This window comes from Entelurus aequoreus, linkage group LG10 (assembly GCF_033978785.1).
Source record: "Entelurus aequoreus isolate RoL-2023_Sb linkage group LG10, RoL_Eaeq_v1.1, whole genome shotgun sequence".
In the NCBI taxonomy this organism is placed as follows: domain Eukaryota; kingdom Metazoa; phylum Chordata; class Actinopteri; order Syngnathiformes; family Syngnathidae; genus Entelurus; species Entelurus aequoreus.
The window spans coordinates 10,115,500-10,259,678 of NC_084740.1; the positions used below are offsets into that span (position 1 = coordinate 10,115,500).

Sequence of the window (144,179 nt, forward strand, 5' to 3'; positions counted from 1 at the left end):
GGCAGTCTACAAAATGATGATGTGCCAGACTTTAGACAGCTTGGTCTTCTCACTAGCGCTGGTATTGCTAATGTTTGTATTTTTTCCCCTCCATTTTTGTAGAATAAATTGTTAATCTTTAATCCTAATCACCTCCCTTTATTCAGACAGCGTTTAGAATAAAATGATATGGAAGAACCTTGCCCTCAGAAAGGAGGTTCCGAAAAAGGCTAATCATGTTATACGCCGACAGCCTGCTAAGAGCTAATCCAACCGCTAAAATAGTTTTAAACAACACCAAAAAATAAGTGCTTTGTAAAGTTTAATAAGTGTATATGGAACCGCGTAACAACAGAAAGTAACCAGCTATTAACAGGAAATTAACAAAATAAGAGTGTAGAGACAGAATAATATAACAACTGTCTGCACTGTCGCAGTCAGTGCACAACACCCAAGTTTTGGCTTAGATCCAGAGTCTCCGGGTAACGCAGCTTTGATAAAGCCCTGGGAATTACCTGGAAAACATCAGCAAGGTAAGATACACTTACAAAATAAACTTGGGAAAAAGTAATTACGGCTGTAACATTTTGTATTTACTGCTTGTTCCTTTTACACAGAACCTGGAGAATGAAGGATATTGGCAGAACTATCACTGTCCCGGCTGTAACATATCAAGGTTAATGTCAGTATCTGATTGATACTAGAGATTAAGTGGATATTTTTGTTCTCTCAAAATGTTTTTGTTGTTTTGGTTAATGTTTACAAACTAAGGTAATGATTCCCTGGACACGGGAGAACCTTAAGGTTGAAAACCAAAGGATTTTAATCAGCAGTAAATACTGTAGTAGTTTGTGATTTTGTTCAAGTACCAGTCGAGTGGAAAAAACAAGTTGCCTCTATATTGAAGCTATTATCATATATGTCTGATTTATGACACCAAAAGACTTCCAAAGTTTGCAAAAAATTAGATAGGTTTAAAATAGTATCAATCTCACAGAGATTCCAGAGCCATTTTGAGAGATAATAGGGAAGCCAGTCACGTGAGCGTGTGACGCCGCGCTAGGAACCAAAGATATCTTCCCTATCAACAACAATGCTAATCAAGCAGACTTGGTGAGAGCCAACAACGATTACTTTGCTAAAAAATTATGATCCAGGACCTTATATTTTTGAGCCATAACTCAAAAAGGATGAGCAATAAGTTTTAGAAGCCGAGTGATGGATGCAGTTTCATTGTTTTTTTTGATTGATTGAGACTTTTATTAGTAGGTTGCACAGTGAAGTACATATTCCGTACAATTGACCACTAAATGGTAACACCCGAATAAGTTTTTCAACTTGTTTAAGTCGGGGTCCACTTAAATTGATTCATGATACAGATATATACTATCATATATACTATCATCATAATACAGTCATCACACAAGATAATCACATTGAATTATTTACATTATTTACAATCAGGGGTGTGGAGGGAGGGGGGGGGCGTGGGGGGGGGGGGGATATGGACATCAAGTAGTGGACATAGAGAGAGAGAGAGAGATCAGAAGGCATAAGAAAAAGAATCTGCATTTGATTGTTTACATTTGATTATTAGCAATCCGGGGAGGGTGTTAGTTTAGGGTTGTAGCTGCCTGGAGGTGAACTTTTTTTGCGATTTTGAAGGAGGATAGAGATGCCCTTTCTTTTATACCTGTTGGGAGCGCATTCCACATTGATGTGGCATAGAAAGAGAATGAGTTAAGACCTTTGTTAGTTCGGAATCTGGGTTTAACGTGGTTAGTGGAGCACCCCCTGGTGTTGTGGTTATGGCGGTCATTTACGTTAAGGAAGTAGTTTGACATGTACTTCGGTGACACTAGCATCCGCAGCATTGCTAGGTGCTACGCATATAAACTAACAAGACCAAACCATATTAAAACAAACACTTTCTGTAATATGTGCGCTCTCGCTGGGATGCCGACCGACGGGACGCTCACATAATTCCGTTTGGATAAAGATTCAATCGCAATCCTCACAAAGGCTTAAAAAAAGGTTCCCAAAGAAAGCTTCTTGCGGGGTCTGTTTTGCCATTTCAGGGGATGTCAAAGCCGACCAGCCTGTCAGACCATGGCCACATTTGTCTACTACCAGGTGACAGAATGTACTTTTAGAAAGTTTGAGACGAAGCAGAAGCCGCCGGAGTGAGTCAACAATAGCAGCATAATCTAGCATTTGCTTACTGCTATCAATTCGCCGCTAAAATAGTCTGTCTTCACTGGCGCTTACAATACCACTATCGCTCATATTTGGTTAATTTTCAGGTCACGACATGTAAATGGAATATTGTTGGCAGTTTGTAAATGTTTTTATATAGTATAATGAGCGCAAAAGAGGACCTTTGATCTGTTGAATCAATTGTTGGGTATTTATTTACGAATTCAAATGCATAAAAAAAGGGAAACGTATGTGTTTTTGTCTTACATGAGGATTGTGAATGATAAACACCACATCTCATTCCAATGTTTGTGTATTTCCAGTATGACTGAATTTGTGGCATTTTGTGATTTTTTAAACAGTGTTTTCACATACTTTGCGGATCGTAAATACAATTGGATATGGTTTAATAGATTTATGGATGTTTTTTGCACTCTACTGGTCGTTGAAGTTATTGTGTACTATTGACTTTGTTCTGCTCAAACAATTACATCCCAGCAGGCACAGGCCTTTAAAACAACGTTGAGATCTTGGTGAATTAGGTTCTGACGTTGAGCAACTCAAACTTAACGTTGGAACATGCTTTTTGATGACGTTTAATCAATGTTGGGTTCCAACGTTGATTTGACCATTTAATTGTGATCATTTTACAACCAAAATTTAACAACACAAATACAAGGTTGAAACAACACACTTTTTTACTATGTTTTTTTCAATGTCAGGTTGTGACGATGATTGGACCATTGAAATTTGGTAATTTCCCAAGCAATAGCCTGGATACAACATTAGACATCAACGACATCAATTTACAAATACAACTATTTTGCAACATTGTTTCAAAGTCCGTTTTAAAGGACATGTATGTATAATCAATGTTTTATCACTGCCTTGTGCCTGCTGGGATGTGATAGAAAAGAGTAAGAAACCAGTTTAAATATTGGGTTGATATTGTTAAACCAGGGGTCACCAACGCGGTGCCCGTGGGCACCAGGTCGCCCGTAAGGACCAGATGAATCGCCCGCGGGCCTGTTCTAAAAAAAAAAAAAAAAAAAAAAAAAAAATTTCAATTTTTTTTTTATTTTATTTTATTTTTTTAAATTAAATCTACATAGAAAAAACACAAGATACACTTTCAATCAGTGCATCAACCCAAGCAACCTCCCCCATGCACACTCACCCACACCCACTCACACAAAAGGGGTTATTTCTTTCTGCTACCAATATTCTGGTTCCCACAACATAGACAACACATCTGCAAGGGACACAGTCCCTGAAGCACACATGATTGTATAGGCTGCTGGTCCACTAACATTTTCATTAATTACTATTTTTTATGTAATTATTTTTATATTGTTTTACTTTCTTTTTTATCCAAGAAACTGTTTTTTATTTATTTATCTTATTTTATTTTATTTTTTAAAAAAGGGCCTTATCTTCAACAGACCAGGGGCCGTACTTATCAAGCTTCTTAGAGTGCCATTTTACACTTAAGTCCTGATAATTTGCGAAATTTAGTCCTACTCTCAAACTTAGGAATAAAAGCTTTTTATCAACGTTCTTAAGTCTAAGAATCACTCCTACTCTCCACGATATTTAAGAGACCTTCAGAGGTGTCTTAAGTGGTTAGGAGTTGCCAGCAGGGGATGGCACTGAGGCGAGAGAGACGTGCGCGAACATTCAGGGAGCGGAACGATGTTCTGGATTTGTTTGATGACGAGCAGCTGATCAAACGGTATCGTTTAGACAGAGCGGGTATTATTTTTGTCACAGATTTAATACTTTTCGATTCCATGTTGATTTCTGCATGTGGCTGCAGTGGGCTAGTATATATAGAGCCACCCACACCAGTTTCAAATTAGTTGCCTAATTAATAAATTGGAAAGAAAATGTTATGACAGTAGCGTATGTGTGTGGCCGTGAGGTGAGTGACGTCAGTGAGTGTGTGGGCGACAGAAGAGAGGGAGCGGTAGCGTGAGTGCCGGCGGGGACTAGTTTGTTTTGTATTATTTTGTAGTTTATTGTCAAAATATACACTCCCATTGTCCACTTAAATATTTCCAAGATATTTCTTTATTCTTAGACAACGGATTCCCTTCCGTGATTGGTCATTTCTATGGACACAGAAATGACGTCACCTAAAATTCCGTTTACGGCACATAGTAATGTCGTAATTCAGCTTTGAGTGTGACACTTAAGATTCAGTCCTACACTTCGCTGAAAGTGTGAGTAAGACGCTTGATAACTAACTTTTAAGTGCAGCTTTCAGCGAAGAATTTATTTACTCTTAAGTCAACTCTTAGCAGACTTCTTAGGAGTAATTCTGAGAAGCTTGATAAGTACGGCCCCAGGTTGTCAATGAAATTAGATTTGTTTAAAGGGTTTTAGAAACCAGGCCCAGTCCAGATAATGTCCAAGTCGGACTCAGCAACACACACCTTCATTCATGTACATTCATTGTGTTGTATGAGGCAGCCTTCAAAGATTTCTTTATTAAATAAAACTTATATATTTTTCTATTTATTTTAGTTCCTTTTTGCCAACTAGAATTTCTTATTAGAGGTTTACAAACTAATAATTTAGTAGTTCCATAATTAATTATTTGTTTCCATCTTTTCCCAATTACTCCAGTTAGTTGATAAAATGAAAAGCTTGAGCAAGCATCACCATACATAGCTCTAAATGCATCATACTTCATAATTTTACCATTCTCATTGATAATATCATTGACAAAAATGATTCCTCTTTCAAACATATTTTTCCAAAAGAAAGGCTTTCCATCTATTACAATATTAGAGTTCATCCATATTAACTGCTGCAAAATATCGTCTCTTTTTTCTGGCACATAAAATTGAAAACACCACTATGAGTGGATTGTTTCCTTTATGAACCCCGCCATGTTTCCCAGCAGACTCTCTGGGAGGGGATCACTTGTAAAAAATGATACAATTTCTTTTGATACAGTACATGTTTTTTGTCCAACAGGACATTTGTGTACCACTCAATGTTTAAATACATCTTTGGAACAATTGATGCTTTTAAAGACAGACACATAGCTTCAAGGTTGAGAAGTTTCAGGCCCCCATATTCATACTCTTTGTACAAAACCTTTCTTTTAATCTTTTCTGGTTTGCCGTTCCAGACAAAATCGAAGACCCTCCGCTCATAAATCTTAAAAAAGTTTTGTGATGGAGCTGGTAAAGACAAAAACAAATAAATAAATCGAGGAATAATTAACGAGTTGGCAATAGACATTTTACCATAGAAAGTTAGGGATTTCCCTTTCCATAATTGCATAATTTTGTCCAGCTTTCTTAGTCGATTATCATAATTTACTGAGCCTAGATCTTCCAGATTTTCTGGGACAACAACACCAAGTATGTTAACTTGTCCATCTGTCCACAAAACAGGCACTTTGCATTCCATTCGAAAGGACGTTCCCTTTGGATTTCCGATCCTTAACATTTTACATTTATCATAATTAAGTTTAAGGCCAGATTGCTGTGAAAATATGTCCAAAAGATTAAGAAGGTTCCGCAAACAATGAGGAAAAATCTTATCTTTGTGAATCAGCCTTTTCCGACATGAACTTCACCAAGAACAAACACAGAACACGCCTCACTGATGCACATCTGCAAGACTCACTCAGAGTTGCAGTGTCAAGTTACACACCAGAGTACAACACACTAGTTAACAGCATGCAATGCCAGGCTTCCCACTAACTGACAAAGAAACAGATAACAGATTTGGTGTCCAGTTCAAAGTGTGACATGATTTAAAAATTTCAGAGTTTACTTTTGTATTTTACATGAGTTATTATTTGTACAAACATGGTGCAAAGTAATTCATGATTTGTTAAAAAATGTTAGTGGCTAGCTAGTTAAAATGGGATATTGTGATTTCACAAGACTGTCTTAGAAGTGATCATTTGAAAATGTTCAATTTGAAAAATGTGCACTTAGAGAAAATATAAAAATAAAGTGTTGCATATTGATATTTATCTGTTTCTATATATATTTATTGTGAGAAATCATTAAGATGATCAGTGTTTCCACAAAGATAAATATCATTAATTATTAATAATAACAGAGTTAAAGGTAAATTGAGCAAATTGGCTACTTCTGGCAATTTATTTAGGTGTGTATCAAACTGGTAGCCCTTCGCATTAATCAGTACCCAAGAAGTAGCCCTTGGTTTCAAAAAGGTTGGTGACCCCTGTGTTAAACTATCAAGAGCACTCACCCTAAATAAATGAAAACATTTACAGTTAATGATCGGCATTGATATCACTTATGGATGATCGATATCAGAACCGGTAGCATAAAACCCTGATCATAACATCCCTACCTGATACCTCCATAAAAAGCTCACAGGTGACCGTACCATTCACTCTGTGACTGGCAAGTACGGTTGTCGCCACAAAACTAAGTGAGCCCTTGGGTTTACTAAGGTTTCAGAACCTTCAAGTCTCCAACAGCAGTTGTGTCGCAAGTGGTGGATGAGAACAGCGTCAGTCGGGCTGGTGTGGTTTTAGGCGGACCTCAACTGTAATTGAGTCATCCAGCAGCTCGCTGTAAGGACCCCGCCCAGAACCGGCACATCTCCATTCCCAATTGTGCCGGTAGAGAAGACGGGTGACCAAAATGTGTGGATCTCAGGCTATCTGTTGTGCTATCAATCAGTCTCAACTTTCACATTTTTACACCACTTCTAAATTTAAAGCGGTCAAGTTATAGAACGGCATGAGATTTCCACAAGATTTTAATTCCTCACGTCTCAATGTTAGGAAGTCCATGTATGACAACTTGCTCAGTGACCACTGCTGCTTAGTCACTTATTCTTGACAATGGCTGCCAGAAAATGTTTTTCCTTTCCCGATGGAAGAATGCGGTATCCAAACCAGAGTAAAGGGAAGAGCTTGGGTTTTTTTGGGGAAAGAAAGACCTACAGTACCTCAGGATGATTATGTTTCATGAACAAAGCACATTTAAGTGCCCAATTATTCAATATTCATCAAATAATGTATTGTTCTTCACTATTTGCTGATAGCCATTAAAGCACATAACCGGTTTGGACAGGAATGTCTCTATGCGGAAGCAGGTACGACAGAGCAGCAATCGCAGCGTTTGAAGTCCGATTGTTTCGGTAAAGTGAAGGCAGATTTGTCTTGTACACAACTTTGAGATTCATGAAATATTTTGTTAAAATGAACTTACTATAGAGCCCCAAAAGAATGGGGTTCTTTGGTAATAACACAATTTTAATGCACCAGAAATTAGTAGGATAGGACCCATTAAAACAAGTAAATGAGGACTGAATCTGCGTCTGTGAGTTTGAACCAAATAGTCTTAGCTGTACCCTAAATATGATGTAAGGAAGACGTCACTCACATTAAAATTTTCCTGGTATTTTTAAGACAGACACACCCTGTCATAATGCCACAGTGTCAACAGACACTGTCATTCAAAATGATAAAAATGGAGTAGTCAATCTTTCATTGTGTCGGTTTGAACCGACACACCTAAACATCAGTGGCGCTTCACACGGAGGCATGAGAACATTTCAGTTTAATACACATATGTATATATTTGCAAAAATACATACAGCATAGTTGAAATCCATACAAATATGAATCGCATGTCATGTGATTGTACTACACATTACATCTTTATGGTTTTCAGACGCTCAAACATAGCAGTCTTGAGGCCAAGCACTGAGCCTTACTTCAGTCCACAGGAAAAGTTGACGTGCATTGTCATAGTTCATTGGCCAAATGTGTTTATTAAAATAGAAAAAGGGAAATGCTGGTCATTGTGGTCCACCGTTTGTTTTCTTCTCCATGCAACAGAAAACTTTCAAAATGAAGAGCACACTTGGAAATGTTGAAGAGCTGGCCTTTTGGAAGTAAGGTCAATATAAAATGGTCCTTTTGGTGTGTGAAGAGCTCTTTTCACTTAAGTCACTTAAAAGGGTGATATTATGATTTTTTTTTCTACAATTAAAACACTTCCTTGTGGTCTACATAAAATGTAATGGTGGTGCTTTGGTCCAAATTTTGCATAGATTATGTTTTACAGACTATCTTCAAGCCGCTTTGTGACTGTCTTATTTACCTGCTGTAGTCTCCCTTTCGGCGCAAAGCTCTGCGGGTTAACCTCTACCATATATGGCGATATCCGCTAACGTAACTAAGGCAAAATTTCCACTCACGTCTTAAAACTCCAAACGGCTTGTTTGGAGCAAGTTTGGAAGAAGGTCAAATTGTTCTATAGATATATCCGCAATGCCTCCATGGCTTGATTTCAAATTTTCGGGACTTACAGTATGTGGATCCTAAATACACAAAACCAGGTAACAAAATTTGGTTTTTGCATGAGACAAATAAACAGCAAATAAAAGCAATGCATTGCTGTAACTAAACTAGCAAAACAAATCACTCAATAAATCAACTGTGGGACAGCTTCGTCGGTTCTGCTTAAAAGGGTATTCTTCAAAACGATGCATTATGGCACTTAACGTTTAGGCTAGCTGGCGGGCGTAGGAGGACTTTAAACAGGGTCAAACTCACAGTTGTCCACTTTTTTAGAGCCTCCATACTAAGCTATCAGTCACACAGTTCCAATAAAACTACATGGTTTGTACAAATTACCATATTGACCAGACTATAAGATACAATTTTCTTGATCGACGTCTAGAAATGTATTCATGCAAACCAGACTGTGGCAGTGACCACATTTTCCCCGTATATTTATGTGTGTGTGTGTGTGATATATATATATATATATATATATATATATATATATATAGATATATATGTATACCGTATTTTTCGGACTATAAGTCGCTCCGGAGTATACGTCGCACCGGCCGAAAATGCACAATAAAGAAGGAAAAAAACATATATACGTCGCACTGGAGTATAAGTCGCATTTTTGGGGGAAATTTATTTGACAAAATCCAACACCAAGAATAGACATTTGAAAGGCAATTTAAAATAAATAATGAATAGTGAACAACAGGCTGAATAAGTGTACGCCATACGACGCACGTAAATAACCAACTGAGAACGTGCCTGGTATGTTTACGCAACACATCATGGCAAGAGTCATTCAAATAACTAGAACATATAGAACACGCTATACGTTTACCAAACAATCTGTCACTCCCGATCGCTAAAGCCGATGAAATCTTACTCCCCGGTGTCGCCTCTGGTATGCGCCGTTTCCTTTCTTTCTGCTGCTCGATCGCCGTTTTCGGCTGCTTGCAATCTGCAGTATATGATTTCCTTTTCAGTGCCATTTTAGTTCAGCCTGTAGTAGAATTTCTGACCTTTTGACCTATATTTCTTGTCTTTTAAGAATGTCCGCTCATTTTCAATACTCTTGTATTTTTGTGCCATTGAATGGACCAGTTGTGGGACAAAAGTGAATATTAAGTCATGCCAACCTGTCTATAGAATGTGTTGACTGTCTAAAGGATTCGAGTTGTTATGGAACAGATAGGAAAAGCAAAACAAGACATTGACGCACTCGATAAGGAACGATGACGCACAACAGACATATAAAAAATGGCAGAAGACCGGAACTCGGGGGTGATTTTGGCTTGTGTGTGTCTTGTGTGCTCTGGAGTAACTTGTGTCTGCTTGCACGGACAACTTAATTCAACCTGCACTTCTGATAATGGGTAAATACATTTGTTGTACTAAACTACTTTTGTTGCCTGCTTAAGCTTCGGACAATCCACTACAAGCCCTACTCAGTTTTTATAAGTTACCGCCAATGTTGAAATAATCCATTTTAATAGCTACGGATGTAGCAGCAGTTAGCATCCCATGACCCACAATGCACTTCTGCCATGACGCACAATGCACAATATATATATATATATATATATATATATATATATATATATATATATATATATATATATATATATATATACGGTAGATATATAGATACGGTATATAAATATATATATAGATACAGTATATATATATATATATTATTTATTTATTTTTTTGTTTTTTGGGCGGGGTTAATATATATTCAGGTCAACATGGTAATTAAAAAATGTAGTGGTCAATTGCTGTAAAATTTGTTTGCTATTTGGAGCCATCTGCAGATTACCTAGAAACATTGTATTTTTTATATAAGTGCATAAGATGTAGAAAGTGAAACTTTACAGTTGTAGATGTATATAATATTTTATGTTGTGTTTATGATTGCTACCATTAACAGTTTATTTTACTGTATTTGAATAAAGGCACAACGCTGGCATAAAGGCAGATCCTCTTTGGCAGGATCACAGGACAACACCATCCACATTGCAGTTCAGAACCTCGTTGTGTTGCGCTTGACCCAGCTGCCGATGAAACTGTCCCTGTTTCTGGGTCCTCCAGCAGCGGATGTTCTGTCCTAGCATAATGCTCTTCATACTGGGGAGCTGCGTGAGCATGTCATTTGGTAAGGACGTCACCCCAGATCCAAATAAATTAAGCTCCTGCAGAGAGTTCAGTCCGCTGAAAATGTCCGGGCTCAGTGTTTTTAGATTGGGATTGTTTGACAGATCTAAGACCTGGAGGCTCTGGAGGCCTCTCAATCCATGTGCTTTGATTTCTTGAAGCTGCTGAAGGCCACTGAGGGTCAAATAAACCAAATCTTTCAGGTGAGCAAAATCCCCTTCCTTGATGACGCTGATAGGGTTGCCATCCAGATTTAAGTACCTTAGTGTCTCAAGTCCTGCTAATAGCGGTATACTCGATAGGCGGTTTGCTGTCAGATTCAGGCTTTGAATGTGCACAAAATGTGCATGCTGTGTCGCCGAAATGGATTCGAGCTTATTATGCGACAGATCCACGCTGAGGGGCTTGCTGTTAACTTTGGCAGCAAAGGCGTCCATGTTGAAGTCCTGTAAGCTGTTGTGGCTCAGGTCAACTTCGGCCAGAGGGAGGCCGAAGAAGCAGCTCGGCGGGAGGCTCTCTAAATCGTTGTGGCTTAGATCCAGAGTCTCCAGGTAACGCAGCTTTGACAAAGCCTTGGGACTTACCTGGAAAACATCAGCAAGGTAAGAGACACTTACAAAATACATTTGGGAAAAAGTAATTACGGCTGTAACATTTTGTTTTTACTGCTTGTTCCTTTTACACAGAACCTGGAGAATGAAGGATATTGGCAGAACTATCACTGTCCCGCCCCAATTTGTAGGTTAGTTTCAACTCCTCGCTTTGAATCAATGATTTTCAAACAGACCAGAAACCCAGGAAAGAAAGTGCAGAACTCCTGGCATTAGTAAGCTGTAGGGTGGGGTCGATAAAACGATATCAATATAAACCGCGATTTTAATATAAACCGCGATAGACACGTAATCAATATCAATAAAAAATGTGTTCGATAAAACCTTGGATATACAATACACCGTATTTTCTGGACTATAAAGCATATGATATTATATTTGTGTCTTAATATTGAGGTCGCAAAGGCAGTTTGTTATGTGTTTTGTGCACAATAAAAGTGTTTGCTATTATCTATATTAAAACTCAATAATTAGTGCTGTCTGCTGTCAGATGGCTGCACTCTCTCCCGCCCCCTCTCAACCTCACCCTTCTGCACATTCAACATTTTTTTCTACACTCGCTCAGATTTCTGCTCTGCGCTCGCGCAAGTTTAGCCACAGGGTTATACTTGTATCAAAAAGGAAACCAATCAGAGAACTGGACAAATGTACTCTGATTGCCACCCTCTAATGGGCAATGATAGAATCGCAGGTTACTCACCGCGACTTTCGTTTAAATGCAGTTTGAGCACAGCATCATTAAATAGGACCCAATCCAAACAACTTTCCCGACTCATGGTGTAAAATAACTGTAACCAACAAATAAAGTCAACACGCGGTCGTACATAACACACCTCCTGCTCATTGAACTTTGTGGACATTATAAAACACGTACATATATAATTTAAAATTACACATTTAAAGTCGATTACAGTGCATGATGGGTAATATATAAGAAACACCCTCTTCACACTTTCCCACGTTCTGCGCATTTTAGCTGCTTCATATTTTAGATTGATTACAAAACTTTAGGAGGTTGTCAGAGAATTAACCAAGGTAGGAGTCAAACTTTCACATACTCTTAATGTTCAATGTTTTATCGTTTTTACTTCATATTACATTGTCGTCACGGTCTGACATGGTGGTGGTTGTTAAGGTTGCAGTAGTTTAAGTTATGTGTTGTTCAGTCTGTTATAAAAAAAAGTGTCGTACTGTGTGTATTTGTGTAAGCTTGTATTTGTATGTGTGTGCATGCGTACGTATAGGGCTGTATATTTATATTTATATTTATATATATATATATATATATATATATATATATATATATATATATATATATATATATATATATATATATATATATATATATATATATATATATATACACATATACGTATATATTGGTAGTTTACATGCAATCTGCTTCCGGCCGCCAGCCAAATTTTTTTTCCCAATGCGTTCCCCAAGTCAAAAAGTTTGGACACCACTGGTCTAAACAAAAGGGCAATGCAGCGAACTCGTCCAAATGATGGCGCTTTAGCACAAACAGTAACACACCTATTCAGTGTCTTGGCTTGTTTTTTTGTTAAAAACTATTTGCATTATGGCCATCAGCCAAGAAAATCTATAAATTAGCCGCACCGTTTTATAAGCCGCATGGTTCAAAGCATAGAAAAAAAGTGGTGGCTTATAGTCTGGAATTTAACAATATATTTTTGGGGGGGGGGGGGTCGCAAGAAAACAGAAAGAATTAAGCATGTTTGGTTGTATGAACAAAGGCACTCACGGTCTGGTAACCTAGCAAAACAGGACGTGGTCAGTGAGAAATGGGAGGGACACGCTAAACAGTCAATCGCGTAACAGTGTCAACTATCGTGTTTGGTTCATCATCATCATCTTGCTATCTTCGCTGTTGATTCTTTACATTGAGTGAGAAGAGAAACTAAAAGTGAGTGCTGCAGAGAGCGAATAAATTGTCGATAAAACAGGAAGTCACCTCGACAGTGGGCAGTTTTTTTTTAGTTTTTTTCCTTCGCCACGCTAATTTTTTTCTTTTCAACCATCCTCCGTTCCCTATTTGGATGTACGGAAACAACAGGTAGGAAATAAAGTGCAGGACTGTAAAAATAAAATAAACAACTAAATATAACAAATAATAAATTGAAACAATACATTTAAGTAATATTTACTGCATTTCAATACTTACACAAAAATAACAGACCAAATTAAATGTTACACAGACCACATAACTTATTGGCAGTGAACCTGAAAAAATATATATTCTCAGGTTTTTCTGTTTCCATGTCCACACTTTGCACTATTTTGTTACACTTTTGTTACTCAAGTTATTGTTATGTGTTTATTGTGAGTTTAGAATTTTGTTTGCATTGATTGATTGAGTGTTTTCCACGGTTGTGTTGACATTTCCTTTCTTTTCTGCCTTGATAGCTGAGGGGATTATAATCAGAAAAAGGTTTGTTTGAAAAAAATGTTTTAACATTTAATATGTTTTTGTCTTGGTCCATACTTTCCGTAGGTAATACAAAATTTCAATAATTAACGATGTCGACAAATATAAAAAACTTATATCATAATATAGTTTTCAGCCATATCAACCGGCTCTTGTACGCCATGTGAAAAGGGCTGACATTTCCTTGACTGACTACAGTTCTTAGCCACTTTCACACAGCTATCAAAGCTATCAAAGCTATCAAAGCTATCATTGCGCACATTTTTTCCGCCTGTGCCTTTCCTACAAAACCAAGCGAAGCGAATAGTGAAAATTAGCCGCTAGTGAGTGTGCACGTGATAAACACGGTTAGACGTTTACAGGAAGTACATTCGGGGACATTACACACTATTGAGCTGTGTGGTCCAGTGGCTAAAAACTGCCAAAGAGCTCACAGAGAAAAAAGTAATTACTTGAGCAGAATTATGAGTTCACAAAGACCTTTCGCTCCTAAGCCCATACCATACCCCAGTAGCACAAGTACTGCGAATTCCGAGGTAAACTGTAACGAGCACAAGTAAAGACATTAAGAAACAGAACGGCATGCATGCAATCAAGATAGTTTTAGCTGAGTGATAAGACGCTCACTGTTGACTCATGCTGTAGATCATTTTAACAGAAAATACTTGCTGGTTCACATTCATCTTAAGTTCAACCAAACAGATTGAACCAAAAAATGTCAACAAGAACGCAGTACGTCAACGAAACCCAAACCATAAGGTAGAAATTAAAACTGGCAAGATTCAACATAATACGGCTAAGGAGAGCAATGACACGCGTACAAGTGTGATTAAAGGTCAAAATGCATACATGATGGTAAGTCAACAACTAGGACTCACCATTGTAATGTGGTTGCTGCTGAGGTCCAAGCTAACAAGAGTGGTGTACCCAGGACCTGCTAGCATGGTGTCACTGAGCGGGCCCATGGCATTGGAGGATAAGTCGAGATAGGCAGTGTCCAGTGGAATAGGGATGGGCATGGTGGCGCCGGGACCCAACCCGCTGCAGTCTACTCCTGTCAGGCTGAAACTGTCGAAAAGGCCAAAGTTTTCCACTTCGCAACGGCAGCCAGGGTGGCAGTTCTTGACCAAGGTGGAGTGGACACCCGACATCATAAGCAGGCCAAGCCACAGGAAGAGCCCCATTATGGTCTGTAGACAGAAGACATTATTTATGAACACGTAATAAACACATGAGGTCAGACCGGGCGGAATTCAGTGGAACCTTCAGGGATTCAACCGATGTCATGCATAATGTCAAAAAAGACTTCAGCCCAGTTAGCATTAAGGGATTACCGCAATATGTTTGCATTTCTTTGGCTTTTTAAAAAGGTACCAGTAAAGGCAAAAAAGCAAAAAGTGATGACCATAGAACCGAAAAAGGAGCCTACTGCTATGTCGTGTAAGAGTGGCATACTATGTTGGTTGTCTTGACTGCTCAGTACTGTGAAGCTACAGTGACTTGATGCAAGAACAAAAAATAGCACACCTCTGCATTGTGCATTATTGTGAAGACACTCACCTCTCTGCAAGTAACAATGGTGAGTACACAATATATTATTTAATGATTTTTATTATTCAGAAGTTGACTTTTTTGTTCACTGTAACAGCTAAGAAAGGTGTCGACACACCTTCTGCAAGCCATTTAAAGGATTCACGGCAAATAATTCAAAGGGTGAGTACCTTTGTTTTATTTTTTACACTATACAATTACAGTTGTACAATTGTTACTTAGCCTATGACCCTGGAAAATACTAACTGAATTTGCATAAAGTTTTCAAACACAAACTAATTGACCGGCATTGCCATGATTCAAACTCTAATTCACTATTTCTTGATGTCTTCTATTCAATAAATCACTGACTTGTAAATGCAGGCCATTAAAATGCGCCCAAATTCCACTCAACTGCTCGTTCACAAAAAGTCACAGATAAGAGAGTACTTGAGAATCGTAAAACCATACATGGGAACAATATCAGCAGATCATTTTTATCCAGAAAAACATTACATTGTCTGAAAACACTTTAAAGATATCAATAAAAAATATTAAATAAAGCCCAGCAGCCTTACTTGTACCGCTTGTGTCCTCTCCCTGTCTGTGCTTTGGGTATTTTAAAGTGAGAGATGAACAACTCAGCCCCTTTAACTTAAAAAAAGAGAAAAAAAAGAAAAAGTGTGCTCCCTCTGATGAATATGAAAACCAGAGGTTCAGAGGTTAAGAGTTGTGTAATGGGGGAGAGAAACAAAGAGTCATGGTTACGTTGTCCTGCCATGACACAGCAAGCCAAAGATAAAATCAACACTCTTGTGTGAGAAACTATAACTGAAATATAAAGCAATACCATATGTACTTGCATAAATTATGCATTTGTGATGGATTTAAACACATTGTTTCAATATAAGATATGGGAGGGGACTGGGTAAAACAAAGTCCCACCCATCAAACAAATCCACAGTAAAAAGTCAACACGGTGACAAGTTATTCGGTGTATTGAAAAGGTACTACTAAGGTTATTCATCTGTTCTTATGTAACAGCCACTGGATCAACAGTCACTGCAGTTCAAAGTCCGCTTCTACCGGTTCTTTTGACCCTTCAACTCCAAACAGTCCATTCAACAAACTGTTTCATATAACTTTTACAGACACTTAACTCAATATCAAACCAAAAAGTTGGTATTTTTTGTGTGTCAATACATTTCTATGATCGCCACACACATCTTGCAGACACACAAAAAGGTTCTGGTTGACATCAGTACAAAGACTTTAAAATGCACTCCCACTTAGCCAACCCAAGTCAAATAACAATCATGGTTTCCCCTTAAAGTAATTGAATGTGGCACGCCGCCACAGCATTTTTATTGCCGCCACACAAAGAAACTCAAAAGAAATCACACAAAGTATGACGCTATTTTTAACTATTACCAATACGATGATAACAAAGGGCACAATTCCCGTACAACACTTTTGGCTCATGAGTCGGCGCTTCCACAGACACAGAACACTTCCTCATTCTCCGCCAATTACCTTTCTGGCTGAGACGGCGTGTTTGCTAACTTGGGAAAACTGACATCAAATCCAAACCACACAAACCTAAAACATTAACATTAGATGGTCGTTACAGTTAAGGCTGAAACGACGCGTCGACGTAGTCGACGTCATCGGTTACGAAATTACGTCGACGCCGTTTTTGTGCGTCGACGCGTCGCATAATGACGTCACACTACCGTCATGGCGGAGCGCAAAGCAGACGATCAAAGACGATGCGAGCGGTGCGAGCGAGGGGGGAAAAGCATGCCAAAAGTGGTCAAAAGTGTGGGAGTATTTCAATAAACGGCCTAATAATGTTGTTGTATGCACACTGTGTCGAGCGGAAATGGCCTATCATAGCAGCACAACGGCTATGAGAGAGCATACGTTGTCATCATTACACAAAAACATGAATGTGTCATTTGTATCTGCTAGGAGTGTAACGGTACGTGTTTTGTATTGAACCGTTTCGGTACGGGGCTTTCGGTTCGGTACGGGGGTGTACCGAACGAGTTTCTAAGCTAAAGCTAAAGTCATAACAAGCTGCTTTGCTACGTCTGCCTCTGTCTCAGCACGCAGCATTGTCCCACCCACACAACCATCTGATTGGTACAAACGCAGCATTGTCCCACCCACACAACCATCTGATTGGTACACACACAGCATTGTCCCACCCACACAACCATCTGATTGGTACACACGAAGCATTATCAGCCAATCAGCAGTGCGTATTCAGAGCGCATGTAGTCAGCGCTTCAGGGTGGAGCAGATAGGTGTTTAGCAGGTGAGCATCAGGCAGCAGACTCTCCCCAAATGATAATAAACACCTCCCAGTCAACTACTAGTAACATCACTATGAGCCCGTTGACCTTCTAGAAACTTAAACTGCAGCTCAGCTCGCTAGAAATCCTGGCTTGAGGTGAAGGCTAATTAGCTCTCAGTTCCAGCCACATCGACCCCTTCTGAGCGCCTATTTTCAGCTGCTGGGAATATTGTAAACAAGAAAAGAACCAAAGCATGTAGACATGCTAACATTTCTTCATTACAACTGTTAGACACTCACTGGAATGAGTAGAATTGGTTATTGTGTACTGTGTTGGACTGGATGTTTATTTTGCACATTTTAAAAGCAATACTTAATGTTTACAGTGCTCCAGAATATTTAGATTGGCACTTTTTTGTATTGGATGTTTATCTTTATTTTTGCACATTTTAGCAAATAAGCAATACTTTCACTTTTGTTGAAATGTTTACACTGTTGTTACAGAATATTTCGTTTTGCACTTTTTTGTATTGGATGTTTATCTTTATTTTTGCACATTTTAAAGCAAAATAAGCAATACTTTTACTTTTGAAATGCTTATACTATTGCAGAATATTAAGATTTGCACTGGATGTTGACTTTTATATTTGCACATTAAAAATCAAATAAGCTACTTTTAATTTTGTTAAATGTTAAAGGTTTTAAATGTTTACATTGTTACAGAATATTTAGTCATGTTGTTGTCAATGTTGACTGAGTGGCCATACTTCTTTTTTTTGTAAATAAAAGCCATGCCTTTTGAAAAAACGGGCCTACATTTATTTTTTCATCTTCATTTTGAATAAAAAAATAATCGGCAAAAGGAAAAAATAATCTATAGATTAATCGAAAAAATAATCTATAGATTAACCGATTAATCGAAAAAAATAATCTATAGATTAATCGATAGAAAAATAATCGTTAGCTGCAGCCTTAGTTACAGTATCAATTGATATACAGTATATATAGCCTATTATTTGCGCACTATTGACAAGTGATGTACTGCAAACTTGATCACCGAAAAAAGACTATGATCACCGAATACCACGCTACCGAAACCGGATCTAAACAAAACGTCTGGAGCGTAGTCAGCATGTCTGCTATGTGGACATTATTTTTATATATATTGCAGATATACCCACCGATCGCCATCTACAAAATGTGCAAATATTAAGAGGACAGTGGCGGTTTTTAAGCAGAAAAAGTCCAACTAGAGCAACAGCGCTACAGCTCTCTTCTTTCATCAGGCACATCGAGGGACAGAAGTAGTCTCTAAACACAAGTACATTTTATAATAACAGAAGAAGATGCTGGATTTGTCGCCAGTTGTTTTTAAAAATTTTTTAAAGTAATTTAAAAAAAATCTCAACAAAGTACATTGTACAAAAAGCAGCAACAATTGAAAATATGTCAAAACGATAAAATAAAATATATTAATACTAATTAATAACATATTTGTTTTAAATGTATGTACACATTTTTTTAGCCTTTTTAAAGAAAATCATATGATCGTAGTAAATTATGCAAATTACTCGGTGACCACGGCAACATCGCCACGGGAATCTTGGCAGTTTAGGGGAAACACTGAACATTATCATATTCATTTGATATGAAGTATCTAAACAAGAAAAACAATGCTCTCTGCCAAGCTGTCAAGATAGACAATAAAACAAAGGAACAGACTCGGGTTGTCACGACACCAATAATTCAGTAGTCATCATCGATACCTGTGAATTTCTACAATTTTCAATACTTATTACATTAAAAATGAAAAAAAACTGAAGCCATGTACTTTTAAATTCACTACTTTATTGAAAACTTTTTTCAAATGTCAAGTATTTAATATCACTTTGCTTCAACATCTTTTGGTCTGGAATTTAAATTGCAGTAGCCGTTTCCAAGAGCTATTTATACATTCAAAAAAAAGAACAACAGCGGCCTATAGCCTCCCATTACATCAAAACAAACAATATTGTGCTTAAAAATTTGGTCATAAATAACAAAAATAGTCAACTATTTTACATTCTCAAAAGAACAGCAGTGGTGTGGAACCTTTAAGTACATTAAAAAAAAATGTTGTTCTTAATATCGTTATTTAATATGGTTGTGGTGTTGGGATGCTATCATGTAACTTGTAACAGAATAGGCTAACAAAAAGGCTAAAACATATATTTATAGACAATTTTTTGTGTTTTTTTATTTATTTTTTATTTCAGTGTTATGCCTTTTTGCTCTATTATTGTTGGGCATCTTTGTTCATTGTATTTCTACAATGTGCCACGAGTATATAAAAAAAAAAAAAGAGCAGTGTTCCATGCTACATTTTAAACAACACTGGTTTACGTATTTCACCAGGAAGGCAAGGTGTTGCCAAACGAAAGATTGTCTCTAAGCAGTGTCTTCTTAGCATTTATAGAAGTGATGCACGCGTTGCACACATAAAGCACACTCTCCGGGCTTGTGGTGGCAGATCTCTACTCTCACTAATACGTATTTGATTAGAGAAAAAAAATGCATGAAGCAAGACACTCAACTCTGTGACTTTCTTCTTGTTTCACTTTTAATGCATACCTCAATAAAGTGGCAACACGGATCGCTTCTGCTCCGTCTTTCTCTGGTGAAGCAGGTGTTTATTTTATATATATATATATATATATATATATATATATATATATATATATATATATATATATATATTATAGCCCTTATGTGGGCTCTGTACCGAGGATGTCGTTGTGGCTTGAGCAGCCCTTTGAGACACTTGTGATTTAGGGTTATATAAATAAACATTGATTGATTGATTGATTGATATACAGCCACGGTTCTATTATAATTTATAAACAGAGGAGAAGTGGAACCACCAAATCCGAATTTGTGGCAAGCTGACACAAATAAATATATAAAAACAATATCTATTTTTTTAAGACAGCAGGCTTCTTCTTCGACACACAATTCTTATGCCGTGCAGCTACACGCAGGGCCATGTCCAGACGGGAACGTTTTGTGGGGTTTTTTGCCGAGTTGGTTAAAAATACATGTTGAATCTGTCACGACCTGGCGGGACCGCATCACTGGGTGAAAACGATGTTATACATGTGTCACACGTACTGTACATGCATGCCGCTGTAAACAAACAGACAGACACGATCACATATTTTGGCAAAAAATTGCGCCGTTTGTTTGAACTCGACCTGAGCGTCCAGACTGCACTCGCATCAGATATATATTGGATTTATGACCACATACGAAAGAGAGCTGTGTAGGATTTGAAAGAATCAGAATTGTACTGTTCACAGTGACATGAAATACAAGCAAATACATGTTGCTTATGGTTGGGCAATATGGCTGAAAACGATACGAAGTATTTTATATCGGTTGATATTGATAATTATAGATTTTCTTTTTAATGACCTATAAAAAATGAAGACCAGCAGAAAAATATTACATGTAAACATTTTCATTTAAAATGCAACCTTCCTCTGATTATAATCTCCTCAGCTATCAAGGCAGAAAGGAAATATCAACACAACCATGGAAAACACTCAAACAATGTGAACAATAAACTCTTAAAATGAAGATGGAAAAATAAGGCATAAGTAAGAAATGCTTAATAAAGTGTAACAAAATAGTGCAAAGTGTAAAAATATCAACATAGAGAAACCCGAGGATAAGCACTTTCTGCAGGATTACTGCAAGGAAGTTACGGCTGTGTAACATTTAATTTTGTCCGTTATTCTTATTTTACAAATTATGTTATGCTGTAATTATTATTTAAATATAATTGGACCAAATTACCTATTTTAAAGTAGCACATTTGTTATCATTTGTAAATTATTTTTTGTGTATACAGTCCTGCACTTTAGTTCCCACTTGTGGTTTCCAAATATCCTAATAAGGAACGGACAAGCGTTGCAAAGAAAAGATGAAAAGACGGTCTGTTTTAAAAAATCCAAAAACATGCCATACGTTCGAGGTGACTTTTCCTGTTTTTTCGACAATTTATTTGCTCTCTGCAGCACTCATTTTTAGTTTCTCTTCTCACTCAATGTAAAGAATCAACAGCGAGACAGCAAGATGGTGCAACCAAACTGATACCGTTAGCTTGTCCCTCCCATTGCTCACTGACCACTTCCTGTTTTGTTAGGTTACCTGAGCACGAGTTCGTTAGTTCATGCAACCAACCTTGTTTTGTAACTTCCGGTTTCTTCCGACTAAAAAGAATACATATGTATTGAACCTTTTTATAGAACACATTTTTTATTGATATTGAGTACTTGCCTGTCGCCATATGTATCGATATCGAAATCACTCAGCCTTCATGTCACCTATGGGCAAAAAAATCTGACTTGACCCTCAGTGAGAACATAGCCCTACATCAGGGATATTAAATCGGTTACATCATCATATCAGTATATTGAAACACATGTATACATTTTTTATAAGAATCATTATCAACTTTGATGATTATTAGTGATGTCATATTTTTTTTTAAATCTGTTTTGGCCAAATAGTAGCGACTTAACATTTATTATCCACTTGTCATTCACCATTGTTAAATCAGTGTCAAAGAGTGTTTTAATATTTATTTTTACACTTGTTTTACAATATTTATTTCCTCTTTTTTTTTTTATAAGAATACATTTTTGAAAATAAGTTTTTAGGCTATATCCATGCAACCAGAAGAGCTTGTCTAACCTGTAAACTGTTTAAAAAAAGTTTCATTAGAATTATTACACCAAATAACACATTGTGAGAATCGGTTTGAATGGGGAACGGTGTCGAATCGAGAATTGATTCTGAATCGAATAGTCACCCCAGGAATCGAAATTGGATCCAATCGATAGGTGACCAAAGATTCACACACCTACAGCAGACGATTCCCATTATTCGCTGGGAGTAATTGTGTCAAAATCCGAACACTCTAAAAGCTTTCTTGCTACTCAAGACGGGGATAGATGTGCTTCCTTATAAAAGCAGAGACCACATGCAGACTTAACATGAGAAACAGTAAAACACTGTTAAATTAGCTCATCTTGAATTTCAGTGAAGCCACGTTCACCCTTCTTAGAACCCTTTGCTCAATCTCCTCCAGGGGAGGCTAAACGCTCGCTACCAGGTGTTAACTTGCGACCTCTCGCTAATAAATCTCCCTAAAAACACCAAACAGCCGGTGGATGTAGGCTTCAGATCACACACATTCTTGAAGACAACAAAAGTAGTGAGAACAACAACCTACGCCTCCCAGCCTGGGTGAACAATCGACAAAAGCCTGTGAAAAAATGCCCAGACACCTTCTCACTTTCTTAGGTGTTCTCACGCCTTTTTATTCTCGTAAAGTGGAGTGACAACTTCTTCTGTTGGTCATCATCAAGCCATTGTCAACAGCATTAATCACATTACACTTACCCCCCCCCCCCCCCCCCAAGTATATCTCACAACTTTGTGCCAACAGTTATAAAACGTAATAATCCAGAATTGTTATCAGCGCTAACAAGGTGATTATATGGCCTTAAGTCATCTGATTTCCTTCCTCTGAATTGACCTAATTGTGGGATAAGGTCTGTTAGCCTCTCACACCTAACTCATTAAATTCATCTTTAATTGGCTCACATCACATCACATTCGCTGAGACGGCTCTGATCTTAAGGCGGAAAAGAGCTTGATTAGAAAAACGCTTAATCCTTTGAAAGCTACATTGAATGCATGACACGCAATCAAGCCTGGAGGGTTTGAATTAAACCGATGGCGCTTAAATGTATTGGAAAAAAACAATTAGGCCGCAGTGGAGTGCATAGCAGTTAGGCCGGATGAATACAGTTATAGTGGTGCAGCACAAAAGAAAAAATAATAGTGATCGAAAAGGGAGACTTGACCTGGTTACTGATTATATTTTGGACACTGTTTGCCCTAATTGTCTTGAAACATTGTGAATTATGTTTCAAACAGCTAACGGCGTAAATCTTTTCTTTCGCAGTAACAATAACAGTCTTGCCTTTAAAGTTCAAGCCAATCGGTCCATTTTTCTTTTGCGTTTTTACATTTTTTCCCCCAAAAGAAACTGGACAAAATGTAAATAACCTGCCATCATGATAAAAAAATCATACAACCTACTAGCTGGAGTCTCACTCATTTTAATTAGGGAAGGGCGATATAGCCTATATTAAAAAAAATTAAAATAATAATATATATACACACAGATATATACACATACATATATATACATATACAATACATATATACACAAATACATATACACATATATACATACATACATATATAAAATATATACATATACATACATAAAAATATATACATATAAACATACATATATATACATATATATATATACACACACACATATACATATACATATATATATATATACACATATATATATATATATACATATATATATATATATATATATATATATATATATATATATATATATATATATATATATATATATATATATATATATATATATATATATATATATATATACACACACACACATTAGGGCTGCAACTAACGATTAATTTGATAATCGATTAATCTGTCGATTATTACTTCGATTAATCGATTGATAATCGGATAAAAGAGACAAACTACATTTCTATCCTATCCAGTATTTTATTGAAAAAAACCAGCATACTGGCACCATACTTATTTTGGTTATTGTTTCTCAGCTGTTTGTAAATGTTGCAGTTTATAAATAAAGGTTTAGTAAAAAAATAAAATAAAAAAAAATTGTTATTAAAAAAATTAAAAAACTCTGCGCATGCGCATAGCATAGATCCAACGAATCGATGACTAAATTAATCGGCAACTATTTTAATAATCGATTTTAATCGATTTAATCGATTAGTTGTTGCAGCCCTGATATACATACATACATACATACACACACACACACACACATGTATACATATATATATGTACATATATATATAAATACATATACATATAGATATAGATGGATGGATAGCTAGGTGGATACATGTCAACATTGTGTATGTGCTGAAAGCTTCATTTATGATTGCTGCCTTTGGTAAAAGCTTAAAAATTTTAGGTTTTGTTGACTTTTAGAGTTGCCGAGTTGGTGCTTTTCGAAACACTTGTAGCAAACATGTGTTAAAGAAATAGAAAGGATATCAAGAAAATGGAAATAATAAACGTTAGAGTATGTCAAACAAACCTTTAACAAAGTGATCACTACAAACTCATGCATTCTTCGACTCTGCTCCCTTGGACAGGAGCGTGAGCTGCATGCTTTTCTCGTCGTTTCGTACAACTTGCACTCTTCCTCCCTTTTTAATTACCTGTCAAGGAACTCTGAAGAAATGTTGATCCTTTTCGCGATTTGAACGATTCGTACAGCCAAACATACGCCAGCATGGGGCTTATTTTCTTTTCGAGAAAGGCACCAAGTACCCATTGAACACAGAGCCAGCTTGGCCACCAGCATATTCATTTTTAACATTTTAGAACAGGGGTCACCAACGCGGTGCCCGCGGGCACCAGGTAGCCCGTAAGGACCAGATGAGTAGCCCGCTGGCCTGTTCTAAAAATAGCTCAAATAGCAGCACTTACCAGTGAGCTGCCTCTATTTTTTAAATTGTATTTATTTACTAGCAAGCTGGTCTCGCTTTGCCCGACATTTTTAATTCTAAGAGAGACAAAACTCAAATAGAATTTGAAAATCCAAGAAAATATTTTAAAGACTTGGTCTTCACTTGTTTAAATAAATTCATAAATTTTTTTACTTTGCTTCTTATAACTTTCAGAAAGACAATTTTAGAGAAAAAATACAACCTTAAAAATGATTTTAGGATTTTTAAACAAATATAAATTTTTACCTTTAAATTCCTTCCTCTTCTTTCCTGACAACTTAAATCAATGTTCAAGTAAATTTATTTTTTTTATTGTAAAGAATAATAAATACATTTTAATTTAATTCTTCATTTTAGCTTCTGTTTTGTCGACGAAGAATATTTGTGAAATATTTCTTCAAACTTATGATTAAAATTCAAAAAAATTATTCTGGCAAATCTAGAAAATCTGTAGAATCAAATTTGAATCTTATTTCAAAGTCTTTTGAATTTCTTTTAAAATTTTTGTTCTGGAAAATCTAGAATAAATAATGATTTGTCTTTGTTAGAAATATAGCTTGGTCCAAATTTTTATATATTCTAACAAAGTGTAGATTGGATTTTAACCTATTTAAAACATGTCATCAAAATTCTAAAATGAATCTTAATCAGGAAAAATTACTAATGATGTTTCATAAATTATTTTTTTAATTTTTTCAAAAAGATTCGAATTAGCTAGTTTTTCTCTTCTTTTTTTTGGTAGAATTTTGAATTTTAAAGAGTCGAAATTGAAGATAAACTATTTCAAAATTTAATTGTCATTTTTTTTCGTGTTTTCTCCTCTTTTAAACCGTTCAATTAAGTGTAAATATAATTAATTATTAATAATAACGGTAAATTGAGCAAATTGGCTATTTCTAGCAATTTATTTAAGTGTGTATCAAACTGGTAGCCCTTTGCATTAATCAGTACCCAAGAAGTAGCTCTTGGTTTCAAAAAGGTTGGTGACCCCTGTTTTAGAACATCCTGAAAAGGTCACTTTTGGGACGAATATCATGCATTGAAGATTAGGCCGTTCCCAGAGGAAGTGACCATTTCAGTCTGGCACGTCTCCAGGTCACATTTCTTACAGCAGTGCGTGCACATGAAATATTCAACTGATTGCTGAATATTTGATGATATTATAGAAGTAAGCATTAGCCCGCCCTCCTGCGACTGTCAATCACAGGCCAGCATGTAGCATCACGCCGGGCTAAAGTTGAACTCTATGCTGTCATTTTGTGGTTTTAAAAAAAAAAAAGGAAAAAATGTCTGGTCGGGGCGGTTTCTTAAAACACGAATGAAACCTGATCTGATCACTATGTGCTCCAGCGCTGAAGAAACTTCCCAACTCACCCTCTTAACGTTTTTAGCCTCTTCTTAAAAGTCAAAGTTTGGGAAACTTTCACCTTCAAGAAGTTGGAAGTTATAGTTTACTCGCCTTTCATCCAGTTTCTCCGCGCTCTTTTTCGGGCCTTTTTTTTTTTCTTCACTTCACCGCTCCCATTTTCCAGACCCCCCGCTGAGCAGGGCTCCTCTCTGCCCGGGTGGAGTGTGTCTCTCCGCGGCTACATGAGCTCCCTTCGTCCCTCTGCTCCGTCACGTTGAAACTGTCAGTAGGACACTCGTCTGCTCCCATCCCACTTTTACTACTGCCTACCACAAGTAATGGTCGGAAACATGTGCGCTTCCGCTTTTTTGTTTCAGAGTAAAATACAACAACTAACAGATTTCGCACTCTAAGTCATTTAAAGTATCTTCGGGGCAAATGTGTCGAGAAGAACCTGCGCAATACTAACACATTTCAGTTTATTAAAGCGTCGAATTTGATTAATATTGCGATTATGTCTCTAAATGAGTTGGAATGAGGCAGCAGCTGACGTGGCTAATGCTAGTAAATTTTATTCTGGAAATACTAGAACAGATTTCCGGGGTATCCCACAGTCTTGAAAGTTTTCACAGGCAATTTCCATCTTTGGCCACAAGAGGACACTGTAACTTAAATACACTCATTCAACCCCTCTTTCAAATGATAGCGACCGTTTGTAATATTAGATACGTTGAGGTATGAACAAAATACTTGTTGCTACTCCAGTTTATGTTAAACTAATTAGGGGGTTATAGGCGGACGATATAGTGTGAATGTAAATGGGGATTTAGTCAAGGCCAATTTAGAGCACAATTCTCACACAAAGCAATTCTAAGTGCTTTACATAAAAATAATGAAAAAATTAAATCAATCATAATTTGAATTAAAATCATGAAATATAATCACCATAAAACAATTCTAATTCAAATAAAAACCAAAGAGTGTAAATAAAATACTTTCAGTTGTCATCTGGAGAATTAAAGGCCTACTGAAATGAATTTTTTTTATTTAAACGGGGATAGCAGATCTATTCTATGTGTCATACTTGATCATTTCGCGATATTGCCATATTTTTGCTGAAAGGATTTAGTATAGAACAACGACGATAAAGATTGCAACTTTTGGTATCTGATTAAAAAAAAGGCTTGCCCCTACCGGAAGTAGCGTGACGTAGTCAGTTGAACATATACGCAAAGTTCCCTATTGTTTACAATGATGGCCGCATGAAGTGAGAGAGATTCGGACCGAGAAAGCGACAATTTCCCCATTAATTTGAGCGAGGATGAAAGATTTGTGGATGAGTAAAGTGCAAGTGAAGGACTAGTGGGGAGTTGAAGCTATTCAGATAGGGAAGATGCTGTGAGAGGCGGGTGGGACCTGATATTCAGCTGGGAATGGCTAAAACAGTAAATAAACACAAGACATATATATACTCTATTAGCCACAACACAACCAGGCTTATATTTAATATGCCACAAATTAATCCTGCATAAAAACACCTGCGTGTTTGTTACGCTAGCTCCTAGCTCCTCTGCTAGCTCCTAGCTCCATAGAACACGCCAATACAATTCAAACACCTGATCAACACACACAATCACTCAGCCCAAAAGACCGTTCACCTAACCCAAGGTTCATAAAGCTTATATATTTTTAAAAAGTTACGTACATACGCAAAAAAAAGTTGCGCACATACGGTCAAGCGATCAAATGTTTAGAAGCCAAAGCTGCATACTCACAGTAGCACGTCTGCGTCTTTGTCATCCAAATCAAAGTAATCCTGGTAAGAGTCTGTGTTGTCCCAGTTCTCTACAGGCGTCTGTGTATCGAAGTCAAAAGTCCTCCTGGTTAGAGTCTCTGTTATCCGAGTTCTTCCATCTTGACTGCATCTTTCGGGAATGTAAACAAAGAAGCGCCGGCTGTGTACTGTTGTTGCTGACTACGTTCGAAAAATACGTCCATTTCGCACCGACAACTTTCTTCTTTGCTTGCTCAGCTTCCTTCTCCATAATGCAATGAACATGATTGCAACAGATTCACGAACACAGATGTCCAGAATACTGTGGAATTATGAAATGAAAACAGAGCTTTTTCGTATTGGCTTCAATGTGGAAGGCATACCCGTGTTCGCCGGGCTACGTCACGCGCATACGTCATCCTCAGAGGCGTTTCGAACCGGAAGTTTAGCGGCAAATTTAAAATGTCACTTTATAAGTTAACCCGGCCGTATTGGCATGTGTTATAATGTTAAGATTTCATCATTGATATATAAACTATCAGACTGCGTGGTCGGTAGTAGTGGGTTTCAGTAGGCCTTTAAATACAAGTGTTTTCAGCCTAGATTTGATCATTGCCAACGTTGAGGCCTGTCTCACATCTGCTGAAAGACTATTCCAGATTTTAGGAACATAAAAGACAGCCTCACCATGTTTCTTCTTGACTGTGCTGGGCACCAACAAGAGACCCCTCCTTGAGGTTCTCAGAGGCCGAGATGGTTCATATGGTTCTAATATGTCAAAGATATATACTTTTGCACAGCATCAAGGGTTGGAATTGGGGGTTAAATCACCAAAAATGATTCCCGCTGCTGCCCACTGCTCCCCTCACCTCCCAGGGGGTGATCAAGGGTGATGGGTCAAATGCAGAGAATAAGTTTGGCACACCTTAGTGTGTGTGTGACAATCATTGGTACTTTAACTTTTTTACACAAGCAGAGCTGTTTGAAAGTATATTCTCTGAGTAACAGGAAGCCAGTGGAGTGACCTAAGCACTGGACTAATATGGTCATATTCCCTTGTACTATAGTCAGGACTCGAGCAGCAGCATTCTCTGAGTAACAGGAAGCCAGTGGAGTGACCTAAGCACTGGACTAATATGGTCATATTCCCTTGTACTATAGTCAGGACTCGAGCAGCAGCATTCTGGACGTTTAGAGAGCCTATAGTGAGAAGGCCATTAGAGTAATCTAACCCACTGGAAAGGAAGGCATAACTTTATCTTTCTAGGTCTGCTTTGGACACTATTCCTCTGATTTTTGGCGATGTTTTTAAGTGATAAAAAGCTGCTGATGTTAGTGACTTAATGTGCCTTGTAAAGTTCAAGTCTAAGTCCATTATTACCCCTAGATTTCTACCGTGATTATAAGGTTTCAGGAAGAGGGTCTCAAGGTAACTACTATTGGGTCGCTTGCTTTTGTGGGCCACAGACAATGATTTCAATTGTGTCTGAAGAAATTAGCTGAAGAAAGTGAATCAACAGGCCGACGTTCACCATGTCAGTGACACATAAATCTGAGTGTCATCTACATAGTTGTGGTAAAACAGGTTAAATCTGCTGGTCAGTGGCAGATTCGAGTCCTGAGGAACTCGCCAGGTCAGAGAATTTGGGGAAAATTGAGGAATCTATCGATTAGTTTGTTGGGTTAATCAAATAATTGGACAAAACACACTTTAGACTCGACCCACATAGTCTATTTTGGGGAAAATAGTTTAAATGAACAACACTTTTTCTTCTTCAACATTGAAATAATGTGAGTATTGATCAAATAAAATAGTTTTAAAACTTGTGGCCGCCACACAGATCATGGAACCCACATACCATCGTTCTCATGTGCGCGCAATTGCAAAGGCGGTGCAAAAACTATGTTTGTGTATTAAAACTTCGAGGTACTTAGTGCAGTCCGGATTCTATCCATTTTTATTAGTTACTCTCGAACGATTAATCAAGGCAACGGAATATACACTGAAGCGTTTTTCCTAGTCAAATAAATCGATTAATCGTTGCAGACCATAGTGTGGATGGTTGTTTGTTCCAACCAGGTTCCAGGGATGACCCTGCCTCGAGCCCCAGTCAGCTAGGAGGTGACCAAATTTGTCCCGCCGAGTCGTTTTGTTTGTCCCGCCAAGGGGTGGCTACCCAAACTGAATACATACTGTATTCATATTGACATCTTTCAAGCTCACACAATTATTGAAGGTATGTTCACACGTCTAATTAATTGCCATATATTGAACTTGATGATCTCCACATCTTTAAATACAGTATTGTGGCATGGGGCTGAATTCCTCACTCATGGTGCTGTTGTACGCATAACAGGCACATTTTCACTTTGGCCCTTGGGGGCCAAAAGCTTGGGCACCCCCGGGCGAGCGAGGGATGCTTGGAGTTGTTTAAGGTTGTATTAGAACATTCAAACCATACATAGATGCCCCATTTAAGATTCAACTACTTTACTAATCCAGACATAGGCAAGCTATTGTCCGCCGAGCTTCTAAATCCTGCCCCCCAAACACTTCCAAAGTATTTTAAATTAAACCTTAAACGTCAAAGCTGCAGCTGACAAAATGTTTTGCAATACTGTTTTTAAATGACTGCAAATCTTGAACTGTCAAATAAATTCAAATCGTTTCTGAAGCAATATATGGGTCATTACGGTAATCACAACGACTCTGTGACAGACGATTTGATACAAAGCATAATCGGGGGAAGCTGGATGGAGCCTGTGGGACAAAAGAGGGATAAAGAAGCAATATTTACAAAGTTTTGAAAAAAATGTATAGTTTATTTAACCTGACTCTCGCCAGATCCTTGTAGTTCGCTGAGCTCCGCACAAGGATCTGGGCTCGAGGGCCATGCAAACTCCTTCAAGATAGCAAAAAAAAAATGAACCAATCAGGATCGCCGGGCAGGATTTCATAAATGTGACGTAGCGCCGAAGTGACAGTTTGATTCAAACAACAAAGGCGACACGCAGCGAGGAGTCGTGTGCTGACATTGATTCTGCATATTTTCTTTGCATAAACGACATCGACATTGCTGCGTTGTTTCAGTAAAAGTCCTCAAACTTTTCGCTCCGTCGTTATCCAATACGTCAGCTGTTGTGTTTTGGATTTCCCAGCGTCGCTCTCATCAGCGTCACGGGTTGATTTGGATGTGAGTGGTGGAAGTAGCACGTCATTCAAGATAACGGACAAGTGGTTTATCCAATCACATACAATTTTTTTTTTTTTACAAGGCCCCGCCTTCTGAAATACATCTCCTTTTGAGAAGTCCCAGATCCTTGTGTGGACCTCAGCGAACTACAAGGATCTGGCGAGAGTCAGGTTATAGTTTATGTAGTGGTGTCAAACAATTACATTTTCTAATTGGATTAATCACACTGTTGTATTTTGATTATCGCAGTTAAATTACTTGTGTTCAAACTCGTTTTAATTTTTTTAATGTTTTACTTGAATTATTTATTTAATCAACATTTTGCAACAGTTTTATCTAATTTGCCATTGGGTGTATTTTGAATGGGTTATGGGTGGGTAATACTTGTATAGCGCTTTTCTACCTTCAAGGTACTCAAAGCGCTATGACACTATTTCCACATTCACTCATTCACACACTGATGGCGGGAACTGCCATGCAAGGCGCTTACCACGATCCATCAGGAGCAAGGGTGAAGTGTCTTGCTCAAGGACACAACGTACGTGACTTGGTTGGTAGAAGGTGGGGATCGAACCAGGAACCCTCAGGTTGCTGGCACGGCCACTCTCCCAACTGCGCCACGCCGCCCGTGAAATTTGCCCGGGAGCGCACCAGTTAAAGTCTCTCACTCATCTGTGCACCGACATTTGCATTGACCTGATCACTGGCCGTAAAACTGCACACACCTTTAAGGTGACCATCCACAGTTAAGGAAAAGGAGCATGAGCACTCAAAATACATTGCACCATTAATCTGCATGATTAATACAATAATGTTTTGTGGTTGATCACATGAGTTACAGCATTAACTTTGACAGCCCTAATTTCATCGGACATGTGGCTGTTTTTTTTTATTTTTTACAGTTAGTTTTTTGTCACATTTCTGCTGCGTTTTTGCTTGATTGCAAAATGTGTACAAGGTCAAGGGGGGAATGTTCAGTCACTCATTGTAGTCATTGTTTTATAATTCAGGGTACATATCCCTAGAGGGGGTGGGGGTTACCCACATATGCGGTCCTCTCCAAGGTTTCTCATAGTCATTCCCATCGACGTACCACTGGGGTGAGTTTTTCCTTGCCCTTATGTGGGCTCTGTACCGAGGATGTCGTTGTGGCTTGTGCAGCCCTTTGAGACACTTGTGATTTAGGGCTGTATAAATAAACATTGATTGATTTATTGACATATTGTAAAGCCTAAATCCTGTGTTCATTCTTATTATTATTATTTTGTGAAAACCTTTAAAATATAATACATTTTTTTGATATGGTCTGTCATAATACCCACATATAACACTTTTAGCAGGCATGCAATACTTGTGTCTTTGGCCGGAAAGTAAAAAGTGTGATTGTCAACAGTAACAGTAACTATTCAGACATGAAATGTACTCTGTTACTCTATATCAGGGGTGTCTAAAGTTTTTTGTTTTTTTTACAGAGGGCAGCATACTGAAAATTCTAAGAATGCAAAGATCATTTAAATGTTTTCATCTTGTTAAAAAAAATACTAAAAAAACTAATGTCAAAATAACAAGCTAACTCATGTGATTAATCACCAAAAAATGCATTAATCGCAAATTGGTTGTGCCATTTATTTTGACCGTGCATGCTCTTGTACCGTAACCGCAGATCAGGCCTGGCCCTAACCAATCTGGCGCCCTAGGCAAGATTTTAGGTGGCGCCTATGGCGCCACATTAGTACCAGTGTGACGCCATATAGGCGCCCCCCCACATCGGCAGTGAAGTGTATATACTCACAAGAAACCGAATAGCTTTGTCTTTGACCTTTTTTTTACTTAAAGAAAGCAAATTAACAATCAGAATAGTTAAAAAGATTTAAAAAAATATGAATAAATAAATGAATACAAAAAATAAAAAATTAATATATGAAATACAATATTTTTTACATACATAAACACAAAATAAAACGTGTCAACAAGTTGCATAAAATGAATTAAAAATACAATATAAATAAGGCACTGCACAAAACAAGATATCAAACCAGTATGACTTTAACAACTTCATTACAAAAAAAGGGGATCCAACAGAGTTCTCTATTTGTGCTTTTTAATATTGCATTAACTAGAATGACTTACAAATTACTGTACACCAGGGAGTACTGTAATTACCTAACGTTACATTATTATTTTCCATAACAATTTAGCCCCCTCCACAATATTAACCCGACGTTAAAACAGAACTAGCTATTTATTGATTAGCAATTGCCGAATCATGTAACATTAGCTTAATGCTAAAAAGCCAGGTTACTATCACATTCTGTAACAGACAAATAATTTAATGTAAGCTAACGTTACCTACCTGCTACCTCTGTCTTTTTCTCGTTTCTCCTCTTCTTTTCTATTTTTTATTCCCTGGGCACCTGACAGTTTTGGCCGTTTTGACATATTGTGTTGATTTTTTGATGTGGTAAGAGTCATGATACGGGAAGGGAGGGGGCGCACCGTGGGGGGGGGGGGGGGGGGTAATGTTGTAACAAATAATATTTCTATTAAATAGGCTTTACTTTGCATTGTAATTAACGTGGGATTATTTTTTGTATTTAGAAATAATGGTACCAATTTTTTTTTTTTTTTCTCCAACATTTGTGGCACTGGCTTGGCGCCCCCTGATGGACGGCGCCCTTAGCATTTGCCTATACGGCCTATGCCACGGGCCGGCCCTGGCCTCCAATGACTGTTGGGTCACTGCTGGTCGTAAATGCATTCATCCAGATAATTTTCCGGGAAAATCCGTCAATACAGCCGTTTATACAGATACCAAATGGTTTCAGTTTGTCATAAGAGTCAAAGTGCCAAATATAATTGGGCCCTTTTGCGAAATAGTTTCGACGATGGAGCCGTCTCCTTCCTCTGAGTTCAACACCCCTTGGGTCAAGTTCTTTAAGAATTAAGCGCACCTCTTCTTTCTTGACGTGTAATCCATCCTCCTTGCATTTAGTGTACATCCACCTATATCCACACAGCTGGCCACTTCTTTGTAACTGCTGGTGAATGAAATCTACCACGCATGAATAAATAAATGAATACAAAAAATGAAAAATAAATATATGAAATACAATATTTTTTACATACATGAACACAAAATAAAACGTGTCAACAAGTTGCATAAAATAAATTAAAAATACAATATAAATAAGGCACTGCACAAAACAAGATATCAAACCAGTATGACTTTAACAACTTCATTACAAAAAAAGGGGATCCAACAGAGTTCTCTATTTGTGCTTTTTAATATTGCATTAACTAGAATGACTTACAAATTACTGTACACCAGGGAGTACTGTAATTACCTAACGTTACATTATTATTTTCCATAACAATTTAGCCCCCTCCACAATATTAACCCGACGTTAAAACAGAACTAGCTATTTATTGATTAGCAATTGCCGAATCATGTCTTAAAGCCAGGTTACTATCACATTCTGTAACAGACAAATAATTTAATGTAGGCTATAACGTTACCTACCTGCTACCTCTGTCTTTTTCTCGTTTCTCCTCCTATTCCTTTCTCTTTTTTCTTCTCTGGGCACCTGACAATTTTGGCCGTTTTGACATCTTGTGTTGATTTTTTGATGTGGTGACGTCCAAAAAGAGTCATGATACGGAGGGGGCGCACCGTGCGGGGGGTCGGGGGGGGCGTAATGTTGTAACAAATAATATTTCTTTTAAATAGGCTTTACATTGCATTTTAATTAACGTGGGATTATTTTTTGTATTAGAAATAAAATAAAAAAATGTCTCCAACATTTGTGGTACTGGCGTGGCGCCCCCTCATGGACGGCGCCCTTCATTTGCCTATACGGCCTATGCCATGGGCCGGCCCTGCCGCAGATGGTTACCTGCGGGGCGGCACAGGTTGTTTAAAGGCCTACTGAAATGATTTTTTTTTTATTTAAACGGGAATAGCAGATCCATTCTATGTGTCATACTTGATCATTTCGTGATATTGCCATATTTTTGCTGAAAGGATTTAGTAGAGAAAATCGACGATAAAGTTGGCAACTTTTGCTCGCTGATAAAAAAAAGCCTTGCCTGTACCGGAAGTAGCGTGACGTCACAGGAGCTAGTATTCCTCACAATTCCCCGTTGTTTACAATGGAGCGAGAGAGATTCGGACCAAGAAAGTGATGATTACCCCATTAATTTGAGCGAGGATGAAAGATTCGTAGATGAGGAACGTTACAGTGAAGGACTTGAGAGACAGTGATGGACGTATCTTTTTTCGCTCTGACCGTAACTTAGGTACAAGCTGGCTCATTGGATTCCACACTCTCCTTTTTCTATTGTGGATCACAGATTTGTATTTTAAACCACCTCGGATACTATATCCTCTTGAAAATGAGAGACGAGAACGCGAAATGGACATTCAGTGCCTTTTATCTCCACGACAATACATCGGCGAAATGCTTTAGCTACGAGCTAACGTGATAGCATCTTGCTTTAACTGCATATAGAAACAAAAGAAATAAACCCCTGACTGGAAGTATAGATAGAAGATCAACAATACTATTAAACCGTGGACATGTAAATACACGGTTAATGCTTTCCAGGCTGGCGAAGGTTAACAATGCTGTGCTAAGGACGCCATTGAAGCTAACTTAGCAACCGGAATTGCACAGAGCTATGCTAAAAACATTAGCTCTCCACCTACGCCAGCCAGCCCTCATTTGCTCATCAACACCCGTGCTCACCTGCGTTCCAGCGATCGGCAGAAGGACGAAGGACTTCACCCGATGCGTTTGGCGGCCCGGAGACGTATGAAGTCAAGGTGAAGTCGGCGGCTAGCGCGGCTAGCGCTCCAACAAAGTCCTCCTGGTTGTGTTGCTGTAGTCCGCTGCTAATTCACTGATCCCACCTACAACTGTCTTCTTTGCATCCTTCATTGTTCATTAAACAAATTGCAAAAGATGTCCAAAATACTGTGGAATTATGAAATGAAACAGAGCTTTTTGTATAGGATTCTACGGGGTACCATAACTTCCGTTACTCGGACTTCGTCACGCGCATACGTCATCATACCGCGACGCTTCAGCCGGATATTTCCCGGGAATTTTAAAATGTCACTTTATAAGTTAACCCGGCCGTATTGGCATGTGTTGCAATGTTAAGATTTCATCATTGATATATAAACTATCAGACTGCGTGGTCGGTAGTAGTGGCTTTCAGTAGGCCTTTAACGGTCAGTAATCAGGTCAACGCAAGCGTTGGAACAAAGTCAACCGTGACGGAACTTTAGATGATTTATCAATCAATCAAACTTTATTTATAAAGCGCCATTCATACATAAAATAAATGCAACACAAAATGCTTTACAGACTTAAAAACAGGAGAGACAGGCAAGAAGTGGAACTAAGAGAAGAGCACTGACCAGGAAATTACGGTAACACAGAAACTGACGTGACAGATCGTCACAAAGTGCATTGAAGGTAAACATTTAAGACATGTTCCTTTGTGATATTCTGATAAGATTGCATTTGTCATAACCTGTGATTAATCATGATTAATCCAAATTCACAAGTGCGATTAATCTGATGTTTAAAAAAATATATTTTGACATCTGGTTTGTGTGGTAGGTTACAAAGCCTATTATTATCAGTTATTAGTATCAACATGTCAGCTTTTCCTCATTACATCGTTTTAAGGGGCGGCGTGGCGAAGTTGGTAGAGTGGCCGTGCCAGCAATCGGAGGGTTGCTGGTTACTGGGGTTCGATCCCCACCTTCTACCATCCTAGTCACGTCCGTTGTGTCCTTGGGCAAGACACTTCACCCTTGCTCCTGATGGCTGCAGGTTAGCGCCTTGCATGGCAGCTCCTGCCATCAGTGTGTGAATGGGTGTGTGAATGGGTGAATGTGGAAATACTGTCAAAGTGCTTTGAGTACCTTGAAGGTAGAAAAGCGCTATACAAGTATAACCCATTTATTATTTACTTACACTTTTTTTGGTTTGATTTTATTTTGACAATTTTCTCCAGGCCAACTAACCTTGAGCGGCAAGCCACAAACTGCCCCCCGGGCCACACTTTGGACACCCCTGCGCTTATACCTCTGCCTTTCATTTAACATTAAATTACAAAGGCACATATCGGAGTCATCCGGTGAACCACTATCTTGTCCACAATATTGCACATTTGCTTGAAAAGAAATCCAAAAAACGCCACTTTTTTCCATCATTTTCCCATTTTCTCATAGAGGTGCGTAAACCCCGCCTCAGGGATGAGATGTGGTGTGTTCACTGCTCGCTGGCTGCTGAGTCATCAATTCAATCCTCTATTCCTGGATGAATGCAGTGGTGTCAAGGTGTTACATTTAAGAGGCTCACGAGCTTACCTGGGATATGGGTCAACAAAGGTGGAATCGCTTTGCGGCGCCATAGAGAATATTTGGAAGGTGTAGTGCGCCTTGAAAATGTACAATAACGCGGCGTGCTTTTGAACACGCGTGAGAAGAAAGAGGCAGGGGGACAAAAAGGAGGCAGAAGGGAGGGAACGATAAGGTTTAGGTTTGGTGTGTGTTTTAATGCCGCCATTGTTTCAGTGTCACCATGCTTGGTGGATTGTTGTGTCTTCTAAAAAGCCTTCCCCCAAATGACTGACACAGGCAAAAAGGCAGCAACCCTCCGGGGACTCCAGGCAGGGAGAGTCCTTCGTTATCTTTAATTACTCCCGCTCCACCGCCGAGGTTCAATTTCATTTAATCTGCACAACCTGCTGCTCTGTTGGCGTGTAAGAGCAATTAAAGCACAGTTCAGGTGTCCCTTGCCGTGTAGCTGAAGGATGTTTACCAACTCTTAAAGTGCGTATTTGTTATACAAAGTTAGAAGAATTATTCTCTTTTGAACATCCAACTGTTCGATGTTTCAGGAGTTTTTGCACAACCTGCTGTTATATCAAGGACCTAAAGAGATCCATGAATTAGCCAATAAATTCCCTGCATGGTTCAATTACAATTGGTATTCAAACAGTCCTCTTCACTGCTGTTCATATTTGGATCTCATGAGACCAAGACAACACCTAAAATGTATCAATAGTGCCTCATTTTCATCGATGGGCAGTAACAAGCTACATGTAGCTAAGCTACGTAGCTTAACTACCTTTTCCAGTAGCTTAGCTACTTTTTTAACAAGTAGCTTTTCCTGTAGCTCAGCTACATTTAGACCCATGTAGCTAGGTAGCTTACATCAAACTACAAGCTACAAAGAGAGAAAATGGACTCCGAATCCAGGTCCCCCAAAAATATGGAGAAAATACAATGATCTGTATGAATGAGAACATCTATACATACGGAGAAAATCCATAATGATTGGTTGGTGTTTGTATGATGAGTCACAATTGACTAAGGTTAGGGCGAAACAGAGGCAAGATAAGGCGGGTCATCAAAACTAGTAAGCAAAATCGCACACTCATGTCACATGATGACGAGGGAGTCAGAGACAGAGGGATGCTTCAAGCTGATGACCCAAAAAAAAAACATACTTGAACATGGCAGAGGGATTCTCTCCCGCAGATTAGAGACGACGTGCAGGAACCCCGCAATAATGTGTGTACTTAGCTATATTTGGACAAATGTATGCATTTAGAGAAAACAATGCCCAAACCCTTAGTTTTTAGTTTACTCGACATTAAGTTAAGTTAAGTTCATTAAAAGTAGTACTGCACATAACCATTACCAACTGTTCCAAAACAACACACAAGTTATTGGGTTTTTTTTGTATCAAGATATAGATAGATAATGTTTTTTACTGTGGGCAGAGAAAATTAATAACTTTATAGGGGTGGGCCAAAGAAAAGGCAGACTAAATAAATACATAAATAAAACAATATAAAAACAATTACATAGAAAATAGTAATTAATGAAAATGTAAGTGGACCAGCAGCACGCACAACCATGTGTGCTTCAAGGACTGTATCCCTTGCAGACTGTTTTGTTTTATATTGTAGGAACCAGAATATTGAGAACAGAAAGACACAACCCCTTTTGTGTGGGTGAGTGTGGATGGGGGAGGGAGTTGGTTTTTTTTGGGTTGGTGCACTAGTTGTAAGTGTATCTTGTGTTTTTTTATGTTGATTTACCGGTAATTAAAAAAATTAAAAAAATACAATATATATATAAATACATACAGTGGAGTGCGGGAGTTTTAGGGTGTCCCCAGCTAAATGACAGATCGTTAATAGTAACGGACTCTTATTGAGACCATTTGTACACTCTCAGTTACATTAACATTGTAAATGCTGTTAAATGTAGCTTTGATGTAGCAAGCTACTTTTGTTGTGTAGCTTGTAGTGTACCTTGCTACAATTCTCGGGATAGCTTCCCCTGTAGCTTAGCTGCATTTCATGGAGGGGAACTTGTAGCTTATCTTACTACATTTTCCAAGTAGCTTGCCAATCACTGCTCGCCTTTGCCAGTTTTCAAACAGGAAGTTCTCAAAGGGAAGTGGCCGCTGAGCTTGGGCAGAGGTTCTTAACCTTTTATATGGCCCGGGAATGGCTGGAAATAACATGCGTCAAAGTACCTTTTTTCTTTTTTTCTTAATGTATTTCCATTTTGACAGAGAAATTATATACTGCATTAAATTGCATAGCATTTAAACTTTATTATCATCCAATACTGCAACAAATATTATATTATCATATTTTCCAAACAATTTTTGGTCAAAATATAAGTATCAGCTTGACTTATGATTGCAAAGCAAGATATCCATCATATTGTACACTGTAAAAATGACAACAGATTTTACAGTAACATTTACCTTGGTTTTCACTGCATATTATTATAAATTTAAAAAAAAACTCAACTACTGTTTTTTTTTGGTAAAATTCTGTCGACTGAGCTACCAGTCTTTTACCATAAAATCTAAGGTTGTTGTTTTTACAGTATATTACTGTAAATGTAAAAAAGCTACCACATTTTTTTGTAGTATAAAACTAACAACTCAGTTGTCAAAATTAAAAGAAAACAAAAAAACATTGGTACTGTTTTTCTTTTAACAGTAATGTGTTATCAAAACCATCGTAAATTTTACAGCAAAATTCTGGTGGCTAAGCTGCCAGGCTTTTTGTCCGTAAAAAACAGTGGTATTGTTGTTCTATTTACCATAATATGTTGGGGGAAAAAACACTGTACATTTTACGGTAAAATGAGTGAGTTGCCAGTTTTTACTGTAAAATCTACTTTTTTTTTTTACAGTGTACATAAAAAAAAATATAATAATCAAATGCAGAGGCAAATTTGTATATTATTTGCGGTTAGAAGCCATAACTACGACGTGGCCCTTAATGAAAACAAGTTCAACACCCGTGGCTTAGTTTTACGAGCAGGTTGCATCAGGCTGGAAGAGTCGCAGAAAGGTGATTTTGCTGTTCAGTTTCTTGTTAGAGAACATCAGTAAACACTGAAGATTTTAAAGAAGTTCAAATGTATGCATCCCTAACTTTTAATGAGGAGTGTACTCAGAAAATGTCAAATTAAGTTCACCTGGAAAGGTTATGGACCATTTTAGGCTCATCCTAAAATTTATACCGAAAGTCCTAATATCCCTAACTTTATGTGAGTAGTTGTGATGTCCATCTGCCCATTTCCCAATTTAGGCTTATTGTATTTAACCATCCGCAATTGGTGTGTAATGAGACAGAGTAAAGTTATCAACACCTCATATTGAAGAGTGCATCAATCATTACATCGGGTGTAATTCTTGGGGCATTCAATCTGTTCAGTTTGTCTCAGGAGACGTTTTGCCTCTCATCAGAGCAGGCTTCACCAGTTCATGCTCATAGTTCAGTCCGACTTTGATCGGACAGATCTAATCTGATTTTGATTAGGCAGCTCGAATCTGACTTGTAATTATTTGAGCTGTTCAGTTTGTCTTAAAGGCTTTGTAAAAACTGAACAGGTCTTAGATTTCGATTGGGCTGATCTAGTCTGACTTTGATTGGACGGATGTAATCTGAGTCGATCTGACCAATCTCACCCTATGAGCTGTTCAGTTTGTCTTCTTAGAAGACGTTTCGCCACTCGTATGAGCAGGCTCCATCAGTTCATGCTAACTTAGACTGGTCACATCTAGTTAGTCTAGATCTGACCTATCTCCAGGCAAAATGTCTTCTAAAATAAACTGAACAGTCCATTTGTGATGGACTGAATGCCCTATGAATGCAATGACCTGGGTGAATGAGACCATCCATAGACATCAGGCAACACTCTTTGAACTGAAAAACGACACAAATGTGACCATCTGACAATCAAATGGATTTTTTAAAAAGCCTGAAGAAGACAATCGCTGAAACACAACCACCATTTAATAATGCAATCAAGTTGGATCGAAAAATTACTTGAAGATCGATTTTTTTGTGGGTTTTATGGACCGATAAAAATAATTACTCTGGAAGGCATTCATTTATTGAAAGAAAGTGGGCATATTGGTTGTTGAATATCTACTTAAGTCTTTGTGCATTACTTTTGTTATACTTACCTTGGTATAAATAACTGTATTGGGGAAAACCCCAAGTTTGTCATTTATCTGCCTGATAGTCTGCATATATTTTTGGTTTTTCTCAGCAAGCAGTTGGATGGTTTGCAAATTACCTCACAAGTAGAACTCAGGCTGTTCAGATAGAAGGTTCCTCCTCGGACGTACTGCAAGTGAAAAAGGGTGTCCCTCAAGGTTCTGTGTTGGGCCCATTATTATTCACTATTTACATAAATAATCTTGGACAGAATATTCCAAACTCAACTTTCCATTTCTATGCTGATGATACTGTCATATACTGTACAGCACCCACTCCTGCTGAGGCCTTTAAATATCTACAACATGCATTTGACAAAGTACAAGAACAACTTTGCTATCTTCAACTGGTTTTAAATGCAGAGAAAACAAAATGTATGTTCTTTACCACATCAAAAACTGTAAGATCAGCACTGTATGAGAACATTTTAACAAGAAATGGGCAACAAATTATGTTAGTATGTGCTTTTAAATATTTAGGATGTTTAATTGATGACCACTTGAGTTTTAAGGAGCACATTCAGTATGTTGTAAAAAAACTGAAACTTTTACTGGGATTTTATTATAGAAACAAGTCTTGCTTTTCTTTTACTGTGAAACAGAAATTGGTGGAAACAACCTTCTTACCTGTTATTAACTATGGAGATGTGTTGTACATGAATGCTACTGCTGGTTGTCTCCACAAGCTGGATAGTGTGTACCACGGTGCACTGAGATTTATCACCAACTGCGCTCCCCTTACTCACCATTGCGTATTATACTCAATGGTTAACTGGACATCTTTAAGTGCTCGACGCCTCAATCATTGGTATGTTTTCATCTACAAAACCATTCTGGGTATCACTCCATCTTATCTGTCTTGTCTTTTAACAAAGAAACAAGGAAGTCACAATCTTCGTTCAATGAATGTTCTGCAATTTGTCGTCCCCAAAGTAAGAACTGAACTGGGCAAGAAAGCATTTAGGTTTTCAGCAGCGAAGGCTTGGAATAACCTACAATCGAATATTAAACTTCAAACCCTTGTTACGTTGAATGAGTTTAAAGCTTCTGTGAAAGGACTGCAGTCTACCTTGTCTGTATGCACATGTGTTATGTGAGCAAGTTTTAATGTCGTAAATGTGATGTTTTATGTATTTGTTTACTGTTTTTAATGTAACCTTGCTGTTGCCCTCTTGGCCAGGTCTCCCTTGGAAAAGAGATCTTTGATCTCAATGGGATTTTACCTGGTTAAATAAAGGCTAATAATAATATATGTTAAATGTTAAGAAAAAAAAGCCTTGTTGGCTAAGGGTTTTGGACAAGACTAAAGGCCTGATGTCAATCCTCTTACATCTCGCCTCGCTGAAAATGGATTAGCGAGTAACACCTACGTTTTGGCCCCACGGTCACTTTGGAGGATTTCATTGAATGAGCCTGTGGTAGACACCGTTGCTCCAATTTTAGGGCTAATTTATCCATTTAGATTGTTGTTTGTTTGTTATTAGAGATGAAGCTCGACAAGCACAGGTGTGTGCCAGCATCCAACTATGCTGCTGGTGTGCAGAGCTGGTAAAGGATCAAAGCAGGTTGCTGGCTGCAAGGGCGTAAGTAGCTCTCCAGGGTGCTGAAGTTGTCTCCAGACGCGCCCCGTCTCCCACCTGTCATTTTCAGCCTGACGTCCAAACGCTATGACTCGGTTGCGTTCACTCCGCAGCGGCTCCCCGGACCTCCAGGTTTTGAGGATGGTTAGGTGACACTCCTGGAGCGAAGTTGGATGATGGAGCTTTCCAGATGACGTGAGTCTTTTTTTTTTCTGTCCTAAGATTTTGTATGTCCTTTTTAGACATCACCGTCCAAACTGAAATGATCCTGCAGTGAACCTAAAGGGTCACTGGCAGCAAGGACAATGCAACATTTCCCAAGCAGTCTGAGAGGGTCACCATGGGAGTCCATCCATCCACGTGTGCCCATAATTAAAAGCAGGAAATCTTTACCGACGACGTCCTTTTATAACTCGCTGATATGGATCCTCTTTGGAGTGTTGACGTTCCCTTGCTGCATCCACTGTTTGATATTCAAAGTTGGGGTCTTGGGACCTTGGATCTGCGACCCTGTGTACTATAGGTCGTACCCTGCTGCCGCCGGCAGGCTCGCCGTGAGCAGGATTAACAAAGACCTCACATTGAATCTAGGCCTGGAAATGGACTTCATCATCCTGCAGGAGCCTTGTGAAACATCCAAAGCTCTAACTTCATTCATTCAATACGAGAATATTGCAGATGCGTTTGTGGGCCCTACTAATCCTGGATACTGTACCGCAGCAGCACTAATGGCCAAAAACTGGGACAAGTCCATCTTCTCGTACGGATGCGTCAACTTTGAGCTGGACCGCATCACCGGGTACCCGACGTTTTCCAGGACGGTGCCCTTTCCTTCCGAGGTGCTGTTCACCGTGCTGAAGTACTTCCGTTGGGCCAACATTGTGGTGGTCTCGTCCAACGAAGACATCTGGATGGACACAGCGGCGAGGGTGGCTGCTGCTATGAGGAAAAAGGGGCTTCCTGTCGCCCTGGTTACATCTGTGGGAATAAATGAGACCCAAGTTGAGAGCACACTGAGGCAGATCCAAGACGCAGGGGAGATAAGAGGTAAGTGGACTGACCCCCAAACTCTGATTTGTTTGTATTTTACTTGTAAGAATTTATGCAATTAGAAATAAGTTGTTCCAAAGTCAAATTGACAACATCATAAAACGTTTATGAACTGTACAGCCAATCTTTTTAAGTAACATTTGACAATCCCACAAACAAGTGTAAAAACAATCTAACCTGCACTATAATACTCATTGGACTTCTTACTTGTAATACAAGTGAAAAAAAGAGGTTAACCATAGTACAAATACCAGGTGACAACAGGTATGTGAGTCAGCGTGTTTCACATAACTTCCTGTTTACAGTACATTATTTTTCTCCTCTCTCATGTTTAGGCTGTTCTTTGGGGAGACGTGTCGTAAAAAAAAAAAAAAAAAGAAAAATGTGCAGTGGTTTGAACTTGCAGTCAATTTTTGTGCAAATGTTGGGGACATTTTTAGTTGGAAGACATCGGCGGTGCTTGACTTTAGAGCAGGGGAGTCCAAAGTGCTGCTCGGGGGGCCATTTGCGACCACTGGTTGTTGGCACGTTATAGAAATAGAATATAGGACAGAAAACAGCAAAAATGAAAATAATAAAAAGGCACAATGCAAAGACAAAAAAACAATATAAATTAAATAGTTTTAAAGAATTAATTAAAAATAGCAATAAAAAAAGTTTTGAACACCCCCGCTTTACAGACATATTTTCTGCAGCTGGAATGTGTACATGAAGTCATTGTTGTACAGCAGTAAATCATCTGTTGACCAGGACTATACACAGTATAAACTTGGTGGTCAATTATCCAACACAAAAAATTAAAACAATGTAGCAAAGCCAAAGTGTTCATGTAGAATGACACTTCTCATATGGAGTGGACTACTTAAAAGCAGATAGACATGAATGTAAAGTTCTTCTTTAATGTATTAGTTGATCCCCAAGTCGTTTATTTTTTTAAATGTTTTACAACTTGATCCAGTATCCCCATCATTTGCAACAGTAGTTGGTTGTTGACTTGCTGCTGTTCCTGCATGATTTTAAACCGCCGCTCATCCGCTTCTTGCTGCATTCTCAAAAACGTTTCAAACGCAGCTCTCTCCTCGTCCCGCCGTCTTCGGTCGGCCTCATCCATTTGCCTCTTCTGCCGCATGTAGCTTTCCAAAAAACTGTCAAAGCGATCGACCCTACTTTTTCTTTTCTTGCTTTCGGCGCCAGGAACTGTCCAGCGAAAGGTGTTAGTTTCTGGCTCGGGCCGGGGGCTCTCTGAGCTCTGAGCTGAGCTGGTTGTGCTCTCGTCACCGAGATGAATTTCACTGGACCCTGTGGATAAAAAGTATGATACAGTAAAGCTGTCATTGGATGACTGCAATAAAGTGTTGTCCCGAACACATAAAACATGTCATTATTGGCTTTATTTTAACATCAAATCTTATGATAACACTACATTTGTGTGTGTAAGGAGTCGTCCCACTCTCCGCCCACAGAGACAAAGATTGTAAGTGACTGAACAGAGGAATCCTTCTGTTCAGTTAATTCTACTGTTAAATAAACACGCCCAGGTGCTGAGAGCGATGCAGAGTGAGACCTCTTTCTCCCTGTTTGAAGAGAGAGACACTTTCAATTGGCCAGGAAGCAAAATACGCAAAACTTGACAATTCTGATTGGCAAACATGTCTGTCACTCAAACACCGGTGACGGCATAGAAAAACAAAACATTCTCACCTTGCGGTGAGGATAGCGAACTGAATAAAACCTTGACGTCATTTAATCATGCAGCCCTTTGTCAAATTCCGATTGTTTTTCTACATTTACGGGGACCGGTACCAGTCTGTGACGCATTTGCTACCGGGCTGGAAAGAAACATTAATTTATAAACTACCGCATTTTCTCCAACTTAACTTTCGCCTGTTCCACGAAAAACACGAATAAGCTTGTTAATAGATGTATATTACAACTCCTTTGTTATAGTACATGGGACAGTGCACATTAATGGACATTTTAAATGTTAATGTCCACACCTGTCATCATCTGTTAACAGCAGTGTGCTCTTAAACGCACGTTGAGACTCCACGGAAGTAGAATTGAGTGAAATGAAGTGAAACGAAGCAATTGGCTCTGTTTATTCTGAGAAGCGCGGCACTTCCGTTTCCAGGAAGCAAGCAGTGTTGCCTAAAATGCATTAATAAATTACGGTTTTTCGGTAAGTACAAATGAAACTATATTACTAATCGTCTGAAATGTTACCGCGGTTTATCATTATACTCCTTACCGTTACATCCCCAATATAGAGTATCGTCATATCGGGATAAAACATGTTGACACATTCTTGCAGTGTCCTGTAAATTTGACATCGACAAGCGAACGAACACATCTTCAACCACTCTAGCATTCATGCCAGCTAGCTAACGTCCCTACAGTGTGAAGCTATTTGTAAATCACTCATTTTCGCCTCCATGGCGGCAAATAAACTGTTTCTTAAAAGTATTATTATCACTGAAGGACAAGGAATAGCTAAAAATGCTACACTACACACCATAGGAGGATATGCTAACTGCTTCGGAATGTAAACAGACATAGGTGGATCGATACAAATATATATCAGTATATGGTTGGTCCTACAGTGGTTATATTGATATTTTTTACTGTCAAAAAAATATTTTGTCATTTTTGTTATAGCTTACAAACTGAGAAAATAAGTCCCTAGACACTTAAGGGCTTTAATGGCAAATAATTGTGCAGGAACATCCACTATTTCAAGTAAATATTAAAATTCTATAAAGTGACAATGTGACATCAGTGTAAAACAATAATCTTCAGTTTAGTGTCTTTCAACTTTTACTTTATGACAAGCAGTGTCCTCTACAGTGGACATGTGAATGTTGTCTGTCTATCTGTGTTGGCTCTGCGATGAGGTGGCGACTTGTCCAGGGTGTACCCCGCCTTCCGCCCGATTGTAGCTGAGATAGGCTCCAGCGACCCCGAAGGGAATAAGCGGTAGCAAATGGATGGATGGATGGAAAATGCTGTTTCTTGGAAAAGTTAACTAACAATATAACTTTAAATAATGTAAATACCTCAAACAGATGTAAGCTTCACTGGCTTCAAATATATTTCTGGCTGATAGTTTATTAGGTGATGACTCGACCAAAGTGTACGCTGCCTTCCGCTCGAGTGCAGATAGGCCACAGCACCCTGCCCCCACCGAGAAAGACAATATTGAGTATTTATCAAGTAGTTTTTCAGTTTCGTCATATTTCTCGCAGGGTACATTTCTTTTGGAGTGATTACCTCCATGCGATGCGACTTGACCTGCTGGATTTGTGTTGGCTTGGAAACGCTCAAGACGAAATTGGCGGCGCTTTGCTTTGTAGAATGCAGACTTTCCTACCTTCGCCAAAGAGGTTATGTTTTCGCCAGGGTGTGTTTATGTGTTTGTTGGCAACTGTCAAACAGTTACGGATAGACCTTGTCCTTCTCTCCCGGCATCTTGTCAGTTTCGTTTTGTTTGTTTCGCTACTGCAACGAACAATCCTTCATCGGCAACGCTCGCAGCGTGGTCTCATTTTAGGAGCACGGCGAGTTTCATGTTACGTGATTTTATCAAATAACGCGACAGACATTGATGGACATTGAGATGATAGAAAAGATATCACGGCCAAAAATCCCAATTTTGTGTAATATACAGACAAATAGGAGACATATTATATAAGTAAAGAAGAAGAGGCAGCATTCTCAGAGACTCTGTAACATCTAGGAAGAAATTATGTCAGCCAGTTTGAAAAATGTCTGAACTACAAGCTACATGAAGGAACTTAAAATTGATTTTATTTAAATGTTCAATATTGCAGGGTTACTCACGAGGAAACCTTAAAATGTATCAGAGTTTGCCCTCGATTGCCAAAATACCTGTGGCGGTGGGGGTGTGGTTAGGGCAGCGTTTCTCAAAGTGTGGGGCGCGCCCCACTGGTGGGGAATAGAGACATGACAGGTGGGGCGCGAGGAACGGGAGGAAATTTCACTTTGATTTTTTATTTATTTTTTTTAATTATTATATTCTTTGATTTTTTATTTTACTATGCTTTCATTTTCTATACACACTGTAAATCACTTTGTGATTCTGTCTGTGAAATCCGCTATATAGATAAATGTAAATTACTTATTTTTCCTGTAGGCTTTACATTTCTAGGTAGGAGCGAAAGTTTACTGACATAGCAACAGCAACTAATGGGGGCGGGGCTAAGCGGAAGCTTTGTGAATGGCGAGTCACTGTGCGAGGATTTGCTGTTTTGCAAATACATAAAAAATAGAGCCACTGCTGATGAGCTGTTCAAGATAATGGACAGTTTCCTCAAAGAACACGACCTTCAATGGGAAAACTGTGTGGGCTTTTGCTCTGATGGCGCGCATGGCAAAGTCAAGAAACGGGCTGCAGGCTCTAATAAAGAGGGTTGCGCCAAATGCGCATTGGACACAATGTGTCATTCACCGGGAAACACTTGCGTCAAGGCAGCTCAGCCCCGAATTTAATGAGGTTTTAACAGTGGCAGTGTCAAGCCTGCAACCCCGATTTGAAAAGCTGTGCAGTGCAAAACAGGCTCATTGCAGCCACTAATGCTGGAGTACTGTAAAACTCATGTTCACTTGCCCTGTCCTCCTTTCTTTGGCAAAGATTGCAAAGTGGCACTTTTATTTTCATTTATTATTGAACTTGATGCAAGTTATTTGATTTATTATTGAACTTGATGCAAGTTATAACACTTTTATTTGATTTATTATTGAACTTGATGCAAGTTATAACACTTTTTTTGATTTATTATTGAACTTGATGCAAGTTATAACACTTTTGTTTTATTTATTATTGAACTTGATGCAAGTTATTTGATTTATTATTGAACTTGATGCAAGGTATAACACTTTTATTTGATTTATTATTGAACTTGATGCAAGTTATAACACTTTTTTTGATTTATTATTGAACTTGATGCAAGTTATAACACTTTTTTTTATTTATTATTGAACTTGATGCAAGTTATAACACTTTTGTTTTATTTATTATTGAATTGATGCAAGTTATTTTATTTGATATTGAACTTGATGCAAGTTATACCACAGCTGCACAGTTATTTTATTTATTATTGAACTTGATTTTATTTTATGTCATTGAGTTTGAATGTATAAAACTTGATGTTACTTGATGTTCGATAAATTTGAAAATGTTAAGCTCGGCATTAGCGTTCTGTTGGGGCGATGGGGGCAGGTGGGGCTTGAAAACTCCCCCTTGTCCAAAGTGGGGGATGACAAAAAAAGTTTGAGAACCACTGGGTTAGGGGCATGGTCAATATGATGTCATCACATTTGCTGTGATGCATATATTTTCTTTAAAAAGTCACACACAAAAAGAATTCATACATTTAAAACAAACCTGTTATTTGAACTATATTATTAATATTTTTTTTCTTACATCATTATTTTTTTAATTGTTGCTGCTTATTGTACAATGTACTTTGTTGAGAATTTTTTTCTAGAGATTTCTCCAAATCTTTTGGTCACATTTTCTTTATTAAATTTGAAAACAAATCTAACATATATTTTTGGTGTTATTGTATACTGTACTCATGTTTATTTATGTCGCTGCAGGTAGCCTTTCTCTCCTTAAAAGCCGCCACTGTCATCTTAAATTTTGAAGAGTGCTGTCCACGAGTGTATCTCAGATAAATTCAAGTACGTCCACGTTGCGCACATGCTACCTCTGATCCAGACCACCCCGATCGTATGGCTTACATCATCACAACAATCGGTTTCGGCAGTGCTGTTCCGCTAATGAAAGTACTTTTTCTTTTTTGGCAGCCAAATTTTCGGTGCATCACTCGTCGATAGTGCGCAAATAATAAACTATAAATACCCATTAATACTGCAACTACTTCCTGGTGTTAATGTGTATGATAGTGTGTTATACCGTAATGTTGTTTTTTCCCATGGTCTGCGAACACACCCTTGTAAGAGGAGAATGAGGAGTTGTTGCGTGTCTACAAGTGAATCACAAAGACAGACGTGTGTGCGTGGAAAAAATATGTGTTGGAATTGGGCCCGTTGTTGCATGAGATTGGCAATGAAAGCGAAAAAGAATGTCTGACTTTTTGTGTCTTCTGGACGCTGCAATACATGATATTACTTTAATTTGTTGTCATGTAAAAAACACTCATTTTTAAGATATGGCGGGTAATACGTTGCCGTGGCGCACCGCAACAATCAATTACATTAAGTGGAAACCCTGATAAATCCATAAACTTCTGCAAATGAATATCGGCTCCAAATATAGGTTAACAGCCTCCTTGACTACTATTTATCGGTATCGGCCCTAAAAAACATATCAGTCGATCTCTAGTCAAGAAATTTACACAAAGTTGGGATTTTTGGCAGAGATATCTTTTCTGTTGTCTTTATGTCCATCTGTCTCTGTCTGTGTTGGTTTCTGATTGAATATCTGCTGATGTAGTTCTGTTAAAGTTGTTAAAAAAATGTTGTTACTGATAAAAAAAGGACGATACAATATCAGTCAAATGTCACAAATCGGCGCGGATAATCGGCCCAGACGATAATCGGTCGATATCTACAAAAAAATGGTTTGACATTGCAGAAGTTTGTGGAAAGGATGCCACAGCGTACTCATGTTGCAATCAAATCTTAAGGGGCTCCAACAAAATATTAGAATATGTGACCTTTTTAGGGGGCAGACAGTGAGTGAATGTCTTTCAAATACACTAAGGGAATGTCCCTTATTTTTTAAAGAAGAATTAATAGATTTTCTTTTTTTAAGGTGAGCGAGTAAACAGTGTGCTGATAGTTACACAAAATATAATCCCAAAAATTGTTTTTTCAGTTAACAGTTTGGTGGGTTCACAATTAAATGTTAGTACTGTGGTATTCACCAAAAAATAAAAAAATATACTTGGTAATTAATTACATTAGTCCGGTTTTCCGTTCACAATTGTATTTTTGTTGGCGGAACAAATAACGCTCACCACATATGTAATGGGTGCCAGCTAGCTTAGCTCCGCGCTACAACTTTAAGTAAACCTCTCTCCCAGATGCCTCAAGGACCACGCTAGTTGGAATCCTGGGTTTTTTAGCCTACTAGTTGGGGTGTTCGATACTCAGTCATGTGGTTACGGGCTCGAGCCGGGCATGTGCAGGGCTGGCAAAAGAGGACCGGTCACCTAAACTCATTGGACTATCATTTCTATTGCATTCTTTTACCAGCTAAAATGTGACAAAGAAGATGTAAATGATAGAAGTACATTAAAAAGGTTCCTGAAGATGTGCTACGAGGACGAATTTACCGAACTGTAACTAGCAACATCAATAAGTTGAAAAGAGACGGGAATGGTTGAATGGGTCATATTATATATTTTTTCTACATTTAAAACACTTCTTTGTGGTCTACATAACATGTTATAGTGGTTATTTGGTCAAAATGTTGCATTGATTATATTTTACAGCCCATCTTCAAGTTGCTTTTGGGCTGTCTCTTTAGGATACCGTACACTGTGTTGTGGGTCGTATTTACTTAGCCCACTTCAACTGTTTTCTGCCCGCCATCATTTTTGTAGTTCTTAGCATATCCGTAGCAAGTCTACTGACAGATGTACGTTCAAACTATACGCTAATTTGTATTAGAAATGGCAACAGCAACAGTACGAGCCAGTCTGCCCCACAACAAGAGGATAGCGAGAAAAAGGAACTTATTGACTACAGCGCGGACAACACTGACGGACTCGGGCTAAACTCTCTGGGTAAACCAGAGAGTTGGGCTTACCATACACCATCTGGGTTTACCATACACTGTATGTAGATAACTACAGATGAGATAAGGCAGAAAACATCACAGTACAGAGCAAATTCCAAACAGTTTGTTTAGCGGAAGTATGATGGAAGGCAAGATTATTTTATAAATATCTCTGCAATAACCTCCACGGTTTAGTTTCAAATTTTTTAGACTTATGGGGATCTCTAATACACATACGCAGGTACCCATCCATCCATCCATCCATTTTCTACCGAGTGCTGGAGCCTATCTCAGGTACCATCAGGTTAAAAAAGTTGATTTTGCATTCCCAACTGTATCTAGAATACTAGGCTTATATTATTATTTTGTGCACCGTGACTTTTGAACGGACGTAAACAAAGTGGTGGGCCACTTTTTGCCTTTTTGTTGCACGAGCCGTTTACAAGTATGCGTGATTATATTTTCCTATCAAAATATAAGTATAGATCTCAACATTGTGTATGCGCTAAAATCTTAATTTATGATTGCTGCTTTTGGTAAAAGCTTAACTATTTTAGGTTTTGCTCACATTTACTTTCTTATATTTATACTCGCCGATTTGGTGGTTTACGAAACACTCGTAGCAAAAATGTGTTTTATCAACCCCGAAACAAGATAAAATACAACTAACATCAAGAAAATACTTATGTGGGAAAAACTTAGCGGTGAAAGTACAGTACAGGCCTAAAAGTTTGGATACACCTTCTCCTCCTTTCTTAATTTTCATGACTATTTACATTGTAAATTGTCACTGAAGGCATCAAAACTATGAATGAACATATGTGGAGTTATGTACTTAACAAAAAAAGGTGAAATAACTGAAAACATGTTGTATATTCTAGTTTCTTCAAAATAGCCACCCTTTGCACTGATTACTTTTTCGCACACATTCTCTCAATGAGCGTCAAGAGATAGTCACCTGAAATGGTTTTCACGTCACAGAGAATGCCAAGAGTGTGCAAAGCAGTAATCAGAGCACAAAGGGTAGAAAATGGATGGATAAATAGAATATAACACGTTTTCAGTTATTTCACCTTTTTTGGTTAAGTGCATAACTCCACATAGTTTTGATGCCTCCAGTGACAATCTACAATGTAAATAGTCATGAGAATAAAGAAAATGCATTGAATGAGGAGAAGCTGTGTCCAAACTTTTGGCTTGTACTGTATATCAAACAATCCTTCAACAAAGTGATCACTGCAAACTCGGGCTTTCTTCGACTCAATCTGCTCTTTTGGACTGGAGTGTGTGCCACTTTTGTCGTCTATTTTTGTAAAATCTTGCATTCTTTCGCTCTTCTTGATTACCTCTAGGGTAACTCTGAAGAAACGTGTATCTTTTTCGCGTTGTGAACAATTCCAATACCCTAAAACAATGCAAGCATAGGGCATTTTTCTTCGAGAAAGGCAAAACGCCACCCAGAACGCTATGATAACAGACCTTGGCTGGCCCACAACTTCGAGTTTCAGATATTTTTAGGCCATGTCCACACGAACACAGATACTTAATAAACGCATACTTATCTGTGCGTTTAGGCCTCTTGTCCACATGCTGACGCATTATTTTGTTTTTAAAAACGCAGACATTTACAAACGCTGACCAAAGTGTAGAGATCCAAAACTCTCCGCTTAGCGTATGCGTGTACACGGCACAAACGGAGACTTGTGATGACGTCATGGTTGTACGCTGTCATTTCCAAGCTCAACAACACTGCCTAGCTGGCTTTAAACACACTATAAGAACACATAATGTATGTTTGAATGTAAACATGCTGCTCTTTTCACTCAACATTAACAAAAAAGACACATCAAAATGGGCTTTGCGACACTCCCGCCAGCGCTAATGACAGGTTTTGGATAAGATCGACGTGGAACCTCCACCTGATGGGACAACTTTGACAAGCAAGACTTTTTGCTCTGTGTCATAAGAAAGGTGCAACCTTATCCTATGTTTTTAGTCCTTATTTATTGACAAATCATGAAGTTAACTTACGTGTCTTGTTTAAATTTTTGTAGATGGAGCCGGGCGCAACAGTGGTTGCGCATAAAAGCAAGCAAGCAACTTAAAAAAAAAACATAATTTAGTGTCCTCCTTGTGGTGTGTACTGATGTTAAAGACAATATACACTTAATTACACATGTACCATATCACTACATCCATGATTAAATGCTTTATAATTCCCTTGAACATGCAAAATGGTTTCCTTGGCTCGTTAGTGTGTGCTGATTTTAGAAATGTCCTCTTCACTTCACATGTAATACATCACCACATTGCAGAACATGTTATAATTCTATGAGTGTTGGGTTTCAGCAGCACAGGCGTGCATTCACTCTTTAATAACGTTCCCAGGCTGTTTTTAAAGATAATGTGCATGTCATTGTACATCTAAAGTTGATCAAAATAAACATAATAGGAGGTTTAATGCCACCAAATCAGATATTGCTGCTTTTTTTAGGCTTCTGATTGGACTAAATGTGCCTGACAGCAGGTGTATGCGTTTGTGTGTAGACATAGACAGTTTTGAAACTACACTTGTGTGGATGGAGATTGTTTTAACCCCAAATATGTGTTTTTGAAACTCTCCGTGTTCGTGTGGACATGGCCTTAAGACGGCAAGTGAATACAACGGCTGGGTTTTTGGGAGCGTTCACTTAGTCAGTGTTTTTCAACCTTTTTTGAGCCAAGGCACATTTTTTTCATTGAAAAAATCTCGAGGCACACCAATAACAGAAAACATAAAAAAATGAAACTCAGCAGCCGATATTGACAGTAAAAAGTCGTCTATAGGCATCACTATAGCTCTTGTCTCAAAGTAGGTGTACTGTCACGACCTGTCACATTACGGTGTGAGTTATTGTGAGTTTTTTTGGTGTTTTCTTGTGTATAGTGTTTTAATTCTTGTCTTGCGCTCCTATTTTGTTGTTTGATTGTCATGTCATGTACGGATGTGCTTTGTGGACGCCGTCTGCTGCTCCACACGCTGTAAGTCTTTGCTGTCATCCAGCATTCTGTTTTTGTTTACTTTGCAGCCAGTTCAGTTTTAGTTTCGTTTTGCATAGCCTTCCCTAAGCTTCAATGCCTTTTGTTTATTTTTGGTTTAAGCATCAGATACCTTTTTACCTGCACGTTGCCTCCTGCCATCGTCTGCATATTGTGATCACGACAAACCATGTTCCCGACATCTACAAAGTAATTAGCTACCTGCTGCTACCTACTGATATGGAAGAGTATTACACGGTTACTCTGCCGCGCTCTAGACAGCACAGACACTCAACAACGGCACATTATTTGCAGATTATATCTACTGGTTTGCAAAAAATATTTTTAACCCAATTAGGTGAAATGACATCATCTCCCACGGCACACCAGACTGTATCTCACGGTACACTAATGCATACTTGCCAACCCTCCCGATTTTCCCCGGAGAGTCACGAATTTCAGTGCCCCTCCCGAAAATCTCCCGGGGCCACCATTCTCACAAATTTCTCCCGGTTTCCACCCGGACAACAATATTGCTACACCATCCTTCACTGGGCGCCGTTTCCGGCCGGACAATAATAACGGTTACACCTCAAAGTCATGCGCGGCAATCAGAACAGAAGACGAAGCAGAAGAAGAGAAATGGCGACGAAGAGTAAGAAGAAGTACGCTTGCAAGTTTCAAAATGATTGGAAAAAATAATTTCAGTTCATCCAGGACAGCTCGAAGGGAAAGGGGTATGCTGCCTACAAATTTTGTAGATCAGACTTCTCCATTGAACACGGTGGCCGAACGGATATAGTCACTCATGAACGGTCAGAGAAGCACAAGGCTGCGGCAACGCAGCACCAGTCACAGCCCAGTATTATGGGCCGCCTTGCTAAATGGAGTCCCGAGGGTGTAACTTATGCCGAGACAAAGATGGCCAAGCTGATAGCTGCAAGCAACATCCCGTTCTCATTTGCGGATGTTTTCAACATGTCTGTCTGTGAGAAGGAGACACAAGAAGGAGTGGGAAGAGCCTGTCGTGTAATGCCGGCAGCTAAAAGCAACTGCGTGAGAACGTATACTCGAATATCACGATATAGTCATTTTCTATATCGCACAGAGACAGCTGACATTTTTACCGGTAACTTTTAATTCACATGGCCGTTTTAACGGTTAGGACACAGACCCGTGGATGTGTTGAAGGTGTGCTGGAAAATGCGGAACGGAAATTAGGGAGCAGCAGAAAAGTGGAATGTATTATTTAAATCGGTGCGTTGGAAAACTGGATCGGCATTTTCCCATGCCTTGCCGATACGCATTTTTTGGCAAATATATATATATATGTCTTAATTAGATTATCCAAAAAATAGTGCTCGATACCGTGGTAGAGCGTAATATGTATGTGTGGGAAAAAAATCACAAGCCCTCATGAAACAGGCATGTAGAGATGAAATAGTCTTGTGATTTTTTTCCCACACATACACATACACATACACACATATATATATATATATATATATATATACATATATATATATATATATATATATATATATATATATATATATATATATATATATATATATATATATATATATATATATATATATATATATATATATATATATGTATATATATATATATATACACACCCCCAGCGGGCCTTTTATATCTCCCTAATTCTGAGGTCTCAAGGTTGGCAAGTATGCACTAATGTGCCACGGCACAGTGGCTGTCCAATGAAGGCGCGACATTATGCATATGATTAGTATCTTTGAATTTTAAGTACAGTGTGAACGCGCCCAAATGCACTTTTGAAAAAACACTACTAGAACATAACGTACATCTATTTGGCATGGCATATAAGTCAAAATGGCTCTAGAGAGTGTGTTGAATTGATAAAAGTAACAGCTATCAAAATCATTAGTGTTTGTTTACACCAGAAGTCAGAACTGCTTCCGCTTGTACTGATTGATTGAAACTTTTTTTAGTAGATTGCCCAGTGAAGTACATATTCCGTACAATTGACCACTAAATGGTAACACCCGAATAAGTTTTTCAACTTGTTTAAGTCGGGGTCCACTTAAATTGATTCAGGATACAGATATATACTATTTTCATAATACAGTCATCACACAAGATAATTTTTCAGAGAATATACATTGAATTATTTACATTATTTACAATCCGGGGTGTGGGATATGGAGGGGGCGGGTTTAGGTTTGGTTGGTATCAACACTTCAGTCATCAACAATTGCATCATCAGAGAAATGGACATTGGAACAGTGTAGGACTGACTTGGTAGGATATGTACAGCAAGTAGTGGACACAGAGAGAGAGATCAGAAAGTATAAGAAATAGTGTCTACATTTGATTATTTACAATCCGGAAAGAGGTATGATGTGGAAGGGAGGGTGTTAGTTTAGGGTTAAAGATGCCTGGAGGTGTTCTTTTAGTGCGGTTTTGAAGGAGGATAGAGATGCCCTTTCTTTTACACCTGTTGGGAGTGCATTCCATATTGATGTGGCATAGAAAGAGAATGAGTTAAGACCTTTGTTAGATCGGAATCTGGGTTTAACGTGGTTAGTAGAGCTCCCCCTGGTGTTGTGGTTATGGCGGTCATTTACGTTAATGAAGTAGTTTGACATGTACTTCGGTATCAGGGAGGTGTAGCGGATTTTATACTGTACTGTCTCTTATGGTCCAATGCTGGCACCGTCAGTGGGCAGAACATTCGCAATTTCGTTTAAGTAAACGCACATAGCTAAAAACAGCAGAATAAATCATGTTGGACATGTCTACAAGACACCTGACTTACCATTCGTGCACCAATCTTGACTAACGGAGCACTGTGACAGATCATCATCTGGCTCTGTTTTAATCGACGTTATAACGGCATGATTGTCTTGTAAAGACTCTTGCTTGGGACGGCTTGTTCCGAGTATTTCGTCCAGTTGGTCGTACCAAGGAAATTTGTCCTTCTCGTCCCCAAAGCAACCATTATTCCGTATGGAGTCACGAACCTTTATATATTGCTGTCGCAGTTTTTTCACCTTGATGCGACACTGTTGCGCCGTTCTGTTGAATCCCCATGCCGCCATCTTTTCGCTGAACAAATTAAAAACGTGAATGTTCTTGTGTGTTGTCGCAAGCAGCTGTGAGACATAGTCGTCTGACCACACAGCAATAAGCGCCTGGGTCTCCTCGCAGCTCCATGTTTGTCCTCGGGACATTATGCGGCTTGTTTTTCTTCTACCTCTGCTATTGGCGCTGTTGCCTTTGTTTGTTTACCCGAATGCACCGCATTACGTCACTTCCGCATACCTTACTTCCGCAAACATCACTATTCACTGGATAGTCCAGGGGTCGGCAACCCAAAATGTTGAAAGAGTCATATTGGACCAAAAATACAAAAAAATAATCAGTCTGGAGCCGCAAAAAAATAAAAGCCTTATATAAGTGTTATAGTACCAATGATTGTCACACACACATTAGGTGTGGTGAGATTATCCTCTGCATTTGACCCATCACCCTCACCCCCTTGGAGGTGAGGGGAGCAGTGAGCAGCAGCGGCGGCCGCGCTCCGGAATCATTGTGGTGATTTACCCCCAATTCCAACCCTTGGTGCTGAGTGCCAAGCAGGGAGGTAATGAGTCCCATTTGTATAGTCTTTGGTATGACTCGGCCGGGGTTTGAATTCACGACCTACCGATCTCAGGGCGGACACTCTTATAATGACGGCAACACATGATCTAAGTATCTATATTAGCTATATGGGGGTGAGGGGAGCAGTGAGCAGCAGCGGCGGCCGCGCTCGGGAATCATTGTGGTGATTTACCCCCAATTCCAACCCTTGGTGCTGAGTGCCAAGCAGGGAGGTAATGAGTCCCATTTGTATAGTCTTTGGTATGACTCGGCCGGGGTTTGAATTCACGACCTACCGATCTCAGGGCGGACACTCTTATAATGACGGCAACACATGATCTAAGTATCTATATTAGCTATATTAGCCTACTATCAAAAGCTGACGCAAATCTTCGTTGACAGAGATGTTGTATTTTTATTTTTATCCTACACATTTGTACAACATTGGAAATCATTAGTAAAATGGAAGCTTCTCCCAGGATGAGATAACTCCTGGAAATTACTGGCTCATAATGGCCGAAGGTATAGATATCTGTGTCCAAGTTTAAGGAAACGGCAGGCTGTCTTCTTCTAATGGATTTATTACAATCTTTGCAAGCTGCGTAACATTTGCCGTGGTCTGGAACAACAACTATAAGAAATGCAGCCAATATTACATACAGATAATGTGTCATGAGACATACAGATATAAATTAAATAAACAGGGAACATAAGTAAAGGAAATTAAATGAGCTCAAATATACCTACAAATGAGGCATAATGATGCAATATGTACATACAGCTAGCCTAAATAGCATTTTAGCATTGTTTAGCTTGCTGTCATGCACTGACCAAATATGCCTGAATAACACTCCAACAAGTCATTAACATCAACAAAGCTCACCTTCGTGCATTCACGCACAGCATAAAATGTTTGGTGGACAAAATGAGACAAAGAAAGAGTGGCATAAAACACGTCTTTCTGTGGCCGCATCGGAGAAAGTTGTACATGTAAACAAACTATGATGAGTTCAAGGATCGCTGAAATTAGTAGGACAAAACGGTGCTTGCCAAATACTTTCATCAGTGAAGCATGTATAACATTAGCAGTGAGATTTCTAAGGTTTGTGTCATGTTTGTTCTCCTACAGAAAATATATTAAAACAAAAAATAAAACATTTTTTCATCTTTTTCCATTTTCACACATCTCTGAAAGAGGTCCAGGGAGCCACTAGGACGGCGTTAAAGAGCCGCATGCAGCTCTAGAGCCCCAGGTTGCTGACTTTCGGGATAGTCCAAGAGCTTTGCGGCGAAAAGCTTTTTTTTTTGACAATACAGCGCAACAATTTTAACAGTTTACTCTAAATACAAGCCAAAGAGAATAACAAAGAGGCATATATTCTTGAATTAATTGAGTGGTATAGCTAGCAACTCTACTGAAATAGATTGGGAATTAAACTAAGATATCTAAAGTGTGGCCCGAGGGCCACTTGCGGCGAACAGTTGTTTTTTATTGGCCCATGGCACCTTTTAGAAATAAAATTAACCAAGGAAACAGGTCAAAAAGACACAATGTAAAGAGAAAAGGCAAACATATTGATGCTAATAACTAATAAACAACTATTTGTCAATTTTTTTCAATGATATATTATAATTTTAAAAGTATATTAAAATATCAAAGTGGTTTTTTGATTTTCAGTATGCAGCCCTTGGTGGAAAGGCACCCCTGTTCTAGAACATACAAATAAAGAATACTCTTCTTAGTCAATTGTTTTGTAAAAAACAATAATATGAAACAAACAATAAAAGTTATTGCCAAAAGTGAATAACAAAAAAAAAAGTCTTGGAATATGTAATTTTCAAAATAAAGGTATGTAAAAGATGTTTTTGTAATTTTTGCAATTCAGCATATCACAAAAGAAATAGTCATATAATAGTATAGATATTATGTAAAAAAAAAATTCACATATATGTATATGAAAAATATATAATTAATCTAATCCCTCAACTACCTTTATGCCTAACGACAACCTTGAAGATTTGCAGAATTATCTTTGAAATTACTGTTAAATTCTAATAGTAATAATTCCAAATATAATTTTCTTAAGATAGGAGAAATTCTGCATTTTACTGCAACAGTATTGTCCAAAATACTGTTTTGAGAGGGCTTTATAACCACTTGCCAGATAATGAGGATGTCCCTTATTATAATATATGGATAGGCCTGGGCTCAAAAAATATCTACAGCACTGTTAAACTCAGTGTTTAAAAAAACTGTTAGTTTTTCTAGTAACGAGTAATCTATATAATTACTTTTATGTATGTATATTAAAATGCTGTTACCGATACATAGGATGTAATGTGGCACGCTACTTTTGATGCAGACAAGACAGCTTTAGAATCCCAGCAAGTTCACTTCGAGTGCAAGTAGACACTGACACACACACACACACACACACACACACACACGCGCGCAGGCACGCTACCTGCTACTACTTCGGGGGAATAATGACTATTCAATAAAGTCACAATCCAATAACTTGTTTGTGGACAAGGAGAGAAACCGCCATTAATGCACGTTCAATCGTCTTATTAACTGTCAGCAAAAACATTCCACAGGCGCTACTGTCACCAACCTTCTTCCAGTCTGCAGACTACCAATGCTGAGGTAAAACAGCCAATGAGCACGCCCTTGATGATGTCACTCTTCACTTGACCACATGCAGCGCATTTTATAGGCACACACTCTTCTCTCATAAAACATCTCCCAACTGTTTACACCAAATATATGAAAGTTTAAAAAAAGTAAAGCATTCTTTTCTTTCCCTGTTAATTCATTAGATCTATTAAAGAATAATTATGTTAGTAATTAATTTACTATTTTGGGAGAGTATCAAGTAACAGTAATCAATCACTTTTTTAAAGTAGGTGAAAGTACAGTTGGGTTAAAGCAGCTTCAGTGTGAATGTACCCTTACTTTTGCCAACCACAACTAATAATAATATTGTGCTAGTCTGACCATACACAAGTTCAATATTATGTCATGAAATGCTTTTCCACATGAATGAGAAAGTCTATCTTTTTGTTCCAGTCGTTGTCATGTGCATGCACTCGGTCTTACTTGGAGGAGAGGCACAGGCTACATTCCTCCTCAAGGCGCAGCAAATGGGTCTGACCTCCGGGAAGTATGTCTTCATGCCGTACGACACGCTGCACTACAGTTTGCCCTACAGCGCCTCCTACTTCCCCTTGCAAAACAACAGCCAGCTGAGGGAGGCCTATGATGCTGTGCTCACCATCACCATCGCCTCAGACCCCGTGTCCTTCACTGAGGCGTTCACTGCTGCGAAGAATAATAGGGAATTGACGTTGAACGTTGCCTCGGAGCAGGTGGGTGCACAAACTAGCTGGAGTATTACGACTTTTAAATAACACCAGTTCACAATGCAGGTTAATCCGCTATTCGGGACCATCTACAACAGCATCTATCTCCTGGCGAAGTCCCTCCACAAGGTCAAGAAAGCTGGCATGCGTCTGTCGGGCTCAAACCTGGCCTACTATACAAAGAACATAACCTTCAGTGGCTTCAACCAGAAGGTACAAGTAGACAACACGGGTGAAATCAAAACCACATATGTCATCTTGGACACCAACAACATCGGGAGTCAGCTCTACCTGACCTACGTTGTGGATCTTATGGCCGGTCGGCTTCGACTCGACGGGAAGTACATCAATTTTCCTGGAGGATCGCCACCGCCATCAGATTCCAGCTGCTGGTTTGTTAAGAGCGCCCTCTGCACAGGAGGTACAGTTTCCAAAAACTATTACTTCTCATGTGAATGTTCTGAACATACCAATGATGTATTGAGAAGAATATTGCTGCTGACAAAGTTGCCTATTAATCAACTTCCCATAGCAGACCACATGTTGTTCTTCGTTAGACAAGCTAAGACTGAATAGCACCTCTGCTGGTTGCAGACAAGTAGTGCACTCTTATTATGCCCAATTATGTAGCATCATTATACAATGTAGCGTTTCTACTAGCAAGCCACAATAAAATATATACTTTATTTGTAGTGTCCCATCATGTCCAGCAAGTGGTAATGTGGTGCAAAAAGTCTGCATTTATCCTTGTTTTTATCATATATTTGGAACACACTTATAATCCTTGCGAAACAATTTCTAGGAATTTGCTTAATGTGCCTCCCTGCCTTTTATCTGCTGTGTTGTGCAACATTGTGCAAATGTAGCTAATATTGGGCATGGTGAGTGTGTGTTTTTTTTGTGCCTCATCCCCATCAGGTTGTTGTCATCCACAGGTGTTGAGGTCACCTCCATTATAGTGGTGTTTTCTGTCATCTTCGCTCTGGCTTTAACAGGGCTCGCCATTGGTCTTTACATCAGGTATACAAGCAACGGTTCAGTAAGGCTCGCCGTCATTGGCTGAATAATGATTTCATTCTCTTTTTTTGGATCCAACTGACAGGAGGAGACTCCAACAAATCCAGCTGGTCAAAGGTCCAAATCGGATCCTGCTGACGTTAGAGGATCTTACGTTCATCAACCCTCAGCTTAGCAAGCGAGTAAGCAGCCATGTTGTTGACTAGTGTTTAGCTTTAGGAAATCTCAAGATAATTGTCATCTCTTTAATTCCCACACAGAAAATCACTTTAGAGGACCTGAGCGAGTCTAAAAGTGCTTTGGAGGAGAAATCAGCAGAGCGCTCACATTCGGTTCACAGCATGCAGACAGCGACTCATGAGACCACCAACGTTGCCGTTTTTGAGGTCGGCCCATCGTTCGTTCATTCGTTCTAAATGAGAGGCCATTGTAACACAATTACATTCGTATGTTAAAACATGGGTCCTCTCCACATGCAGGGGGACTGGGTGTGGCTAAAAAAGTTTGAGGATGGCCACTTCAAGGAGGTGAAGCAGAGCAGTAAAAAGATTTTCACCAAGGTTAGTTCTTGCATGATTATGCATACACAATTTACAATTAAAAACTAGAGCTTTTTAGGAGTGATTCTGTCTGAGGAGAGCTGGACAGAGATCTAAAGTCGAATTCATAAGTCTTCCATTTGTGCCAGACATTGCCCTATTCAATGCAAGCTAATACGTTGTATTAATCATACCAAGGTCCGACTAGCTAAGATGTATTACGGAATATCTGTATCGTGCGTGAGCATTCACTACTTTTTCGTCAAGAAGGCTTATCGTGTTAAATTGGAAAGCAATAGCGCCTCCCTGCCACACCTGCTTAGAGATTAGCAATATTCTTTATTTCCTCAAATTGGAGAAGATTAGGCTGACTTTGAATGGTTGTTCTACAATATTTCTAAAAGTAGGGGGTCTTTAAATATGTAAAGAAGACTACTGTCCAATTCTGCCTCGACTTAAATACCATGTAGATAACCACTAAGCCTTTTTTGCTTTTGTTTGTTTGTTGTATCTTTTTGTGGGCAATCGGGAGGTTTGGAGAGCAGTTGTCTGTGACTCTTTGTTGGTGTACTTATTTGACTGATGTATTTTATTCATTTATTAATGTGTTCTTTATTTATTTTATTATTATTTAATACTATTATTATATATCTATTTTTTTCTTTTTTGGGAAAAAAAAGAAACATTTGATATGTGATTGTACTTTGACGTTGTATGTGCCTTGAAACGCAGTAAGCAAATGTTTGAAAAAAGTAGGGCCTTTAAAACAATTAATCGTATTTTAATCATGATTATTTATGGGTTACCTACAGAAAAAATACGAATAATCACTATGAATCTCAGATAGATATACTGTACGTTTTATATCTGTAATAAGTGGACCATAAACAGCTCATATTTAAGTTTTTAATAATAACAACATGGGACTGCACAATTTATTTGCTTCTTTGTGATTTTTTTTTTTTAAACACACTTTTTACAAACACACAAAAACATATACCTGTACCTTCACACACACACAACAGTATCTCTTACACAGACAAACTCTCTCTCTCTCTAACTTTCCACTTCTGACACAGGCTCATCTTAAAACAAACTTACTATACATGACGATTAAAAAAATTGCCTCCTCAGTCTTCATGACGGTCTGGGTATGCGACTGTTTAGGGGTGTACCTCGAACTCCACAATATTGATCGATTGCAAAATAGGGCTGTTGACACCCATTTGGTAATTTGCAGTGTGTAGTTGAGTTTTCTACCTCAGCAGATGGCTTTGGTCTTGTCGGGAAAGCCACCTGTGAGGCTTTGGAACTAGCCTTGCTTTTCAGTTTGCACTTTTCTTTGTCCATTTCTGCTCTATGTTTGTTCCTGTTTGTGGCACACGTGTTGTGGGCTGACGGTCACGCGTAAATCGGGAGTAAAAAATATTGTGTTGTGAAAGAAAGTTAGCGTCAATTCGTTATTGCATTTTATTGTGGGTTTTAAACTTGCAATGGACCTTAACCACCCTCAATCATCACTATCTTGGCTACATAGCGGAACTCGAACTCTCGAACTCTTTCCCATGACTGTCAAGTCGTCGGGGGGGATAACTGCGATGAAGAAGCAGCCAGTCTGCGGCAGTTCCCACAGTCCTTAGTGGCCGTCAATGGCTCTGGGGTCGACAGGTCCGTCCATGTCTTGATGTTGTCTGGCCAGGATTTCCGTGGTCTTCCTCGCCTCCTTCCACCCTTCAGTGTGCCCTGCACGATGGTCTTGCACAGGGTGTCGTGGCGGCATGTGTGGCCGAACCAAGCTAATTTCCTTCTTTTGACTGTTGCGAGCAAGGGTTCTTGGTGACCAACGAGTCTTTCGACTTCACCTCGCACATACTCATTGGTTTTGTGTTCGGGGTATGTTGTCGTGAGTATTCTTCTGAGGCATTTGTTTTCAAAGGCTTGTATTTTTCGTTCTGATCCTACCAGGAGTTTCCAGGTCTCACATCCATACAGTAATATTGAAGTTATTAGGGATTTGTAAAGTTTGAACTTTGTCTTGAAGTTGATGTTACTTTTCCATGTTTTGCTAAGTTTGGTCTTTGCTGTGGCGATCCGAATGCGGATATCTGCATCGCATGTGGGATCTTTGGCCAGTGTTGCTCCCAGTTATTTAAATCTGGACACTTCCTGGAAGTGTCCATAGCGGAAGAGAAGGGAATAACTCAATTGATTGCAAGTCACAATCAAAAAGGAGAGAAGAAGAGCATAGGTAATTTACCCGTAATATTGTGTACCCCCACCATAAAGCAAGAAGAAGAAGGTTTGTAGAAGGTAATGGAAGGTACACAACTTAAACGTTAAACCCAGATTCCGAACTAACAAAGGTCTTAACTCATTCTCTTTCTATGCCACATCAATGTGGAATGCGCTCCCAACAGGTATAAAAGAAAGGGCATCTCTATCCTCCTTCAAAACCGCAATAAAAGTTCACCTCCAGGCAGCTACAACCCTAAACTAACACCCTCCCCGGATTGCTAATAATCAAATGTAAACAATCAAATGCAGATACTTTTTCTTTTTCTTATGCCTTCTGATCTCTCTCTCTCTCTCTCTCTCTCTCTCTCTCTCTCTCTCTCTCTCTCTCTCTCTCTCTCTCTCTCTCTCTCTATGTCCACTACTTGATGACCATACCCCCCCCCCAACCCCCCCACCCTCTCCACACCCCTGATTGTAAATAATGTAAATAATTCAATGTGATTATCTTGTGTGATGACTGTATTATGATGATAGTATATATGATAGTATATATCTGTATCATGAATCAATTTAAGTGGACCCCGACTTAAACAAGTTGAAAAACTTATTCGGGTGTTACCATTTAGTGGTCAATTGTACGGAATATGTACTTCACTGTGCAACCTACTAATAAAAGTCTCAATCAATCAATCAAACTATAATAATGCATTTGGGACTGCAGTACTGCAGTAGGGAAGGAATTCATATGGCCCCAATCCTGGGTGGATCTCCCGTGAGAGAAAAAGTGGGGTAATCATTTTGCAATGCAGTCTACTGAAAATGATGGAAATCGCCCCTCTGCATCGCAACTGACGCTGTAGTGAAAGTTGGAATTGCCACAAAACACATTTTAAGATATTCAACACTCTACTGCCGTCTGCCGGCTAAAATGGATAGTTCAACCCCCTAGTTTATCCCGTTTCATGTGTCAAGTAAACCGTGACGAATGGGGCCATATGATTTTGTTTCTTACTGTACACTGTCAAAATTGTCTCTCTCAGGAACTAAGTACGCAATGTACATGGTAAAAATATTGAACTGTAAGTACAGAAGTGTGTGACTTGAAACATAGCCACAGCCTATGTCTGTTTGTTAGGAAGCTTCCAATTTGGAGGTGATGAGACCATTCCATTTATGATTTGAGGACATTTACTGACTAAAATGGCAAAAAAAAAAAAAACTGGCTTTATGTAACCTGCTGGTGGAGAGGTACAGACGTAAAACTTTACGACGTGCCATTTTCATTTACAAGATGCAAGAGAATGTTTCTATCATGACTCCAATTTATAAAAAAAGCAAAACAATAGAAGATTTGTTTGACAAAAGAAAAAAACAATAAAATAATCAATAATTAAACTAAACAACATGCTCGTCATCCATATTTGTATACTTTCTGGTTTACGATAAACGGTGTAGACAGCCCTGCCATGCCATTTCTGGTTGTAGAGCAAGGGGAAGTGGCAGAAGAGAAACAAAATTCCTCAAAGTACAAGACAAAATCATAAAATTATGGGTGCAATATTTGTTTTGTTAGCAAGCTACACTACTTTCTGGTTCATGGAGACGGATGTAGGATGATTGCAATACAACTGTACTACACTAGGATCTTAGGAGGTATTTATGAGTGGAAAAATACCAGAATCTGTTGGCTTGTATGTGAGGAAGTTAGAAAATGTTTTAGAGCCCAGAAGTCTCTCTTCACAAGAAGGCTGTTCTGGATTGTACGTTTTTTTACTTCAATCAATTACACTGTAAAATAAATCAAAACAATACTGCTGTGGCACTTCTTGGCTAATAAAATATAGTCTAATATTGTGTTGATCTTCTTTCTAGATGAAGGACTTGAGAAATGAGAATGTCAATCCTTTCCTGGGCTTCTTCACGGAGTGCTCCATGTTCGCCGTGGTGACGGAGCATTGCTCCAGGGGGAGTCTGCAAGACCTGCTGAGGAACGAAGACGTGAAATTAGACTGGATGTTCAAGTCCTCACTTGTGCTTGACCTCATCAAGGTACATACCTGCCCTTATGTGCCGCCCACTTAATTTTGTGATAACTCTTTATCAGTGCCTGCACACTCCCGAAGGAAGGCTTGTTGCTGCTCACATACTGGATGTCTCCTGGGCTTTTGACTACATTGTTCTAGTTTGTTGGAGAATCACAGTCAAGCTCTACAGTTTCTTTTGTAAGAGATACACTTCATAAACGTTATCCTTAAAGCGGGGTTCAGCAACCTTTAGGGCCGGCCGAGTGGCTCCCTGGAGCAATTTTAAAAAAGGATTGAAAATGGAAAAAGATGGAGGAAAATAATTTTTAGTTTTAGTATGTTTTTTGTTTGAGGACAAACATGACACAAACCTTCCAAATTGTTAGAAAGCCTTCTGTTTAATATGTTTGTGTGCATGCTTCACTGATGAGAGTATTTGGTGAACATCCTTTTGTCATACTAATTTCGGTGGTTCTTGAACTTACCATAGTGTGGACTGTGACGCAACAGTTTGTGTACCATTCCTTCTTTGTCTCTTTTTTTCCACCAAAAGTTTTATACTGTGCGTAAATGCACAAATGTGCGCTTTGTTGATGTTATTGACTTGCTGGAGTGCTAATCAGGCATATTTGGTCACTGCGTGACTGCAAGCTAATCAATGCTAACATGCTATTTAGGCTAGCTGTAGGTATATTTGAGCTAATTTCATAAATTTTACTTTTATCCTCTTTGTATATAATTTAGTTTTGCATGTCTCATGACCAGTGTTGGGTTAGTTACTGAAAACCAGTAACTAGTTACAGTTACTAGTTACTTTATTTCAAAAGTAACTCAGTTACTAACTCAGTTACATACACCAACAAGTAATGCGTTACTGTGAAAAGTAACTATTTAGTTACTTCTTTTTTTTTCTTCTTTTTTTTTTTAAAAGCTCCCATTAATGCCCTTTTAGCCTTCATTTCAGTACTGTTATTGCACTGGAGAATAATACAATCTATAATAATACAAACTATTTTAAATAGCTGCAACATAACATACATAAGTAACAAACAGCATAATAACAACATAGCTGTAAACCTGGCTTCACCTAAGGAAGGCACACAAAGCCTAACCAGGCAGATTTGAATTGTTGTTTTGGACAGTAGACGGGATCTTTGATCAAAGACACAACTTACATTTAACTAAAATGTTATTTTGTTTGTGCTCGAAAAAAAAAAGAGGTGAGATTATCTCCATGTTAAGACACTCAAGTCGAGTGTCGAGAGCTGCAGCTCCGTTGTTAGTAAACACAGACACGCCCCCCTCCCCACCCCACACGCACACCCAGACGCACACAGAGCGCGCCTCCGGCTTGTGACACAAGAACATTCAGAAGGACGACACTGCAGCGCTCCAATAAAACACACTCAGATCTTGTTTCTAGCCGATACTACATAAAAAATAACATAAAATAACGCAGTAACGCATCATGTAGTAACGGTATCTGAGTTACTGAATATAAAAAATAACGCGTTAGATTACTAGTTACCGCCGAAACTAACGGCGTTACTTTGTAACGCGTTAATCCCAACACTGCTCATGACACATTATCTGTATGTAATATTGTCTGCATTTCAGATAGTTGTTCCAGACCACAGCAAATATTACCTAGCTTGCCAAAGATTGTAATAAATCCATTAAAAGAACACAGCCTGCCGCTTCCTTTAACTTGGACACACACATCTATACTTTTGGACATTAAAAGCCAGTAATATCCAGGAGTTATCTCACTTTCTGAGTAGCCTCTGATTTACTAACGTTTTCTAATGTTGTAAAAATGTGTAGAATAAATATTACATTTCAATATTTCTGTCAACTAAGATTTGCTTCAGCAGTTGCGACACATAGTCATTTTGACAGTAGGCTAATATAGATACTTACGTCATGGGTTGTCTTCATTATAAGACTTATATGCGGCTTTTCATTTTTTGCGGCTCCAGACAGATTTGTATTTTGTATTTTTGGTCCAATATGGCTCTTCCAACGTTTTGGGTTGCCGACCCCTGTCTTAAAGCAAAGCAGGCTAGTCATCGTCAGTTATACAGATTTATGGCAGGGTGATGCAATTAAATAGTGGTTTGTTTTGATTAGGGGCAAGCACGCCAATGCCCCAACTGCTCCAGCAGATGGTGCTGTAGCCAAAAAGAATTGTATTTATTGTCATTGTTTCCAGCCAGTATTTCACAACTAAAACATGATTAACTAGACCAGAGTTGTCTGTTTAATATCCTTTTTCCCACCTCATCTCACTTTTCTTCATCTGCTGTGTGAGGCAGCAGTGTCAAAATCAGCATGCTAAGCCTGAGAGACTTACAAAATTCAATTTTGTTGCAGTTGTGAGGATAGGTTTCTATTTAGGATAAATCTGAATAAATGTTCCAATTTTCCTGGTTTGTACTGTAGCCTAGCCAAGTTAAATTAAAAATGTGAATTTAAGTACAGTAGAAATTCATAGTAATTAACAAAAACTAAAGCTGACACATTGTGCTTCCAGGGTATGAAATACCTTCATCACAGGGACTTTGCACATGGCCGACTAAAATCTCGTAACTGTGTCGTGGACGGGCGCTTCGTGCTCAAAATTACGGACTATGGCTTCAATGAGTTGCTGGACTCTCAGAAAACTCCTGTACAACAACCTCCACATGAAGGTAACAACAAGTCTATCTCAAAATCACGTCATGCTTCCCACACACAATCCTATTAGCTTGCTTCTCCTCTGCCACACCCAGAACTCTTCTGGACCGCGCCGGAGTTCCTTAGGGACCTTGCAATCTCCCGTAAAGGCACCTACAAAGGAGACGTGTACAGCTTTTCCATTATCCTGCAAGAGGTGGTGGTCAGAGGACCACCTTACTGCATGCTGGGCCTGCCGCCTGAGGGTACGCACTCTTACGGGAATGTAGCGAGCACGTTGGGAAGTAACCCACCGGATACAGATGTTGGCGCAGTGTTGACAAGAAAACATGTCCAAGTTCAAAATGAAAGGACCCATAGTGTCCAGATGACAAGTTCTCTTTGCTCTGAGAATCCCCATAACAACAATTAGTTTTTAAGGAATGGGTATAGAAGTAAGGCCCTGATTCACTAAAGGTTTGCATGTACATGCAAACTTGATAGCACACGCAAAGCTGATCTTCTAAACGTGTGCAAAGTGGATTGCGTCTGTTTAGTGAGCAGAATAAGGCGTGTAATCCATTTTGCGTCTCTGTCTTCATTATAATGCAAAATATATGCTGATCATCCAAATGGCCACAATGCTGGGAGGAAAAGTTGCAAATGATATTGTTTAGCACACGCAATGTGATTTATTAACACTCATCACCGTTTTGCGGGCGCTATTTTGCATTTTATTTTGCATGTGTCAGAAGGACGTGCAAGCTGACAGTTCCACACGGCTGCAAGGTCAGTGCTTGCACTGCACAGAGAGACGATGGAAAGATGACAATTCACCGTCCTACGTGTGTGTGTGTCAACATATTGGTCTGACAGAAATGAAAAATATTAGACATATCGTCTATTCAGCAATTTCCTTTTATAATTTTATAGCTGCTGGACGATTTATGGGGCTGATTAAAACAAATTCAATTGATGCATTTTGGCGTCCTTTAATAATTGTTTAATGTTGTTTATTTATTAATTTCGAAATTATATTACTATAATATATATCCTACATGAAAATACGTCTTTTATTGTGCATTTTCTTGTGTTTGAGTCATTCCAGACACACAAATGCACTGGTGATGCGATCCACAGCCGTGCACACAGAATTGTCAGTGTGCATTGTCTAGATTGCGATTCAGAAAAGGTGTTACAGATTATAGTTATGTGCTGCCGGTCCAACACATTGCACACATGTAGGAGCATGATAAGATGAATGTGCACAAAATTATCAAGTGTCTCCATGGTAAAAGCCCCAGTAATGCACGCAAAATCCTCATCAAGTAAGGCAGTCTGCACCACTTTACAATTGCACTCGCAGCGTTAGTAAATCATACACAACACGCCCACTCATAGTACATGCTATTTTATTGTTTGCACTCTCACCTTAACGTGTGGTATTTGGATCTAAGTAAATCAGGCCCTAAGTGTACTTGGAACGCCCCCTTTCTATCGCCAGTCTGGATATGCCGCCCCCTCCTGGTGTGGGGTCATCCACAGAACTAGAGCCCATTTCCCTGCATAGACATCGTAGATAAAGTCATATAAAACTCATATTTTGATCATTTAATTGCATATTTTTGTCGCCCGGCTCAATTATTACTTTAAAACTTATTTGGGTCACATCATGAGCAAAAAATGAATGAAAGAATCTGGAAATATGTGTGGTTGAACTTTACGCTAATTTGAACAAACATGGCTTCTTCGCAAGACGTCGAAGAAGTTGAAGATATTTGGCTTGAATGTCCAACCAAAACCCTTCTTTTTCAAAATCCGAATCATTACACTCCTCTTGCTTTGTGCGAGTCAATTTGACTGTAGAGGTCCATACTGTACATTCCTCATTCCCATTGTTTGGAAATGTGTGCGGGCAAACCCCTTCTTTAATTGCATTGCTACAACCTGCAACAATGCATCTGGCTGTCATATTTGCTAATTATTTCTAATTCTGTGCGAATATATCATGACTCGGGATGAAGATGTTATCAAAACACGTAAAATATGAAATTGCCTTCAGTCTTCTGTTGGCCCGCCCACATTTTGGAGCTAAAAGTGGGCGTTCCAAAATGTGCTGAAACTTGATAGAAAACAAGCCTGAAGTCAGTACTATGTCTATTTTGGGAGGGAGTTTACCTGTAAACAGAATTTGTATGTCCATATCATGACGTCAATGTTGTCAGCATCAGAGGGGTTCTGTAAGTTTATAATCTTTTCACCCCCTTTTTTGGCGTGTCTGTCTGACTTTCTGTCTTTTCTCTGCTATGTTTTGCATTGCTGCCCGATTTTGTATTGGGTTGATGGGATGATGACCATTGAACTCTGCCTAGCAACAAGCAAAACATTAATTATTAACATTTTAGTTGGTGAAATGAACTCTCTTTTGTTTGTGCTGACATTTATATACACAAACTCCTCCTTTGTGTCGTTGTTAGAGATCATTCGAAAGGTGAAGAAGCCCCCTCCAATGTGCCGGCCCACTGTGGCGCCAGACCAAGCCCCGCTGGAGTGCATCCAACTGATGAAACAGTGCTGGAGCGAACTCCCTGAGCGAAGACCCGACTTTGATGAGATCTTTGACAGGGTTTGTTAAGATCGAATATTTGAGAAAGTGCACCATCATCTTTATTTCAACTGCTTTCTGTTTTTTCTTCCCGTGTAGTTCAAAATCATCAACAAGGGTAAGAAGACCAACATCATCGACTCCATGCTGAGGATGCTGGAGCAGTACAGCTCCAACTTGGAGGACCTCATCCGGGAGCGAACAGAAGAGCTGGAGGTGGAGAAACAACGGACAGAAAAGCTGCTCTCTGAGATGCTGCCACTGTCAGTTAACAAACACGCACGCCGTTTTACAGCAAATGTTTTCAACATCACTCGATTGTCCTCCATGTCATTTCAGCTCTGTGGCCGAGGCCTTGAAGACAGGCGCCACAGTAGAGCCGGAGTACTTCGACCAGGTGACCATCTACTTCAGCGACATTGTGGGTTTCACGACCATCTCGTCGCTTAGTGATCCCATCGAGGTGGTTGACCTCCTCAACGACCTCTACAGTCTGTTTGACGCTGTTCTCTCCAACCATGATGTCTACAAGGTTAGAAGGACACGCTCGGCTATAACCACGTGCTTTAAAGGCCTACTGAAATGATTTTTTTTTATTTAAACGGGAATAGCAGATCCATTCTATGTGTCATACTTGATCATTTCGCGATATTGCCATATTTTTGCTGAAAGGATTTAGTAGAGAAAATCGACGATAAAGTTCGCAACTTTTGCTCGCTGATAAGAAAAAAGCCTTGCCTGTACCGGAAGTAGCGTGACGTCACAGGAGCTAGTATTCCTCACAATTCCCCATTGTTTACAATGGAGCGAGAGAGATTCGGACCGAGAAAGTGATGATTACCCCATTAATTTGAGCGAGGATGAAAGATTCGTAGATGAGGAACGTTACAGTGAATGACTTGAGAGGCAGCGATGGACGTATCTTTTTTCGCTCTGACCGTAACTTAGGTACAAGCTGGCTCATTGGATTCCACACTCTCCTTTTTCTATTGTAGATCACAGATTTGTATTTTAAACCACCTTGGATACTATATCCTCTTGAAAATGAGAGACGAGAACGCGAAATGGACATTCAGTGCCTTTTACATCGGCGAAATGCTTTAGCTACGAGCTAACGTGATAGCATCTTGCTTTATCTGCATATAGAAACAAAAGAAATAAACCCCTGACTGGAAGTATAGATAGAAAATCAACAATACTATTAAACCGTGGACATGTAAATACACAGTTAATGCTTTCCAGGCTGGCGAAGGTTAACAATGCTGTGCTAAGGACGCCATTGAAGCTAACTTAGCAACCGGATTGCACAGAGCTATGCTAAAAACATTAGCTCTCCACCTACGCCAGCCAGCCCTCATTTGCTCATCAACACCCGTGCTCACCCGTGCTCACCTGCGTTCCAGCGATCGGCAGAAGGACGAAGGACTTCACCCGATGCGTTTGGCGGCCCGGAGACGTAGGAAGTCAAGGTGAAGTCGGCGGCTAGCGCGGCTAGCGCGGCTAGCGCAGCTAGCGCGGCTAGCACGGCTAGCGCTCTAACAAAGTCCTCCTGGTTGTGTTGCTGTAGTCCGCTGCTAATACACTGATCCCACCTACAACTGTCTTCTTTGCAGCCTTCATTGTTCATTAAAAAAATTGCAAAAGATGTCCAGAATACTGTGGAATTATGAAATGAAAACAGAGCTTTTTGTATAGGATTCTACGGGGTACCATAACTTCCGTTACTCGGACTTCGTCACGCGCATACGTCATCATACCGCGATGTTTCAGCCGGATATTTCCCGGGAATTTTAAAATGTCACTTTATAAGTTAACCCGGCCGTGTTGGCATGTGTTGCAATGTTAAGATTTCATCATTGATATATAAACTATCAGACTGCGTGGTCGGTAGTAGTGGCTTTCAGTAGGCCTTTAAGTCAAGACAATTTTGTTTAATGAGTGTCCTATAGTCGCCAGAGATGCCATGCATTAAGCTTGATTACGCACAAAAACCTGACGTACGCCCTTTTTCATGGCATGGTTGAGCTGTATCAAGACTGACGTTGCATGAAAATGTGTGTTGTCTCACGCCAACTTCATGCTTCACTTACACACATTTCTTCATGCTGTGGATACTTTAGCGACACACAAAGGTGGTTGTTCGGGCTTTGAGTTCAACAATGTAAAAAAGATCGGAGCAAAATTCCCTTTTTCGCCAATACATTTATTGATTTATATTAATGCTATGAATTTATACCTAAAAAAACTTACTTAAAACTTTCAAAGAGGTAGGTAACTCTGATTACCCCCTATATAAATACAATTTGTGTAACTTACAACAAAATGTATTCACACAGTAGCCTGCTTACAGACAGATTAGAGTTTCATGCAAAAATGATGTTATATTTGGTTTGCAATCTTTTAAATTGAAACATTGTCAAAATGGATACAAAAGACTTTAACTCTTGTTTGGTTACTCAATTTATTATTATAACACAGGAGAGCTACTTGTGGAAAGTTGGGCCATTCCTCCACTATCTCCGGTGCCATTAAGGTGCCGCAACACCTGGCTGCTGTCCGCCTGACTTGCCAAGTCACAGCAACACATTGTGACAGCAATACATGGCACAATGATCACCCAAATTAATCAATAGACATCCTCAAAATTATTACACAAATATATTTGTCATGATCCATCATGTTTTTTTTTGACTCCCTCAGTTCCTGTTTTGAGCGCCCCTGGGTTTGTGTTTTGGTTGCCATAGGTGCAGACTGGTTTCACATGCCTCTGCTTAGTGTTCGACACGCTCACCTGCTGCCGGGCACTACTTATTCCCGTTTTTCGCCACACTCAGTCTAGTTTTTTTGTTTGCTTTACGCAACAGTTACGTTTTATGATTTCTTACTTCTTTGCTCACGATTCCTGTGCTAGGTTTTGCCTTAGCTCCCCATGCCATCGGCACGCCTCTCTTTTGTTTTGTATGTTGTCTTTTGGTATTTTGAATGATTTATGAGGATTAAATAATTTCCTTACCTGCACCTTGCCTCCGGAGTTCCTGCTGCATCCGCGCAGTAAAATGTGACCCAAGCGTGACAATACTTTAACATTGTTGAAATAAAATGTTGGCAAAGCCCAAACCACCACATCTGTGTGTCGCCAAAGTATCCACCGGCTATAGAAATGTGGGCACATGTAGCATGAAGTTGCCGTGAAGCAGCCAGGGCCATTGCTAGGAATTCTGGGACCCCTAAAAGAATATCCGTGTGGGCCCCTCTACACCATTCATTGCCACTGTCCATGTTCTTGTTTTTTTGTGTTCTTGATGGAGCCTGGTGTAATACACCCAATTTGTTTCCTTTCTTACGATTAACCACGTAAAAGTCAGAGGATTATGATGTAAATATGTATTATTAGTTGTCTTCTTCTCATTTCACTGATTTGCTACACGTTATTACACCTCTGATTGCATATACATTTTCAATTAAACATGCAAAAAATAGGTGATGTGTGTTTTATAGTATTTAACAACCAAGCACTGGTATAACAAAAAACTAAGTGTCCAGGCTCAAGATAGTCCACAGGTAAATATGTAGCATTTAACTTGAATGTGCAAGTAAAACAAATAGCACATGGAATATGTTGTTATAAAACAAATATCAAAAACAACAACGAGCCTAATCAAATTTTAAATTGAGTTATAAAAAATATAGCACATAGATGAGGCAGTCACTGCTCATTCTGGAGCAGCAGAGCATAAAGGTTTATTAGTTTTCAATGTGGTCTTGTAAAATATGTTACTAGTGGGACATTTGAATAGCCTAAATACAAAAAAAGTTAAATGTTCAAAGATTAGTTGTTATTTGTTTTCATAGCAAAACAAAATAAAATGAACGATAATAGCTGCCAACAACACATCTTTCAACATCTAAATTGGCTGTATTTAGGCTACTCAAATGTCCCACTAGTCGCATATTTTACAAGACCACATTGAACAAATCACGATAACGTAACTGTCCATTTATTCAGTTACTCCGTAATTATTGATTATTAATACTTATATTTAATATTCATTCAGTCATTTTTAATTCATGAATAGAACTTGAATGCGTCATAATACAATTCAATGTAGCCTCTGATGGGCACAATGTATTTTACACTGTATATCCCGCCCTCCTTCAGCTTCTCGTGCGCAATGACGTAATTACGTACGTACGTAACCCATGCTTGCGCATTAGCTTTGGGCGTTGTTAACTAAAAATAGCAGTTTAGATAGCTAGCGTTAGCTCTCAATGCATGTATATTCTATCATAACATAACATAACCACTTCTCTTGGACTGCTTTGGCGAAGTTGGTAGAGTGGCTGTGCCAGCAATCGGAGTGTTGCTGGTTACTGGGGTTCCATTCCCACCTTCTACCTTCCTAGTCACGTCCGTTGTGTCCTTGGGCAAGACACTTCACCCTTTGCTCCTGATGGCTGCTGGTTAGCGCCTTGCATGGCAGCTCCCTCCATCAGTGTGTGAATGTGTGGGTAAATGTGGAAATAGTGTCAAAGCGCTTTGAGTACCTTGAAGGTAGAAAAGCGCTATACAAGTATAACCCATTTATCATTTATTTATTTACTTTTGTATGTGCGCGTACATGTTGACGAGACCGGGTGAGTGACCACCGTAAATACCAATCATTTTAGTCAGGCCGGTAAAAAGTGTTTATTTCCTAAACTTTGTAATTGTGAAAAATATAGACAATTGTCAGTCAAATGTGTTCTGTTAAACCACTAATGGTAACATAAGCTAGCCGGTGGTGTTGTTGTTATATTTTTTGTTACTGTGACGAAGTTGCAAACAGCACCTTTAATTCCAAGGAAGCGGGACCATCGCCATTCATTCGTATGAATATATATTAGTTCAGTGTATGCATACCGGTAATCCTTTTGTCAGAGAGGTTACTGGGGGCTATGTGTTGGGCCCTAGTGGTCTGTGGGCCCTTAGAATTGTCATCACCTTTCCCCCGTATACAGCGTCCCTGGAGGCAGCGCACATTATCAAGCTCATTTCATTCTTGATACATCTCAATTTTGCCGTGAAAAAGGGCATACAGAAGGTTTTTGCGCATAGGTACGCTTAATACATGACGACCCTGCTCAGTAGAAAAGTGCCCTTTTTTACATTCACATGTGTCTTGGCCAATCATGGAAATTAGACAATGATGTTTGGATTGTGATGTACTGTATGTACAGTATATATGTGTGTGTGTATAGATATGTGTGTATATGTATGTCTGTGTATGTATATATATATATATATATATATATATATATATATATATATATATATATATATATATATATATATATATATATATATATATATATATATATATATATATATATATATATATATATATATATATATATATATGTGTATATATATATATATATATATATATATATATATATATATATATATACACATATATATATATATATATATATATATATATATATATATATATATATATATATATATATATATATATATATATATATATATATATATATATATATATATATATATATGTATGTGTGGGAAAAAAATCACAAGACTATTTCATCTCTACAGGCCTGTTTCATGAGGGGTTTTCCTCAATCCTCAATCCTCAGAAATCTCCTGAGGATTGAGGAAAACCCCTCATGAAACAGGCCTGTAGAGATGAAATAGTCTTGTGATTTTTTTCCCACACATACATATTACGCTCTACCACGGTATCGAGCACTATTTTTTGGATAATCTAATTAAGACATATATATATATATATATATATATATATATATATATATATATATATATATATATATATATATATATATATATATATATATATATATATATTTGTGTGTATATACTGTCCATCCATCCATCCATTTTCTACCGCTTATTCCCTTTGGGGTGGCGGGGGGGCGCTGGAGCCTATCTCAACTACAACCCGGCGTACACCCTGGACAAGTCGCCACCTCATCACAGGGCCAACACAGATAGACAGACAACATTCACACTCACATTCACACACTGGGTCAGTGGTTCTTAACCTTGTTGGAGGTACCGAACCCCACCAGTTTCATATGCGCATTCACCGAAGCCTTCTTTAGTGAAAAATAAAATGTTTTATTTTTTTTTCAAATTCAAGACAAAGTTATGTTTTTTTTACTGGTGCCCAAAATGAACCGTGCATGAACATCACCTTGTTCAAAGAACAACACCAACACAGTGCATGAACTCACAACAAATCAGTGTGACTTCTGCTGTTGCCTTTGAGAGACCAGTTCAGATATGCGCCTTGGCAAGTGCCACTCTCATGTCATTTTCACAGCAAAGTCTGTTCTCTTTCTTCGTTTTTATGTCCAGCATCCTCGAAAAGGATTGCTCGCAAAGATATGTTGTAACAAACGGTATAACAAATTCTGGGGCTTTCTGAGCAATAACTGGATACTTTTCCATTTGTCGACACCAAAACGTTGAGAGCGTTGTTGTTCTGAAGAGTTGCTGTTGAACCTGGCTCTGCTGAATTTCAATGATTTCGTCGAAGTATTCAACATTGACATTTGCAGTCTCAACAGCAAACGTGAACGGCTGTCTCACCCATGCCAGATATGACTCTCTTGTAAGGAAATATCCGCCGAGAGACTTTGCAAGCTCATTTAAGTGCGTGGCAATTGTTTGCTTCAGTTCCATGGGTACAGAAATGTCTCCGAATCCAGACACATCTCGTCGCTCACATGTTGCTCCACTGAATGCTCGAGGAGTTTTTGCGTTTGCTCAAGCATATGGAAAATTAGAGGGAACATTGTTTGGGGGTATCATAATATGCCGATAGGGAGAAGTTTTTATTTACAAGATGAGTCAGGTGTGTCTTGATTGTGGAGGCTCCTTCGAACCCCTTAGGCCGGGGGTCGGCAACCCGCGGCTCTAGAGCCGCATGCGGCTCTTTAGCGCCGCCCTAGTGGCTCTCTGGAGATTTTTCAAAAATGTATGAAGAATGGAAAAAGATGAGGGGAAAAAAAGCTATTTTTTTGTTTTAGTATGGTTTCTGTAGGAGGACAAACATGACACAAACCTCCCTAATTGTTACAAATCACACTGTTTATATTAAACGTGCTTCACTGATTCGAGTATTTGGCGAGCGCCGTTGTGTCCTACTAATTTTGGCGGTCCTTGAACTCACCGTATAGTTTGTTTACAATGTATAACTTTCTCCGACTTTCTAGGACGTGTTTTATGCCACTTCTTTTTCCGTCTCATTTTGTCCGCCACACTTTTAACGTTGTGCGTGAATACACAAAGGTGAGTTTTGTTGATGTTATTGACTTGTGTGGAGTGCTAATCAGACATATTTGGTCACTGCATGACTGCAAGCTAATCGATGCTAACACGCTATTTAGGCTAGCTATATGTACATATTGCATCATTATGCCTCATTTGTAGCTATATTTGAGGTCATTTAGTTTCCTTTAAGTCCTCTTAATTCAATGTATATCTCATGACACACTATCTGTATGTAATATGGCTTTTAATTTGTTGCGGCTTCAGACAGATATGTTTTTGTATTTTTGGTCCAATATGGCTCTTTCAACATTTTGGGTTGCCGACCCCTGTCTTAAAGCAAAGCAGGCTAGTCGACTCACCGAACCCCTAGGGTTCGATCGAACCCAGGTTAAGAACCACTGCACTAGGGCCAATTTAGTGTTGCCAATCAACCTATCCCCAGGTGCATGTTTTTGGAAGTGGGAGGAAGCCGGAGTACCCGGAGGGAACCCACGCAGTCACGGGGAGAACATGCAAACTCCACACAGAAAGATCCCGAGCCCGGGATTGAACTCAGGACTTCGTATTGTGAGGCAGACGCACTAACCCCTCCTCCACCGTGCTGCCTGTGTATACTGTATATGTGTATATATGTATATACGTGTGTATATACATGTGTATAGATATATACAGTATATGTGTGCATATATACAGTATATATGTATATATGTGTATGTGTGTGTCTCTCTATATATATATATATTAACATATGTATATATAAGTTGTATATATATGTTGATATATACATATAATTATGTTTTTGGGATGTGGGAGGAAGTAAACCTACAAAGTCTCACTGGTAGACATATTGACGTTACCCAGGTGGAGACCATCGGTGACGCGTACATGGTGGCATCAGGCTTGCCGAAGAAAAACGAAAACAAGCACGCGGCTGAAATCGCCAACATGTCTCTGAACATCCTCAGCTCGGTGGGAACCTTCCGTATGCGCCATATGCCGGACGTTCCTGTCAGGATACGGATCGGGATCCACTCAGGTGGGTCAACACAATAAGCTGCTATCAACTGCTGGGTTCCGCTAATGCATGGATGATTGTTAAATGTGCATTACAGGACCCTGCGTTGCTGGCGTGGTGGGCCTGACCATGCCTCGCTACTGCCTGTTTGGAGACACCGTCAACACTGCCTCGCGAATGGAATCCACCGGGCTGCGTACGTTTGAATGTTTTTTTATGTCTGCGTGTGCATCATTGAACTGTCCGCTGTCTTTTTTCAGCTTACAGAATCCACGTGAACTTGAGCACGGTGAAGATCCTCCGTTCTCTCCATGAAGGCTATAAAATAGACGTCAGGGGCAAGACAGAGCTGAAGGTAAGTGCATACGTGGAGTAGTTAGGAAAACATGCCATATATTCGAACCTAAGTTTTTGGTCCACAAGGTCAAATCGTATGAAAAAATAAGCACATTTTCCCATAAGAAATGTTTTCATTTCGGTATTTGTCTGGACCCCAGAATGCAGAAAGAGCAGAGAAGTGCAGGAAATAAACTATTTGTATTAGGGAAACGCAGGTAACACCAAAAAAAGATGTGCAGCAGGGAAGTGCACAGGTGTATGGAGCGCAAAAAGCAACTTGTTGAGGTACAAAGCACAAATGAGGGACCCAAGTGGTGGAGGCAAACAGGAAGTGGAAACAAAAATAAGAGTGCTGACAGGAAATACAGAAACAAGACATGAAGGATCATTACAACAACAAATTTAAAGTTCCAGGCACCCAAACATATTGAGTTTGAGTTTATTTCGAACATGCAAGCATACAACATGATACATCACAATTTCCAGTTTCTCTTTTCAACATGTTCGAAAAGGAGTAGGAAGAAGCAGAGCTTATTTAATCCTACCCCTTTTCTTTACATAACAGTTGCTGAAACTTTTTTTTATTCACTTCCTGTTCTCAATTTATTCACAATAAACTCCATATGTAATCACAATAAAAATAAATAAATAACTAATAGTAAGAATTTAATAATAATAATTAACACAAACCACATTTTAAAGAGAATATTTATAGTTTTACATGCAGAAAACTATGTAATTGTTTTTATAAATGACAAATGAAATGGATAAATGACCTTTTAATAAAGACTTTTGTTGACAAGGAGCGGAGAGGGAGGTGGGCAGGGAACGCCACCTCATTCTTGCTTGAATTCAATACTGTTTCTCACCTTCTTTATCAAACTGCTGGCACTTGTTACTTTCATTGGCCACTTGGTGAAGTTATTTTGTAGTCGTACTCAAAAAAACACAACGTTAGACGCAATGTTTGGCCGTACAAAACTGGGTTGACTGTACTTCCTTGCGCAGTATTTACAACTACAGAAAGTAGTTTATCAGCCAGGAAGCATTTATTTCTACTCATTTGTATTTGTAATGGGATTCAATAATAATTTTTATAGTACGAGTCAAAAGTTTTGGGACATTTTCTAATTAAAAAGAATACAAAACCTTTGAGGTTAGCCTACTCAGTCACTGAAAAACGAGATGCTCAAACGTACAGCTCCCAAGTCATAGCTAGCAGAGCGCCAGGCTTTAGTCTAAGACATGTAGCAAAGCAAGGTCTTTTTTTTTAACCCTATGTGAAGTGACGGGTGTAGAGGTGGGCCAGAGTCATCATTAAAAAGTACTTTTGTGTGATTAGGGGAAAGGTAGGTGTCTATGCAGGATGTGGTGCCTATTTATTCAAGTATGATGTTTTTACATTACCAGGGGAAAGGCATTGAGGAGACTTACTGGCTGGTGGGCAAGTCGGACTTTGCAAAGCCTTTGCCGAAACCACCAGAGATCAAACCAGGGTGAGATACAAATGACCTTATCTAGAAGTATAGATAAAGATGCATTTTCAAACCCCCAATCACAGCCGATTGTTGCCATGACTTGTTTTTTCCGCCACTGGTGCATTTTGAACTCCCAGGGAAGACAATCACGGCCTGAGCCCCGAAGACATAGCCGCGTACGAGCGAAAGAAAGGCGAGAAAAAGGCTTGAGGTAGAGCGAGACCTTGCATGCCAGCTGGTGTTGTGCTAGTGTGTCCTGGTGATGATTTCTCAATCTTGACTTAAGATCCGTCAGTCCCATTAATCTCTTGATCTCATCAACTAGTGAAAGGAGATTTGGGAAAAGATCGGCGCTGTGTTTTTGTGGCGTGCTTTCTATTCGCAGTGTGGTTTTCCCTTAAAAAGAAGGAAATAATGCAAAGCTCTTCTTGTCTTGATTAGGGTCAATTGGCAGGAGATGGTGACGGAAGAGATCAAGAGCCTTTTCCGCAAGGCCAACAGGCAAGTGGACAAGCACAAAATGAGTGGGAAAGGAGGAAAGATGTGAGAGGGATAAAGAAGGAGAGCGGCCGTCTCTCTTTCGCTCTCTCTCTCGCCTCTGTGGCTTAACGCGGACTTCTTTAAGAGGATTGTCCATCCACTGGCTAATCTGCCTGCAGCCAACACAGCAGAACGTAACGGTGCTAATGTAATGAGACCGGCCTGGTAGGACCAATCTTCACTCATGCACTCAATCATGCACTGCTGACTGCACTCACTGGCCACTGAGTGGCCACCCAAATGAGAACAATGCACTGGTGGATGCCTGTTTCACGACTCTGTGTTAGTGCTGTCATGAATGCTCACAATAGGCGACGGTTATTCAAATAGCTGGCTGCATATTGCACATTAATAACCCTGAAAGATGGAGGTACTGTACTTTTGACTCTTTTATTTCTCTTGTATGTGTAGCGGAGACAAGCAGGAGGCAGTGAACATTGATCAAGCTTTTATTGAGCATTGCTACTGCACGCTCTCGGTGTTGTTGCGTTTTTCTTGTTTCTTGCATTGGACTAAGAGAGCAGAGTCTACCAAGTCAATTTCGTTGTGTGTTACATACTTGGCCAATAAAGATGATTCTGATTCTGACAACACAGGCAATTTAAGCTAGGGAGGCATTGTAAGTTGTTACATAAAATAATGAATATTAAAAAATATCACGTATAACATGATTAATTTATTTGAAATTTATATTTTTACATACATACATACATATTATATAAACATTATTTATTAAATTAAATTAAGTAAATAAATTTAAAAATATATTATCTTAAACTATAAATAATATATATTTCATGATAAGTACAGTTATGATGATTAAAAATATTGCGATATAATGTAAGAATCATAAGCAAGAAAACTTGTTCGGTGGGATTTTTACATGTCCAAAAAGTGCTTCGAAAGCTTACTTATAGATACTAGTGTTAATTTTGTTGACTAAAAGTTTTTGTCTTAGTTATCGTCAACAACCTATTTTCCCCTGACTAAAGTAGGACAATAACGAGTGAAAACAAAGTCACGTTGACGAAAACAATGACGAAATTAGTTGACAATTTAGTCGACGAATACACATGAGACGAAAATGATTGACAGAGATGAAATCCAATCAAATTTAATTTTGTCTTTGGGTGGGTGGGACAAGTTAGTAATCTATCCAATCACAGTAGCATGCAGGAGAGAGGCGGGGATAAATCACGACGGGGTTCCAATCAGAACTATTACTACTAAGACACGGTGTTTGGATTTTTCACCGGGAAACAAGACTATATTGTAGGGATGTAACGATAACTGGTAATAATGATGACGACGACAACACTCCCGACAATTAGTATTACCCTTTTAAATTAAAATGATCCAAAAACAAGATTGATAACTGCACTTCTATAAAATCACGGGCCACGGCGGACTTACTGGTGCCAGCTCGCTAGCTTAAACGCTAACATGAAAACAAGAGACATACGTCTTTCTCCGTTAAAAACCACATACACCGATCTAAACTTCTAAAAACACATTACTGTCTGAGCAACTAAGTTATTCAGTTGTGCTCATTGAACCTACAAGCTGTGCTCTCGTAGCAAGGAATTGTGATGATCGGTCTTTCCTCAGAGGAAAAGAGACGGTGTTTTTATGGTGCCTTCAAGTACCGCTGAATAGAGTAGGACAGACACAACGCCCGCCAGAAGTGATACATAATCAGATTAGAAGTTATTTGTTACGCAAACAAAGTAATATTTACAGTACAACAATAAAAGATGAGCTATTAAAACAGATAAAACACTAAACTTCAGTGAAACATAAACACAATAGATGGAAAAGTGTTTTTTCAAACAGTGTGTCTATTTATTATAATTATGTTTAAAAAGCTTTTTGAGCACATTCCACAATAATAATGATAACCGTGGTAATTTTGGTCACAATAACCATGGCATGGAATTCTCATATTGTTACATCCCTATTCTGTATTGTTACACACATCATTACAATATGTCTTCTCAGGGGCGTCACTAGCTTTTAAGGACAGGGGGGCCTTAGCCCCAAAGAGATGCACAGGATGCGAGCGAACGTAGCGCACGAGCACAAAACTTCACTGGGTTTTTCTTATATATATATATATATATATATATATATATATATATATATATATATATATATATATATATATATATATATATATACATAACATATATATATATATATATATATATATATATATATATATATATATATATATATATATATATATATATATATATATATATATATTAAGTCTTTCGTACATATATATATATATATATATATATATATATATATATATATATATATATATATATATATATATATATATATATATATATATATATATATATATACATACATACATACATACATACATATATATATATATGAAAGACTTAAAGGTATACTAGAGGTTCTGGTGATGTTACGTAAGGATATATATATATATATATATATATATATATATATATATATATATATATATATATATATACCAAATAAAACAAATGGCTTATCGATAAGCCATTTTTTATTTATTTATTTATTACAACACCAATGGTTGTAATTCTGTAGCACTTTGAGATTTGGAATCAAATGTAAAGTAGATTACAAATACAATCTATTATATAAATAAATTATATATATATATATATATATATATATATATATATATATATATATATATATATATATAGATATATATATAGATATATATATATATGTCCTTACGTAACATCACCACAATGATTGACAATTAGGAGGACCAATAGTCAACATGATCCACCCAGAAATAAATAAAACATAAGGCTTATTTTTAAATTTTTAAAATATTTATTTATATGTATCATTATTCTCCTACTCACCTTTCCAGTAGAGGCCTCTCCCCTCTCACTTTCTGTGCTCCTCTGCCCTGACTCCTACAGGTCAATAGGGGTTGTGGAGTGATTATTATTATTATCTACTGATGATAGTCATATGTGAATGAGCTCAGCTCCTGTTCTCCTCCATGTGTAAAGTGAGAAACACAGCTGATGCTCCAGAAGGAAGTAACCCCAAAGATAGCAAATGGTAAAAAAAAAAGTGCACATTTAACTTTATAAATAACCAGGACCTTCATGATGCAGTTCAGGCTAACTAGCTAACTAAGTAGCAGCATTGTTTTACAGCGGGAATGTAACTTTTGCCTGCAAAACAACAAATGTACGACGTGCACAGAGGTTGTCTATAGTGTGCTAGACAGGTTTTTATCCGTCAAAAACAGACCTGGTGTAAAGTGGAGCTAATACATTTTACCACAAGCAGTGATGAATTCTTACTTTCTTGAAAAAGTTTCTTATGTCCATTTTGCATCCGTTCACGTTCTTGTTCTGCAGCGCTGTGTGCTTCAAAGCTGCACTACCATGAATTGATTTACGTGGACCCCGACTTAAACAAGTTGAACAACGTATTTGGGTGTTACCATTTAGTGGTCAATTGTACAGAATATGGACTGTACTGTGCAATCTACTAATAAAAGTTTCAATCAACAAAAAAAAACACACCTGCAGGACAGCAAGCAAGGTCGCAGAGAAAATGTGGACTGGATTTTGAATGATGTGGGCATTTTCTATATGAACAAGTGGAATGGATTGGATACCGACGCACTAAAGGGGCTCTCTACCTTACGCTATGAAGTGAGGGGAAACTGAGTGAATAATGACGGGTTATATGATTATTTATTTATACTCATATTCGGGCCACTTTATAATGAATATGTCAGCATGTGTTTGCAAAAGAAATTAAAGAAAAATAAAATAAAATATAACACCAAAATATTTAGGGGGGGCTTAGAATATTTTAGGGGGGCCTAACAAAGCCAATGTGTCTTCTACCCCTGGACGATAGAGAAGACATATGGACACATTTTACCGTTGCAAGGTAGACAACAAGACACGTTGTAAACCCTGTGGCTCCGTTTTCTCTGGTCAAAATACAACCAACTTGAAGCGTCTTCTGCAGGCCAATCATCAGGACATCGACGCAACAGTAAGTAGGCCTTAAGTGATATTTCCAAATGACTCATACTGTACTGAATTACTGTTACTATTAAAGACAGTAGAGAAAGAGCAAGACTGCTTACTCTACCCCTACTTTAGTTGTACGCATAGGTGAGCGTGCCCGCCAATCTAGAATAAAACTAGATTGTTTTTTCATGTGACCATTTTAGTCATGCATTATTCAAAAACATTTTTTTTTAAAGCTACATATCAGCTTAAACAAAAACACACAATAAGGTTAGTGTGAAGTGTACTTATTGAAATATTCATGGAATGCAGGTCTTGTTGCGAATTTAGTTTTTGAGATGCTCTGCATTAGGGTTGTACGGTATACTGGTATTAGTATAGTACCGCGATACTAATGCCGGTCCGGCATCACAACATCTTCTTTAGTTTAAAAAAAAATGTATATTATGTTTATAAACACAGGAAATATGTCCCTGGACACATGAGGACTTTTAATATGACCAATGTATGATCCTGTAACTACTTGGTATCGGATTGATGCCCACATTTGTGGTATCATCCAAAACTAATGTAAAGTATCTAACAACACAAGAATAAGTGATTATTACATTTGAACATACGGTAAGTGTAGATAGAACATGTTAAAAAAGAAAGTAAGCTGATATTAACAGTAAATGAACAAGTAGATTAATAATTGATTTGCTACCACTTGACAAAATAATAGTGTGATAAATGACACAATATGTTACTGCATATGTCAGCAGCTAAATTAGGAGCTTTTTTCTTTTGCTTACTTACTAATAAAAGACAAGTTGTCTTGTATGTTCACTATTTTATTTAAGGACAAACTTGCAATAAAAAACATGTGTTTAATGTACCCTCAGATTATTTGTTAAAATAAAGCCAATAATGCAATTTTTTGTGGTCCTCTTTATTTAGAAAAGTATCGAAATAATTTTGGTATCGGTACAACACGACTCTGCAATAATAATAAAAGTGCTTTCAAGGCAACGTCCAAAAAAAATAAATTAAAAGTTGTCATTACAGCGACTTCTGCTGGATCTCGTGGGCCTCCAAAGCAAATTCCCCCCTGGGGACTGCTATGTATTATTTTCTTTGTTGTACATATTTATACGTTCTTTACTTTTTAATTTCCCCTCGGGGATTAATAAAGTATGTCTGATTCTACCTGAAAATAGGACTATATTTATTCATATAATTTATTTGCATTATTTTTTAATGACTCTGATTGCAATAGAGATTTTTTGATCATATTTACAGAGTTTGGCACATTTTTTAACCAGAATGTTGAAAAATACTCCAAAAATGATGAATTAAACAACTTATTGTCACATCAAATCAGTTAGTTCTTTCTGCCACAGGAGGGTGCTCATGTTGCACATTAGACTTTTATGACCAAACCTTTTACCAGCCTTTTGAAGAGTTCCCTGCTCACCATGAAGCCCCTACACTCCTTTGTGTGGGATAACCCAACAAAGACTTTTATTTAGTCTAGCAGGCGAGTCCAACAAGTCAAGCCTGACATTCTTTGAATAGTTGACTGCGGCAGATAAGCCCTGCTCATCTCATCCCAAACACGGGGACGCCCTTTGACCTCCAGCCGACTGGAAAGATTATCATCTCTATTTTGGTTTCTCACACCAAAAACAATCCAGGTTTTTTTCCCCCACTTTTTATTTAAAAAAGGATGACATTTTTGTTATCACACAATTCCAACAGCATTTTTTGTGGGTCAGCGTAAATTAAACTACATTTCCTCTGCAAGTTAAAGCCGGTACAATTCAGTGCAGGCAGAAAGACAAATAACAAGGAGTGGATTTAGAAGTCAAACAAGCCTGTGCAGAGATCTACTCGTCTTTAAACATTAAAGTGTAGCCTGGCCTATACAGACAGTAAAATGTTGGAATGTCATACTTAATACAAAAATCGGTGCAATTCCGGTAGGACACATGTGAGTCAAACTAACTAACTGGCTAATGTTGGCATACTTACACTTAGCATGTGTCACATACCAAGTTATATGACTCTGGGGTAAACGGTTTTGGAATGAGCTAAAAAAGTTAGCATGCTAACAGTTCGCACATGTCACATCCCAAAGTATATGACTCTGGGTTAAACGGTTGCAAAATTAACAAAAAAATTTAGCCTGTTAACATTAGCATGCTAACAATTAGCATGTGTCACATACCCAGTTATATGACTCTGGGGTAAACGGTTGCAAAATTACCTAATAAAGTTAGCATGCTAACAATTAGCATGTGTCACATACCCAGTTACACCTTCTCAGTGGCCTTGTGGTTAGAGTGTCCACCCTGAGATCGGTAGGTTGTGAATTCAAACCCCGAGTCATACCAAAGACTTTAAAAATGGGACCCATTACCTCCCTGCTTGGCACTCAGCATCAAGGGTTGGAATTGGGGATTACATCACCAAAATGATTCCCGAGCGTGGCCACCGCTGCTGCTCACTGCTCCCCTCACCTCCCAGGGGGTGGAACAAGGGAATGGGTCAAACGCAGAGAGTAATTTCACCACACCTAGTGTGTGTGTGACTATCAGTGGTACTTTAACTTTTTTTTATGACTCTGGGATACTCTGGGGTAAACGGCTGCTAAATTACCTAAAAAAGTTAGCATGCTAGAATGCTAACGTTAGCATGCTAACAGTTATTTCAGCATTCAATCCAAGGGGAACTTTACGAGGAATAAGTTCAGTTATTAAATCCACAGTTTGCCTTCAAGGAATGTGTTCCTGAGGTAATGCTCTAAAAAAACTAAATATTTAAAAGTTAACATTATAGCTCGTCGCGCATCTTGTCCCCCTTGGGTCGAACCACTCTGCCCAGGTACAGGACAGAGTTGGTCTTGCTGTCCTTCACCAGGAAAACGAAAGGGTGATCCACGTAGAAAAGCTTTGGGTCCTTCAGCCGCCCGCTGCTGAAGATGTTGGTGTCATACGGGTTGCCTTCGGTGTTGAGCTCCAGGGCGGACGCGTGGAAGACGTTGGAGAGGTACAGGTCCTTCTTACCAGAGATGTTGGAAAGGTCGGCCTTGGCTTTGTCCACTGCCTCCGTCAGGCCGAGCTCGGCCAGATGTTTCTACAATAGTGGGAAAAAGAGTGATTATAACCATAAACCTAGAAAAGGAACTCATCGGGATGCACCTGGCTGTACAGTATATAATTGTGCATTCCATTTATACTTGGAAGTGGGAATTTCAACTGGAACAAGGTCAACAAGGTCTGATTTCCTAGTTGGAATGTTGGAGCCTTCTCACCACCCCTGAGTTGGCTGCGCTGAATGTAAACAATGATATAAGCTTCCGTTATTAGCACTTGTGATTAGTTTTTGTGGCACTAAATCAGCCACATACGATGTATAGTTAGACGTTTATACATGGTAACGTTACTGTAGTGTAAACTAAATGTTATGCATGTTATATACATGTTCTACATCGCTAGCAATAGCGTCTATGTTTACTCTTCATCCACCGTAATTGAAGGTTGCAGAAAGACTCCATATTTTCCCATAAGTTGTTTATATTCAAGGCAAGGCAAGCGCAAAAATAACTTCGGTGGATGTGGCCATCTGGATTTGCGACCTCGTAACTGGAACGCTCACAACTTGGCTGTGACGTAATTCCCAGCTACGACTCCCAACTTCTTAGGTAAATGGAACGCACCATTAGACCAAGACTGATTATAATATGAATCACAAACCGATAAAAACAAAAAGCAATTTTCTTAGTTTCACTTAATTCCAGCTATGCCTACAAAGCGCCACTAGGTGTCATTAGTGCTCTGTAACCACCTTACCTCTCCCATACACAAAGAGTGAGGCATTTTACTTTTTTGTAGTTTTATTATACATTGCTCTTCCCACTTTAAAGGCCTACTGAAATGATTTTTTTTATTTAAACGGGAATAGCAGATCCATTCTATGTGTCATACTTGATCATTTCGCGATATTGCCATATTTTTGCTGAAAGGATTTAATAGAGAAAATCGACGATAAAGTTCGCAACTTTTGCTCGCTGATAAAAAAAAGCCTTGCCTGTACCGGAAGTAGCGTGACGTCACAGGAGCTAGTATTCCTCACAATTCCCCATTGTTTACAATGGAGCGAGAGAGATTCGGACCGAGAAAGTGATGATTACCCCATTAATTTGAGCGAGGATGAAAGATTCGTAGATGAGGAACGTTACAGTGAAGGACTTGAGAGGCAGTGATGGACGTATCTTTTTTCGCTCTGACCGTAACTTAGGTACAAGCTGGCTCATTGGATTCCACACTCTCCTTTTTTTATTGTGGATCACGGATTTGTATTTTAAACCACCTGGGATACTATATCCTCTTGAAAATGAGAGTCGAGAACGCAAAATGGACATTCAGTGCCTTTTATCTCCACGACAATACATCGGCGAAATGCTTTAGCTACGAGCTAACGTGATAGCATCGTGCTTCAAGTGCATATAGAAACAAAAAAATAAAGGATAGAAGGAAGGATAGATAGAAAATCAACAATACTATTAAACCGTGGACATGTAAATACACGGTTAATGCTTTCCAGGCTGGCGAAGGTTAACAATGCTGTGCTAACGACGCCATTGAAGCTAACTTAGCAATGGGACCTCACAGAGCTATGCTAAAAACATTAGCTCTCCACCTACGCCAGCCAGCCCTCATCTACTCATCAACACCCGTGCTCACCTGCGTTCCAGCGATCGGCAGAAGGACGAAGGACTTCACCCGATGCGTTTGGCGGCCCGGAGACGTAGGAAGTCAAGGTGAGCTAGCGCGGCTAGCGCGGCTAGCGCGGCTAGCGCGGCTAGCGCTCCAACAAAGTCCTCCTGGTTGTGTTGCTGTAGTCCGCTGCTAATACACCGATCCCACCTACAACTGTCTTCTTTGCAGCCTTCATTGTTCATTAAACAAATTGCAAAAGATGTCCAAAATACTGTGGAATTATGAAATGAAAACAGAGCTTTTTGTATAGGATTCTACGGGTACCATAACTTCCGTTACTCTGACTTCGTCACGCGCATACGTCATCATACCGCGACGTTTCAGCCGGATATTTCCCGGGAAGTTTTAAAAGTCACTTTATAAGTTAACCCGGCCGTATTGGCATGTGTTGCAATGTTAAGATTTCATCATTGATATATAAACTATCAGACTGTGTGGTCGGTAGTAGTAGGTTTCAGTAGGCCTTTAAAGATGCCCCATAACAGCAAATGTGACTTTTTAACAGTGATGTGTGTCCCTAGAGCACCAAATGGGAGTAAAATCTAACATCTCTCTCGCTTTTTGCATCACTTTTCACTAAAAGCTTGCTTTTCAAGTTCCAGGTTTTCATGAAGTCATGAGAAAAAGACTCAAGCAGGATAAGGCCACCCACCACTTCACAGAAGACAACAGTGAAAAAAGAAGCAGGCTTAGCTAACATCTTTAAAAAAAAAAAAAGCCTAGACCCCTGCCAACTGTAAGTATGAACATTTTTGTATTTTTTTCAGCAAACAGGCTAACCTAGCATGACGGCCCGGTGGTTGGGGACCACTGGTCTACTGTATTTAAAAGTGACGATTCCCCGGCCTCACCTGCAGGTTGTGGCTGGTTTCCACAGAGACCTTGGGCAGCGAGATGGCCACGGCCCTGTTCTCCATCTTGCTGAGCCAAGTGTCCACCTGCTTCCTGGTCAGCAGCTTTTCCAGGCGCTCCAGGGGCTCCAGGTGGTAGGGCATGATGAAGATCATGGAGGCCTGCTTCTTGCCCAGAGGCATGTCCAGCACGTACAGCTTGTTCTCCTTGTCCTCGTAGAAGTCGTACAGGCCTGATGGAGCCGGCAGAGCGCGTCAGGCGCCTCATCTTTAAAGTGCACGGACCAGAAAAAGATAAAGATAGGAAACGTACCTGTGCGGTGCATCATGGGAACGCTGACCGTGAAAGAGCGGGTCACCAGGAAGCCACGGTTGTCCACCATTTGTTCATGGAATTTCTCATCCCAGTGAGCTTTAGGAGGTAACACACGACACTTTTACAAAAAGTTTTACATAAAGTTAGTTTTACTTTATTTGATTCTAATTTTGTTTTACTATGCATTAAAAATCTATAATCAACATACCCTCTAAGGTGCGCGCACTGCTCACCCGTCCTCTGCACACAGAAAATCTATGCCGTGCACAAAATAAAATCTAATCTAAACTCTAAACACAATAAACACATGACTACTGTATTTTTTGGATTATAAATCGCAGTTTTTTTCACAGTTTGGCCGGGGGTGCGATTTATACTCTGGAGCGACTCATGTGTGAAATTATTAACACATTACCGTAAAATATCAAATAATATTATTTATCTCATTCACGTAAGAGACTAGGCATATATCAGCAATCGTCACACACACACACGCCAACCAATACAAATTCGGCCGGGGCGGGTCATGGCAGAAGTGCATTGTGAAAAAAAAGATGCTACCTGCTACTACTGCCGTACCTATGAAAATTGATCATTTCAACATTGGCGGTAACTTATAAAAACTGAGAAGGGCTGAACAAAAATGGCACCGAAAAGGAAATCATATACTGCAGGTTACAAGCTGGAAGTAGTGAAATATGCAGCAGAAACTGGCGAAAAATTTCCCCAAAAATGCGACTTATACTCTAGTGCGACTTATATATGTTTTTTTCCTTCTTTATTATGCATTTTCAGCCGGTGCGATTTATACACCGGAGGGACTTATACTCCAAAAAATACGGTATTTGTTCTGTAGGATTTTGCGATGCAACTCTGAGTGACAGGTGACCAAAAGCAAAACTCGCAGACAATATCAACAGTGATCAATTATTGTAATGTCTGTCGAGATGCTTGAAAGAGGACAGGAATTCCATCGATCACTTTATCAAGTAAAACTGTTTTTTGTCGGCTGTTAACACATTAAAAACATCTGTAAAAAATGTTGATCGAGAAAAACTGGTCATTTTCTGCCATACGAACCAGGCTTCAACCACCTCTTTGTCATCTGTCATACCAACAGCAGCCACTTGCTCTCTCTCACCTGCCAACACCTCATGGCACTTAGCCATTGATGCGTTTGTGGCCACACAAAAAGTCAGACAACTACAACACCATACAAAGTGTAAATGCCAGGGGCCGTACTTATCAAGCTTCTTAGAATTACTCCTAAGAAGTCTGCTAAGAGTTGACTTAAGAGTAAATAAATTCTTGGCTGAAAGCTGCACTTAAAAGTTAGTTATCAAGCGTCTTACTCACACTTTCAGCGAAGTGTAGGACTGAATCTTAAGTGTCACACTCAGAGCTGAATTATGACATTACTATGTGCCGTAAACGGAATTTTAGGTGACGTCATTTCTGTGTCCATACAAATGACCAATCACGGAAGGGAATCCCTTGTCTAAGAATAAAGAAATATCTTGGAAATATTTAAGTGGACAATGGGAGTGTATATTTTGACAATAAACTACAAAATAATACAAAACAAACTAGTCCCCGCCGGCACTCACGCTACCGCTCCCTCTCTTCTCTCGCCCACACACTCACTGACGTCACTCACCTCACGGCTACACACATACGCTACTGTCATAACATTTTCTTTCCAATTCATTAATTAGGCAACTAATTTGAAACTGGTGTGGGTGGCTCTATATATACTAGCCCACTGCAGACACATGCAGAAATCAACAAGGAATCGAAAAGTATTAAATCTGTGACAAAAATAATATCCGCTCTGTCTAAACGATACCGTTTGATCAGCTGCTCGTCATCAAAAAAAAAAAACATTGTTCCGTTCCCTGAACGTTCGCGCACGTCTCTCTCGCCTCAGTGCCATCCCCTGCTGGCAACTCCTAACCACTTAAGACACCTCTGAAGGTCTCTTAAATATGGTGGAGAGTAGGAGTGATTCTTAGACTTAAGAACGTTGATAAAAAGCTTTTATTCTTAAGTTTGAGAGTAGGACTAAATTTCGCAAATTCTCAGGACTTAAGTGTAAAATGGCACTCTAAGAAGCTTGATAAGTACGGCCCCAGGTCATTACACTATGACTCCTCAATCAGATGTGTGCTTATTCTACTGTCATTTAGTAATAATGTTAATTTATGGATATTATTCATGAAAGGCTGTTACTAGATTACAGAAATGCTAATAAAAAATATACATTTTACAGACAGAAAGTTACAGGAACGTGCACTTTATCCCATGCTTACATCTCATTGTGCAACATGAGAATGTTTTAAGGGGAATAAAATTTGATCTCTTTAAGGGGTACAAATCCTTTCCAAAATAGGACTCAGAAATACAATTCTAGTACATAGCTCATGAAAAACAAGATTGTTTTGTTATTATAATAAAACATTTAACTTGAGTCAGGTTTAGGACAGGTGCAATGCTGGTGTGGCCACAGTGTGCACATCTGATGTTGCTCACATGTCCTCCACTAAATGATCAGGGAGGGAACATTGGCTATAATATATGCTAAGTCTCAACATATGTTGACATACAAAGAGGGTCCCGCCCAGGGCGCCAATAAAGCAAAAAACATCAGATTGGTTAGTTTAGCAGCTATGCTATCTTAGGTTTGTGTGAAAAAGCAAATAATTTCATGGCTTATAATATATTTTATTCATAATGAATTCCTGTTATTTGTCGTATCACCTGGTTGGTTCATGACGAAATGATTTCTACTTACGCTTGAAGAACATAGCGTTGACGATCACGGCCCCGTCGGCGTTCTGCACGTCCTTGGTGACCTCTGGCAGCTTGCCATCGGTGGACTTGGCCGCCCACTCGTTGATGGAGTTGACAGCGCTCTTCTTGTCCCGGAAGTTGATCTTGGAGTGGTCGTAGTTGTAGTGCTTCTTGCTGGTCTTCACAAAGTCGTCTGTGAAGACCACCGAGCTGGGCCCGTACAAGCGGTTGTTGATCTTCCAGGTGGTGTTGCGCGATTTGGCATCGCTCACCTGCGAACAGGAAGATGTGTTGCGTTATTCATCAGGGGCCGTACTTATCAAGCTTCTTAGAGTGCCATTTTACACTTAAGTCCTGAGAATTTGCGAAATTTAGTCCTACTCTCAAACTTAAGAATAAAAGCTTTTTATCAACGTTCTTAAGTCTAAGAATCACTCCTACTCTCCACGATATTTAAGAGACCTTCAGAGGTGTCTTAAGTGGTTAGGAGTTGCCAGCAGGGGATGGCACTGAGGCGAGAGAGACGTGCGCGAACGTTCAGGGAACGGAACAATGTTGTTGTTTTTTGATGATGAGCAGCTGATCAAACGGCATCGTTTAGACAGAGCGGATATTATTTTTGTCACAGATTTAATACTTTTCGATTCCTTGTTGATTTCTGCATGTGTCTGCAGTGGGCTAGTATATATAGAGCCACCCACACCAGTTTCAAATTAGTTGCCTAATTAATGAATTGGAAAGAAAATGTTATGACAGTAGCGTATGTGTGTGGCCGTGAGGTGAGTGACGTCAGTGAGTGTGTGGGCGAGAGAAGAGAGGGAGCGGTAGCGTGAGTGCCGGCGGGGACTAGTTTGTTTTGTATTATTTTGTAGTTTATTGTCAAAATATACACTCCCATTGTCCACTTAAATATTTCCAAGATATTTCTTTATTCTTAGACAACGGATTCCCTTCCGTGATTGGTCATTTCTATGGACACAGAAATGACGTCACCTAAAATTCCGTTTACGGCACATAGTAATGTCGTAATTCAGCTCTGAGTGTGACACTTAAGATTCAGTCCTACACTTCGCTGAAAGTGTGAGTAAGACGCTTGATAACTAACTTTTAAGTGCAGCTTTCAGCGAATAATTTATTTACTCTTAAGTCAACTCTTAGCAGACTTCTTAGGAGTAATTCTAAGAAGCTTGATAAGTACGGCCCCAGATCAATAGAAAGCTAGGTACTTCATTAATATTCACCATTTACCATAGTATGTTAGCCTGTATATATTTTAACATTTGTGCACAATAAGAAAAAGTCAGTAGATTTTATGGTAGAAAACCGGCCAGAATTTTACTGTAAAAAATAACAATTATACAATTTTTCAATTCACACTAATTAATGCACTGTAGAAGAAAAGACAGCCGATTTCACGACAAAAGATGGCAGTTTTCTGGTAAAAATTACAGTTGTACCTTTTTTTCATTTATGGTATGCTGTAAAAAAAATTATCTAAGATTTAAGGGTAAAAAATAAAAATAAAAAGTGGTAGCTCAGTCACAAAACTTTTATCGTAAAAACGGTGACTCCCTTTAAAAAAAAAAACCCTGTTGATTTTAAGATTTTTTTAAAAATTGGCAGTTCATTGGCCACAAGTTTACTATAAAAAATGGCAGTGGTACCTTTTTACCATTTAAAGTAATGCACTGTAAAAACAACGACAATAGATTTTACATTGAAAAAAAAAAAACTGGCAGCTCAGTCGCAAGAGTTTTACTACAAAAATAACAGTTGTGCCTTTGTTCATTAATAGTATTGCTATTTTTAATAAAAGTTGTACCTTTGTTCAATTATACTATTACTATTTAATTATACTATTACTATTTTAATAACAGTTGTACCTTTGTTCATTTATAGTAATGCAATGTAAAAAAAAGTCGATTTTACAGTAAAAAAGAAGTTCAGTTCTGTCGCCAGAATTTTACAGTAAGAATAACATTTCCCAATTTACAGTAATGTGCTGTATAAAACAACTGTATTTAATGGTAAAAAAAAAAAAATGTCAGCTAAATCGCCAGAATTTCACCGTAAAAATAACAGCGTGACCTTTTGTTTACATTTACAGCAATGCACTGTGAAATCAACAGCCATAGATTTTATTTTATGATTACAAAAATGGCAGTCCAGTTGCCAGAATTTCACCATGAAAAAAACAATTATATATTTTCTTAGTTTAGATAAATGCACTCTAACAAAAACAGTAAAAGAAATTGGCAGTTCAGTTGCCAGAATTTTACCGTAAATCTCACCGTGTTGCCTTTTTTCCAATTACAGTAATGCACTGCAAAAATGACTGTAAATTTCATAGCAAATACTGGCAGCTCAGTGACCAGAGTTTTACCATAAAATTGTACTTTTTTTTCCATTTACAGTAACGCACGGTAATAACGATCATAGATTCACATTAAAGAAAAGGCAGCTCATTCGTCATAGTTTTACTGTAAACATAACAGTTGTACTTTTTTTATAATAATAATGTTGAAAAACTGGCAGCTCAGTGGCCAGAATGTTGCTGGAAAAATAACAGTGGTTGTAACGGGGGCCAGCCTGTGGGGTTGGGCGATGTGTACGTTAGTAAACCTCAATCCCTGACAACCTGAATAGCAGTGTTGGTTTAGAGCACAGACATTTTAAAGGTTGAAATCTTTGTAAGACCTGCTACCATACACATTTTGTCGTCACTGCACTAATGGTCAATGACTCATGGACAGTTAGTTGCTAAGTCCTACACATTTTGCTGGATGGCAGCCATGTTTTTCAACCATCCATCCATCCATTTTCTACCGCTTGTCCCTTTTGGGGTCGCGGGGGGTGCTGGAGCCTATCTCAATCCTGCTCAAATTTGACACATATGTGCTTGTCAGTCCCCAAAATGTGTGTACCAAATATGCTGGTGATTCGGCCCAACAACCTAAAGATGTTTGGTAGAGAAATTTCAAGTCAATCCGACTTATGGAGTTTATAACAGCGCCACCATGTGGTGTTTTAGTCAGAATAGAACAGGCAACACAGTAGGGGTGCGCAGCGGTTCTTGCAGTGTGGTGGAGTCAATGTTTATACCTGTGAAAGCAGCTCTGACAGGCCGGCGTGCAAATGCTCGTCCTTGAGTTTGTCGGCGTGCAGCAACGTCTTGACCTGCGAGGCGGTGGACGATTTACCCCCGAGGGCCACCATGCCCAGCGAGGACGCCACCACCACGGGCGAGATGAGGATGTTCTCGGTGTCTTTGGCCTTGGCCATGTTGTGATAGAGGCTGAAATCAGGAGAGTGATCGTTCAGTCACAGCAAAAGGGGCAAAATTGTGATTATTTGTCATGGTCACCGACCTAAAGGCCAGGTTGGCGCTGGTGTCAGCCAGTGTGGAAGCGTGGCTGCTCAGCTTCTTGTCCTCTGCACAGGCCACCAGGGCCAGCAGGCAAAGAGCGACTACGATGTTGCTCAGCCACATCCTGTTTGTCTGCTAAAGCCTGCAAAAACAAAAGCAACAGCTCCCCTTTTAATTAGTTTGCAAAATTATGATCTTCTTCTTCTTCTTCTTTCGTTTCCGGCAGGCTGGACGCATCTTAGGCATATTGCTAACCCCCACATGTCTTTGTCGGGTTTTCTTCAACACCTCAGATCTTACTATACAGTCCAGTCTTTGAAAAATATTTTAAAACCGCTTTTGCAGAATCTTGATGTCCCCAGCTAATGATATTCTCCAGTGACGTGTCTTTATTTCCAGTTCCGGGCAGTTTTGCGTACATGATGGTTCTCTCTCTATTATATCGGTTACAGACTGTTAAGAACATGGTTAACGCTCTCTTCTTCGCCACATGTGCATTTTCCTTCAGTGGGTTTGTTTACCCATCATCGTCAGCCCTTTATTTAGTGCAGTGATTCTCAAACTGTGGTACGGGCTCCATCTAGTGATACTGTGCGCCAAAGAATCCCTTAATTAAATCTTCAAACACAGTGTTACTGTTCAAACTGTGTGTAATGTTACAGTGGCCAAAAGTATTGAATATATTTAATACTAAAATAAAACCTCAGACTTGTTTTTAATGAATACCTAGACCTACTATGCCAGGGGTGTCAAACTCATTTTAGATCGGGGGCCACATGGAGAAAAATCTACTCCCAAGTGGGCCGGACTGGTAAAATCACAGCACAATAACTTGAAAATAAAGACAACCGCAGATTGTTTTCTTTGTTTAAAAATAGAACAAGCACATTCTGAAAATGTACATATCATAATGTTGTTGGGTTTTTTTTACACTTACATGTTGCGGTTGATAGTATTCTATCTTTATTTGTTGTTATTTATACTTTCTGAATAAACTATGTGATAATGTTCATCAGTCAACTCATTGGTGTTCATTTTCAATCTATCAAGATAACAAAAGTAATATCAAAATTAAATTACAGGATGTTAGTTTGCTCATTTTCCTCAACTGATGTACTCGACATATGTAGCATCATCTACAAAGATACAATGAATTGCTATTGCGACATCCAGTGGACACATTTAGAACAGCAGTTTCTTTCATTGAAAAATTTCGGCTCATTTTTATACTTAGCAAACTCATCCCGTGGGCCGGATAAAACCTGTTCGTGGGCCTGATCCGGCCCGCGGGCCTTACGTTTGACACCCCTGTACTATGCTACTTCATCTTAATCTTGGTCATTATGGTGGTACTTGGGGAGCCAAGTTTTTTCTGAGTTGGTTTTGATTGATTGATTGAAACTTTTATTAGTAGATTGCACAGTACAATACATATTCCGTACAATTGACCACTAAATGGTAACATCCGAATAAGTTTTTCAACTTGTTTAAGTCGGGGTCCATGTTAATCAATTCATGGTACTTGAAGAAAGTTTGAGAACGAGTGATTTAGTGCCCCAGCCTCCATCTTGTATTCACCATCGTGTACCTTTTCCCAAGTCTAAAGCATTGTGTGAATTTGATATTGGGTTGCACTGAAGAATAAGAGACCCCTTACTCCCCTGTCCCCACTCTTTTTGCCACATTTCTTTGCAGTGTTAAACTATTTTCTGTATTTCTATTTAATGTCCTTCTTGCTGCATCCCCTGTACTCATACATGTGCAAAATGATGACGTATGGAGTGTGAGGTTATAACGCTAGACTGTGAAGCTCTTGAGGTGGGGTCAGGAGGAGGGCCGACATGTTGCCTGCCACGTCAGCAGGGTCTGAGGCTGAGCTGCCGCCTACTTTGTGCCAGATGTAATCTGATGCCTGACTTTTCTTCTTCTTTTCAACGTGATGCAATGTTGCACATTTGATATCGTCTATAAATCCGTGCAAGATGGTTTGTTTCCACGAAAGTGGCGGAAATGCAACTTATCTCGCTCACTCGAGACGTTTGTGGCACTGTAAAAAATGACATTTAACTTTTTTTGCCACGTACATTTTATACATATACCTTCAGCTCTTTTGATGTCTGTGATTTTCATTCTGAAAGACAAGAGGCGTATGCAGTAATGCCCATATAGGAGGCAGTGAAACACGTATCTTCATGCTAGAACCCCAACTTCACCACCTTTTGGACTTCAAATACTGCAGAAAATCATCTTGCACGTTTCCAGAAGAATTAATTCTTGCCAAATTGGAGCATAGAAGAGTTTCTTGACAAAGCAAACGTTTTTAAAGGAAAATAATCGTTTTATCCCACCTTTTTAAGGATGCAAACATGTCCAAATTAGTTAAGAGGGAGAAATGCACCACTGTGCCTTTAAGAGGCTTTAACAAAGCCACTATTCAAACTTTCCCTGCATTCCACAGCCCCACTAAGTCTTATCTTCTGATCCTTACCTTGCTCAGATTTGCAGTGTTTCTCCTCTCTGTGGTGTCCTGTGGATTGTGCAAAACCCTCCTCGCTGCTGCTCTTTATAGCCGCTGATAGAAGTTTCTAGAAGTAGGAATGGGTGTTCAAATAGATTTCCTAAGGAAGGTGGGGTCCGGGACGTCCCCCCCTTTTGGAATACACAGACAGGGGGAGGGATGTTAGTTTGCAACAACTGGTCTGGATTCAGCTTTTTAACTTCCTCCCAAGCAGCTATGACACACATAAACTGATTCTGGGTCAGTTGCAGTGTAAGGTTGCATTCTATATACTTTTAATCTAGTGCAATTTTTCTGACTCAATCTCTAATTTGGTTTCATCATGTTAAAAATTGACCATTTTATATATTTTTTAATAAGTTCATGACAAATACAAACACAAACATATTTAATACTGATACTTTCTTACATATACTTCTTAACATTTTCAGTGTGTTTACCCTTTTTGGAACAGCGGTCATCTCTAGCCTCTGAAAGTCTGGAAATTAAAAAATACTTTTCGTCAACTTCGATGCTACACTTAAAATTTAGTTGTGAAAATCTTGACTTGAATGCAAGATTTCAAAGGCCCTTTACCCCCCACTAGTGCCACGTCACAGTCTGTCAAACACAGCCAGTTGTTTGGAGGCAGAAAGATGGTTGACCACTGTTGTAAAATCATTTTTATTTACTCAGTTTTGCACCAACATTGAGGATTATATAGCTATGTAATGGTAGTATAAGGGGGCCATCGTGTACTCCCTTTCACACTGCCTGTAAAAGCCACCTTTTTTCTGGGCTGCAGTGTATTAAAGCCCGTAAAACCGAATGACAGGACAACGTTGAATAGTTAAAAGTAGTATCAGAGCCGTAAAAAGCGCAATAAAGTTGCATTGCAGAGTTCTGGGTCAAATGTGGATAATTCTTCTGTTAACTGCCATTTTTGCAGGATTTCCAGGTAAAAATGGCTTTTAAAAAGGCATAAGTTTCCCGCTATTGCTTATTCTAAACCAGTGATTCTCAAACTGGATCATCGCCAAAGTATGATTTGATTTAAGTACAGTGTTTTCATTTCCTATATTCAAACACATGATTTGATTTAAGTACAGTGTTTTAACTTCCTATATTGAAACACAGTGTTACTGTTCAAACTGTGTGCAATATTACAGTGGACAAAATATTAAATAAACTTGTTAAATAAAGCCTTGTTTTTAGTGAAGACTTAGCCCTACTACGCTACTGTCTTTTAATGTTGGTCGTCATGGTGGTACTTGGAAAGCCAAGTTTTTTCTGAGGTGGCACTTGGTGAAATAAGTTTGAGAACAACTGTTCTAAACTACAGAGAAGGAATTAATTTCTCCTGACATGCCGACGACGAGTGTTGACTCGCCTAACTAACGTCATTGCCTAAACAGTTAAGCATGGTGGTGGTAGTGTCATAGTCTGAAGCTGCATGAGTGCTGCTGGCTTATGTGTGTACTGTATTGTTGACATATGAGAAAATATACTGAATACAACCGACCACACCAAAATTGGCATAAAAAAATGCAATATGAGTTTGCATGGCGTAACTATTGCTATGACCCCCTTCCCCGCCATTAACCCTACCCACCCCCAAAAGGGTTGTTGTTCATCCTGCCAAAGAGCCACAAACAGTTTGCACTAAAATTCCTCACCCAGAGGCCAATCTCTGGGTCAACAACATGTCCAGTCAAATATCCTAATACACATCAGTGGACTATAGGAACCCTTTTGTGGTCCTATAGGTGCATATGCAACCATAAAAGGGAACAGAAAGGTCAGAAAACGGGATGGAACTGACTTTTTTAAGATTATTTTAGGACGATTCCAGTTAGATCTGAAGTATAAGCCTCATTGGGAGGAGCCATGGTTACATAACCATAACCACATTGTACTATTTTAGCAAAACTGACAATCATCACAAGTTAAACCTCCTTTCATACTTGAAAAGTGCTTCATTCTTTGGTTAATTTATATGTTTTTGTTTGTGCTATGTACTTTTAGATTAGGAATAATGCAAAAGTTATGCAGGCTACTGAAGAAGGTGGACCTTGTCACAGTCGTGTCCCCACTTAGTACCATCTGTGTGATTGTCCAGTGGACTGCCAGAGGAGAAAGGGGACTTCCTGTTTATCTTTTCCCCTAATATAAATCCCAGATGGGCAGTAACTGTTTGTAGATCCTGAAACTGTAGGCCAGTCTTTTCCTAACTTTTTGTATAGTCAGAAGTCAGGGGAAAATGTCAAAAGCTACTGTTATGCACACATTTCCCTATAATTTTACCATATGAATGACACCGCCATGTGTTGCAGTCGAAGACAGGGCAGAGAAGACATGGCAACTGTAAAGCTGGAGTTTAAATTGAGCTGGGAATAAGGTACAAGTTTCACCCCTAATATATGCCTAGTGCTTGCTGCAGTTGAGCAAATAAACACAGAAAATAGGAATAAAGTAGTACAAGGGTTTAAAACTCGTTTACATTGAGGGCCACATCACAGTTATGGTCGAGGTCAAAAGGTTGCTTGTAGCACTGAATAATATATGAATATGAATGGTAAATGAGTTATACTTGTTTAACGCTTTTCTACCTTCAAGGTACTTAAAGCGCTTTGACATTATTTCCACATTCACCCATTCACACACACATTCACACACTGATGGCGGGAGCTGCCATGCAAGGGTAAAGTGTCTTATGATATTATTGCACAATTGTCTATGCCAGGGATTCTCAATCTGTGGTACACATACCATTAGTGATACACGGGCTCTATCTAGTGGTACGCCAAGGAATCACTTAATTAAATATTCAAACAGTGTTACTGTTTAAACCAGGGATGTCAAACGTACGGCCCGTGGGCCGGATCAGGCCCGCGAACAGGTTTTATGCGGCCCGCGTGATGAGTTTGCCAAGTATTAAAGTATTTTGAAAGAAAGAAACTGCTGTTCTAAATGTGTCCACTGGATGTCACAATAGCATTTCTGTTAGGACTAGCAAGAAGTACAAAGTAAAGCGTGGCGTCTTCCTCTCCCTCGACCGAAATGAAACAGAAAAAATCTTGGGTTTTATGTCTTCTGCTTCAAACACATCGTTATTTGGCTCCCTTACTCCCCCATCATGTCTCTGTCAAAAACGAGAAAACTTAACCCTTCTGAATAGTTTTTACCTCCGTTTCTTACGGTTTGTTGAGTTAGCACTGGATTGATACGTGGACATGACAAAGGAGGTATTTGATACCTAGAAGAGTTTACACGTTGTGATTTAGGGCTATATAAATAAACATTGATTGATTGATTGATTGAATCTTTAAAGTTTAATCCTAGCTTTGTAGATACACCGAGACAAAGTCTAAGCTCATTGTTTTTTTTTAAGCTGCACCAATTTCCTCAGAATTTTCAACAAACTTGAAGTGATTTGTCCAGAGGATTATCTGTGATTTGTACGTTTTCAGAATGTGCTTGTTCTATTTTTGGCCAAAGTAAAACGAAGAAAACAACCCAGAGTTGTCTTTATTTTTAAGTTATCATGCCATGATTTTACCATTCCGGCCCACTTGGTAATAGATTTTCCTCCATGCGGCCCCTGAGCTGAAATGAGTTTGACACCCCTGGTTTAAACTGTGTGTAATTAGACAGTGGCCAAAAATAATACATGTATTTGTTAAATAAAAACCTCTGCTTTGTTTTTAATGAATAGTTAGGCATGCCACGCTATTGTATTTTAATGTTGGCCATTTTGGGGGTACTTGGTGAAAAAAGTTTGAGAACCAAACCACTGGTCTAAGCATTTGATTAGATTTTTTACGCTGCAAAAAATGTCACGCACCAGAATAAAATTGTTTGGAATGTATGATCAAATATTTGTTACATTATTAGATAAAAATAAAGTTTAAAAGACATGCAATCGCATGCGGTACTGTAAAAAATGCAGAGAATAATTTTGCCACACCTAGTGTGTGTGTGACAATCATTGGTACTTTAACATGTTTTTTTGTTCAAATGGAAAGAATGAATACGATTAGTGAAAAAAGATCAAGTACTTTAATGACGCATATTATTTCCAGGCTTTTGTGGGCCGTATAAAACACATCTTGAGTTTGACACATGTGCAAAAGTGGAAACTATGGTAAAGTACCAGCGTTTTTCCATATTATTTTAATCCTAATATTTAATGTGTAAGTCCTTACCGCACAACTTTTGGAAAAGTGTGTGACAGCAAATAAACACCTGATGACATGCGGTAGATTGGCAACAGTAAATTGGCCCTAGTGTGTGAATGTGAGTGTGAATGTTGTCTGTCTGTCTGTGTTGGCCCTGTGATGAGGTAGCGACTTGTCCAGGGTGTACACCGCCTTCCGCCCGAATGCAGCTGAGATAGGCTCCAGCCCTTCCGCGAGCCCAAAAAGGGATAAGTGGTAGAAAATGGATGGATGGACATGCGGTAAAAGAAAGTGGATGGATGGCATTTCATTAGGCTACAGCTACACTAATAAAAAAGAGAGCTCTCCCTATTGGATTTTAACAGCAGTTGCATTGCACTGTGGACTAACAGCCACTAGACAGCGCTAAACGCATGCAAATAAATAATATGTGAGGAAAAATGCTTCATTTTGCAGCTGTACAATCAAAAGGGATTGATGTACTTTAACTAGTTATTTATTCTTTGCACACCTACAGGAAATGCATTACTCAGTCAGCCAGAGTGACACTGTATTCATTTGGAAACACATGAAAACGTGCTGCAATAAATATCACCTGCAGAGCAGATTCCCACTCATCATCCAGCCCATCCTGCAGGCGGAAGCTGCTGGCATTTTGAAATGGGTGCAGCTCAATAGAAGCTTAGCAGCTGGAACGGCTGACTAATCTTCAACCTGTGGAGAGAGGAAGTGAAAAGCCCAGGTGAGCTGCATCTAAATAGGAAATGCACATGGTCTCCACCTGCAGATGCAAGACACAAAATTATGAAAGTATAGCACTCTTGCAAAGATGCTACGTCATTGAGTGATCCATTGGGCTATGACTTGTGCATGTGTGCAAACATGAAACAAAAATTAGAAACCATGTAAATGATAGTGAGAAGGGAAGGGACTTCTTAAGATTCTAATTTTAATCCGTAGGCAAAGCACACAACTCTGGGTGTTTGTGGCCTTTCATATCTGTCAATGTCAACACAGTTTGATTTTGATAAACCTACAATAAACAGACAGCATGGCTCCTCTGGCTACTCGCCTGTGAATGACATGAACCTGTGATGCGTTCAAGTACCCTCGGAGTGTTTGCCATTGACGAACTCACTTGACGAATAAATACAAAGCATAATATACTCACTAAACGTTAAAGCGCAATTGTGGATAGTAATGATACGCCATGAATATGTTTCAGCATAAAAACTGACATAACCGATATAAAAATTGTGACATAACGTAAGAAGTTCTGGAAGATAATGGGAAATCCCATGCCCGGTGAACGTGCATGCCGGCCGGGTGTAAAGTCAGCTTGGTGACGGTCTCCCTCCCTGTTACAAGAGAGCTGCGGATAAAAAAGCACTGACACTCCACCTACCTTTACAAGACGACGCGAGGATGAAGGAGATACTCACCAAAAGAAGCTACTATTATAGGAAAAATCCGCGCTTTTAGCTTTTAAGTACTAAAGACAACGTTCGCTCTTGTGTGTGAGACACGTTTGCCCTTTTTTTGTTTTCGGTAGTAAACTTTTGATAGTGTTAGCATTTATCGACTTTGTCAGAAAATATCGGCCACTAATTTCTCGTTTTAAATTGGAAAAATACTTTAAATTCCATTAATACCTGGAAGAAAAGTACAAAGACGCCCGCAGACAGGTGAGTTTTGTTGCCAACTGGACTTTCATGTACAAACCTTGTGATGACCCGGATGTGCATGTATTTAAAAACAACACACACGTGCTAAACGTTTGTAAAATGTTTGATTATACCAATCTTTATGACATTGCAATGTTATATGGACCTGTTATCAGATTGTGTTTAGGTTCCAACTTGACAATAACCAACTTGATTATGTTGACTGTTTTAATGTGATACATTTAAAATGGATCAGCTATACTTTAGAGTAGTCAGTGTACAGCTTGTATAACTGTAGATTTACGTTACACTGAAAACAACTCTACACACAGCTATTATTTTCCAAATATCTGAGTGAATACGTAGAGAATTTTTGGTTTGCCTACAGTAAAAAAAAGTCATGTTCTGGGGCTGCATGAGTCCTGCCGGCACGGGGAAGATGCTGTTCATTAATTGGAAACATTAGTTCCAACATGTATTGTGACATTGTGAAGTACAGCATGAAAACATTATTGCCGTTTATCAACAAGTCAAAGAGACTTGGGTTTTTTGTGTGTGTCCGTGGTCATCTGCCTGGGTTTTTTGGTTTTTAGCGGAAGATGAAGGATTTCATGTGTCTGTGTCTGTTAACAGCGCTACATGTATTTTTTTCACATGTTATAGCCCAGTAAGCCGTCCCCGCCTGGACGCGATTATTTACGCAATTTTTCCTCTGGTGGACAAGCTCGATTATTTTAGTAATCATTGTTTGTCAGGATATTTGGAGAAAACACAATTCATTGCCTCATTGTTTATTTTTAGGAAAATTGTTGAAATAAACAACAATCCCTCTGCTTACCATAACCTTAATTTTTTTCTAATAAATGCACACCAACTAGGGATGTAATAATATGAAAATGTCACATCTGTGTTTTTATTATCGCAGCTTTGTGGTAAAAAGTACACACACTGAAATATTTTCACCAAGTTATTTTTTTAAATAAACACGCTGTTAAAAAAAACCCACTATTTTGCATGGTTTAGGTTTCTTATCCTTCGCTTATTGTGTTTTAGTGTAATTTTTTCATCTGTTTTAATGGCTAAGCTTTTTATTGTTTTAAATATTGGTTTGTACTGTAGCACTTTTAAGACTTATTTTAATTAAAAGTCCGTAAAAAAGAAAACCTATTATTAATATTTATACTTTTTGGTGTACGTTATGGCGTCCTACTCTTTGAACGCACCATAAAAACAACTGTCTTGTATGCCTCTGACTGTAGAATGATCACTCTGTTCTCGGTTCAGTGTGTACAATTGAATATCTTAGTTGATCAGACAGTAATGTGTTTATACAAGTTTAGATTGGGGTATGTTGTTTTAACGGGGAAAAATGTTAATGCCTGTTTTTTTGTTAGCATTTAAGTTAACCGGTTGGCGGCAGTCAGTCCGCAAGTTTATGAAAGTGCAGTTATCAATAACATTTTTTTGCAAATTTTTATTTAAAACGATAATACTAACGATCTGGAGTTTTATCATTAATACCATTGATCGTTACATCCCTATCATCAAGATTGAAAAAGCACTTTTAACATGTCTGTATTAATAACATTTGTAAAAATTTCAGTACAAAATCTACGCCGTTCGCCAGCACACATATCATGACTCCTGCACACCACCGCCTTAAGGTGTACTCTATTTTTCTCGGGTGTGCAGAAACTATATCTGCGTTCTAAGTAGGGATGATGTTTGATAAGAAATTATCGAGTTCGAGCCTATTATCGAATCCTCTTATCGAACCGATTCCTTATCGATTCTCTTATCGAGTCCAGATAGGTTGTTGTATATGGAAAAAAACACACAATATTTGGTTTAACAAAAGCTTAAGGTGTACTCTATTTTTCTCGGGTGTGCAGAAACTATATCTGCGTTTTAAGTAGGGATGATGTTTGATAAGAAATTATCGAGTTCGAGCCTATTATCGAATCCTCTTATCGAACCGATTCCTTATCGATTCTCTTATGGAGTCCAGATAGGTTGTTGTATATGGAAAAAAACACACAATATTTGGTTTAACAAAAGCTCACTTTTATTATTTAAGAAAAAAATAAAATCTAATGAATAAAAAAATATTGACTGTTACCCCCCTAAAAAAATAAAATAAAAAAAATAAATATTGACTGTTGTTACCCAAAGTATATTAAGTGGGATTTTTCAGAAAAACAAATATATACAGTATCACAAAAACAACCTGTCTCTGTGATCACTATATGTGTATAAATAATACTATAGTGTTAAATAAAATCAGTCCCTTGGGCACAAAACTGGAAATAATACAGCTCTCCAAAAAGTGCACTTCTGCTGCTATTTGACATAACTGTTTGTCATGATGCTTTGACATTTTTGCACTTTATTTCTTTATTGAAAGAAAATTCTATGAAGAGAAAAGTTGTTTGCAAATGTGGTTACAATGCTAAAAAATGAAAAGTTAAAGCTAAAAAAAGAAATACACTTTATTGAGTTAAAATATTTCTTTATAGGGGGAAAGATGTGATGTTATGAGCTAGAGAACATAACAACTACACTACCCAGCATGCAACGGGAGTGACGAGCATGCGCGGTAGCCCCGAAAAGTGTTGTTGCATGTCGTCACCCGTGAAAGTAAACATCAAGAACTCAGCCAACACGCCTCGTCTGCATTATTTATAATTAGACAGACTACACATATACAGTGTGATTTTGTTTTGTTTACAAGGAAAGAAAAACAAAAGTTAAAAAAGGGAGATCATGTCATATATGTTGTATATATATGTATGTGCTGCGGTTGCTTTAAGAATGTTGCGACAGCTGCCGTAAAGGAGGTGCGTTGCTAGCCTGGTTGCTATGTTTCCGGTGGGTCGTAAAAGTGTTCTTCATGTGTTTGTACCCTGCTCAAATCTCTCAGTAAAGTTATTCATTGGATTATATTGTTTTGAACTTTATTATTCCATTGTTTTTCCTGCTTTCCCTATCTGCGCCTAATGACTGAGCTACGTGACGTAAATTCTTGTGATGTCTCAAGGGGCATTCTGGTCGGGACGGGATTCGTTCCGAGGGATTCGAATAAAGAACCAACTCTTTTTCTTTACTATAGTGGTCTCGATAACGGGTACCGGTTCTCAAAAAGGGATTCGAGTCCGAGGACTCGGTTCTTTTCTTATCGAACAACCGGGAAAACCGGTTTCGAGTATCATCCCTAGTTTTAAGGTTCCGCGCTTTCAATACAGTCCAGGTTTTTATCGATTTATATTAGTTACTCTCATTGAATGATCATTCTTAGCAAGAGAACATAGAACACAGCCCTTTTGTAATATAATTATTCGATTTATTGTCGCAGCCCTACCAGAGTCATCAACAAGTTGGATTATTTGATTGGGCGCTCAACTTCGTGGAATGATATGTAAAGACAGTATATTAACTTTTGGCTGAAAAGTGGGGCGTATGAAAACCGAGATACCAGTATACTTATTCACTTTCATGAGATACAGTGGTACAAGCACGTTGCGTTCCACCACCGAAACACTCGTTTCTCAAATCAACCTATTGAAATCAATGGAAATTAATTTAATCAGTGCTTAGCCCTCCCAAAACACCACCATTTTAACATGTAACAGGACTTTTAAAGAAGGAAAAATAAGCTTTCAGACAAGAGATACTGTTAGAAAGACATATCAATAGCATGTAGTACAAACGACTACAGTCGTTTTATGTGATAGTATATTGTTCAGCATTTAAATTGGGTACTGGACTAATGTGATGTCCCCTTAGTGCTGCTTTTCTATCCAGTGTTGCCAAGTCTGCTTATATTCGCTTATTATAAGTGACTTGTTTTCATAGAAAAAGTTGCATGTTTCTCTTGCGACATCTGGCAACAATCTCTCCAACGTGTAACAATAGAATTTTGGAAATCGCTGTATATGTTGCACACTCTATGAGTGAGGTCAGTGTTCACAACAAGCCATATGTATGTCTTTGTACCAAAGGTAATGCTTGACTGTCCACTTTGTTGAGTGAGGACGAGACAGAAACAATCGAAACACGTAAACACAGCATATGCAGGTTCTCAATATTTTCATGTATAAATGTTCGTCGTATGGATGCTTGTGGTTGCATGCAGCGGAGGCTGGCTGCAGCCCTGTGTGTTGCGGACTGAAGCTATGGCGGGGCTGTCTCGCCAGGTAGGCTGCTAACAGTTAGGACATATTTGTAATTGTTTTGTTTCTGTGATGTGTTCGGCCGCTTCCCCTCCTTCGCACCAATGGTTAGAGGGCACGAGGTCGATCCCTGAGCTGTGCTCAAAAGCAAGTCTGAATTGTCGAATCAAACCTAAACTAAAAAAAATGATGGTTCTTGTGTAAACAAAGCAGGAACAGCAATGTGTGACAAGATTTGAACTGTTTATTGTTGAAACGGCACTCTTACTAGGATGTAAAAATATGAAAATGGAATGTTACAATTATCGGGACCGAAATTATCACAGTTATTATTATTGTGGTATTGTTAAATGTGCTCAAAAAGTACTGAAACGCACACTGAAATCTTTTAAGTATTTAAAAAAATAACCAAAATAAATACAAACTGTTAGTTTTGCTTGTTTTGTGTTTCTTATGCTTCACAGATAGGGTTTTAGTATATTAATCTGTTTTCATGGCTACGCTCTTATTGTTTTAAATATTGGTTTGTACTGTAGCAGCACGGTGGTACAGGCGTTAGTTTGTGTGCCTCACAATAAGAAGGTCCTAGGTTCGATCTTTCTGTGTGGAGTTTGCATGTTCTCCCCGTGACTGCGTGGGTTCCCTTCAGGTACTCCGGCTTCCTCCCACCTCCAAAGACATGCACCTGGGGATAGGTTGATTGGCAACATTAAATTGTCACACTCGTGTGTGAATTTAAGTGTGAATGTTGTCTGTCTATCTGTGTTGGCCCTGTGATGAGGTGGCGACTTGTCCAGGGTGTACCGCACCTTCTGCCCGAATGCAGCTGGGATAGGCTCCAGCACCCCCGCGGCCCCAAGAGGGACAAGCGATAGAAAATGGATGGATGGGTTTGTACTGTTGCATTTTAAGATTTATTTAAATGAAAAATGCATGACTAATAAAATACATTCGTAATATTTCTTCCTTGTGTGTTTATCGGTCCTCGAATGCACAGTAAACACACCTCTGTCTCTTATTCCTATGAGTTTAGAACAATTATGTTCAATGTTCACAATTGAATAGCTTAGCTGCTCTGACAGCAACGTGTTTGGATTGAAGTATGTTGTTTCTTAATGGGAGAAGATGTTAATGTCTCTTGTTTTCATGTTAGATTTCAAGCTAACCAGTCAGTCCGTGAGTTTATCAAAGTGCAGTTATCAATCAGGATTCTTCGATAATTTTGATTTAAAGTGGTAATACTAACCGTCAGGAGTTTTACTGCGGTCATCATTAATACAGTTTATCGTTACATCCCTACCTGCTACAAATATTACTTTAACTGATGGTGAAAATGCTCGTAACTCAAGGTATGCTCGTAACTTAAAGCATAACAAAAAGCTCAAACAGCTCGCATCTACCCGTAAGTTAAGATACCACTGTACCGTATGCACATTTGATAGCTGTATGTTCAGTGTCCAGAGCATAAACACAATTCCATCCAACCATACCACCCACCTGTAAGCTCTGTTGAAGCAGAACAGATGCATCTGCAAGGCATTTAACCTAAAAATGTTGTTATATTGTGTTACTATTGGCAGCCCTGAAGCAGTGAGGTCATGTTCAACTCTCACTGGCACTAAAACACAAACATACACTCATAATCCGTGCCTTTCACCGGGTTAGGGAGAATGACCTGCCACAAAGATCTGGCATTTGTCTGAATGCTCTCACTGTTGGATTGCTCTGGGTTGTGACAGCTATTAAAATGGTCCTGGCAAACATTAAATGCACATTCAACGAGCAATTAGTGTGGAGGACTGTAATGTAGACTGTTTTTTTAGGTTTTTTTTACGTCACACTCTACTGAAACCAGTTTTCCCTTTGCTGATACACTAATAGAGACTTTGAACCGGGTTATAGAGCTGTTTTGTTTTTGGTCACATCATGGAATGTAAAGAAAAATACACTTTATCTTGCAGCTGTTGACTGTCTGCTCATTGTGAAACTCAAAATAAAGAATCACTTTTTTGTCTGCATTCAAGTAAGACAAACGTACAATTTTCGACTTATTTGAGCAGGTAACATGTCCAGTTCTAATTAGCAGTAATTCCCATTAGCTCTGCTTGCAAGATTGCAAGCTGAGCTGGCTTCAAAGTGTTACCTTTTATGAGAGATGGTGTTTTTCTCTGTGCCTGAGCTTCCCTTTTGGAAAATGGCAACAATACCTCCTTTTTAATGGTAAACAATCAACTTGCTTTTCTTTGCAACTAGAGAATATATTTCCAACATTCCAGAAGCAGAAAGTGGTCATCATATCTCCAAATGTTTTTGGGACTAACGTGGGCAGGAGCATTTATTTAATACCAACCTTCAAAATTCTGTAATTTAACAAATATTAGCATAGGTTTTAGTCATTTTATTATATAGTAAGTCTTCATTTACTTTTTACTAGAAAAAGTAATTTCCAAAGCCGAAGTGTATACCTGTAAAATTAGCTAAAACAAGAACCCGTTGGTTGCATAATTTCTCTAAATATATGACTAAGGTTAAACCTGCAAAAATAGCTTAAAAGCTAGCATGCTAGTGTTAGCATATTCAAATTTTAACATTAGCATGCTAGCAATTGACTAACATTGCTAAGGAGCATTTTGACTTTGGAACGGTTTGAATCAGTTGACATATGTGTGAAATGTTGATGTTTTAAAAATTGCCCATTCATCTCGAATTGAAAGAAATGTTCCAGAAAATGTGGAATTTCTGGAAATGTGAAAAAAAAATTTTGGGGGGGAATACTAGCAAACATGTCATGAATCAGCCAAACATTTTTAAAGTGGATGGGCTTCAATCAGATAAAGTTAAAAGTTAAAGTACCAAAGATTGTCACACACACTAGTGTGGTGAGATTTGTCCTCTGCATTTGACCCATCCCCTTGTTCACCCCCTGGGAAGTGAGGGGAGCAGTGAGCAGCACCGGTGGTGGCCGCGCCAGGGAATAATTTTTGGTGATTTACCCCCAAATCCAACCCTTGATGCTGAGTGCCAAGCAAGAAGGTAATGGGTCCCTCTTTTATAGTCTTTGGTATGACTCGGCTGGGGTTTGAACTCACAACCTACCGATCTCAGGGCGGACACTCTAATCATTAGGCCACTAAGTAGGTATAAAATAAAAAATGTGTGAAAGGAAGGCAGACAAAAAATAGGCCAGAGGAATAATTAAAATGCTTTCCAGCATTCACACAATTATGCCTGGTCCTGTCTGCAATTGAGTCAACAAACGCTCTTGACCCCTATTTGAGATTACTGTGTTTCCTATTTGTCCAATACCTTCATGTGATTTTATTTTTTAACCAGATTTAGGAGTCAATATATGTAAATTAAAAGAGACCTTATAGAATGTCTGTCCTCCACAGATGAAACATGATGTCGTGTCAATACACGTATGGTGGTAAGGAGCCCCCATGCCGATAACCCACTGTGGTGTCTTAACGTACTTAACTAGACCACCCACTTAACCCACATTGTCATAAAATAGTCAGGTGTTCACAGGGAACTGCCTCGTTTGCCTCCCCTCCCGCCCCCCAACAACAATGGCTGCCATCATGTCCGTGCATGCCATGGATGTCTTTGTCAGCTGTTTGCTCTGCAGGCAGCAGTATCAGCTCTGCAGCTACCTACAGTCAACACCACAAATATGCATTGTCCAACCCTCCAAACAGAAAAACGGGGCGAAAAAAAGTTTTTTTTAACCTTTTTTTGTCATATTATATTTAAATACCGTTGTAACATTCAGTGTTGGTTTGGCCATATTCTGTGCTTGCAAAAGATTGTATAGCATATGAGTGTAGACCTTGTATAATACAGTATCGTAGTATAAATCCACTAAAAATGAATCTACCCACGGAGGTGTGTTTGTGCTCAATATACTGTATTTTTCGAATTATAAGGTGCACTGCCAATGAGCGGGTCTATTCAGGTCTTTATTTATACAAAAGGCACATCAGATTTTAAGGCGCAATAAAAATATATTATTTCTACATTTAAACACTTCCTTGTGGTCTACATAACATGTAATGGTGGTTATTTGGTCAAAATGACACAGATTATGTTTTACAGACCATCTTCAAGCCACTTTCTGACCGTCTCTTCAGGATGCGTTGCTTTGTGGACGGTCTTATTTGTGTGGCTCCACTTCGACAGAGTCTTCTCCTTGTCGTCTTTGTTGTACCGGTAGTTTTTAGTGCCTCTATTGTGAGTCTACTGACCGATATAAGTAGGGATGTACATCGTTAAGATTTTATCGATTTGATACCCTTATCGATATTCTTTCAGGTATTTATTGGAACTCTTATCGGTGCTATATGTAATTTATGGAAATAAAGAAGTGGAGGGAAAAAAAGCATTTTAATTAGCCTTTATATTGGCGAAAGAGGTTGAACACCTCCAACATGATGTACTGTAACATCTCAGAGCAGGAAAGTATTTTATTAACACCTGTTTTTTAAAGTTTTAAACAAGTCAACTATGTGTGCAGTGTAGGGTTGTACGGTATACCGGTATTTGTATACTACCACGATACTATCCATCCATCCATCCATCTTCCGGTTATCCGAGGTCGGGTCGCGAGGGCTGCAGCCTAAGCAGGGAAGCCCAGACTTTCCTCTCCCTAGCCACTTCGGCCAGCTCCTCCCTGGGGATCCCGTGGTGTTCCCAGGCCAGCCGGGAGACATAGTCTTCCCAACGTGTCCTGGGATACTAATGAATCATATTCGGTACTATACCGCCTCTAAAACGTACCGGTCCGCCACCCCGTCATCGTCACGTTGTGTCATTGTTGGTTTTACGAGCAGAGGAGCATGTTCGGCCACGCACAATCACGTAGTACTTACAAACAGACAGTGTGTAGACAGAAAAGGAAGAACGGACGCATTTTGGCTTAAAAACTAAAGATAAAGGTGAAGTTATAATACTGAAACGCCCTCAGGAAGAGGTGTTTTAAGACATGGCATGCTCGCTAGCGGCTAAAGTCCAGCCGCACTCTGCAGTGTTTTAGACTTAGACTTAGACTTAGACAAACTTTAATGATCCACAAGGGAAATTGTTCCACACAGTAGCTCAGTTACAAAGGATGGAAAGGACAATGCAGGTATAAAATAGACTAAAAATGTACCGTAGTAGCAATATAAAATATAACATACCTGTATATGTAATATTTACATAATATACAGTATGTACAGTATAAGATATATACTGATATATTGTATTATATTATATGTTTATATCATATATACAATATATAACAATTACCATGTACAATATTACAGTACATGTAACAGCTGCAGCATAAAATAGAGAGTAGATCCAGCAGAAAATGGACATTATAAACAAAGAGTGGTAGCTAACATAGAAGGTGTCAGGTAATAGACAGATATCATCTATTGTTGTATGGCGAGTGATTATACAACTGGATGGAGTGCGGAATGAAGGAGTTCTTGAATCTAAGCTTCTTGTAAATCACTAATTTTCGCCTTCATGGCGACAAATAAAGTAAGTTTCTTACAAGTATCATCCCTGCAGGACGAGGAATAGCTAAACATGCTTCACTACACACCGTAGCTCACCGGCGTCAAAATGTAAACAAACGTCATTGGTGGATTGACACCTAAAATCCACTGTAACGATACCAAGTACAGGAGCGTATCTAGTCGATACTACTATGATTATATCGATATTTTTTAGCATCACAAAATCTTTTTTCGTTTAAAAACAAAAAATTATTTTATGTTTATAAACTCAGGAAATATGTCCCCGGACAAATGGGGACTTTGAATATGACCAATGTATGATCCTGTAACTACTTTGTATCGGATTGATACCTACATTTCTGGTATCATCCAAAACTAATGTAAAGCATCCAAACAACAGAAGAATAAGTGATTATTACATTTTAACAGAAGTGTAGATAGAACATGTTAAAAGAGAAAGTAAGCAGATATTAACAGTGAATGAACAAGTAGATTAATAATTAATTTTCTAACGCTTGTCCTTAATAATGTTGACAAAATAATAGAATGATAAATGACACAATATGTTACTGCATGTCAGCAGCTAAATTAGGAGCCTTTGTTTGTTTACTTACTAATAAAAGACAAGTTGTCTTGTAATGTTCACTATTTTATTTAAGGACAAACTTGCAATAAGAAACATGTTTAATGTACCCTAAGATTTGTAGTTAAAATAAAGCCGATAATTAAATTTTTTGTGGTGCTCTTTATTTAGAAAAGTATCGAAACGTATCGAAATACATTTTGGTACCGGTACCAAAATACTGGTATTGGGACAAGACTAGTGCAGTGTAAGGTGAAATTCAGTTATGTCATCTTCTTGTAAAGACCACACCGATCAATCACTGTTTCTATTCATTACAAATACACTCAGAAATAAAAAGACTCAGTGAGCAAGTGTAATGCTCGATCGTCCAGTTTGTAGTCAAGAGATTTAAGAACACATTTAAGCACTATGTCTTTTAATGTCACGCAAACACGGCGCAATCGAGTGACATCGGACGGCAACCAGAGCCCTGTCAGTCAGAGTGGACGCTATCTTGCTTCAAAGCAACTTAAATTAATTATTAATATTGGCCTGTGGATTAATGGATCGCTAAGAGGACGGTTGATAAAACGTTGTGAGTAAAGTGCGTTTCACATCAAACTGTCACGGCGTGCGTGACTTCAAGGAACTTTTGAGGAGGAAATATTGTTGAGTTACAGACTTTTGTGTTGTGTTACTTCGTTATTTGTCATTATTCCAAGCTGATTTTAATGAGTAGCAGCAGCAGCTGAACTGAATGTAACAACATGTCATAATTATGTCGGTCAGCTGGAACAAAAAATACTGATATCAGTATTGTTAGTCCAGAATCTTCACGATCCTCATGGACCGACCTAATTAAGAACCGGTACCAAAAAATGCCGGGACTCTGTATACACTCCGAGATATAGGAACAATACGCTACTTTTTATTAGAAATTTTAACAGCAGAAGATAAATGCCACACAACAAGAGGATGGAGAAAAAGAAGGATCTTATTGACTATGGCATCAATGCGGACTACAATTGCGGATGCATGCACATTTTTGGGACTTGCAGAGATCCCAAATACACAACAGGTACCAATAGGTATTGCGAAATATAGAATGTGCAAAGTTGTATGGTTTAAAATGTTTAGTTTTTCCTCGGATTCCAATATTTTTTACCCAATTTTTCTACTCTGATTTTTTGATGTGAGGTTTCCAGCACTGCTTGTGACCTAATACCCCACCAAAAAATGTACTTTCATCTGTTCTGACAATTTATGTGTTATCAATGTTCAGTTTTATATTTATTTGTACTTTCCGGTTTCCGAACAGCATGAATTTGGTTTTGTCTAAGTTTAGGGACAATTTATTTTTATCAAACCAACATTTTAATTTAATAATTTATTTTGTTATTATTACTTCCAAGAGCTGCTGCAAGTCCTTCCAAGAGCCAAAAATATTTATCAGCAAAAACCACAAACTTCAATGTATCCAATACCTTACAAATGTCATTGATGTACATTATGAATAATGGGGGGCCCAATACTGATCGCTGTGGGACACCACATGTAATGCATGAATTTCCGGACCTCTCTTGATGTATTTTGTACAAACTGTTGTTGATTTTATATACAACTCTTTAATCAATGTAAAGTCAAACCCTCCAACGCCGTTGCTTTCCATTTTCCATATCATTATATCATGGTTAATTCTGTCAAAACTTTTTTTAAATCAATAAATACACCCACCAATTCTTCAACGAGCTCCATTAATACCATGGATGTTGGTCTTCCTGCGTGGAAACCATATTGACTGTCCATTAGCGAGATGTGTTTTTTAATAAAGTTGTTCAGCTGTTTTCAAGTGTTTTGGAGAACTGTCAGAGTAAGGATATAGGCCTATAGTTGTTAAAATGGTGATTTTATTATTATTATTTTATTATAGATTTATATATTTGGATGACTTTAACTATTTTCATTTTGTGTGGGAATGCACCGGCTCTGAATGATAAATTACAGATATATGTAAGTGGGTCTACAATTTTATCATTTATCTTCTTTACTACAGTCATCAATATCGTTCCAATTTGTGGAAGATTTATTCTCACATGTGTGTACAATATATGTTTATACCTATACTTAAAGGCCTACTGAAACCCACTACTACCGACCACGCAGTCTGATAGTTTATATATCAATGATGAAATCTTAACATTGCAACACATGCCAATACGGCCGGGTTAACTTATAAAGTGCAATTTTAAAATTCCCGCCACACTTCCGGTTGAAAAACTCCTTTGGATATGATTTATGCGCGTGACGTCACAAAATCCACGGAAGTGGTTGTACCCCATCTGACCCGATATAAAAACCTCTTGTTTTCTTCGACAAAATTCCACAGTATTCTGGACATCTGTGTTGGTGAATCTTTTGCAATTTGTTTAATGAACAATGGAGGCTGCAAAGAAGAACGTTGTATGTGGGATCGATCGGTGTATTAGCGGCTAAGTACAATACTTACAGCAACACAACAAGGACTACTTACTACGCCTAGCTGATGCTTGCCGCCAAACCCACGGATGAAGTCCTTCGTCGCGCCGTCGATTGCTGGAACGCAGGTGAGCACGGCTGTTGATGGGAAGATGAGGGCTGGCTGGCGTAGGTGGAGCGCTAATGTTTTTGTCATAGTTCTGTGAGGTCCGGTTGCTAAGTTGCTAAATTAGCCTTAGCGTCGTTAGCAACAGCATTGTTAAGCCTTACCAGGCTGAGAATTTTTAACCGTGTAGTTACATGTACATGGTTTAATAGAATTGTTGATCTTCTGTCTATCCTTCCAGTCAGGGGTTTATTTTTTTTGTTTCTATCTTCATTTGAGAACGATGCTATCACGTTAGCTCAGTAGCTAAGTGTGTCACCGATGTATTGTCGTGGAGATAAAAGTCACTTTAAATGTCCATTTCGCGTGCTCGACTCTCATTTTCAAGAGGATATAGTATCCGAGGTGGTTTAAAATACAAATCCGTGATCCGCAATAGAAAAAGGAGAGAGTGTGGAATCCAATGAGCCAGCTTGTACCTAAGTTACGGTCAGAGCGAAAAAAGATACGTCCATCACTGCCTCTAGTCATTCACTGTAACGTTCCTCATCTACGAATCTTTCATCCTCGCTCAAATTAATGGGGTAATCGTCGCTTTGTCGCTCCGAATCTCTCGCTCCATTGTAAACAACGGGGAATTGTGAGGAATACTAGCTCCTGTGACGTCACGCTACTTCCGGTACAGGCAAGGCTTTTTTTTATCAGCGAGCAAAAGTTGCGAACTTTATCGTCGATTTTCTCTACTAAATCCTTTCAGCAAAAATATGGCAATATCGCGAAATGATCAAGTATGACACATAGAATGGATCTGCTATTCCCGTTTAAATAAATAAAATTCATTTCAGTAGGGCTTTAATGTATACCTGTGCTTATGTATAAGATATACTGTCATGAAAATACTTGCTGAAATGTGAGCAGGAGATTATGTGCCCTGTTCCAACTTTTCTTTTGATGTAGAATGTGGATCAACATGAAAATTTATAACACAAGTCAAGACAAGATGGCAGCAATAAAGCACACGCACTTCCTGGCTGAGGAGACTGCTTGTTGCATCCTCTTCTGGTTTAAAATAAAACTCATTTAAACACAATTATTATCGACTTGCGTTCATCTTGCGCCGAATAAGAAGGATTATTAGTCTGTTAAATCGCATACATAGGAAGCAAATTTAAATCAAACAAATAAAGCCATATACAGTACAAGTGGTGTTAAGTGTTATTAGTCACAACAATAATGCTCAGTTTTTACAGCTCTGCAAATGCACACATTTTTTTATTCCTACTAAGACGCCTTAGTAATTTTATTTCCACAGTAAAAGACAGATTAGCTGGATTCAGAAAGTGCCACGCTGACATAATTCTAAGACACTGCAAATGTGTCGATGCTTAAACAAAACACGTGGTGTGGTTAACTTTTACATATTTATACCCACAATGCTCCATGTTATAAGCTATGCAGGAGTAATTCAACTTCATGCTCATGCTCTCAAATATCTCAAATCAATGTTGGTTATTGAAATTAAATTAATTCAATCGGTGCTTGTCCTGCCCAAAATACCACAATTTTAACACGAATATGCCTTTCAAAAAGAAAAACATGCAAATACAATAGAATGTGCTAAAAAAACAAACTGCTGTACAGTGTTTTATGAGGTAATGTACTTTGGTACGTCAACTTACGAGTATTTTGGGATATGGCCTGTTGCTCGGCTTTTTGTTATGCCAGTTAAAGTATTTTTCACAGCTCACAGCCAGAGATCAACACAATCCCTCCGACTATCGGAACTGAGAAAGTTAGTGCAATGAAGAAGCGGATGACCGAAGTAGAGAAACAAACCAATAAAAACATGTTCTACTGCTTGCCCGACCCAGCAAGTCCAAACAACTTCCGGACAGAGTGGTCAAAGTTGACAGGAACTGTATGTTTGTCTGCAAGGGTAATGCCCAATCGTCCAGTTTGTAGAGTCAGGAGACAGAACGAACTGGAACACCATCAGCAGCTTCTCACATTTTGTCATGGATAAATGTCTGCTGTTGAGACGTCGTTTTGGCGTCAAGGCTGAAACCTGCTGTAGTTTAGTGCAGACTAACAGTGCTGCTCACCGGGTCGGCTACACCGTTAGTCATGTTTTTAATGATTTGTTTCCCTAATTCGGTGACTGTCATCTACTTCTTTTTCTCTTTGCTCTCCGCACTTGCTTTCTCAGTTCCGGTGGTTGGAGGGCAGGATTGTGTCGATCTCTGGCTCTTAGCTGTGGACGGCCCCTACTTCAACACGCAGCGGGGAAGCTCGTAACTCAAATTTGTGCTCGCAACTTAAAGAAGACCAAAAAGCCGAGACAGCTTGTATCTCAAAATACTCATAAGTTGAGGTGCCGCTGTTCATTTATTCTCCCAAAAATACCTAGAATTTATATCCTTTTAAGAACAAAATAGAGGAACGTGCTAGCATAGCTGGCACAGGTTGATATGCCTTTATTAGGCTTAGATAATCAGCAGTAGAGGGTTTGTCAAATCCAGAGGACAGCAGCTGTCCAAATGAAAACCTTATCATATAAGGCCTGAGTAATGATCATTATAGCTCTTTTTATGTTTACTCTCTGCCATTTTTAGACTTCTCAAGCTCATTTAAGGATCGCTGTGAATCTATGAAGTAGACTGCCGACATCACTTTGTCAAGCGCTGTCCTTGCAGCATCCACTGTACCATTAAATCAATGCTGCCCTGAAACCAGAACTTCCTCTTGCCAATGGAGGAGGAGGAGGAGGCTTCATCCTGTATGGTGGAGAGACTATTTTTATCCCCCAGATGGAAAAATGAGAGTGATATCTTTGCGTGTCTCCCACCCACTTACAACTCTTCTTGTTCCATTGAGAGTAGGTGGCTCGCTGTGGTTTTATTTTAAATATCTCCTGGTGAAAATTAATTATTCCTCTCTCCATTGTGGCGCGTAATGGGCTATGAATTAATTGTTTCGTGGATAATCTGTGGCCTACATTTTTAGAATGATGAATTTTCATCTGGTCATGATGTTCTGGTCTGAGTCCATCCCTCTCCTCATTCCTAATTCTGTTACATATCTGTTATATCTGGCTGCTGGTTGGCTTTACAAAAGTCATTCATCATCATCTCTTCACTGTAAGAAGACACAGGGATGTTTTTCTTTGAGATTTGTGATACAGAGGAGCAAGCTGTCAAAGGACCAGTGCCGGTAAATGCTGACTGAGCACTCGTGTAGCCTTACGTAACCTTGCGTCCTTTAGGAAATGATTCAGTTGAATGCAATGTCTGCGCGTTTCACCCATGACATGTTCTTACCTGTAGCACCTGCTACCTTCGTTTTAGCTCCATCTTGTGATTTTTGACTGCGTCAATGTTGTCTTTAAACATGCCAGATTATTGTATGTTTCAACAATTTAAGATGTGTGTTGATTTTGTCAAAAAAATATTTAGACATTTTAAATATGCTTTAGTAAGCCACACTGGAAACACGTCGTTTTGTGAATTTGTAGCTTTAATGTTAGTGAGCTTTGTTTGTCTCCGACAGAGTGCGTGCTCTGGTGCACTTTATTCACTTTTTACAACAATATAATAAAACAGTCCCTCCAGGAATTAAAGGCCTACTGAAATGATTTTTTTTTATTTAAAAGGGGATAGCAGATCCATTCTATGTGTCATACTTGATCATTTCGCGATATTGCCATATTTTTGCTGAAAGGATTTAGTATAGAACAAAGACGATAAAGTTCGCAACTTTTGGTCGCTGATAAAAAAAAGCCTTACCTATACCGGAAGTAGCGTGACGTCACAGGAGGAAGGATTCCTCACAATTCCCCGTTGTTTACAATGGAGCGAGAGAGATTCGTACCGAGAAAGCGACGATTACCCCATTAATTTGAGCGAGGATGAAAGATTCGTGGATGAGGAACGTTAGAGTGAAGGACTAGAGAGGCAGTGCAGGGTGTATCTTTTTTCGCTCTGACCGTAACTTAGGTACAAGGTCTCATTGGATTCCACACACTCTCCTTTTTCTATTGTGGATCCCGGATTTGTATTTTAAACCACCTCGGATACTATATCCTCTTGAAAATGAGAGTCGAGAACGCGAAATGGACATTCACAGTGACTTTTATCTCCACGACAATACATCGGCGAAGCTCTTTAGCTACTGAGCTAACGTGATAGCATCTGGCTCAAATGCAGATAGAAACAAAATAAATAAATCCCTGACTGGATGGATAGACAGAAGATCAACAATACTATTAAACCATGTACATGTAACTACACGGTAATAATTCTCAGCCTGGCAAAGCTTAACAATGCTGTTGCTAACGACGCTGAAGCTAACTTAGCAACTTAGCAACCGGACCTCACAGAGCTATGATAAAAACATTAGCGCTCCACCTACGCCAGCCAGCCCTCATCTGCTCATCAACACCCGTGCTCACCTGCGTTCCAGCGATCGACGGCGCGACGAAGGACTTCTCCCGATCACAGATGCGGTTGCCGGCTAGCATCGGCTAGCGCGTCTGCTATCCAAGTACTTTTCTTTTCTACTCTGCTCCGGGGTGGACCGCTAGCCTGTCCATCAGATGGGGACATCTCTACGCTGCTGACCCGTCTCCACTCGGGATGGTTCCCGCTGGCCCCACCATGGACTGGACTTTCGCTGATGTGTTGGACTCTCACAATATTATATCAGACCCACTCGACACCGAGGATGTCGTTGTGGCTTGTACAGCCCTTTGAGACACTAGTGATTTAGGGCTATATAAATAAACATTGATTGATTGATTGATTGATTGCTACAGCCAGCCGCTGATACACCGATCCCACCTACAACTTTCTTCTTTGCAATCTCCATTGTTCATTAAACAAATTGCAAAAGATTCACCAACACAGATGTCCAGAATACTGTGGAATTGTTCGATGAAAACAGAGCAGTTTATATGGTGACACATTGGGTACGAATACTTCCGTTGCCGTCGTGACGTCACGCGCATACGTCATCATACATAGACGTTTTCAACTGGAAGTTTAGCGGGAAATTTAAAACTGGACTTTATAAGTTAACTCGGCCGTATTGGCATGTGTTGCAATGTTAAGATTTCATCATTGATGTATAAACTATCAGACTGCGTGGTCGGTAGTAGTGGGTTTCAGTAGGCCTTTAAACCAATCCCGGCAAATGATGCACAACCTCGCAACTTTGTCCAATGTCTGCAACTTCCCCGCACATTTTGGCTAATTCGTGTCATTTTTTCTGGCGAGGACTCTCCCACACTCCGACTTCAGGGTTGTTCCAGTTTAAATTTCCGACTCGGAACTTTGAAATTTTAACTTTCCAGTCCAACTGCAACTCACCAGAAATGAATATTGAAGATGGACAAACATTTTTTTCAATTGTATAGTAAACATGGAGAATATAAAATTTATAAGACAAGTGAAACATCTATACAGCATTTGCTTCCTAATTTGTGTTGCAATCATGGGCCTTTTGAGGTCAACGTTACAAGGAACACTTAAAACCATTGATAGTAAATTCCTAAAACCACCAGTTAATTCAAGGTTATTGTAAAAAAAATAAGCCTCAAAACATTGCAACTTTTGCTGCAACTTTCTGAAAAAGCTGCCGTGAATTCAGGCTTTTTAGGTTGCAGCCATCACAGAAAAAAAGCCCGCCAAATCCTGGAGGGACTGAATACAGTAGATGCCACGTATCATATGCAACAAAGTAACATCAAAGAATGGGGGCGTTAGCAAGGCTAGCATAGCTGTGTGAGCTACAGTGCCAACATTTCACATTTTTAATAGCAACATCATACATTCCAGCCCAATAGCTGGAAAAACAAAATGCTCCACGTCTCTAGCTAACTGATAGAAAGTTGGCAGACCTTCGAGCTTTATTTAAGATTTCTGTTTATACTGTACATCAATGTGTTTGGATGAGAAAACAAGTAAGGAAGATGATATATTTGTCTCACGTTTGTTGCTCATAAACAGGCTTCAGTGACATATTGCTGTCAGAACATCATTAAAATGTCAAATTTGCTTCACAGGGGACCTTTACAGTTTTAAAACAGATACAGAAAAACTGCTGACTCTGCAGTGTGAAAGTGTTTTGTGGTGGCTTGCCTCGTGGGGAAGATTGATGCCAGCAGTTAGTCAGGATTGGATGTATCGAACTAAAGATATTTATGATTGCACTTGAAGATCTATAGAACACGTTTATCCGCTTGCTATATTGCTTTTCCAGAGTCGTCCTGTGGCCCAGCTAACATTCATTCGCTGTAGATGCCATTGTGATGTGGTAATCACCTTGCTGTCTTCCGAAGAGACACACAAGCACACATTAAGGCTTTATGTTATACATTTTAGGTCTTTCAGAGATTATGTTATTAGAGTCCCCGTGGTGATGATGCACAGGACCTGTCGGAATATAACGCAGCAATCAACGTGAGCCTGAGTGGGAAAAAAAATATTTTCTCAAAATATCCTCCTGACTACCAGCTATTGTTCTCTGCAGCAGGTTTCTTTTATGCTTTCCAGGCCAGTGACCACCAAACTGATGGACAGGTGGAGCGGGGACCCCTTACTTATACATCTGGTAAAAATGTTTTTAAGTTAAACTAGTCCCAAATGTACCTTGTTATTGCGCAATAATAAGTTATCAAAATTATACAGTATAGTGTCACTAAAAGCTACCTGGCAACTAGCGCACTAATCGCTAGCTGACAACTGGCGTGTTAATGCCTAACTGAACACTGGTGTGCTAACCGCTAGCTGACAACTGTGCATTTATAGTTAGCAGACAACTGGCGCGTTAAACAGTAGCTGGCAGCTTGCTCGCTAATCATCAATGAAAACTGGTGCGCCGATCGCCAGCTAACTATAGATGCACTCATTGCTACCTGGCAACTTGCTATCTGACAACTGCCGCGCTGATTGCTAGCCGTCAACTAGCGCACTAATTGCTAGCTGACAACTGGCACGCTATTGGCAAACTAATCACTAGTGGACAATTGGTGCGCTAATCCCTAACTGACAACTGTGCGTTAATCGTTAGCAGACAACTGGCAGCTAGCTCGCTAATCCTCACTGAAAACTGGTGCGCCCATTGCTAGCTAACTAATGGTGCACTCATCGCTACCTGGCGACTTGCTATCAAACAACTGGCGCGCTAATTGATAGGTGTCAACCAGCGCACTAATTTCTAGCTGAAAACTGACACGCTAATTTCTAGCTGTTAACTGCAGCAGTTATCGCTAGTTGACAGTTGGTGCGCTAATTGCTATCTGACAACTAGCACACAAATTGCTAGCTGTAGACTATGCGCTAATCGCTAGCTCTCAACAGGTGCACTAATCGCAACCTATCTAACATGTTAATAATAAATACAATTTTATAAATATTAATTTAAATTTTTTTGGTTGAAACTTGCAAGGTAAGTTGAGTAGGATGGCCATTTCTCTGAGCTCTGTAGTAAACATTTGTGTTTTGAATATTTTTTTTCCAAAATGTGTGACTATGACAAAAGAAATATACCATAAACTGCAAAGGACGCTTGTTCTCAGGGGGATTTACTTGACAACACCGTCAACTACTAAATTGAACAGCTGCAAGATGCCTTATAAACACCGTCAATTAAGAAGCAAACATTTTGAAGACGCTCTGTCCTGTCCTAGTCCGTACTGAACAGACTTTTAGCAGCTCTGATGTAATAACTGTCGCAGCAAGGCTTATCGCTCATGTGTCACTAATCAACTCTCTCACACTCACGGTCCGATACTGCCAAGCCCCCATAGTGCTTTTTTTCTTCTTCATTTGTTCTCTATTTCAACTCTGAACAAGCTCTTGAGAACATTGGTCAGATCACGCATCGAGCTGGAAGTTGATTTTTGGCATCTTGTACAATTTTCTTACATCACAAATCATCTCTTGCAGTTATGTCATGGCCAAGATGATGTCATTGTGCAAGCTCTTCACATCCATTCATTGTTCTTGTCAAAGGCAGTATCTGTGAGTCATGTTTAAGTTATCCACATGCACCTTTTATCAGGCTGGCCCTGACATTTACTATGTAAGAGATTTGGTCCAACAGGAGGGCTTTCAAAGTGTCTCCCTTTATACATGTATAATACAATTGGGGCTCCTCTAAACCCTGAAAAAATGATATATATTTGTTTATATTTGGAGTTGTTTTGTCCTAACCTCAGACAGGCTAGTTTCACACCATAGCGACTAAAAATCTACTCAATTTACCTTAAAATGTAACTGAAGTTGGGTTATCACAGAGGTGTGCAAAGTGCGACCCGGAGAACATTCTAAAAATGCATTTAAACAAAAAGCCAAAAACTTTTTTTTTTTTAAGTGCAAAAGCTGTAAATGTAACAAGGAAAAGTTAATATGTCACCTGTATAACTAAAAGTTAACATGCAGGGTGTTGTTTTTTTTAATTCACAGTGAAATGTATTTTATTCCATTCTGGTCCACCCAGAAACACTACAAATTTAACATGTTATATGCTCTTAGGTGAACTTCTCGATAACAAATATTGTTTTACAAATAATACCATAGACTGTACTGCAAACAACTACAATAGTTCTATGAAGTAATGTAATAATAATATACAGAATTGACCTTGGAGAGCAGACTTCTAATGCATCTCTCCGTCAAACACACCATCAGCAGCTTCTGATTAGTATATTTAGCTCCCTTGTTATGACGTTATTATAGTTTTTGACTCCTTTTGCTAGACTGGCAGTGCTACATTGTACTGCTTCGCCAGGTCAGCTACACATACTTTTCGATGATTTCTTTCTTTAATTCTTTTACTCATCTGCTTTTTCTTCTTAGTACTGTCTTTCACACTCACTTTCTTCAGACCTATGGTTGGAAAATCAAAGTCTTGCTAGCTATTAGTTAATGCTAGCGAGTCAGACATCCGATGTGTTGGTCGGACCTTGTGGTTTTCACTGTGACGTTCGCTTCGCCAACTGGAGGTGGGGAGGTTCGTAACCCGAATTTTTGCATGCAACCTAAAGCATAACAATTAACCGACAGACCGCTTGTATCCTAAAAAACTTGTGAGGTGGGGAATGCTAAACGTTTTCTAAACTTTAACCTAAATTGTTTTGGGGGCCACATTTCCAGAATGATAAGGACAAAGTGGCGCGACTTTTCCATTCACTTATAGTCTTATTTTGTATATTCCAGAGAACCAGCGTCCTCCACAGTAGAAATTTGATTTTGGTCTATTTATTTTGTCAGCCTTACAGGAGCGCTCTTCTGTTTTTAAGGACCTTAAAATAAAGCGAGTCAAAGATCACCTCTATGTCAGCACTCCAGTGTTTTTAGGAATCTGCTCCCTCGAGTTCTTTTTTTAGCTAAACTCGCAGCCCACCTAATTGCCAGGTTGATAAAAAAGAGATGGCCTAAAATGGAACCTTGGGTAACACCACTAGTATAACTAAAGACGTTGAACAAATGACTACTGACTGCATCTGAAGTAAACAAGTGTAAAAATCACTAAAATCACTTTAGAAAAACATTTGTAATTGACAAAAAGGAGAGGACGTTAAGGGGTGCCATAAGGAACGCCTCGCTTATGTATAACACAAGTTTGGACCCTAGTGATCTCTGTTTGTTTAACAGCAAACAGTCCAAATAGATGTCTCATCCTACACCTACTCTGTACCAAAATGAAATAGGTTCTTCCTCAGACAATAACTACAAATATGCATTGTACTTTTTGCTTAAACCAACAACCCAAAAAACAAACCACAAAATCTTTATATGTCCTCCTAGCATAAAGAGGAAAGCCCTTAAAGGAAAAGGACAAGCGGTAGAAAATGGATGAATGGATGGGGTCATATTATGATTTTTTTAAAAATTCTTACATCTACATTTTTTACATTTACATCTTTGTGGTCTACATCAGTGTTTTTCAACCTTTTTTGAGCCAAGGCACATTTTTTGCGTTGAAAAAATCCGGAGGCACACCACCAGCAGAAATCATCACATTTTAGTGGCTTTGTCTTCCTTTGAACGATATTTCCCGCATCTACTTTGATTTAGCAATCAAGGATATTTCACTTGTTTTTATCCTCCTTTGTGGGGACAATGTTGATTGTCATGTCATGTTCGGATGTACTTTGTGGACGTCGTCTTTGCTCCACAGTAAGTCTTTGCTGTCATCCAGCATTCTGTTTTTGTTTACTTTGTAGCCAGTTCAGTTTTAGTTTCGTTCTGCATAGCCTTCCCTAAACTTCAATGCATTTTCTTAGGAGTACTCACCTTTTGTTTATTTTTGGTTTAAGCATTAGATACCTTTTTACCTGCGTAGCCTTCCCTAAACTTCAATGCATTTTCTTAGGAGTACTCACCTTTTGTTTATTTTTGGTTTAAGCATTAGATACCTTTTTACCTGCACACTGCCTCCCGCTGTTCCCGACATCTACAAAGCAATTAGCTACCGGCTGCCACCTACTGATATGGAAGAGTATTACACGGTTACTCTGCCGAGCTCTAGACAGCACAGACACTCAACAACAACACATAGTTTGCAGACTATAATTACTGGTTTGCAAAAAATATTTTTAACCCAAATAGGTGAAATTAGATGATCTCCCACGGCACACCAGACTGTATCTCACGGCACACTAGTGTGCCGCGGCACAGGGGTTGAAAAACACTGGTCTACATAACATGTAATGGTGGTTGTTTGGTCTAAATTTTGCATAGATTGTTTTACAGACCATCTTCAAGCCACTTTCTGACCACCTCTTTAGGATGCTCCGTTTTGTGGGCGGTCTAATTTACATGGCTCCACTTTGACTGCGTCTTCTCCCAGTCAGCCATGTACCGTATTTTTCGGAGTATAAGTTGCACCGGAGTATAAGTCGCATCTGCCAAAAATGCATTAAAAAAAAGGAAAAAAACATATATAAGTCGCACTGGAGCCCGGCCAAACTATGAAAAAAACTGCGACTTATAGTCCGAAAAATACGGTAGTAGTTTTGAGCGCTTCCATATGGAGTCTACTGACAGATGTGGTTTAGAACTATCCGCTGCTTTGTATTAGAAATGGCAACAGCGGAGGAGGATGCGTGTGCATGTACGAGCCAGTCTGCCTCACAACAAGAGGATGGAGAAAAACAAGGAGCTTATTGACTACAATGTTTGACTACAACAACAGACTCGCGCAAATCTTTTCAAGTAAATTTTTACTATACATGGAGATATCCGCTGACATCACAATTGGGGAAAAACGTCACAAATTGGCCAAATTTTAAACGGCTTGTTTGGAGGAACTACAATGGAAGGTAATATTGTTTATAAATATCTTTGCCATGCGTCCATGATTTGATTTCAAATTTTCAGGACTAATGCAGATCCCAAATACAAAAAAAAAAAAACAGTGGGTAACAAAAGTTGGTTTTGCAGTAGAATATCAAACATCGAAGTGAATGCAGTCATAAGATATTATTTTAATTGACAAATGGGATGACATTCTTTTGAACAGGTATAAAATTGTCATTTTCCACTTGCTTAATGACTTGTTTGTTTGAAACGTCTCAATAGAAAATTGTGATTGGTACTTTTTGCTTTTGTAGTGACACTTTTTTGTCTTCCAAGGAAAATGCTGAAACGTTTCCTCCTCTTTTTCCTCACTGCAATTTTTTTGATCACAGGAAGTGAAGCAGCAGAAAAGGAGATGACAGGCGCTGTCTAAGGGTTTATTTTTTTTCTGTGTAGCGTCTCTTCAACCCTCCCCCCCTAAATTCAACCACTGCTTGATTTCCTGCAGAAATAATCTGGATCTTCCTGTGGTGCAAACTCATGGAGATTCATCATATTTCTTATGTATTTCAGGCAAATACTGACTCCAATCCAAGCAATTTTTTTTTTATACGTTGGAAGTAATATCCTCAAACCAATCACTAGAGTCTTGTGGTTCATGCCTGTCTGAACAATCCCAAGTTTGTTGTTTTGTAGCCATGCCAACAAAATTGTTGAGTTTTCAAAGTGTAGAAGAACAAAATAACAATTTTTTAAATACATTACGCCCTCTTTAGACCAGTTGATCTGCCGTTCTTTTCTGCTCTGCCCCCCTGTCCTTCGTGGAGGGTGGGGGCACAGGTTCAGTGGCCACGGATGAAGCGCTGGCTGTCCAAAGTCGGGACCCGAGGTGGACCGATCGTCTGTGCATCGATTCGGGACGTCTCTGCGCTGCTGACCTGTCTCCGCTCGGGATAGTCTCCTGCTGGCCCCACTATGGACTGGACTCTCACAATATTATGCTAGATCCGCTCGACGTCCATTTCACCGGTTGCCCGGGGGGGGGTCCCCATATCTGCGGTCCCCTCCAAGTTTTCTCAATGTCCCATTGGGTTGAGTTTTTCCTTGCCCTGTTGTGGGATCTGAGCGGAGGATGTCGTGGCTTGTGCAGCCCTTTGAGACACTCGTGATTTAGGGCTATATAGTAAACATTGATTGATTGATTAATTGATCTTGTCTCTGATGCTTTTTGAATAATTTGTACTCTGATCAATTCAATTCAGTTTTTTAGATAAATGGCCAAACAGACCTAGCAATGATATTCATACAGGTCATGTAAGTCGTACTGCTTGTGTAGGCTTTTCTACTCCAGGACAGCTGCACACAAATCTCGTTAGTGTTTGCGAAAACATGTACCCCAACTGTGTTGCTTGTGCTATTACTTTTCTAAGAAATACAACACATGGTGGTGTTGTTATTAAACCCCATAAATCAAATTTAAATTGAAATGTCTCACAAAGCTCAGTGTGCCTGCTGTAACTTTGCAGTGTTTAGCCGGATTGCCACGAAATTTGGCATGCACGTTTTATGGGACTGAAGAGCATTTGTCAGCTTGATTGGTTGTAATATATGGTCTCTATCACACAAGCACTTAAATAAACGGCATCAAGGGTAGGGATGGTTACCGGATTTGGTACTTTTATAGGCACCGACTGACAAACCAAAAAAAACGGGTATTGATTCTCGTAAAATGAAATACTGCCATCTTTCGATGCCTTTGTTGCACTTGATGTCACCTCCGATTGCCGACTCAGCCAACTCAAACAGTACCAGTATTTATTCCCAGGTAAGTACGTGACAGTCAGTCGCTGACCTACTTATCTCTATTGCTGCGGCGGCTTGTGACCACCCAGTTCGAGGTGATGTGCGTCGTCGTTTTCTCTGTGTAGAGTTATTTTTGTACCAACTGACGAGCACATAGGTTGATGACGTAGTTGACATTTTCCGGGAGTGCCTCGACATCAAAACTTTCGGGTCTGTATGAAATCAACACGCAAAATTTTACATCACAAGATTGTAAAGAAATATACACGAAGATAAGTTAATATCACCTTACTTATACGTACTAGTGTTTGTATAATGGTCTGTCTTTAAAATCCTGAAATATAAAGGCAGTCTGTAAATTCCATCATAGTTGATTGTCCTTTCGAGGCAGCAGCCATGATGCTTGCTGCCGTCATTTGATTACACGCTTGACTCAACTATGGTCTGATAGTATCATAGTATAATGTGCAGTTATTCGCTCTAAATGGCATTTTATGATGTTTTTATTATGTAAATAGGTTGATTTTAGATTGCCTTTTCAGAAAACCCTCTGTTGAAAACCCCATTTGAAAATTCCAGGAAATATGGATAATAAAAGCTATTTTTCTGGTAATTGTAACATTGCTACTCAACATAGTTAAATAATTAGAAATTATACAATCACAAGTTAAATGTTTCCCATTAAGTGTTTTTCTTTCGGTTACTTAACTAATACGTTTACTTTTTATTTCATGCATTTCATGCATTTATGATAACAGCTTCCTTAATTTTTGGCCTATCACAATGGTTCAAATACCATTGGAAACATTTTTACTAGGTATTTTCCAAATATATTTTGCATTTGAAAGTTTTTGTCAAGTACCTACCCCAGGTATCGGTTCAAATGTGAAAGGTACCCTTCACTAATGAAGAGCAATTTTCCAGAATGCCAGAGGAATTCAGTTTTTTTAGGGAATGTATTCGTTAAATGTGGTTCACCACAACAATAAAAAATTATACAAAAATAAATTAGATCTACAAAATAATCAAAAAAATAATTGATAGATTTATCGATTTTAAGAAATTATAATTTTGTCTGTTATAAACTGGCACCATATAAATAAGATTGAACGTGATTTGTTGGCACGGGTGTAAAAATGTTACTTTAATATTTTATGACTTGTTTGTAGGCCTGGGCCCATAGTAAGTCAATAAATCGAACAATTAAAATTAAATCGATAACTTTGCCATAGATAAATTGCAATGTACAATGTTAGTTTTCTTTGTCTCTCGCTTTAAACAGAGAGAAAGAAGTCTAACGCTGTGCATCGCTTTCGGCACCTGAGCACGTTTATTTAACAGTAGAATAAACTGAACGCGATAACACTTGCTTACACACACAGGATTCACGGACATTGCCTCCGTACTCGCGACTCGCTCGTGAGAAGTTTCGCAAAATAAGAAGAATTAAGAGGAAAAATTTTTGATTACGAAGCCAAATGTCCTGTTGTGGGGATATTTCAGCTTCAAACCGGATGGGCAATATGAGCCCATCAACATGGACGAGTGAGCAAGAATGCCTTAATGGCAACACCCCCCCACCCCCACTCAAAAAAACGCCCAACCGAGTGTTTCCAACTAGGAAAAAATTGCACTTAAGATGTTCACTATTTATTCAAGTTAAAGTTTTGCTTACATAAATTAGAGTTCACTTAATTTTTTGTGTTAATGTGTTTAGGATTACAAAAAGTTATTTACATTCCAATTACAGTACAATGGTCAACAGTTATACTGTAATGAAAAATAAAGGTTTATACACTCGTTACTTGCATTATTGTTGTATATTATTATGATTATTGGCTTCAAAATAATGCTGACAATAATTTTGATTAATTTTGATATTTCTTTGGATAAATGATAACAATTACTAGCAGTGAAACAGCCTCTGCACTATGGTGTGGAGTTGGCCAGGCAAAACGTGTATAAATGTCAAAACTTACGCATAGTTGATTGAATCTCTTTAAAGAAGCGTGGGATGCTGTGTACTTGAGGTGGTCTTGCTTCATGATGTACTCTTGGCCCCTTCCGACCCGCCCTCCAAAGAGCAGTTGCACTAATAACAGGAAAGGCGACCACTGCAGCAGATGCTTATGAGCAACTTCCCACAGCTTCAGACTGACTGCATGTTTACAGCAGGAAGTGTTATCGTGCTGCTGCGCTAAAACATCACCCACTATGACAAACCCATAAACTTGTGTGAGCCATGTTGTCATATTGTAGCTGATTGAGTGTCAGTGCTGAATCAGCAGCTTCTCTAAGTGAGGCCTTGTTTATATTATTGACACCCTGCACTTACTGGCAGCGGGTCTTTTTAAAAAGCTCCACACTGTTAAGATACAACTTACTTGACAAAGGCCTGCTACGTCATAGCAGGTCCAGCATGTATTGATCCTTTCATCCATTTCAAATATGAATAATCTAGTGTCCTTCTTATTGCATTACAGTGTCCTTCTGATCAGTGGGATGTTTGACTTGCGGGAGCAGGACTGACGGAAGGAGGATGGTCAAACACCAACCCCTCCAAGTCTATGAGCGCCAGCTGTGTTTGTCCTGTATCACTGGGATCTACGGTTGCCGCTGGAAACGCTATCAACGCTCCCACGATGACACCACCAAGGTAAGCAAAGTGTTGCATTTCGGGCATTGATCTACTTAACGTTTTTACCCTTTTGGGGTTATAAAAAAGATGACTTCATAATTTTTAAGACACAAAAATATTGTCTTTCCATATGTATCAGTCAAACTGTCACCTTTTTCCTCCTCATCCACTCTACTAAAGTGGATGATAGGGGAAAAATGTGACAGACGCAATAATATTGTAATTCCATATGTATGAGGTCTATCTGAAAAACACAGAATAATTTTTAACCAACACAACATCCCAGTACAATGACCAGAATGTCATTTGTGCCATTGGTTTACAACTGAATGGAATGCTTATGTGGGCAGTGTTTCCCACACATTCATTTATTTGTTGCGGCCCGCCACGAAAGAATTACGTCCGCCACAAATAGATTTTTTATTTTATTTTTTTATTTTTTAAATTTATTTATTTATTTATTTTTTGTCCTGTCCAACTTCTCAGGCAAATCATATAGTTGGTTTAGATGCCCAAATAGGCTGTTCAGATTTACTTTACAAAAGAGAAGTGTAGGATACTTCTCTTGTTGCCTTATTTGTATTTGACCACTACTGTTTTCTGTTTATTTGTTACTGACTGTGGCAGGACACCTCTGCCTCTGTTTCACTTTATGTTGCTGGTAAATAATATGGTTGTAGTAGTAGGCTAAAGTTAAATTATTTAGTATGCACTAATTAAAGGGGCAGAGCTTTAATAGACATTTTAGCTTTTATATTTTATAAGATATATTTTTTGTAAGAACCACAATTAATAAATATATTTCAGTGAATAACTTATTGTTCAAATCTGTATATAAATATGTACATAAAGTGTTGTAATTATATTGTAAAATGGATGGATGGATGGACGTTTAAAACAAAACTGTTATTATTAATTAGTAAGTATACATTTTTTGAGCCTTTTTAGAGAAAATCATATCATTGTAGTAAATTATGCAAATTACTTGATGGTGTCATGGTGACCATGCCCATAGCCACGCCCATATCCACGCCCCCACCGCCACAGGTATCTTGGCAGTTTATGGGAAACACTGGTGGGGGATTCCGACTATTTTGGACTGGTAGTAGTCGATACACAGCGGTCGTTCTGCCACACAATATCTCAATGCTAACGAGGGGGAATTACACTTCAACGACTGTCGCTGGCTTTGACAGTAGGATTGCTCGTTTGCTTCAATACAGTTGTTTTTCTCCCTACGTCAGGGCAAAACCATCTTTGCCCAGGCACACCCTCTTGGTTTTGGAGTATAAACATTTGGGGTTTTGGCACCAGCGGCTAGACTAAATCTGACCACTCTAAGTCTATGAGCACGAACTGATGAACCCTACTCTAATGAGAGGCAAAACGTCTTCCAAGACAAACCAAGTAGTCCAGCTGCGATTGATTGAATGCCCTGAGATTGAAGTTGGTTCTTGAAAAATAGAATGCGATAGAACAGCATTCCAATAAATGTAGCTAACCACCAAACTGAATGTATGGGTTTGCCAATGTAAAGAGCTTTGAGAATATTGCGAAAAAGCGTTGTAATAATTATAATTCATTTATACATTCAAACATTTTGTTAAAGTCACCCATCAAAAAGGGTGTGGGCGGGATCAATTATCTGATTGGTTAAACTAACATGAAATCCACGCCCAAGACAGATCATTTTGACTGATACAAGTCTTTGCATTGACAAATATAGCTAACATAGGCCCTGTTTACGCGGCACACCAAAACAGATTTTTTTGCCCAAAAGTGACACAAATCTGATTTTTTTTTTGCCAGTCTGAACACTACACAAAGAGCTTCAAATCTGATGTTTTCGCATCAGATTCAGGCCACATCAAAAGGTAGTCCGAATCCGATTGGAATCTGATCTTTTCAAATGTGACTTCAGTCTAAACGGCGATGCGACCTGATGTGACCTTTTCGGCAGCTTTGGGCGAGCTACGTCACTCGGGTGCGCCAGGAAAGCTGCAGGCCGCCAGTGGAAGTGGATACGTCATCACAACATCCGATTTCAATTTTCGGACGGCCGAAATTTCAGTGCATCACTAGTCAATAGTGTGCAAATGCAAAGGCTATATGTAATATATGGATATTTATTTGGATTTCAAAGAAATGGCGATTGTTGAAGGACCGGGATTGACACGTTACGTACATTGCGTAAGTTGTTTACGTGAGTTAGTTGAAAAATAAAGCTAACGTAGATCCACGCTGATGTCCTTGTTGCGTCTACTTAACAGTCATAAAAAGATTAGAAGCCCCCCAAATATTACACTATATACACTACCGTTCAAAAGTTTGGGGTCACATTGAAATGTCCTTATTTTTGAAGGAAAAGCACTGTACTTTTCAATGAAGATAACTTTAAACTAGTCTTATCTTTAAAGAAATACACTCTATACATTGCTAATGTGGTAAATGACTATTCTAGCTGCAAATGTCTGGTTTTTGGTGCAATATCTACATAGGTGTATAGAGGCCCATTTCCAGAAACTATCACTCCAGTGTTCTAATGGTACAATGTGTTTGCTCATTGGCTCAGAAGGCTAATTGATGATTAGAAAACCCTTCTGCAATCATGTTCACACATCTGAAAACAGTTTAGCTCGTTACAGAAGCTACAAAACTGACCTTCCTTTGAGCAGATTGAGTTTCTGGAGCATCACATTTGTGGGGTCAATTAAACGCTCAAAATGGCCAGAAAAAGAGAACTTTCATCTGAAACTCGACAGTCTATTCTTGTTCTTAGAAATGAAGGCTAATCCACAAAATTGTTTGGGTGTCCCCAAACTTTTGAACGGTAGTGTGTGTATATATATATATATAGCTAGAATTCACTGAAAGTCAAGTATTTATATATATATATATATATATATATATATATATATATATATATATATAAATATATATATATGAAATACTTGAGTTGGTGAATTCTAGCTGTAAATATACTCTCCTCGTAACCACGCCCCTAACCACTTGTAAAAAAGACAGCCGATAGATTCCTGCTTCTCGCAGATCATAGATACGCACGCGCAGATTGTATTACACGCATGTGCTTCTGAATGCGCTTGCACACGTTGTATTACACGCTCACGAATCTTACACGGCAGAAGTGTCGCAAAAGTCACTTATAAGTAGACAGCCTATCGAGGACTCTTTCTGATAAGGGACAGACGGACAACTTAAAACACATGTACGCGGATCTAAAACACACGTATGTGGATCTAAAACTTATGTACACGGCTCTGACACACAACAAGCACGTACGTGAATTGGATTACATGCGCACAGATTGAGATATACGTTTGCAAATAATTTTGCTACAATAATACTTAATTTTGCTACAATAGTACTCGCCGTGCCAGCAACCTGAGGGTTCCTGGTTCGATCCCCACCTACTACCAACCTCGTCACGTCCGTTGTGTCCTTGAGCAAGACACTTCACCCTTGCTCCTGATGGGTCGTGGTTAGGGCCTTGCATGGCAGCTCCCGCCATCAGTGTGTGAATGTGTGTGTGAATGAGTGAATGCGGAAATAGTGTCAAAGCGCTTTGAGTACCTTGAAGTAGGGCTGGGCGATATGGCCTTTTTTTAATATCTGGATATTTTTAGGCCATGTCACGATACACGATATATATCTCGATATTTTGCCTTAGCCTTGAATGAACACTTGATGCGTATATTCACAGCAGTATGATGATTCTATGTGTCTACATTAAAACATTCTTGTTCATACTGCATTAATATATGCTCATTTTAAACTTTCATGCAGAGAGGGAAATCACAACTAAGTCAATTGACCAAAACTGTATTTATTAGACAGTTATTAAGCAGTGGCACAAACATTCATGTAATTTCAAAGCAGAAACTGTGAGATTGTTAGAGACATTTTAAAACAAGCTATGGGGTTCAATCCCCACCTTCTACCATCCTAGTCACGTCCGTTGTGTCCTTGGGCAAGACACTTCAACCTTGCTCCTGATGGCTGCTGGTTAGCGCCTTGCATGGCAGCTCCCGCCATCAGTGTGTGAATGTGTGTGTGAATGGGTAAATGTGGAAATACTGTCAAAGCGCTTTGAGTACCTTGAAGGTAGAAAAGCGCTATACAAGTATAACCCATTTATCATTATTATCATTTATGAGTGTACTTTTGTGCATGATGTCACTAAGATGACTTATCAAAACAACACTAAATTAAAGTGCACTTTTTGTACAGAACTCCACTACAATAGTTTAAAACAAATAAAGTGCACTTTCGTGCATGATGTCACACAAGATATTTCAATAACTGTCAAATAAAAATGTGCTGCATAATAGGAAATCAAATAGTGTATGTCCTTCACTATGTGGTAGGTTCCTGTGGACGTTATCTCCTTCTGTTGTTGACTATTTTTTTCATACGCTGTTGATGTGGAAATAGTTGCTTCGGCATTTTGTTGGTGTGGCACCGAACTGAGATGTTGACATGCGGAATAAGCACTCTTCATTCTCTAGCAGGTGACTTTTCAAATGATGCTACATATTAGCAGTAATGCTACTTTTTGTAGCAACACTTTTGCCCCACACTTGACAAATTACGGTTGTCTGTTCGACATATTCCCGCTTGAAGCCAAACCACTGCCAGACGATGGACCCCCTGCTGTTTTTCTTGGGAATTAATTCTTCCTTCATTTGTTACCAGATTCGCACCTTCTTTCTCTCGTATTACCACTTGCACCACAGCTAACGTTACCCATGCCGCTACCTCTTTGCTCCGCGAATACGTATGTGACGTATGTAAGAAGGTGCGCTTGTTTTATGTCTCTGTGAGAAGGAGAGACAACAAAGAGTGAGAAGAGCCTGTAGTGTAATGCCCGCAGCTAAAAGCAACTGCGTGAGAACGTATACTCGAATATCACGATATAGTCATTTTCTATATCGCACAGAGACAAACCCGCGATATATTGATATATCGCCCAGCCCTACCTTGAAGGTAGAAAAGCGCTATACAAGTATAACTAATTTACCATACACTTTGGCCTGCAGCGTAAACATAGTCATTGTTTTTCATAGTCAACTTTCCCATTGTACTCATCCTCACAACTGATTCATTTATTTCATTACCTTTTTGAATATCTTATGGTGTTTTTATTTTTTAATGGTTATTTAATCGTTCATAAATAGAATGCAAATATGATGTTGTTGTTGAAATGTAAATAACCTTTATAATTATTTATTGTTTACCTTCCTCATTGTTATTAGTTGTTGTTGACTTTGAATGAGACCGTAATGCTCCATGCTCTGCGATATTTATCTTCTCAAGGTTTTTAATTTTTACAGTACTGAGCGATCAACATACTGTACTGTTTATATTTATTAATGTTGGGGCTTGACACAGTACTTGATGAGTGGCTGATGACAGCTCCTAAAAACAAAATGTAAAAAAGAGTAACAGTATAAAATATGTCACAGTGGTAAAACCAGACACACAAATATAGTATTTCACCGTAAAAAGTGTAGTTGGCTGCATTCTTCCCAAAACTCAGGGACTTTTGGTAATTACTTTTGGCGCAAAAATGTCCTTTCTGCCTTTAGTGAAAGACCTTCATCTTGGAAAGGTTTGTGTGCTATTCAAATACTCGACCAGTGCCCCCAACATCCATTTAAAATCAACATAAACCTTTCAAATAAACCTTTATTGGTATGAAATGCAGCGGTTAATGCTGCTATAGGCTTCTTTTTTCACATCACGTGCCAGGATAAATATCACTCTGGACAAGGCATTTACCCTGACCTTTTCCTGTGGCTCTTTTTTTTGTAGACACAGGTTGTGTTGCTGCAACAAGACAAGTGCACGCACACGCTCAAATGCACTTCAACATTCGATTGGATAATTTATTAATGCCAACATGCGTCCTGTGGATGAGTAGAAACCTACAACACATGCACAGACGCAGACTGTCACTCATCACATTAGTCAGATCCTCATGAAAAAACATTACTTCCCCACAGATAGAAAAGGTGTTTCTCAATCATACGCAGAGCTTCACAAAACAAAGCATAAAGCTATTGATTCGTGCTCTCCTGTTTACGGGAAACTGGACACCACGTTGCTGTGTTTCCTGTTTGCAAGTGGTAGTCTTCTCCAGGCCAGCAGATAACATAGTGCCGAGTCAGCATTATTTCTTTGAGGAGCTCATCCTTTTTGTTTTGACTATTAACATTGGACATGCAAACTCCACGGGGGATGCTACAGTCTATCTCAGCTACAATCGGGCGGAAGGCGGGGTACACCCTGGACAAGTCGCCACCTTATCGCAGGGCCAACACGGATAGACAGACAACATTCACACTCACATTCACACACTAGGGCCAATTTAGTGTTGCCAATAAGCGGTAGAAAATGGATGGATGGATGGATATTAACATTGGACTGCTAAAGCGGCAACATTCTGTCCAATGAATACTGTATTTTAGATTTAAGGCTACAAGTACAATCCATCCCAGGATGCTGGCTGGTGGACAGGGTTTTTTTGTTTGTTTGTTTTAATGAGATTAAGCACACTTTTTAATTTTGATTAATCACCGAAAATGTGTTGCTTGCATAATTTCAATGAACTTTCAATCAGTCAATCAATCAATGTTTATTTATATAGCCCTAAATCACAAGTGTCTCAAAGGGCTGTACAAGCCACAACGACATCCTCGGTACAGAGCCCACATACGGGCAAGGAAAACTCACCCCAGTGGGACGTCAATGTGAATGACTATGAGAAACCTTGGAGAGGACCGCATATGTGGGTAACCCCCCCCCAGGGGAGACCGAAAGCAATGGATGTCGAGTGGGTCTGACATAATATTGTGAAAGTCCAACACATCAGCGAAAGTCCAGTCCATAGTGGGGCCAGCAGGAACCATCCCGAGCGGAGACGGGTCAGCAGCGTAGAGATGTCCCCAT

General features: G+C 38.9%; 5 protein-coding genes and 1 long non-coding RNA gene across 20 annotated transcripts in view; 3 read left to right on the top strand and 3 right to left on the bottom strand.

Annotated features, from left to right (window-relative positions):
- Nucleotides 1-7,724: 7,724 nt before the first annotated feature.
- On the bottom strand, nucleotides 7,725-26,852 carry tsku (tsukushi small leucine rich proteoglycan homolog (Xenopus laevis)). 2 transcript variants are annotated; one of them, XM_062059999.1, is made up of 3 exons: nucleotides 26,634-26,852; nucleotides 14,572-14,883; nucleotides 7,725-11,217 (listed from the first exon to the last, which is right to left on the bottom strand). In XM_062059999.1, the coding sequence occupies exons 2-3, from the start codon at nucleotides 14,875-14,877 to the stop codon at nucleotides 10,474-10,476; spliced, it is 1,050 nt and encodes a 349-aa protein (XP_061915983.1). In that variant the 5' UTR covers nucleotides 14,878-14,883; nucleotides 26,634-26,852; the 3' UTR covers nucleotides 7,725-10,473. The 2 variants fall into 2 exon arrangements, with proteins under 2 accessions (XP_061915983.1, XP_061915984.1); XM_062060000.1 differs by lacking the exon at nucleotides 26,634-26,852 and adding an exon at nucleotides 15,802-15,976.
- gucy2f (guanylate cyclase 2F, retinal) lies at nucleotides 14,388-86,288 on the top strand. 4 transcript variants are annotated; one of them, XM_062059996.1, is made up of 20 exons: nucleotides 14,388-15,272; nucleotides 15,342-15,406; nucleotides 43,531-44,673; nucleotides 62,163-62,461; nucleotides 62,522-62,876; nucleotides 63,391-63,475; nucleotides 63,558-63,654; nucleotides 63,733-63,858; nucleotides 63,952-64,032; nucleotides 68,119-68,295; nucleotides 70,804-70,960; nucleotides 71,042-71,191; nucleotides 73,403-73,551; nucleotides 73,630-73,793; nucleotides 73,870-74,062; nucleotides 81,692-81,866; nucleotides 81,943-82,041; nucleotides 82,106-82,200; nucleotides 83,595-83,680; nucleotides 84,104-86,288. In XM_062059996.1, exons 3-20 carry the CDS (start codon nucleotides 43,932-43,934, stop codon nucleotides 84,207-84,209), a joined length of 3,336 nt encoding a protein of 1,111 aa, XP_061915980.1. In that variant the 5' UTR covers nucleotides 14,388-15,272; nucleotides 15,342-15,406; nucleotides 43,531-43,931; the 3' UTR covers nucleotides 84,210-86,288. The 4 variants fall into 4 exon arrangements, with proteins under 4 accessions (XP_061915980.1, XP_061915982.1, XP_061915981.1 ...); XM_062059998.1 differs by lacking the exons at nucleotides 14,388-15,272; nucleotides 15,342-15,406 and having other exon boundaries at nucleotides 43,435-44,673; nucleotides 62,163-62,256; nucleotides 62,335-62,461; XM_062059997.1 differs by lacking the exons at nucleotides 14,388-15,272; nucleotides 15,342-15,406 and adding an exon at nucleotides 83,800-83,873 and having other exon boundaries at nucleotides 43,435-44,673; nucleotides 84,104-84,232.
- On the bottom strand, nucleotides 44,722-58,781 carry LOC133658221 (uncharacterized). Of its 2 annotated transcripts, none has more exons than XM_062060001.1 (2): nucleotides 58,266-58,781; nucleotides 44,722-45,975 (listed from the first exon to the last, which is right to left on the bottom strand). In XM_062060001.1, exons 1-2 carry the CDS (start codon nucleotides 58,678-58,680, stop codon nucleotides 45,602-45,604), a joined length of 789 nt encoding a protein of 262 aa, XP_061915985.1. In that variant the 5' UTR covers nucleotides 58,681-58,781; the 3' UTR covers nucleotides 44,722-45,601. The 2 variants fall into 2 exon arrangements, with proteins under 2 accessions (XP_061915985.1, XP_061915986.1); XM_062060002.1 differs by having other exon boundaries at nucleotides 58,501-58,688.
- A 3,589-nt stretch (nucleotides 86,289-89,877) lies between the features above and the next one.
- Nucleotides 89,878-108,041, bottom strand: serpinh1b (serpin peptidase inhibitor, clade H (heat shock protein 47), member 1b). 4 transcript variants are annotated; one of them, XM_062060016.1, is made up of 10 exons: nucleotides 108,024-108,041; nucleotides 107,582-107,700; nucleotides 102,800-102,960; nucleotides 102,411-102,442; nucleotides 100,313-100,453; nucleotides 100,047-100,239; nucleotides 96,946-97,216; nucleotides 94,152-94,250; nucleotides 93,839-94,071; nucleotides 89,878-91,341 (listed from the first exon to the last, which is right to left on the bottom strand). In XM_062060016.1, the coding sequence occupies exons 5-10, from the start codon at nucleotides 100,432-100,434 to the stop codon at nucleotides 91,039-91,041; spliced, it is 1,221 nt and encodes a 406-aa protein (XP_061916000.1). In that variant the 5' UTR covers nucleotides 100,435-100,453; nucleotides 102,411-102,442; nucleotides 102,800-102,960; nucleotides 107,582-107,700; nucleotides 108,024-108,041; the 3' UTR covers nucleotides 89,878-91,038. The 4 variants fall into 4 exon arrangements, with proteins under 4 accessions (XP_061916000.1, XP_061916001.1, XP_061915997.1 ...); XM_062060017.1 differs by having other exon boundaries at nucleotides 102,396-102,442; XM_062060013.1 differs by lacking the exon at nucleotides 102,411-102,442 and having other exon boundaries at nucleotides 89,879-91,341.
- LOC133658230 (uncharacterized) lies at nucleotides 92,589-94,856 on the top strand. The gene is made up of 3 exons (XR_009827425.1): nucleotides 92,589-93,028; nucleotides 93,584-93,723; nucleotides 93,845-94,856. It is a non-coding gene; the product is annotated as an uncharacterized LOC133658230 (long non-coding RNA).
- Nucleotides 107,525-144,179, top strand: part of gdpd5b (glycerophosphodiester phosphodiesterase domain containing 5b) — a 79,320-nt gene continuing 42,665 nt past the window's right edge. For 3 of the 7 annotated variants that reach the window (XR_009827419.1, XR_009827418.1, XM_062060011.1), the window contains exons 1-2: nucleotides 108,285-108,671; nucleotides 137,056-137,228. Coding sequence is in view for 2 of the 7 variants with exons in the window: in XM_062060011.1 (XP_061915995.1) it covers nucleotides 137,112-137,228 (117 nt within the window). In the remaining 5 variants the exon portion in view is untranslated. Of the gene's footprint in view, nucleotides 107,729-108,283; nucleotides 108,672-137,055; nucleotides 137,229-144,179 lie in introns of those variants that run through there. The other 4 variants (XR_009827416.1, XM_062060010.1, XR_009827417.1 and 1 more) reach the window with 3 other exon arrangements.

What these genes read in the sequence shown, in the direction of transcription:
- tsku (XM_062059999.1), bottom strand. Translation starts at nt 14,877, where the DNA reads ATGGGGCTCTTCCTGTGGCTTGGCCTGCTTATGATGTCGGGTGTCCAC. An exon ending in GCAGCAACCACATTACAATG is followed by an intron (nt 11,218 to 14,571) that starts GTGAGTCCTAGT and finishes GATGTTTTCCAG; the next exon opens with GTAAGTCCCAAGGCTTTGTC.
- gucy2f (XM_062059996.1), top strand. Translation starts at nt 43,932, where the DNA reads ATGCAACATTTCCCAAGCAGTCTGAGAGGGTCACCATGGGAGTCCATC. An exon ending in TGAACGTTGCCTCGGAGCAG is followed by an intron (nt 62,462 to 62,521) that starts GTGGGTGCACAA and finishes TTCACAATGCAG; the next exon opens with GTTAATCCGCTATTCGGGAC. An exon ending in ACCCTCAGCTTAGCAAGCGA is followed by an intron (nt 63,655 to 63,732) that starts GTAAGCAGCCAT and finishes ATTCCCACACAG; the next exon opens with AAAATCACTTTAGAGGACCT.
- serpinh1b (XM_062060016.1), bottom strand. Translation starts at nt 100,434, where the DNA reads ATGTGGCTGAGCAACATCGTAGTCGCTCTTTGCCTGCTGGCCCTGGTG. An exon ending in TGTCAGAGCTGCTTTCACAG is followed by an intron (nt 97,217 to 100,046) that starts GTATAAACATTG and finishes TCCTGTTCGCAG; the next exon opens with GTGAGCGATGCCAAATCGCG. An exon ending in CAACGCTATGTTCTTCAAGC is followed by an intron (nt 94,251 to 96,945) that starts GTAAGTAGAAAT and finishes TACCTCCTAAAG; the next exon opens with CTCACTGGGATGAGAAATTC.
- LOC133658221 (XM_062060001.1), bottom strand. Translation starts at nt 58,680, where the DNA reads ATGTCCCGAGGACAAACATGGAGCTGCGAGGAGACCCAGGCGCTTATT. An exon ending in TCAAGATTGGTGCACGAATG is followed by an intron (nt 45,976 to 58,265) that starts GTAAGTCAGGTG and finishes TTTTATCCACAG; the next exon opens with GGTCCAGTGAAATTCATCTC.